We start from the raw sequence: 144,179 nt of genomic DNA on the forward strand, positions 1-144,179 counted from the left end.
TTTTCTCAACAAAGAAAATCCCCGCTCCGGCTGGGGATGTAGAGGGACGGATAAATCCCTTTCTCAGGCTGTCATCAATATAGATTTTTAAGGCGGCAAGTTCAGGTTCAGTCAAGGGAAAGATTCGCCCAAAAGGTATCTCGGCCCCAGGGAGGAGCTCGATGGGGCAGTCGTATGGTCTATGTGGAGGTAGAATCTCAGCTCCCTTCTTACTGAACACATCGGCAAAGTCTTGGTAGGGTGCTGGAATGGAAGAACGGGTCTCATCATCTGAGTCCATGCACAGCAAGGGGGATGGATAACAGAAGGGTCTGGAGAAGCAATGTTGCTGGCAGTAGAGAGAGGGAAACTCGACTTTTCCGACATCCCAATGGATACAGGGATTATGTGCCTGGAGCCATGGCATACCCAGAATGATAGGGAACAGTGGTGAAGCTATGGCATCCAGGCGTAACAGTTCTCTGTGGTCACCAGAAATAGTAGCTAATAACGGAACAGTCTCCTGGGTAACCGGACCGGATTTAATATGTGACCCGTCTGCCAGGTGGATAGATAGTCCATGAGTTTTGGGTTGCAGAGGAATCTTATGTTGAAGAGCAAAAGTCAAGTCAATGAAGCAACTGCAAGCCCCTGAATCTACAATAGCAGGTACTTGGATCACTCTTCCTGAAAGTTGTAGTGAGATCTGTACGGCCAGGTGAGAAGACTTGGTAGGCCGGAAGGACTGGCTGGCAGGGAGAAAGGTCAGACATTTCCGAATCTTGGCAGGACAGGAACTCACATAATGGCCATCCCTTCCACAATACAGACACAAGTGGTTCTGACGACGGTACAGACGTTCCTCTGGAGAGAGGGAGGGATGGAACCTGCTGGGTTGAGATGGACTAGATGGACCAGACTCTTGTGGTAGCAGCCCTAGAGGCTGGAATCGTTCAGTTGATCTCTCTGCACTGCGTTCTCTCAGACGTCTGTCAATTTGAATTGTCAGGTCGATGAGTGCTTCTAAGGATTCAGGTACTCCAACACGAGCTAGTTCATCTTTTAGGGGTTCGGATAGTCCTAGTCGAAATTGGTAACAGAGAGCAGCACTGTTCCATTCGACGTCTGCGCTCCAGCATCTAAAGTCCGTTACATAGTCCTCAGCGGCTCGATGGCCTTGCTGGAGCGCATGCAGAGCAGACTCGGCCGTGGCAGTTCGCAGAGGGTCCTCGTAGATTTGAGCCATGGATGCAAAGAAAGTGGTCAGGCTTGACAGACAGGGATTGCCCTGTTCCATTAAACGGTGAGCCCAGGACTGAGGTTCACCCTGCAGGAGGGAGATAACAAACCCTACTTTGGTGATCTCCTGAGAGAAGGTCTGGGGCTGTAATGAAAAATACAGGATACAGGCATTCTGAAAAGTCCTGAACTTGGCACGGTTGCCAGAAAACTTCTCTGGAATCGGAACCCGGGGTTCCGGTGACTGCATTACTAGAGTAGGTGTTGGAGAGAGTTCATGAATCCGTTCTTCCAGCTGGCTGTAACTTGCTTGCAGGCTCTTGATTGTTTGAGTAAATGCAGTTAGGTGATGACACAGCTGCTCTACGGAGGAGGTTGCTCGTTCAGGCTCAGTCATGGCTGCCTTGTACTATCACGTACCTGGTAGAAGAGCCTGAATGGACGAGCAAGGCCTCTCTTACCACTCTGACTTAGGGCCCCTGATAGAGCAAACAGGAGGCACCAAAGTACAGAGTCGCACGAGTGCCAGAAAGTCTTTGGTGGTAGCAGGGTAGTGGGTCCGGTCGTGCTGAAGAGACACAGGAAAGCTTCCGCAGGAGACTAGCAGATGGCAGCAGGTGCAGACGACAACGACAAGCAGCAGGGACAGGCAGGCAGGGTCATACACGGTAGATCAAATCGGGTACTAGGTGCAGGCAGGATCGTAGTCAGGAACAAGCCGGGTCAAACCAGATCAGCAGTGCGGTAGCCAGGGAGAAAGCAGAAGATTAGTCACAGGACAAGCCGGGGTCGGTACAGGCAGAGTTCAAGGAAAGGTAACAGGACGGGCCAGGAGTCAGGATACAGGTTCACAGGTTACTGGACACTCAGAAGCTGAAGACAAGGCAGCACCAGGCCAAGCACCAGCTGGACTTAAATAGGACGTTTGGCGCCAACGTGAACGAGCGCTAGTGCGCGCGATAGATACGTACGGAAGTGTACGGGTGCCGATCGTATCTCAGGAATGCGTGACGGCCACTGTTTGCGCTCTTGTTCGCGCATGCGCACGTCTAAATGTCAAAGCCCGGTTTCTGTGTGCAACAGGAATATGTCTTCCTCTGAGCCTTAGACATCTTCGAGGCTGTCTGCTGATGGGTGTATCCTGACACCTCCTCTCCATTGCCCCTTTCTGTGGGGGTCCCCCAAGGCTCTGTTCTTGGACCCCTTCTCTTCTCTATCTACACCTCCTCCCTTGGTCACTTGATAACCGCCCATGGCTTCCAATACCACTTATATGCTGATGACACCCAAATCTATCAGGTCTACTCCTCACCTCACTCCTTCAGTCTCCTGTCGCATTACTAACTTACTAACTGACATATCAGCATGGATGTCGCACCACTTCCTTAAACTAAATCTCTCTAAAACTGAGCTATTAATATCCCCCCCCCCCGCCCGTGCCCCCCTCCATGACTTTTCCATCAAAATCAGCAATGCAACCATCAGTCCCTCCCCTCACGCCAGGGTACTAGGTGTAATCCTAGACTCTGACTTGTCATTTCAGCCTCAAATCCAATCGTTGTCAAAAGTTTGTAGAATTCACCTCCGTAACATCTCTAAAATTCGCCCCTTTTTAACAAATGAAACCACCAAGCTCCTCATTCACTCCCTTGTTATCTCTCCCCTTGACTATTGCAACTCCCTTCTCATTGGCCTGCCTTTCCATAGGCTATCCCCTCTTCAGTCTATCATGAATGCTGCTGCCAGACTTATACACCTTACCAACCGCTCAGTGTCTGCCAACCCTCTCCTCCAATCCCTACACTGGCTCCCAATCACCCAGCGAATTAAATTCAAAATACTAACAACTACATACAAAGCCATTCACAACTCTGCCCTGAGCTACATCCTCAATCTTGTCTCCAAGTATCCTCTCCGTTCTTCTCAAGACCTCCTGCTCTCACGCTCTTTCGTCTCCTCCTCCCACGCTCATCTCCAGGATTTCTCCAGAGCCTCTTCCATCCTCTGGAACTCGCTACCTCAACCTGTCCGGCTAACCCCTACTCTTGCTACCTTCAGGTGATCCCTGAATACTCATCTCTTTAGGAAAGCCTATCATGTCTCCAACTAATCTCCTACCACTTCTATCAGCTCATTCCCCACAGTTACAACCTTTTGTACCATCTGCCCCGCCCTATTAGATTGTAAGCTCTTCTGAGCAGGGCCCTCTTAATCCTCTTGTATTTTATTGTATTATAACTGTATTGTCTCACTTTTATATTGTAAAGCGCTGCGTAAACTGTATATAAATCCTGTATATTAATAATAATAATAATAATGGTTATATTCATTCTATTCTATTTGTTTCTATTATATTCTAGTCTAGTCTAGTCTTTTATTTTATATTCTATTTCGTTATGGTTTACTCTATTACATTCTAGTCTTTTATTTTGCTATATTCTTTTCTATCCCGTTTTTTTCTATTCTATTCCTTTATTTTCTATTCTATTTTATTCTCTTTGGAAATTGGAAATCGATTCAAATTAAAATTCCGTTCAAATTTTTTTTTTGTTATTTCGGATTTGTTTATATTTGCTACTATTGTAATAAATACAAAAGTGTGCTTAAAATATGCCTTTAAACGTTCTAATGTGCATAGACACATAGGATAACATTGAGCTGCTTCTACAGCCAAAACACAAAACTCCTGTAGAAGCAGCGTTTTCTTAAGCCACTGTGCATGAACCCTAAGGCTACTTTCACACTGAGGCGTGCGGGCACCGGTGGTACAGCGGCGCTAAATATAGCGCTGCTTTACCATCATTTTAGCGGCGCTAGCGGGGCAGTTTCAACCCCCCCCGCTAGTGACCGAAAAAGGGTTAAAATCGCCCGCAAAGCGGTAAATACACTGCTCCTAATGCGCTCCAAAGATGCGGCCTGCAGGACTTTTATGACCGCCCTGCAAGCGCACCGCTCCAGTGTGAAAGCCCTCGGGGCTTTCACACTGGAGTGCATTGAGCAGCTCTTTCGGGGCGCTTTGCAGGCGCTATCTTTAGCACTTTAGCGCCTGCAAAGCGCCTCAGTGTGAAAGGAGCCTTAATATGGTCTTAGGCTAGGGTTGCACCTCATCCCTTTAAACCCAAACACATATGAATTACACAGGTTCTGAGGCTAATTTAATGCAGATAAGTCACCAAGTGAGTTTCATTAGCACCTTAATCAGCCACAGAACCTGTGTAATAATATGTGTTCGGGTTTAAAGTGTCAACCCTATCCTAGGCCTGGTTCACACCTATGCAGGTTGGAGTTGCTGCTTTTTCCCAGGTGCATTTTGCATTTTTTTTTTTCACACATGTTTTTGATGCAATTCCATAGAACCAAAAACACAGCCTGCTGTGGTAAATAATAGTCCTTGACCCTTTCCAAAAAATGCACCAGTGGAAAAAGCACAGATGTGAACGTGACCCATAGGAAACCATGTTAACCACTTCTGGACAGGCTCACGCCTGCCGTGTCATTCGGGAGCCGATGGGTGTGCCCAGCGGCCGCGATGTCTGCCAGGTTTCCACGATTGCTTGTCACAGAGCAGGGATGTGGATCTGTGTGTAAACACACAGATCCTTGTCCTGTCAGGGGAGAGGAGACCGATTGTGTGTTCCTTGTATATAGGAACACCGATCGGTCCCCTTCCCCTTCCCCAGTCACTCCCCTCCCCCCACAGTTAGAATCACTCCCTAGGTAACACATTTAACCCTTTGATTGCCCCCTAGTGTTAATCCTTTCCATGCCAGTGACATTTATACAGTTATCAGTGCATTTTTATAGCACTGATCGCTGTATAAATGTCAATGGTCCCAAAATAGTATCAAAAGTGCCCGATCTGTCCACCGCAATATCACAGTCCTGACAAAAATCGCAGATCGCCGCCATTACTAGTAATAAAATTTTTTTTTAAATGCCCTAAATCTATCCCCTATTTTGTAGACGCTATAACTTTTGCGCAAACCAATTAATATACGTTTTTTTTTTTACCAAAAATATGTAGAAAAAGATATTTTGGCCTAAACTGAGGAAGAAATTTGTTTTAGTTTTTATTTTTTTAAATTGGGATATTTATTATAGCAAAAAGTAAAAAATATTGTGTTTTTTTCAAAATTGTTGCTCTTTTTTTGTTTATAGCGCAAAAAATAAAAACCGCAGAGGTGATCAAATACCACCAAAAGAAAGCTCTATTTGTGGGGGAAAATGATCACAATTTCATATGGGTACAGTGTTGCATGACCGCACAATTGTCATTCAAAATTACAGCGCTGAAAGCTGAAAATTAAAGTGGTTAAACAAAAGTCTAAGGGAAATAAATAAATTATTAACCATACATACACATACAAATATGTGCATACACACATATATACAAACGCGTTTTGTTTTTTGTTTTTTTATGCCATACCTGAAACAAACAGCAGGAGGCATTGAAGTAAAGCTCGCCTGTCCCAGGAAGCACAGGGAATAACGATAGAGAGCCAGGCAAAGGAGGCTCTGCCTGACCAAACCTCTAGGGCCGTTTGAGCCGCTCCAATTATCCCTGAAGATCTATAGACCTACACTGTGACTCTAACCCTCAGTATTAACAAGAGGGCAGCTTTTCCCAAAAGAAAAATGGTTGTCGGTACTCCCGCCAGCCAGTGTGCATGTGCAGACCGGTGCAGCCCGATGATGTCATCAAGAGCGCCTCCAGCACAGAGAAAGCAGTCCAGTACAGGATAAAACAAGCAAAAGGGCAAACATTATTAAAAAATGGAGCCAAAGAAGGCACAGAAAAGCAAAAGATCAAGGTAAAAAAGGGGAAATATATAGGGAGTAAGGATGAGCTCCGGCGTGTTCGCACACTCCACGTGCAGGAAGTCAGCACGGCGCTGCGCTAATCACAGGCATTTTCCCGATGTGCGGCTGCACGTGGAGTGTGCAAACATGCCGGAGCTCATCCTTAATAGGGAGACAGAAAAGAAAAAAAAAAAAAGGGATAGGCAGCCCTGTGAGATACAAGGGACCAAAGGAGTTAAATGAATGAACTAGCTGGCCCCCCCAAGCTTCAGCCCGCAGACACTTACTGGCAGATTTTGTTCCTAAAGAGAAAACACTGCAGAATCCCATCAAGACCCACAGAAGGGCTGTTTAGCACAATTTAGCGGCCCTGGCGCTGGAACTTCACACTGGGAGAGGCTCAGCCCAGCCGGATGCTGCACGGAGGTAGAGGTGGGAACATAGTACTGCTTACTCTTCACTGGTGCATGGAGGTATGAGGGGAAAAAAAGAAGAATGGGGTGGGGCCTAACTAGGTCTTTCATTTATGTTATTCACTGGTCCTGAGGGAGTGGAAGAGAGGCAGAGCCTATCACTAGTATGCTGCCATGGTGGCATCAGGAAAACCTGTTTTTAACTTGTAAACACCAAATCTCAGAAAGAGGCTCGGTCCTTAAGTTATTAAATGGACCATAGTGCATTTCTGCAAAACTGAAAACGCACTGAAAAATGCATAGGTGTGAACCAGGCCCAATTAAAGATCTATATAGGAGAATAAAGACTCCTGTCTTCCTGCTAGTGATCCTTCTAGTGATTTATCCAATAATTATACTGTATAGCTTTCCTTACCGCCTGCTCATTTTCCAATCATCTGAAATAAGCACCCCCAAATCTTTTTCCTCTATAGTCCTAGCCAATACTGGACATATTTGTAGCTATAATGTTATATACAATACTTACAATCAATACACAAACTTTGTAAGATAACATTACTTTATGCATACCTCCCTGAGGGACACCTACTAGCAAATGTATGTAGGCGTAGGACACGCCTCCTGCCATAACTTCTTAAAGGAGAATTAACCCCAAAAAAAGGTTAATTAAATCCACAAGTGCTTTTTTTTTACCACTCCCCCTCCTTTATATTGGCTTTTAAAATGTACAAATGCAGCAATTTAGAAATCAGATGAATGGTTTAGCATTGGGAAACACTTTTTGAAAGATAAAGCATTTTATATACAACTATATAGATCAGACTAAAATGAGGGACAAATGAGGAGGAATGAGGGACATTGCTCCAAATCAGGGACAGCCCTCGAAATCAGGGATAGTTGAGAGGTATGCTTTATGTTTTACTTGCTTACCTAAAACAACAACACATGTTCTTGTATTCTCAGGACACATTCCTTTATAAAACAGGTTTACATTACAGTAGTGAAGTGGATAGAATTGTATTGCATGTTTGATCATCCCTTAAAGCAGGAAGGTTATAGACTAGTTCAAAAGACATGACCTTACTCTATTAACTTAAAGCACTAAATAATATTTAAGTGTAAATGCCATAAACCCCCCCACATCAAGTAAAATTAAATTTAGGGTCTTTGTCACTGTTTGGGAAGTAACCCAGTCTTAAACAATTTACGTAATGAAATGTTCATGTTTTTGGAGTTGATAGTGTGCTGTGTTCCTGTGCGGAAAAACATTGGCAAAATACAAAACACATTTATCTCACGGTGCACTTGGGGATCAGATTGCACAAGTCAACTCCAGCCGTGGATGGCACACATCATTAATATCAGCGATGAGCTTTTCTCATCATTGTCCAAAACAAAGGCAAAAAAACTCATAAAAAAGCAGTATAAAAACATTGTAAATAAAATGAAATCTTCGCTTCCACTAGTAAAGTTAATTAAACAGATAGAAAACGAATGCCCCTAATGTTAAGGGAGCAGTTTCACAATCAAGCTAATTACTCTTTGGAGTTTCAACTCATTAAACCTAGAATGTTTTAAATGAAAGAGCCCTTGTAGATAAAGAAACTCACACTTGAGAGGTCTGCTTAAATGTATTGCTTTCATTTTTAAAGGGGCATCAACATTCATTCCTTTAAATAGTTAGCTATCGTTTTAATTTATATAACACTGATTTTTTTTTTTTTACTATTCATACGTCAGGTCCAGCCAAAACCTATTTCCTAGTTTTGGGTAAAGTGAGGAAGGGTACATGGGTGTTCAACTTGTGGCCCTCCAGCAGTTGTGGAACTACAAGTGCCATGAGGCATTGCAAGGCTGCCAGTTACAAGCAGGAATCTCAAAGGCAGAGGCATGATGGGACTTCTACAGCTGGAGGGCCTAGGGTTGAGTACCCATGCAGGGTAGAGTGGCCACATTTCCAAACTGCCATTCAGGGACCCCCCCCCCAAAAAAAGAAAAGGTTATTTTTAATTCCTTTTTTTGCCAATTTTTGGGGCAGGGGCATATCATGAAATCAGTGGGCTCGTGTGCAAGATCAAAAGTGGGCCCTAGGCATCGAGAAGAACAATGTGGCGTGCAAAGCGTGTTGTGGTGAAAAGTGGGCATGGCTTAAATATCGGACGTGGTTTACAGGGGGTGTTGTTAATGTGGTAATGTTAAATAGGGAATACATTGTGTATGGTGGTGGGTAGTGTGTACAGGAGAGAAGTGCAGAGTATGCACAGGAGAGGAGTGCGGAGTGTATGGAGGTGGGTAGTATGTACAGGAGAGGAGTGAGGAGTATGTACAGGAGAGGAGTGCAGAGTATGTACAGGAGAGGAGTGCAGAGTATGTACAGGAGAGGAGTGCAGAGTATGCACAGGAGAGGAGTACGGAGTGTATGGAGGTGGGTAGTATGCACAGGAGAAGAGTGCGGAGTGTATAGAGGTGGGTAGTATGTACAGGAGAGGAGTGTGAAGTGTATGGTGGTGGGTAGTGTGTACAGGAGAGGACTGCGGAGTATAAACAGGAGAGGAGTGTGAAGTGTATGGTGGTGGGTAGTATGTACAGTAGAGGAGTGTGGAGTGTATGGAGGTGAGTAGTATGTACAGGAGAGGAGTGCGGATTTTATGGAGGTGGGTAGTATGTACAGGAGAAGAGTGCGGAGTGTATAGAGGTGGGTAGTATGTACAGGAGAGGAGTGTGAAGTGTATGGTGGTGGGTAGCATGTACAGGAGAGGAGTGCGGAGTATGTACAGGAGAGGAGTGTGAAGTGTATGGAGGTGGGTAGGGAGGGGAGCGGAGAACATCTGAAGAGAACTACCTAGCCTGCCTTGCTGTGAGTGACTGAGCTCAGCTGAGCAGCTGTCCACCTGCACTGCACCAGCATTGCACCTGCCGCTGCCTGACACTGTGTTCTGGAGGCTCGGAATTGACCCTCGGCCTCACCCTGTAGGTAAGTTATGCCATCAAACGCAGCCACTGTGCCCAACCAAACGCAGCCATTGTGCTCTTCAAACGCAGCCACTGTGCCATCAAACGCAGTCACTGTGCCAATCAAAAGGCAGCCACTGTGCCCATCAAACGCAGCCACTGTGCCCATCAAACGTAGCCCCAGATAGGTCTAGGGACACCCCTAAACCCCCCTAATAAAGGTTTAACCCCTTGATTACCCCCTGTCACCAGTAATCACCGTATTAGTGTCACGGGTGATGCTGGTTAGTTTTTTTTGTTATAGCGTCAGGGCACCCGCCATATATTACCTAATAAAAGGTTTAACCCCCAGTTAGGTTTTAGTGTAAATTTGGATCTGCATCGTCCCGGACAGTGCCAGTAGCGCTAACTCCCACGCACGCACCATACACCTCCCTTAGTAGTATAGTGTCTGAACGGATCGATATCTTTGATCTGATCAGAACTATATTAGCGTCCCCAATAGTTTAGGGTTCACAAAAATGCAGCATTAGCAGGATCAGCTCAGATACCTGCTAGCACTTGCGTTTAGCCCCTCTGCCCAGCCTAGCCCTCCCAAGTGCAGTATCAATCGATCACTGTCACTTACAAAACACCAAACACATAACTGCAGCATTTGCAGAGTCAGTTCTGTTCCCTGTGAACGCTAACAGTTTTTTTGGTAGCATTTGAAGCAGTCGCTGACAGTCAGGTGCTCTTATTTCCTGTGATTCTCACTAGTGTACCAGTAAATTTAGAGGCCAAAATATCCAATCGAAGGTACACTAGTGAAGAGGCCTACACGTTTCTGAGCCTGACAGATGAGAGTGAAGAGGAAGTCACCCATCTGTTCGATTCAGGATCAGAATACGAACCGGGACTTGTGTGGAGCAGAGAGCCAGTACCAATGCCGCTCATCCTTCTGGTGAACTGGCAAGCACCAGTGGCCTAGTACATCCTGGTCATACATCCAGCACTGCAGTAACACTTGGTGACGTGGTGAGTCCCATAAGTGCAGTTTAAGCTGCTGAGGTGGCTAGCACAAGTAGTGTCCCGCTGCCACCAAGAATACAAACACAGGCCCGTCGAGCCCATAAGGCCCTTCCTGCTGCATTTGCCAATCCAAATTGGGAGCCCACCACTTCTGCAGCACCCTCACTTCACCCATTCACTGGCCAACCTGGAATTCAGCCTCATGGGCATAGTTAAAAAAAGTGAGTTGCGGTCATATTGATCCACTGACCCAATTCACCATATGCCCGTGTTCTCTGCCTCCATGATCAGGAAACGATACGAGCAGATCTTGTGGTTCATGCATTTCAATGACAATGAACTCTGTTGTCCTCAGGGTGACCCTGAATACGATCGGCTCCACAAAATTCGGCGCCTCGTAAACCACTTCAACCAACAGTTTGCAGCCTTATTTACTCCTGAACAAGTTGTCTGCTTTGATGAGTCCCTGATTAAGTTTTCTGGACGCTTGTCTTTCAAACTGTATCTTCCCAGCAAGCGTGCCAGATATGGGGTCAAGATGTATAAGCTCTGTGACAGAGCAACAGGCTATACATATAGTTTTATGGTTTACGAGGGAAGAGATAATCACGTGGAGCCTGAGAACTGTCCAGACTACATAGGAAGCGTTGGTAAGATTGTGTGTGGCTTGTTGTCACCCTTATTCAGAAAGGGGTACCACTTGTACGTGGAGAATTATTACACAAGCGTGCCACTTTTTAGTCACCTTTTTGATTGTGGAATTGGCGCATGTGGCACCGTGCGATCTAATCGCCGGGGCTTCCCCCAATGGCTTGTAGAATCCTGACTTAGACGGGGGGGGGGGGTGCTTGAAATGTAATAATTTGTTAGCAGTGAAGTGGAGGGATACACGGAATGTTTTCGTTCTGTCCTCCCTTCACGCAGATACGACTGTCCAAATTTCTATGGCGACTGGTGTTTTGGAGAAACCCCTCTCTGTCCACTAATACAACCTTAACATGGGAGGGGTGGGCCTCAACGACCAGTTGTTGGCGCCGTACCTAATTGCCCGTAAGGCCAGATGCTGGTACAAAAAAGTGTATGTATATTTATTACAATTGGACCATGCTGAATGCTTATGTGCTATACAAAGCTTCAGGATGAACTGGTTCCTTCCTTAAATTCAAGGAAGAGATCATAACAGCACTTCTGTTTCCAGACAGTGCCATGGCCCACCTTCCCATGCAGTGAGCCAGCTGCATGAGAGGCATTTTCCGTATGTCTTCCCTGATACCACTACCCAAAGAAATCCCCAAAGAAGATGTTGTGTCTGCACGCGGATTTAGGCATGACACCCGCTTTTATTGACCCTCCTGTCCTGACCAACCTGGTCTCTGCATCAGTGTTTCAAATGCTACCACACACTAGTGGAGTATTAGCATAGGGTACAGCACTACACAGTCCTAGGGCACACTTACACAGGGTCTCAAAAGATGAGATGGCCATCACATTTTGAGAGACCCTAATCTGGAACGTTTACAGTTTACAATTTATATAAAAGTGCCATAAAAACACACAAAAACACAAAAAAAAATTAAAAACCTAAAATAGTTGTGGTTTATTTTTCTTCTCTCTCTATTGTTCTCTCTCTCATGTTCGCTCTCTATTGTCCGCTCTATTGTTCGCTCTCTATTGTTCTATATCCATTGTTCTCTCTCTATTGTTACTGTATTTTAGAACGGTAATGTTTTATTTTTACTATGTTTTATTGTATTTACTTTGCAGGTATGGTATGTCTTACTGTTATACTGTAATGTTACTTTGTTTTATTGTTAACCATCATTTGCTTAGCAGGTACAGCATTCAACTGCAGCACGGGTTTATTTAGTCTGACAGCAACAGCGTTTGCTCCCACGATACGTAAAGCCCTGACTCCAGCGCTGTAGGAGGTGATTTCACCACCACAGTTATACAAAAGGGAATATATGCCGAAGATTGCCCCCATGCTTTAGCTTTAGCATATATTTTTTAGGCACAGATTGCGTTAAAAATGAAGTTTTTTTTTTTAGTTAATGTTTTATCGTTACTATTGTTTAGTTTTCAGGTACGCCATTCAGCTGCAGCACAGATTTATTTATCTTGACAGCAACAGCATTTGCTCTCACGATACGTAAATCAGCGAGCGGCTCCAGCACTGTAGGAGGTGATTTCACCACCACAGTTAAAAAAAAAAAAAAAATCAATCTCTTTTTTTTGTTCAGCCCACAGGCTCTGCATGAAAAAAAGAACATTACAATATATGCCCAACAAGGACCAGCAACGTACTGGTATGTTGCTGGACTGTGAGTGCTTATACCAGAATGATGCCTGCAGGTTTAGGTATCATCTTGGTATAATTCTTTTGAGCCGTCTTTTTCATGTAAAAGCAATCCTAGTGGCTAATTAGCCTCTAGACTGCTTTTATAAGCAGTGAGAGGGAACGCCCCCCCCCCACCGTTTTCCATGGTTTTCTTGGGCTCTCCTGACCCAACAGGGAACCCAAGAATGCAGCCGGTGGTTCCACTAGCTGACCATAGAGCTGATTGGAGACAATCATCTCTATGGCCTAAGAAACTGGAATCTGCACGCATTTCATGAATTCGTCAGGTATAAACAGCACCATTGGGAACTTGGGAAAGTATTTTATCACACCGAACTTGGTGTGGTCAGATTCTTTGCGAGCAGAGATATCTAGGGTCTAATAGACCCCAATTTTTTCAAAAAAAGAATCACTACCTATTGCTATCATAGGGGATATTTACATTCTCTGAGATAACAATAAAAAAATATTTAAAAAATGAAAGGAACAGTTTAAAAATAAAGCAAAATAAATAATTAAAAAAAAAAAAAGCACCCCTGTTCCCCCGTGCTCATGCGCAAAGGCGAACGCAAGCGTTGGTCTGGTGTCATATGTAAACAGCAATTGCAGCATGCATGTGAGGTATCACAGCAAAGATCAGATCAAGGGCAGTAATTTTAGCAGTAGACCTCCTCTGTAAATCTAGAGTGGTAACCTGTAAGGGATTTTAAAGGCTTTTAAAAATGTATGTAGTTTGTCACCGCAGCACGTTTGTGTGCAATTTTAAAGCATGCCGTGTTTGGTATCCATGTACTCGGCATAAAATCATCTTTTTTATTTCATCAAACATTTGGACAATATAGTGTATTCAAATTTTAAAAAGTGTTTTTTTTTCCAAAAACATTGCGTTTGAAATTTTTTTTTTTTTTTTTTTACACAAAGTTGTCACTAAATTATATATTGTTCAAACATGGCATGGTTATGTGGCATTACACCCAAAAATACATTCTGCTGCTTCTCCTGAGTATGGGGATACCACATGTGACTTTTTGGGAGCCTGGCCACGTACAGGACCCCAAAAACCAAGCACCGCTTTCAGGCTTTCTAAAGGCATAAAATTGTGATTTTATTCCTCACTACCTATCACAGTTACGGAGGCCCTGAAATGTCCAGATAGCACAACCCCCCCCCTCCCAAAATGACCCCCTTGGGTCATATGGGGGGGGGGGTTGTGCTATATGGACATTTCATGGCCTCCGAAACTATGATAGTTAGTGAGGAAGTGAAATAATAAATAATACATTTTACGCCCGAAAAGAAAGAAAGCCTGAAGGCAGTGATTGTTTTCGGGGTCCTGTACACGGCTAGGCTCCCAAAAAGTCTCCCACATGTGGAATCCCCATGCTCAGAAGCAGCAGAATGTATTTTGGGGTGTAATTCCACATATTCCCATGGCATATCTGAGCAATATATCATTTAGTGACAACTTTGTGCAAAAAAAAAAAAAAAAAAAGTTTATCATTTTCCCGCAACTTGTGTCACAATATAAAATATTCCATGGACTCAACATGCCTCTCAGCAAATAGCTTGGGGTGTCTACTTTCCAAAATGGGGTCATGGGGGGGGGGGTTGTGCTACCTGGGCATTTTATGGCCTTCGAAACTGAGATAGGTAGTGAGGTAGGCACAAAGTGCCACGCATGCTCAGAATAAATTAAGAGACAAAAGCTATTGGCTACTGCCCGGTTTATAGTCCTGACGTACGTGTTTTACGTCACCGCGTTCAGAACGATCAGATTTTCCGACAACTTTGTGTGACTGTGTGTATGCAAGACAAGTTTGAGCCAACATCGTCAGTAAAAATCCATGGATTTTGTTGTCGGAATGTCCGATCAATGTCCAACCGTATGTACAAGGCATTAGAAATCCTGAAGGCAGTGATTGGTTTTCGGGGTCCTGTACGCGGCTAGGCTCCCCAAAAGTCTCACACATGTCATATCCCCATACTCAGGAGAAGCAGCAGAATGTATTTTGGGGAGTAATTCCACATATAGTCATGACATGTGTGAGCAATATATCATTTAGTGACAACTTTCTGTAATCTTTTTTTTGTCATTTTTCATTCACTTGTGACAAAAATAATAAAAAATTCAATGGGCTCTACATGCCTCTCAGCAATTTCCTTGGGGTGTCTACTTTCCAAAATGGGGTCATTTGGGCGAGGGGGGGGGTTGTACTGCCCTGCCATTTTAGCACCTCAAGAAATTAGATAGGCAGTCACGAACTAAAAGCTGCGCACATTCCAGAAAATGTGCCATAGTTTGTAGACGCTAAAACTTTTGCGCAAACCAATAAATATACGCTTATTGAAATTATTTTTTAACCAAAGACATGTGGCTGAATACATTTTGGCCTAAATGTATGACTAAAAATTAGTTTAGTCATTTATTTCATTAGTTTATTAGTTTATTGGATTTTTTTTTTATAACAAAAGTAGAAAATATAATTTTTTTTTGTTTTAATTTTCGGTCTTTTTCCGTTTATAATCACAAAAAATAAAAATCGCAGAGGCATTCAAATACCATTAAAAGAAAGCTCTATTTGTGGGGTTAAAAGGTACAGCATTGCATGACTGCACAATTACCAGTTAAAGCAGCGCAGTGCCAAATTGTAAAACGTGCTCTGGTCATTGAGCAGCCAAATCTTCCTAGGAGCACATTTAACCTCTTGATCGTCCCTGGTGTTAGCCGCTTCCTTGTCAGTGTCATTTATACAGTGACAGTGCATTTTTTTAGCACTGATCACTGTACTTGTGTCACTGGTCCCCAAAAGTGTCAAAAGTGTCACTTAGTGTCAGATTTGTCTGCCGTAATGTTGCAGTCCTGCTAAAAATCACTGATCACTGCCATTACTAGTAAAAACATAAAAAAAAAAAAAAAAGTCCATAAATCTATCCTATAGTTTGTAGACGCTATAACTTTTGCGCAAACCAATAAATATACACCTATTGGGATTTTTTTTACCAAAAATATCTCGCAGAATACATATTGGCCTAAATTGATGAAGAAATTAGATTTTTTAATTTTTTTATTTGGAATGTTTTTTAGTAGACAGTAAAAAATATTGTTTTTTTTCAAAATTGTCGGCCTTTTTTTGTTTATAGCGCAAAAAATAAAAAAACACAGAGGTGATCAAATACCACCAAAAGAAATCTCTATTTGTGGTAAAAAAAAATTACATTGATTTTATTTGTGTATAGTGTCGTGCAACAGCGCAATTGTCAGTCAAAGCATCGCAGTGCCGTATCGCAAAAAATGGCCTGGTCAGGAAGGGCTTAAAACCTGAAATGGTTAAGGTGGTAATTAAACTCACTTGGTGCCTTATCAGCATTAAATTAGCCTCAGAACCCGTGTAATTCATATGTGTTCAGGTGTAAAGGTATGAGGAGGCAACCCTAGCTGAGACAGCAGCGGTATGTATTGGATACCGCTACCGTCAATCACAGCTAGTGAGCCAATGAGGAGAGAGTGATGGTGGGGCCGAGCCACGCTCCATGTGAATGGACACACTGAGCAGCAGCTCGAAAGTGAGCCTGACCGGGTGCCCCCATAGCAGGCTGCCTGCTCTGGGGACACTAGACAGGAGGGAGGGGCCAGGAGCACCAGAGAGGGACCTGAGAAGAGATGGATCTGGGCTACTCTGTGCAAAACCACTGCACAGAGCAGGTAAGTATAACATGTTTGCTATGTTTTTTTTTTTTAAATACAGCTGATATACACAAAGGGGAAGGCATGCTCATGACATAATTGACCTGATATAGGCACATGGCCATATTATGTATGTGCCATTGACCTAATATGGCCATGTAGCCAGCCAGAACGCTCGTACAGCCCAAGCATTATTTAACCTACATTGATTAATAATTTATGGTCACATAAGAGACTGTTGAAGACAGCTGAACATGTTTCAGGTAAGGCACAAGATGGCTATTGTACATATACATTATACTTGATTTGATTGTAGCCGTATCACGGACAGTACTCAATTTTCTCTGTACATATACATTAACGGTTTTACCTAGACCTCTAAACATCCTAGTATTCCAATGATTAAAACAAGATCATGGCTGCTGCCTCTGATGTCTCCATAAAGAGAACCCTTGCGATAGCACTGAAGTTTAATGAAAACCAAAAAAACAAAGTGTAAAAAAAGTTAACAAAGAAATAAAAATAACAAAAATATATAAGCCCCCTGTTATCCCCATACACACCCGAATGCAAGTGTGCGCGTAGGGCCTGCATGTGTACGCAAACATAAATTGTGCCACAAATGTCAGAGCGAAAGCTAGGACCATAATTTATGTTTAACTCTAAACTAATAACCTGTAAATGTTTTCACCTATGAACAATTTTGTGTACTGTAGTTTTTTTTTTCGCATTTTCATGGGTGTACACAATTTTAAGACTTGACATTTTTCATATCCATTTACTTCAGACAACTCCAACTTTCATATTTTACCAAAAAATTGGGTGTTATCATGTGTTTGTTTGCATTGAATTATTTTTAATTAATTTTTTTCCTGGAAAATATGTGTTAAACGGTTGCACAACTATCTTGCAACATAAGAATTTTTTTTTCTACAGGGCTTTGGCTTTTAGAAAAACATATATGTTTGGGGGTTTAACGTAATTTCTAGCAACAAATGCAAATTTAAAGATGTGTAGAGAAAACTTTTAAAAAATTGCCCCAGTAGAAAAGCAGTTAGAGTAGATATAAACACAAGAAGATGGTTTTGGAGCACATCGTAATTACTATTGCCTGGAACCATAAGTCTATAGAAGGACTGTGTAGATAAACAGTGGGCAGATGGTGAAAGTCATAAGATCCATCCAGTGATGAGATCCTAGAGTAACACTGGACAGTCCAATACTCAGGGCAAGTCTCTTCCAGGAATCAGAAGCGCACTGCAGTAACATGTAAAAAAGAACAGAGACAGAGGCGCCTTCTAAGTATAGACTGTATAGTATTTAATAAATGCAAAGTATAGACTCAACTATGCAGGATGTTGCTGATGTGCCTGTCTTTATTTGCTCAGATTTGAGTGATTTTATACTTTGCTTTTATTAAATACTATACAGTCTGCACTTAGAAGGCACCTCTGTCTCTTTTTTTAGAGTAGATATAAACCCTAACTAAAGAACATTTGGTTTTCTAAAGCATTGTGTATTAATATTGTATATGTATTTTAAAATAAAATACTTGCTTTCACCTTTTTTTTTTATCCTTTTTTGCATCTCCCTGCTGCTACCTGTCTTTGTGTACTTCAGTGATGGCAGCATGCCATTTCTCACTGTGGTTCTCTTGATGATGATAGCACTGGACTATGCCTCTGTACTGCGTATTTAAATGTCCACCTAAATTCTCTGTTAGGGTAACAATACAGGTACACAATTGGGAGACATAAAAGGATTGAATGAGTTTCAAAAAATTCTATCAAAAAAAGTGGACTTTGTAGACATGTCATGAGGTAATAGGTTAGTAAAATATAATCTTTATTACAAAATAGTTAAAAAACATATAACAAACAACAACACCCTACGGTTTGACAAGGTTAACAGATACCCAATAGAATAGACATAGAGGTATGGAACCTTGTAGGTAACAGTGTCCGTAACAACTGCACAAAGGATAGTGCGTATATGTATCAAGAGGTTAGGTCCATGGTTTTCTCAGGGCTTTTTTTTCTTGTCAACGCATTTCGCAATTTGATAGCTTCCTCAGGACATACTGGGTAGGTGCTGATGGGCCTTGCAACCGGATATAGAGTCACATCACATAAAACAGATTAGGAATGAGGATCAATCCTTCTTCAAATATAAAGGCGTATGAATTTCATATGTGTTAAGTGGATAGAGAAGGGGAAGAAATCTCACCTCCACTGTAGCCAAGGTCACTATTTGAAATGAAGATCAGTCATAACATAGAGTTGGAGAAGTGGAAGACCAAACAGAAATATCCAATGAGATATAATTATCGGTATCCAAATTAATGTAATCACCCCTAAAAAGGACAAAAAGTGTCTCTCCCACACACCCGTAATTGTCAGCAAAGCGCATAAAGCCTTATATCCGTATGCCGGGTGTTCCTCATTTGGGGGCTTATTAGTAGAGCCAAGACCCAAAAAGGCCTTAGTAGGGTAGGAGGCATCTCTTCCCGAAGGATTGATAGTGCAGGTGTCCCAGCCAGATCACTAATTGGGAGACAGGGACAGAGAGTTGTCACTATATCACAGGAAATGACTGAACAAGAACCCTAATAGCAGGATCACTAGGTATTATTTTAATGAAAGCTGCAGATTAAAAAGATTGAATATGACTGTTGAAATTGCATTTGCATGTATGAGATTTTTTGTTATTGGGTTTACATTTACTTTCAAAACTATACCTAGTTATTAAGGTATTTAAAGCACCCAAAAATGGAACTTCCACTTTAAGTGAAGGTGACCCCCTGACATGCTACATTTGACATGTCATTTTTTTGGGGGGGAGCGTAAACCCTCTTTTTAGAGGCATCCAGCGCCCACTTCCTCCCGGGGCTCCACGGCTCCAGGAGGAAGTTCACCTCTCCCCAGGCCCTCCCTGCAATCTTCTGGGACATGTCACAGGTCCCAATAGATTGCCTGGCCATTCACAGTACGCAGTGTGGCTCGCGCGTGAAGCCACAGCCAGGTGCCCACAGTAAGAATGCCAATGCCATGGAGAGGAGGGGAGAGGAGCGGGGCTTCATTTTCCCGCATCGCTGGACCATGGGACAGGTGAGTGTCCAATTTATTAAAAGTCAGCAGCTACACTTTTTGTAGCTGCTGACTTTTAATTATTTTTTTCGGCGGAACTCCGCTTTAAAAAGGAAACTATGTCCTCCTTACATTAATACTTCTGTCTTTTTTACTATGAACCAGAAAACCACCCTGAAATAGAAATCTGTCTTTTTATTTAAAGCATGCACTAATGTGTAGGTAGGTTGAGGTATATTAACTTAAAAAGCAGAGCCTGAAAAAGTTCAGAGCAGTCTCCATCTGGGAATTATATTGCTGCTCTGCCAGCTTTTTCCAAAGGCTGCTATAATGAATTTTGTTGTGGTTTTACTTGGTTGCCTTTTGCCTCCCATTGGAATCTTACAGCTCCCGTGAGAGATCCTCAGTAAGGTCTGCTTGCTCTAGCTGTATACACTAATTTACATTTACCCTATATTGTACACTTCTTTCTTACTTATCAGATGCATAGCTGGGTGAAAGATTTATACTGCCATTGAAAACAAATCAAAAATGACTTTTGGCACCAACAATAAGGTGACTACTTTTATTTATTGTTCTTGTTGTTATATATTAAACATCTTAGTTTATTCATCAAGCGCGCTCTCTACTTTATTTGCTACCAATAAAGAGAGGTATGCATTTTTTTTTACTGTAAACCAATGGAAGGTGAATTACACGAATGTGTGACACTCTCTAGCTTTTTGAAAGAGATATTATTGAAAGCAGCACTAGTGTTGTCTGTTCAGATCCCAACCATGGCACTACCTGCATGGAGTTTGCCTGGTTTCTCTGTGCCTGCATGGGTACTCCGGTTTCCTCCCACACCCCAAAGACATGCTGGTAGGTTAATTGGCTCCTGTCTAAATTGGCGCTAGTATGTGTATGAGTGTGAATTAGGAACCTTAGATTGTAATTGTAAGCTCCTTGATGGCAAGGATTGATATGAATGTACAATGTTCAGTATATGTAAAGTGCTGTGTAGATTGATGGCGTTATAAAAGTACCTGTAATAAATAATAAATAAAATTATGTAAAAAAAAATATGGTAACTGTGCTGCTTCGTCAGTAAAAATTTTGAATCATGTGTTACAATGATAATATATATATATATATATATATATATATATATATATATATATACACACACACATACATATATATATATATGTGTATATATATATATATATATATATATATATATATATATATATATATATATATATATATTTATATATATATATATATATATATTTATATATATATATATATATATATATATATATATATATATATATATATATATATAAGAACTTTTTATTTTTTTATTTCTTTGTGTTGCATTTTAGCCCTGATGAAGGAGGTAGAGTTACAGCCCACAAAACGTGTTGGCTTTATAAACATTTTGTCATTGAAATAAACATATATTTGGACTTGAATATCACATTGTGGTGCTTCAGTTCTAGATATACTCATCCCTTTCAAAATCCAAGGTGATTGTGGCAACCAGTCTTTGTGCAGAAGCTGCTAACCCAGTATTCTCCATATCTACACAACCACAATACTACTGAATGATAACAATAATATATAACACAAACGTATAAAGTGACCTCAGCGATAATTTTCACCTTTCCCAAGCAACAACTCTTCTCTGTTCTATGTGAGAATCTATTTTTTTTACTTTTAGGGAGTTAAAAAACATTTGACCCACACAAGCAGTGGCCGCGGGCCGCCCCCCTCCCCAAGTAAATTGAGCACCAGCCGGTGCACCACTGTACACACGTCTTGAGTTAGACTGGAAAGTTAAGCTACAAATATTGCATATTATAACTGCTGTATAGACGGCATTAGTTCAATCTCTCCTCATTATATTTTCACTACAGACAGTATGGGAAAAGGAGGAGTTGCAGCAGCTTTTCACCCTTAAAATCTACCTATGGGCAGATGTTTTTTCCCTCACACCTTCTTGCACCCTGTATGTTTAAGGCTGGCCATACACAAAGCAAATTTCTTTCCTGCGACCATGGATACATTCAGCCTGCCCATACCTGGTTCGAATCTAGGCCTGGATCCAAAGGAACTGGTCGAGATTCAAAAGCGTGAATGGCCTGTCTAAGCATCTTCTTTTTTTAACCTTCCACCAATAGTTCCAAAATCTTTTTCTTAGCCTTGTGATGTTATCATGGGAGCTGAAGGATCACAGCAAAGGAGGTAGAATGAGGAGTCTTGACCGAGGAGTCTTGGCACCACTTTCCACAGACGCCATGCAGGCACAATTATTTATTTCCCCAGGTAATGTGCTGCCAATATAATCCCTGGGGGCCCTATTGTGGCAGGAAATCTGGCACTAGCTGACAGGTATGCTAACTGACACTGGAAGATACACTAACTGACACTGACATCAATAGTGATACTAATACAGTGACTAGTGCTAATACTGTACACTGTCACTATAATAATGATACTGGCTGGGAAGGGGGTTAACATCTAGGGGCAATCAAAGGGTTGACCGTGCGCCTCACAAAGTGTAATGTGTGTAATTTGTGCTGCTTGTACTTTAATGTCTGTTTTTTCTCCCTGCTTTGCAGGGAGAAAAACAGCCAGATCGCTGTTCACAGCACAGAGTTCTGTGCATTTGTAAACCCACAACTCTGTGTGTGATTGGCCACAGCCGATCAGCTGACTGCCAGGCAGCCACATTCATTGTCTGAAATCAGCTGCCAAACTCATGCTGTGCCAAATCAAACCCGGAATAAAGGCTGCAATGTACAGGTACACCACCCAGGCCTGAAGCTGCCACCCACTTGCAGTACAACTACTATGGGCAGGTAGCAAGCAGTTAAAGACTTAAGCCAGGTAAACACATATTGAAAATTTGTTTGGTTCAGCAGGACTTTGGTACATGCGTACCGCTGTCTGTTCAACAGAAGCTGTCCCATGGACGGCTTCTGTTGAATGGTCCTGCCGGAAAACCAGCATTCAATCAGCGCTGGTAGCAATTGGCTGCAGAGCTGATTTGTGTATTCTGACAGGGGGTTCCCACCATCAGCATACAATAGAACAGCAGGAGAGATACCTGCATCAACATGCAATGATGCAGGGGTCTGTCAGGTTTTTTTTTCATTGAACTCACTGGTTAAATAAAAAAAAAAAATGTACATCCAAGGTAACTGGATAAGCTGCCTATGCATGTCAGTGTAGACAGCATCTTCACGTTGGACAGATTTCGCTAATGAAGGGTGCATTAATGCAGTGACTATTGGGGCTTGTAGTCCCGAATACTATGATGTCATGTATCTTTATAGAGCGCACTTCTGGCCAGAAGTTCTTGTAAACAGAAATGGGGAAGATGAAGGATGCGACTGTACAGGTAACATTTGTCCATTTTTTTGAAAATGAATAGTTGACTGACCAGCTACATTAACCTCTAACAACTTGTTTTTAGTAAATTATGAAGCTTTAGTACTACGGTACTTTAAATACAACTTCTGTATGATCAATTCCGAACTTTGCCTATAGTTCTACTTTCAGTTGGATGACAGTACCTTCCATCTTGGAAGGTTCTTGAGGTGCAATAAAAAAATTTAAAAAAAGTAGTGAAATTCTTTTAGCAGCTTAAATTAAATCAAAATGTTGGTTTGTGTTGGTTTGGTGATAATTTCATAATTGTATGCATTCAGTTGCAAGCATGAAACTTCTGCTGTTCTGATTGAGAAAACTAGGTGGAACTTATGCCACGGGGTTCTCCTTTAATTGAGCCAATCTACTCATGGACACGATACATTTTCAATTTGAAATAGCTGAGTAGTCCTGAAACAATATATATTTTAATATAACTTTACATTGGCATTGTAGACAGTACATCTGGCTAGCACCTGTCCTAAACTCTAAATGATATAGAAGGAGTACACGTGAGATCTGTTTACACACATGTATGTGATTTTTCTTACTAAAAACAACTTTATTTGAGTCTGGCCTTTATAGCCCCAGTGCAGAGCAGTATAAAATTAGTTATGGTTGGTCAGTTTTAGTAATAAAATAAAAATGTCTCTACGCTAAGAGAAAAAAGAATTGGATTCAGTCTGTATGGAAGCATAGTTAAATCTCTTTCCTAAATTGGGAGCAGCTGTAAATATAATGTAAATTGGATACTAATGGAACAAAGTTACCATGTAATGGATTCTGTAATTGATATAATGAGATCCCAGACGTGACAGCTCACTGCTATCCAGCCTTTGATATGATGTTCTTCAAAGACAATGTTGATATGTATATTTTTATATGCATTGCTCAGTTTGAACTCTATGATGGCAGCAGACTGGACGCTGCAGTAGGAGGAAGAATCGTACCCTAAAGTGGAATCAAAGCCTAACACTAACTATTCTTAAAAATGTTCCTTCCACCTCTTCCTACCTATCCTGCCCACCCTGTGCAAAAAAGATCTGTATACTTACCTTTTTTTTTTTTTAGTTTGCTGTGGTCTGGTCACATGGTCTTGCAGCTCCAGCAACCCTGTGTCAGTGAGCTGCAGCTGTAAGGAGGGAGCGCCGACAATGGCTGGGCAATGGGAGCCTATGGGTGACGTTACTGCTCCTGGAATTCCCAGCTGTTGTCAAGCGTTCCCTGACATATGGGAGATGAAGGATCACGTGACTAGACCAGACTGAAAAAAGGTAAGTATACAGATAATTTTAGAAAGAGGGGACATTTTTAAGAATAGTTTAGTGTTAGGCTTTAATTCCACTTTAACGTTAAGGCAGCTCCTAAAGCAGAAGTAAACTTCTTATTTGGACTATAATAAGGCTTACCTGTAGGTACAGTGAATATCTCCTAAACTTGTGGTGTTTAGGAGATATTGAAACAGCATGCAGTTGTTTGGAATGGCATACCCATACCCAAAGCTGTGTGCCGTGCCCGTGACTCCCGCGCATGATATCATTAGGGCTCGGCCAGTCAGGTTCACCGGCCTATCAATTCGCAGGAGCATGCAAACCCAAAAGTAAGACTGAGTGAAGATAGTAGCCCTGTCAGCGGTGACAGCACGCTGCTGGAGGGCTTCGTTCTAAGGTAAGTATTCCATAATGTGCTAGTATGCGATGCATATTAGCACATTATGCCTTTACCTTGCAGGTTTTTTTTTTTTTTTTTAACATGCCAAGCAAATTTACTACCATTTTAACACTCATTAAAGAAAAACTGTCACACAAAAGTATCACATACTGTAAGGGACTTTTTGTCCTCTATGTTATAAAAAAATAAAGTTTGTTAAAAAAAAGAAAGTGTAGTAAAATAAAGTTGCACCCTAGCACATAACTCCCCCCCCCCCCAGAAAAAAATGTTGGGCACCCTCCTATTACCATAGACATGCACATATGAACGTAAATAAACGCCTTGGGGGCACCTACGGATAGAAACGTTGACTGCGCTCCACACGTTACATATGTTATATATTGCCATGCATGCCGGAATAATAATCATAATTCTAGGCCCATTACTCATGGCTAACTCTAAACTGATGACCTGTATTGACTTTTAAAATGTTGCTTATGGGAATTTCGGGATACCGAAGTTGGTTGGCATTTCACAGGCGCACACAATTTTAAGGCTTGACATGTTTACTTACTGCAACCTTATCTATTATATTTTACAAAAAAAAGGGTAATATGTTGTATTTGTGTACCTTAAAATTAACGGTACCGTATTTCTTACTTAAATTTGGATTTAATAAATCATTGCGTTAAAAAGGAGGTCCAGGCTCCTTCAGAAAAAAATAAAAGTCAGCAGCTACAAATACTGTAGCTGCTAACTTTTAATATTAGGCCACTTACCTGTCCAGGAATCCAGCGGTGCCTTTCCATCGGTTCTCGGGTGCTTCTGCCACCATTGCTTATAAGGAAACCTTCAGTGAAGCCTTGCGGCTTCACAGCCAGTTCCCTGCTGTGCATGCACAAAGTGTGCTATGCTTTGTGACTAGCCCAGAGGCAGGGGAAGGAGAGAGGGGAGTCAAATTTGATCTTGCGGCGGTGTCAAAACCAGGTACCCACCCCCTCCCCGAAAGGTGCCAAATGTGGCACCAGAGAGGGGAGGAGGCAGATAAGCGGAGCTTCCTCTTTTGGGTGGAGCTCCGCTTTAATATCTTGTGACATTAAAAATTGCCACTACAACCATTTTATTCTCCAAGGTGTCTTCTTTCAAAAAACGTGTAATGGTGGTGGTGGTGGTGGTGGTGGTGGGGTATTTAAGAAATCTTCAGGCCTAAAAAAAATCTCTAAAATGGCTCTGGCAGCAAATGGGTTAAAGTTTGCGAGTCAGCTGACTAATAGGCTTGCATAAGAAAAAGCAGTAAATAACAACTATTGTGAAGCACTGCAAAGGAGAAGGTAAAGACTGACCATGCTATGAACCAATATGGCTGCCACCATGTACATAAATAATTATAATTTATTTATCACAACAAGTTTTTTAAACCGTTACCATGATGTAATACAATTATTTACATCTAATGGATCCCTCTAAAATATTTATGTAAAAAAAGGTTAAAAGACCATACATTCCCTTTAACCATAATCTATTCAATCTAACCACAGCTCTGATAAAAAAAAAAAAAACTATACATGTTAGATACTCTCACTAGATTTGTCTGACCCTGAAATAACCCCAATCTAGTTATAGATTTTCACATTCATGTCTGGCATATTTATCTCTGATATTTTTATTTTGTTGAGATGATAGGCATGCCATCTTCCTTTATACAGAAAATGTTTTTGAGCTAAATTATAAGCTTCCATTTACCTAGAACAAAATGCTCACCAGCAAAATGATGGCAGCCACAATTTTGGAAAAAACATTCCTGGTCTGAAGTGAGACTTTTAGACAAGCACTGCACAAATTCATTGCGTTTGCTATCTATATGCCAATCATTTAGTCTGACAGGACAGTTGGATATTGACAAATCATACAGCGGGTGGGATCATAGGTCCTGTTTTTTGGGGAATTTAAATGAAAGCTAAAAGCATCACATTCTGTTTGTAGTAAACATGTCTAAATAGTGCTGTTTCCTGCCTTGGCAAAGTGTTAAATGTTGACTTTTAAACAATAAAATAAACAAATAAAATGATCAAATGCTTGGCCTTTAAAAAAATATATATAACAAAGTAGATTACTCCTAAAGCTAGAACAAAAAATAAAGACTGTTCAATGGGTTATGGTAGCTGAAACAAACAGCTTTAACTATAAAAATACATAAATACAGCGCTCACAAACATAAACCCATCATAAGTGAAAAAAACAAAACATAAAGTCCATAAAAAAAACTGAAAAAATGCTTCACATCTGGTGTGCAAAAAGTGCAGAAAAAATGTTTCAGAAATTTTCAGGCATATCAAGACACCCCCACATGTGTCCCCCAGATCACAACGACACCCAGCTTTTCAGTCTGGGGGTCAATAAAGACTTGTAACGATATCCAAAGGATGGCAGATTCAATGATGGGACTTGATGACAAATACTTCTTCAAGATGATATCTTAGGACCTTTGATGACGCCTTGTGGGAGGGCGAAATGCATTGACACGACGCAACTTCCGGCACGACTGACGTCACTTCCGGTCTTGTGGAAAGAACACCAGTAACGGCGTTTGCTGTATTCTTCTCCATTTGATGTCTGCTTTTAACTTACATCTGTAAGTATGCATTTTTCTTTATTGGCAACAGTCAGCAAATGATTACAGACAGTATCAGTTTAGCATAGAAAACTTACAAAAAAAAACAGAGTCGTTTTTAATAGTTATTATAACTAAAGCTTGTTGAGAGAGGCAATACATAGTATGAGTCAACAAAGACAACTTAAACAATTGGGTCGATAATATTGAGTACTATATTGGAGGGGGTCGAGGCCCCTTGAGACGGATAGATTCCTTAAAGGTGGTACTCCATAAGGAAGAGGTCATGGACTCAGCTAAACAGCATGTATCATTAAGCAATGTTACCGGTAATATTCTTAGGGTAAGGAGGGGGATTGGAAGGAGGAGAGGGTGGTAAGAGTAAGGAGGAAAAGGATAAAAATAGACAATAGAAGAGGTGGCCGGGTGACCCACATGGGCCGTCTACTAATTTAGTCATGTTTGTTGAGGGGGCAAGGAGACTTAAGGTTCTAGTAGGTGTTTGTCAAAATCAGAAGGTAAGAAATGATCTACCCATGGGCGCCAGATTTTGAGGTGCTGCTGGATTTTATCGAGGATAGTGGAATCAATTTTGCTAAGTATCATAGCCTGAGTAATCCTGTTCTTCACTTCAGCTATATGTAAAGTTGGGGTTTTCCAGGCTCTGGCTATTGTTTGCTTAGCCGCAGTAATGAGTTGAAGGAGAAGACGTAGCTGTGCTCTAGTGTAATCTTGTGGGAAGTTATTCAATAGAGCCAAAGAAGGGTCAGGATCAATAGGTGTTCGAAGCAGAGTGGAAGCCATTTGGAATATTGTTGCCCAGAAGCGCTGTACCATTGGGCAAGTCCACCATATATGTAAATGGGTGCCTCATTCACCACAGCCACGGAAACAGTCAGATGGGTATGCAGGTAAGAATTTAGCTATCCTAACCGGGACCAACTATCACTGCATCATAACTTTATAGTTTGCTTCTAACGCAACAACATTCTGGGGCGAAATTTTGGTGTTAGACCATATATTTGACCAGTCTTCTAGGTCTAGATCTGTATTTAACTCTTTGGACCACTGTAGAGTGTAAGATGGAAGCGTAGCTGTGGAGGATGTAAGGTGGGAGTAGAGACGGGATATAATGCCTGGGGCATGGGGGTCTGAGTCGCACAAACCTTCGATCACGGAAAGGTTGTCCAGTTCCGAGTTTGATCCTACAACTGTTTGGACAAAATGTGAGATCTGTAGAAAACGAAAGCACTCCTGATTTGGGAGTTGAGCTTGTGCTTATAGGGCTGGGAATTACTTTATAGTTCTTCCCGTGACCAAGTCGCATACGCGATCCAGACCAGCTCGGGCCCAGGCTTGTAATGAAGCTGGTTCGGTGTAGACCGGATAGAAGAGTGGGTGGCCAAAGAATGAGAGCAATGGAGAGTGCGGTGATATTAATTTGAATAGTTTTCGTAATGTGTCCCAGATTTTAAGTATGCATTTTTTATGTGCAATAAAACCTGTTCTTAGCTTACTTCACTATTAGTCCATCTCTTTCCTTTTGGGTACCTGTTTTTATGGCTGAAATATCATCTTGAAGAAATATTTGTCATCAAGACCCATCATTGAATCTGCCATCCTTTGGATATCATTACAAGTCTGTATTGACCCCCAGACTGAAAAGCTGGGTGTCGTTGTGATCTGGTGAGTGGGGACACATGTGGGGGTGTCTTGGTACGCCTGAAAATTTCTGAAACATTTTTTCTGCACTTTTTGCACTCCGGATGTGAATTTTTTTATGGACTTTATGTTTTGTTTTTTTCACTTATGATGGGTTTATGTTTGTGAGCGCTAGTACTTTGTGTATAGCAGCTTCATTCACTTTTTATTACCCTATTTGTTCACCATCAGCGCGAGTTTATATATATAGATTATATATTTTTTTAAACAGCTCTAACTAACTGCTGAAAAATTGTCAATGCTGAACATACCGGCCTTTTTCTACTTGGCAGCAAGACTAAAATACTGAGAATGGGTTGAGAATTTGGTCACTCGCTAACTAAAGATCACTGGACCATCAAAATAGCAAAACTGTTGCCTGCATTTATTTACTTGCTACTTGTGAGTATCATAGGCGTCTGCATGGGGCGTGCCAGTGTGTCTGGGCACACCCTAATCCCCCTGAACACATTAGCATACTTCCCAACTGAAAGCTGCCCCACGTCGGCTTTGTCCCAGCCTGTGTCACAATTTTCCAGCAGTGGGAACAGCTGCGGAGTCCCTACCCTGGCCACTAGATGTGTGTACTGTAGGTTCCTGAAACGACCCCCCCTCCCATCTCCCCTGCAGCGGTTGATTGTTCATTGGCAGTATGAAGAAGTGTGCTGCCTGCTCCGCTTCATAATCCGCTTCCATCCCTTCCCCAGCTCCACCCCCCTCCATACAACGCTCAGTGCACTGTAAAGTTCAATGGCTGCTGCAGAAGAATTGGTATTGTTGGAGGCAGGGGAGGACTGGGCTGACATCTGTCAGAAACCATGAAATCAGGCCGAGACAGAAGTACAGTTAAATCATACTTGTTTAATAATAAAAGTAAAAAGAACAAACGTAGTCAAAACATAGCCAAAGTTCAGTAACCGGAACAGATAGTCAGCCAAGCCAGAAGTCAGGGATCAATGTAGTGGAACAGCAAGCAATATCTGGAGCCAGAAGTGATGTTAGCAAAGCAAGTCTTGAACAGGATTGCAGGTGATAGTTTCTGTGATGTTGACCAAGGAGAAGGCAGAAATCCACTGGGCTGAACGGCTTAAGTAGGCAGGCCTGATGAGCAGGATATCATCAACAGAGTAACTGTGGAGAGATGGGAGTGGCAATTAGCCGACAGCTGAGCGGCCAGCTCTGAGACGGAAGGGCTGAGCCCAGCCCTGACAACGTCACAGGGCAAGATCATGACCATATGGTGGGGATCCATCCACATGCCTGGACCGCCACCCAACTCAGGCTCTCAGCAAGCATCTGTGAGCCTGAGCTAGCCACTCCCGCCCCCTCCACAGCCCAGTGCTCCAGTGAGCGAGGGGGGAGGGGGAGAGCAGAGAGTTGGTGACTGACAGCCACCAGCTCTCTGCTCAGGGTGCTATGAGAACCGAGCCATCGGGGGTGTTTGATCGCTCGGTTCTCAGTGTTAGAGGCGGCAGGGGACAGATGCAGCTCCGGATGCTGATGCTGAATCCACCTAGGTAAGTATGAATCTACAAAATAAACCCCAACCCATACTTCTCTTTTAACCAGTGCTTGTCCATTGCTTGATCTTGTTCCCCAGTCATTTTACTTCTATCACCTGCCACTTGGCATTGTTTGTTTCACAGGACCTTGGCAATAGTAATATCACAACTTTGAGGAGAGGGATCAAGATCTTTATGGGTAATCTCTGAGAATTGATTAGTAATTAAACGTGCTGAAATCTCCCCAAAACCGAAGAAATAGGTTTTTAGATGTATTTGTGTTTCAGCTCTTTACATCCTGAATTTTTCATCTTGGAAGCCTGTAGCTACCAAAAGTATTTCCAGTAACCAGAATTTGAAATGATTATATAGCACATAGATCATCCTACTATAATTATTATGAAGATGTAATTAGTGCTGCTTGTTCAGGTAGGTTATTTGTGTAGAGGGGTTTAAAATGGTCAAACATGTCATTGCTTATGACTGAATGATTGCATAATTTTTTAGCAGTTGTGTCGGAATACCTCATCCTGACAAATATGCTGTGTTGTCTAGATTTTACCTAATGACATCACTTTGTAATAGGAGACAAATTCATACTGTCACAGAATTGATCTTTCAGTGATGTACCTCTGTGAAAACTATTCATAGTACATCAGTGGACTTCTGGGGACCTACTTCTGTTTTACATTTTAAAAACCACAAATTTATTTGCTGCCAAATACCAAAAAAAGAGATCTGAAAAAGGAAATCTTTTTCTTGTACATGAAGGCTTTTTCTTGCTGGTATGCTTATATATAAGTAAAATGTATTGCAATCATTAAACAAAGGAGACAGAGACATCACTGTCCTTGACCAGGGTCTATGTGGCCTTTCTATGAATGCAGGTGTTAATTATAGCTGTAAGTTTATATTGCCATTGTATCTGTTGTACATATTGTTTTACAATGTAGTTTAAAGTCTTTGCAATTAAGCTTAGGTAAAGACGTCAATGTTTTACGCAGAACAAACGCAGGAACACCTTTGATTCATAGATACACATATATCTGAGCCCAAAATAAATGTATTACTTTATAATTACCTTTTTATATAGTGCCCTTGGGTCTTTCCTTTTATAGACACATAATAACACAGAAAATAGGGCAGCCTTAAGTAATGTGCAATGTGCCCGTGAGAATCTTTATCATCGTTGTTTGGTAAGTATTAATGAGATGTCTCTTCCTATAGCGGAAGCAGGTACATGCATAAGGAAGATTGGTTTGTGTAATGTCTCCAGGCCACAAAAATATACATTTTTTAAATGGTACAGTGTTTTGCTAGGAAGAATAGTAGTGCAATGCATTTAAAGTATAACTAAAGGCAAAACTTTTTTCAGTTTTGAATAGAGTGTAGAAGGATTAGAGTGCTTGTCAGTTTTTATTGCTGTTTGTGTCCCCATTTGGGAGCTTCACCCTCTCTATTTGTCCTGTTTGCCATTATCATTGAAAGTTCAAGAAAATCCCAAATTTTGGGTTGTCCCGAGAAAAGTAATAGGGGACATTTTCTAATGAGTACACTAGTTCTGGTGACCTGGGGGTCCCCAAGGAATTCCCTTAATTTGCAGGGATTTCCTCCCACTTCCTGTTTGGCTATTGGACAGGAAGTGAAGGGAAATCCCCACTATGGGTCATAGACGGTGAAAAGAAATCTGACAGGGGCTATAACACTCTCTTGCTCTATCCAAAATGAAAAAAAAAAAGTTTTGCCTACAGTTCTGCTTTAAGAGTACGTAAACCCTTAACAATGAGCTTGCTTGCTTTATTGGTCCTGTTTATTTTTTTAAATACTGTATACAGTATAATTGGAAATGTTTTGTTATATCTGTTCCATAAGTGTGAAAAATATTTGTTGATCCTTCCGTAAATCTTCTCAATTGGTAACTTCCTGTGTTCTCTGCCTGCACTGCATTCTTTTTTTCAAGATATTCTGGAGGACTAGAGAACACCTCCTATGTTAAGGAAAAGAGGAGGGGGGTTATTATAGTCTAGCCTACAGCCAGCCCAATTTTGCTATTTAAACCGCCTTGCTCATTCCCTCCGTGCCCTTGCATGGTCAACATCTCCACTGTGTTCTTGTGTATGACTTAACCTGGCTGACTTCTCTTCTGATTTGTGCTCTTGATTTTTGGCTCCTGACAACGCTGACTTCTGGTTCCCTGATCCTGGCTCGTCTGATAACCCGCTCTTCCATCCAAACACTGGCTTCTGTCTTTGATTACGTTCCTGAACTGTTGTTATTTTGATATTACATTAAAGGGGTGATTTTAACTGCATTTTCTGTCTCTGCCTGGTTCATGGTTCCTAACTCTTAATACAGTCAATTGGAAAGATTCCAGTATAGTCATACTAAAATTGGACAGTGTTGTGGAATATGCAGAACATTTGCAGCAGTGTTTACCACAAGGAAAAAGTATCTTTTTCTGATTAGTTGCTATGCAAAGTAGACTTTTCCCTTCAGACACAAACCTTTTATTTATTGATAAATTAGAGTCATTACCAGAAAAGTACAACTTCACCTATAATAAATCATAATGTATATAAGAAATCATGAGGCTAGAGCTATAATTGAAATGACACAAAGAGGCACAATTTCAACTGTGTTATAATGCAACAATGTGAATTTGGTAATTTGGCATTTAAAGCGTAACTAAAGTCAACAACAAAAAAAGACACAATGGGGAGATGTGCTAAAACTCGTGCACATAGAATCTGGGGAAGCTGTGCATGGTAACCAATCAGCTTCCAGGTATTTTTGTTAAAGCTTAAAGGGGTTGTAAAGGTAAATTTTTTTTTTAAAAAAATAACAAACATGTTATACTTACCTTCACTGTGCAGCTCGTTCTGCACAGAGTGGCCCCGAACCTGCTCTTCTGGGGTCCCTCGGTGGCTGTCTCAGCTCCTCCCCACAATAACTAACCACCTTAATGCGAGCTCTCTCGCATGGTGGTTAGTTATTGCGGGCGTGCTCCCGTGATACAGCCGGCGGCTATAGCCGCTCACTGTATCACTCGGCCCCGCCCCCGGCACGCCGCGTCATTGGCTGTGATTGACAGCAGCGCGAGCCAATGGCTGCGCTGCTTTCAATCCATCCACTATAGCCAATCAGCGACCAGGCTGATCGGCTGAATGGAGGTCGGGAGCGAGCGGCTGAGTTTCGAGGTGTCAGGTAAGTAAAACGGGGGGGCTGGGGGCGGCAGTATTTTCAAAAGTTTTTTCACCTTAATGCATAGAATGCATTAAGGTGAAAAAATATATACCTTTACAACCCCTTTAATTGAATAAGCTGATGGTAGAAACTGATTGGTTACTATGAACAGCTGCACCACATTCTGTGTGCACCAGTTTTAGTAAATCTCCCCCTGTATGCTTTAAGTATTAACTCTCAGTTGTTTCGTCCTGTTTCTTTCATTCTTCTTTTATGTTTCTTACATTCCATGCACATTTAGTCCCCATAAATACCTTAGAATCATTCCACAGAAGCAGGTCTGAGAATGTAATCAAGCAACTGATGGGCAGACTGCATAGCTAAAGTCTACATCAAACACTGTCCAGCTCCCTCCCTGGAACATACACATTTAAAGGGTGCACAAGGATGTGTTTTTTTCACCTTTGCTATAAGAAGGAAGTTTACGTATCACTCCCCCTGCTGGCTGTTACGAAGAGCCAAACACAGCAGCTGCAGCTGCAGGGTTGGACTGAGGATACGCACACATTTTCAAAGTAAACAAAAAATATTTTAGCAACACAAATAAAACTAAATATACTCGCTCCGCACCAAACAAAATTCCTCAAAAATGTATCCCAAAAATAGGCTGCTACATCTAACATATAAATCCCCAGTGAACATGCGTATAAAGGAGTGTAAATAAAAATGTACAACAATGATGCAGCGCTTGTCACTGGTGTCCATTATTCTACCTTCATCATCATATAACTTCTTAGACCACCAAGCACACACGAACACCTCCACCAATGATAGGGATCACTCTCTCATTTGCCCCTCTGCATTTCCAAATAGCAGGATGATTTCCAGCAATGCAAGATCCCAGGTGGCAGGTTACTTTTATACTGACTCCTCTACTTAGCAAATCCTCACTGTGAAAACTACAATCAGAAAAAAATCGCACATAGCATAAAATAATTAAAAAATCGCACATAGCACAACATTTTAATTTAAAAAGATAAAATTGCTCTTACATAACATTAGTGCTCATTAGCACTATGTAAAACATCATTGGGTAAACAGGCATTCTCATACTCTTTTTTTTGCAGGTCGCCAAAATCTCTCTTTAATGCCCTGCTCCACTCTGAGGATCGGTCAGCTGCCATGCATTAATCACTTTACCCAAAAATGTAGTTTTATGCAGAGCTAAAATAGACTGTGAATAAATAACATCTATAAGGCTGCAGCGATTAATCCAAGTGATATAAACAAGGTAAGCATGTGTAATAACAAATCATACATTATTATATGCAGTGCATAAATCAAAAACGTGAAAATACATAAACATAAATATGTGCAGAAAAGAAGTCCTTATAATAGGAACAAATAAAAGTCCAAAATTCCGTCAAAACAGGTAATCCACCACCAAGTAGTCATGCAGATCTTATAATGACACTCCACACCCAGTGAGCAGAAACGCTTACCAGATGGTAGAGACCACCTATCGCTAGGATAGTCATATAGGCAGGCAGAAACAACCTCTGCAGGGTATATGGGACCAGGAATCCTCGGGACACTCCAATGATAAACCAGATCCTATACGTTAGTCACACTCACAGCTGGATTGCAGCAGAATCGATAAAACCAGATATGGATCATACAAAGTAAACTCCAATAATGTAATACAGCTTAAATTATTTATTTGTTGAAAGAAAAAAGCCAATTGGCTACTTACGATAAGTAAAATGTAATCTCACATAGATAAAACAGATCTGCCGGCAAATTTGAAAAGCAATCTCCTGCACTTACAGGTCACATGGGGCGAGATGATGTCAGGACGCAGCTCCGCCCGACATGTTTTGTCACACGTGATGTCTTCCTAGGGTATGTGGTCTCTACCATCTGGTAAGCATTCCTGCTCACTGGATGTGGAGTGTCATTATAAGTTCTGCATGACTACTTGGTGGTGGATTACCTGATTTGACGGAATTTTGGACTTTTATTTGTTCCTAATATAAGGACTTTTTTTCCCGCACATATTTATATTTATGTATTTTCACGTTTTTGATTTATGCACTGCAAATAATAATGTATGATTAGAGCGATTATTTTTTGTTATTAACCACTTTAACCGCCCACCGCATACATACTGTGGCAGGGAATCCGCCGGCGATCCACTCCCTGTGATGAGTCACAGAAGGAGCTGATCTGCGGTTACCACAGACTTGATGTCTGCTGGCAATCGCCAGCCATTAGGCAGAGAGCCAGAATGGCGGTCTGCCAATGTAAACAAGGCAAATCACTGTTCTGTCATTAGGGAAGGTATTGATCCTGTGTTCCATGCCTTCCCCTAGTAAAAGCACCTCCAACACAGTGAGAAAACACTGGTTAGGCACACAGTTAACCCAGTTAACCATATGATCACACCTGATGGTAAGACCTTCCCGGCCAGTGTCATTAGTACAGTGACAGTGCATATTTTTAGCACTGATCACTGTATTAGTGTCACCGGTCCCCAAAAAGTATGAAAAGTGTTAGTTAGTGTCTGAATGTCCGCTGAAATATCGCAGTCCCACTATAAGTCGCTGATCGCTGCCATTACTAGCAAAAAAAAAAAATATATCCTATAGTTTGTAGACACTATAACTTTTGCGCAAACCAATCAATATACGCTTATTGGTATTTTTTTTTACTAAAAATATGTAGCAATAGCCTAAATTGATGAATTAGATTTTTTCAATTTTATTTTTTTATTGGATATGTTTTATAACATTACATAACAGAAAATAAAAAATATTGTTTTTCTTTTTTTGAAATTGTCTGTGTTTTTTTGTTTATAGCGCAAAAAATAAAAACCGCATCAGTGATCAAATACCACTAAAAGAAAGCTCTATCTATCTGTTTTGAGCAATAAAAAGTTAAAAACAAAATAGCAACAGTGTAAAAGTGAAATAAATGAATAATTAAAAAACATTTTTAAAGTACCCACGTCCTCCCATGCTCATGCGCAAAGGCAAAGGCACGTGTCGGTCCCGCGTACATTCAAACAGCGATCACTCTACACATGAGAGGTATCGAGAATGTTATATGGGAATAAATTCTATATATGGCACTTAGACAAATCATGCCTCAGGGTCTGATGAGGAAGCCGCAGCTGTTCACTGTGAATGGCTGCAGCTTCCCCATCAGACCCTGAGACAAGAACAGTATAGCACGGCTGGGGTGGGACAAATTTAGATGGGGGGGGGGAGCCTGATTTTAGTCTTGCCTAGGGCAGCACAAAACCAAAATACACCACTGGGCAAATCAGAAGAATGTTGTATGTCCATAGGTCAAGGTAGAGGAGAAGAAGTGAGGTCCACTGTCTTGAAACTGGGCCCCTAAAGTAGACATCCACCTATCCATGTACATTTTATAGTGCTTCTCAGACAGCTGCACAAATCACGTGTATTTTTAGAATCCTATATGCATTTTTTAAATATTATAATGTACAAAATGCCTGCCTATTTTACAGGCTGGTTTAAAATCGTATGAGTCATATTATTCAAATGAGTTCAAAGAATGAACAATTCTGAAGTATTCTTAAACTCTTCATAATTACTTTGGTACATTAAATAAAACCGCATCACTATAATTTAGAAAGTTGATATTCTATCTAATTGGTTTGCAATTATAGACAATTTAATTATGTAGTAAACACCATACTGTGCCAGGGCAATTTCATGGCTTCTTCTCACATACATACCATCACTTTACAATCAAATTTAAAAGTTTATCGTTATAGTGCTAATTAATTAAAAGCTCTACAGAGCCATAGTGATTGTTTGTACTACATAATTACTGGTGCGTGTAGTGTTCATGTACTCTAAGAGTGTAAGAAAAATACATATGTAAATGAGGCTAGAATTACAGTTTCAGTAGTTTTTTTTTTGCTGTCTTTTTGTAGCAGGTGTTAAGATACCAAGAATTTTACACTCACCCACTAAAATGCAAGTAGGGCAAAACCAGGGTACAGCAACATCTCAATAGGAGGAATAAAGCTGAAGTTTAAGTATGGTTTTTATTTTTTTCATAGTTACCTTGGTCCAACTTGGACCAGCGTAAGTATACTGTGTCTGTACCATACCTGCCCGATTCCTGTGGAAGTTGGAAATCACTGGAGTAGACACTGCTACTACAGCTTTCATCACTCGCTTCTGGGACCCGTGCCAAGCGGCTGCCCTGCTGCTTAGTAAACATGGGGGTCATTCACTAGGCACCAGTGCCATTCAGGAAACACTTTGCAGTCTCTCAATGAATGCAAACCATTCTTTGATTGGATGGGATAGAGATATGGTTTGGTGACATCAAGATCTCCACCTCATCCAATCAGAGAATGCTTTGTATTCATTAAAAGTGTGCAAAGTGTTCTCTGATTGGTTCCCGTGTCATTCTAAGCAGTAAGGCAGACACTTGGCAGGGGACCTGGAAGCTATTGGCAATCACTCTGGTAGCGGTTGCTGCTACAGTGATTTCCAGCATCCACAGGGTATGGCACATACATACTCAAATTGATCCAAACTGGACCAATGTAACTATGCAAAAAAGTCATAGCTAAGCTTCAGCTTTAGACTGGGTTCACACCTATGCGAATTGGATGCGGGTTTCACTGCATCCAATTAGAATGACAGGAGATTGTGACCGCCTTTCTATGGAGCCGGTTCACATATCTCTGTTGCAGCTGCAGAGCGGCTTGCACAGGAACGCTGTGCATCTTTGGCTCCATTTCAGGGCCGAATTCAGGCAAAAATTTGTCCCTGATTTGTCCCTGAAATAGAGAACAGGGATGCACCGGACCCCTCCTGCGAGCCGCATCCGTCAGAGGTGTAAATGCTGGGCATACAGCAAATAATTATATACCTGTCCTGTCACCCAGCACAGCCTTCTAGGGGATTTGTTTTTTTTTGTTTTTTTTTTTTGCTGCAGATATTAAAGTGGTTGTAAAGCCTCAAGTTTTTTCACCATAATGCATTCTTTGCGTTAAGGTGAAAAACCTTCTGTGCTGCAGCTCCCCCCCAGACCCCCCCTTTTTTTTTTACCTAACTAGCCCCACATATAGCAGTGCAGCCAGGGCTTTGTTCCTCAGTAAAGCTGTCCGTGTCTGGAGCCTGCCTCCCAGAAGTGAGTGGATCCATTGAACTGTAATGCCCCGTACACACGGTCGGATTTTCCGATGGAAAATGTCCGATCGGAGTGTGTTGTCGGAAATTCCGACCGTGTGTGGGCTCCATCGGACATTTTCCATCGGATTTTCCGACACACAAAGTTGGAGAGCAGGAGATAAAATTTTCCGACAACAAAATCCGTTGTCGGAAATTCCGATCGTGTGTACACAAATCCGACGGACAAAGTGCCACGCATGCTCAGAATAAATAAAGAGATGAAAGCTATTGGCCACTGCCCCGTTTATAGTCCCGACGTACGTGTTTTACGTCACCGCATTTGGAACGATCGGATTTTCCGACAACTTTGTGCGACCGTGTGTAGACAAAACAAGTTTGAGCCAACATCCGTCGGAAAAAATCCTAGGATTTTGTTGTCGGAATGTCCGAACAAAGTCCGACCGTGTGTACGCCCTATAACACTGCATTTTCAAGATAAGTATGTTTTCAAATTTTTTGGAATTTATCTGTGAATGGCCTCATAAGTTGTGTGTTACATCTCCTCTCGGATGGGCTGCAGCTGCACCATGTTGCAGTATGCATTCTAGTGGCAATTGTGGAAGAGAAAGCTAAGTGTCTACATTCAAGAGAATAATGCATTATGCAGAACAGGTGAAGTGGATATAGCTCACATGGGGGCCATCTTTGGTTTGGGAAAAAGCTCCCCCAGTAGCCATCCTGGAGTGGGGCAAGGCTACCTGGAAGCCATCCTGGAAGTGGGCAAGGTGAAAAGTTTGCCAGGAATGGGAGGCAGGCAGAAGAGTTGAGGAACATGGGGTTAAAGCTTACAACAGCTTACAGATAGGCCGTTTGCATTATTGGACTGCATGCCAGCATGCCCATAGCCACAAACCCTGCATCAAGGGCCATTTCCTGCTGCCTAGTGAATAGATATGTCTTACTCATGTCTCAGGGTGGCAATATTATTATACCTGACAACATGTCATTGTTCCAGCTGCCCTGCATAGGCTCACTGCATAACAAAGATCCACATGGTTCCTAGTAAGTAAGGGTCATCAGACCAGGTAGGTATTTGCTGCTAAAACAGTGCATTCAGGTGCTAACTGACCTCTCCCTTGGCTAAGGAGCCCAGCCCGTCCTGCTGACAAGAATATGCGTGAGAGGAGCACCAGAAATCCAGTCCAAGGTAGAGAAAATTCTCTTCTATACTGCTAATGCCAACACTAAGACATGAAGGGTGTGTCTGGGCCACCTTAAAAAGGCAGACAGAAGCTCTACGGTGCATTATGCTTAGCTGCAACAATTGCTGTGAATCCTGGGTGAAGCTGCATTTATAACGTAATAATGTGTCAAGCTTGCTTTATTTAAAGAGGATGACAGAAGATCTTCCATCCCACTATTCATAGCAGCAAAGGATTGCTGTGAGCTTGGATGAAGTTGCCTTTACAAGATAGCGTGTCAAGATTGCCTTAAAGAGGTAGACAGAAGCTCTCATGCCCACTGATCATAGCTGCAAAGGATATCTGTGGGCCTGGGTGAAGTTACCATATCTACTGCATTCCAATACTATTGCTACCAACTGCATAAAGCCTCCCTCAGCAGAGAGCAGGCCAACTGCTGGCAAGGAAGAACAGAGAGGATAAGCTGGTACTTTATGTTCAGCCTAAGGCTTTGGCTCTGTTGGCCATTTTCTTTAAGGTAGGTAAATTTAGAGTGGAGAACAACCAGAGGGACAAGGTAAGAAACCAGTGCAGACTCAAGGCAAGAAACCAGAGCAGACTCCAGGTTAGAAATTTGCTAAAGCATTTCCTTAGTCGGACGAAGTAACCTGCATGGCCTTCCAGGGACAGGTTCTCTTTGAGACAATCCAGGTTAACAGCATTAGAGATGTGGCTGAAGTTGAACACTTGTCATTACTAGCGGAAGAAGGCTAGAGTACAGAATGCAAGTTTTTTTTCTCCTTCTAATTGTTAATGAGCATCTTTTCTCCACTTGTGGTCTCTGCATATCCTCTGAAGGTTTTCTGGGTCAAGGTGTTTCTGCCCCAATTGTGGTGGCAAACAGTTTACTATCTAAAAGCCCATGGTGGCAATATCTGGTATGCATCTTAAAGCTTTAGGCTCCATTTCCACTAGTGCGACTTGACGTGCGACTTTGGACACGTAAAGTTGCATGACAAGTCACAGCCCATTGATTTCAATGGCACCCGTTCCAATTTATGTGATTTAGGGTTGCAGCTACTTTGTTCCTGTGCTACTTTGATGCAACTTTCATCCAGAGACTATAAAGTTGTATCAGGGCTGCACTCGGGGTCGCAATAGTGGAAACGTTGCCTTAAGAGGCTGGGTTCAGATGCAAGTTTTCCATAGAAAAATACATACTTTGCATTGCCTCCCTTCGCCTGGGACACTTTCTGGCTTGGCAGGCATCAAAGATAATTAATGTTCCTATCCCTTAATCAATTTCTGTGCCTTGCTTTTGGACCTATGCACTACCATTCTGGGATCCAGCTTTTTGTCTATTGGTTAGCACATGATGTATTCGGATGCTGGACCTAGTCTCAATGCCTTCTTGAAATATTTTCATAGAGAGATCCTTAGATGGAGAATTATTGGTGAAGGGGCTATCAAGCAACCTGACGTGGTCCTCCAGATATTCCAGTAATTTGGATAGGTTGGGTGATCGTCGCTGGTACTGGATGGCCCTACTCACAGCTCAGGACAGAATGATTTTTTTCATTGATAACTTTACACACTCTAGTCTCAGATTCAAAATTTCTGTACCAGGAGCGATCTAGATCTCCACTTTTGTATTAGAAGCCTGGAACTGAGGGTAGCCTCATGGGAGGCAATTCCTTTGGCCTGGTTTCCCCCAGGTTTTTACAGGCCTCTGTTCTTCAAGGGACAAGTTGACTCAGTCTTTGGTCAGGTGATTTCCCTATTGCTGAGACTCAGTGGTCTGGCTCTAGAGCAAGGAAGTCTTCTCTTCCTGTTTTAAGGAATCGCAATGGAAAGACACCTCAGACAGTTTACCATTCTGGGGAAGAGATCTAGACGTCATTGATTGGTTGGTTTATTGTTTATTGTTTTTGGCGTCTTGTTTTCCAAGGTAACATCCAGAAGTTCTGGGCTGTTTTATATAATCTGGGTTCAGGCAGACAATGCAGTAGCAAAAGGCTAGATTGGTATCCTTGGCAAAAAGTCAGGCTGCCACCTAAACTTCTATCCTTCCTTTCCCTGTGTTCTACCAGGGGCTTGGGGTGATTGTGGCCAGATAAATGCACTTGTTACAGGAGCATTTGGGTGCTGTCTGTTGTCCTATTTCTGTCTGCGCTTTAATTTGTGAGGGCGTGTCCCCTCGAAAAGGGGGTGCACTCCGGGGGACTGTTTTGGGGATTTAAATGTTGGTTCAGATAGGGAGGGTATCGCAGATGGTGCTCAATTTGTTTTCTACCAGGCAGACTTTCACCCTTATCTGAAGCCACCTTCTCGTATAAGAATTATTGGGGAAGCTCTTTGAGCTGCAGGAAGTTCACAGCTTTGCTGTTGTCATGGCATCAAGAGCCTGTGGGCATTTGCTTGCCTATTCCATAGTGAGATGTCAGCCAACATGGCAGGTAGGGGAGCCAATCTGGTTCTATTAGGGTGCATTCTTTCAGCACTACTGATGGGCTTAGTAGTCCTCACTACACCTGTCTTTGGCAGGCAGCCGGTAGCTTACTCACTTTCTTATCATCTAATTTGCTGAAGCTTCCCACTCTGATTAGCTAGTTATTGATCTATCATATGTATGCTGCCATGGAGGCACCAGGAAAACAGAAAAATTGTATCCTACTTACTGTAATTTTCATTCCCTGGTGCCAATCTATGGCAGCATACCGAACCCATCCAGTTCCTTCCTAGTGATGTACAGGTAATGGGCTGTTCTGTGGGTGTTAACTTTTTATAGCTATGCATTGGTCCTGTGGGCAGAAGTAGACAGGGCTACTATTATACGTATGCTGCCATGGATAGGCACCAGGAAAAGAAAATTACAGTAAGTAGGATACAATTTTCTGTTTTTCCTTGCACTTCAGCACAACTGATCAGTCTTTTATGCTACTTCTTCCTCTTCCAGTCTTAGTTCTACTGTACAGAAATTACAAGAGGCTGTTACAAAGTAAAATGTGCATACTTACATAGCTTGCATTTAAAACAGAATGCATTAATGAATACAGAGCTTCATTAATTTGTGTATTTTGTATCTGCCTCGAGTTTAGCTTTAAAGCCCAACTCCAGTAAATCCTGCACCATCCATATAGGAATGAGGCAATAATAGGTATGCTGTGTATGGGGTGCTGATGTACTAGTAAAACCATGTTTTAAAAGACTGCTGTGTTACAAGCGGCATTGACATTAGTGTTGCCTAAAAAGATATTGGTAACAACATTTTCAATTAATCAAGTGAGCTTAAATGGAGAATCAGCTAATAGCTGATATGTAACTGCTTCTGGATGCACTGTTTGGCAGAAAAGCTAACAATCTACATGAGCATTCAGCTAAATATAACACAAAAGTCTTGATATTTGACACAGAGGTTTCTGTCTGTGCTATGGACAACACTAACTATTGCAAATTTTGTAATCTAAACCAAATAGACTAGCATTTCAAAGACTGGAATTAAAACTTGTATGAGAAAATGCTTTGAAGTTCACTGTGACTGCTCTTGGAGCTCACAAGTATTATAAAGGAATACAAAGTAAATATAATTTGATATTGTAAAAGTTTGCTAGTAATTATTGCCTTGATTAAAGTTTTCCTGTAATCAAATGACAAAGACATACTACAAATGTCTTCTGTCATTTTTCCATCTTAGAGACAACAGCTGCTAATCTTTATCTTTTGTACATATTTCAGGCAAAATATGATGCCTCGTCTTGAACATACACACACATGTTAATAATAATAGCTGTTCAATACACAAATTGCAATCTGCTTTTTCTTATGTAGCCCTTTGATGTTCCATCTCCCATGGCCTGTTTGGACCAATAGTATCAAGCCCTCCTTAAAAGAGGAACCAAAGTTTTTTAAGGCAATAATCACTGTGGGTTTTTTGACATGGCGTATCAATCCAGAACAGAGCCAATCAACTTTTTTTGTGGTTTTCCACTTGATATTTTAATTGCTGGGAGGTACGGCTGTCAGTTACATTTTCTTTTTGATTGCGGCCTGTTTTATGTCATCAAACAACACTTGAAGAGCTTTTGTGGTCAAAATCATCTTTTTGTATGTTATAAAATAAATGTTTCCCTCTAGAAGAATGTTGGACATGCAGAGAACAGATGTTACTGCTTTGCATGTAATTTTAGGTGTTTTTTTTTTTTTTTTTTTTTGCATTAAAAGTTAGCAACATAATAAACAAGTAAAACAAACTTTTTGTTGTATTCCCCAATTATTATTATTTAGCATTGTTTCTATGTTTCATTCATATCATATCTACTAGAAGTCATGTTTAACTAGACCTGCTTTGTAACATTTAAGACATTTTGTTACTCAACCAACTTTTAATGAGTGTCAGAGTCATACCTCAGTTACTCATGTGGCTTTAAATACTTGGATATGTTCCTGGGACTCTTTAGAACTGGGGATGCTCATTGGATGAGCAGAAAAATACAGTGCATCCGGAAAGTATTCATAGTGCTTCACTTTTTCCACATTTTGTTATGTTACAGCTTTATTACAAAATGGATTACATTCATTTGTTTCTTCAAAATTCTACAAACAATACCCCATAATGACATTATGAAAGAAGTTTGTTTAAAATCTTTTTAAATTTATTAAAAAAAAAACTAAGAAAAAATCACATGTATTCACAGCCTTTGCGCAATACTTTGGCACCAATTACAGCCTCGAGTCTTTTTGAGTATGAAGCTACAGCTTGCCACACCTATTTTTGGGCAGTTTCTCCTATTCTTCTTCACAGGACCTCTCAAGCTCCATCAGGTAGGATGGGGAGCGTCAGTGCACAGCCATTTTCAGATCTCTCCAGAGATGTTAAATCAGGTTCAAGTCTGGGCTCTGGCTGTTCCACTCAAGGACATTCATAGAGTTGTCCCGTAGCCACTTCTTTGTTATTTTGGCTGTGTGCTTAGGTTTGTTGTCCTGTTGGAAGATGAACCTTCACCCCAGTCTGAGGTCCAGAGTGCTCTGGAGAAGGTTTTCATCAAGGATGTCTCTGTACATTGCTGCATTTACCTTTCCCTTGATCATGACTATTCTCCCAGTTCTTACCACTGAAAAACACCCACACAGTATGATGCTGCCACTACAATGCTTCACTGTAGGGTTGGTATTGGCCAGGTAATGGGAGGTGCCTGGTTTCCTCCAGACATGACACTTGACATTCAGGCCAAAGAGTTCCATATTTGTTTCATCAGACCAGAGAATTTTGTTTCTCATGGTCTGAGAGTCCTTCAAGTGCCTTTTGGCAAACTTCAGGTGGGCTGTCAGGTGCCTTTTACCGAGGAGGGACTTCCGTCTGGTCACTCTACCAGGCCTGATTGGTGGAGTGCTGCAGAGATAGTTGTTCTTCTGGAAGGTTCTCCTCTCTCCACAGAGAAATGCTGGAGCTCTTTCAGAGTGACTATTGGGTTCTTGGTCACCTCCCTAACTAAGATCCTTCTCCCCAAATCACTCAGTTTGGCTGGGTGGCCTGCTCTAGAAAGAGTCCCGGTGGTTCCAAACTTCTTCTATTTACAGTTGATGGAGGCCACTGCGCTCATTGGGACGTTCAATGCTACAGACTTTTTTCTGTACCCTTCCCCAGATCTGTACCTCGATACACCCTGGCCTCTGAGGGCTACAGACAATTCCTTGGACTTCATGGCATGATTTGTTTGGCTCGCAGAAATGCGCGTGCACACAGAATTATTAGCAGAATAGCGCACAGGAATGTGCACGGCATTCAGTGCCTGTTGGCTCCAGATGGCCTGCTCTTGAGTTCTGGCTGGTCTTTCAGCTATTCTCTGCATCCTGTTACTACTCTGCTTGTTCCCTTGTTGCTGACCCAACTTGCTTCTGACCAGAACTTGGATCCTGATTCTGCCTTGTTTCCAGTTCCTGACTCCGGCTCTGTTCCTGAGCATGTCTTTGCCTTATAATTCTGTACCTCGCTGCCCACCTTCTGCTGACCTTGGCTATCCCTGTGATCATGCTTCTGTTCCTGGATCTGTTCCCACATCTGGTTCGAGTTCCTACCTGGCTGTCATCTGTATCAACTCTGCTCACCACAGTGAGTTCCTGTCTCAAGTCTACTTGGAGCTCTGACAAGCCTTGAATCTGGAACATGCAGCCCATGCGGAGTGCCCCTTTAACTTCAGCTGGATCTCTGTGAACAGTTACTGTACCTGACCTGATGTTCTGCCAGCCTGCTAGGACTGCATCACCTGCTGCAAGCACTTGATGTACACATTGCTACTTTTTAATAAACATCTATGAACCATATTTTAAAAGTCACATTTCTCTGGACACCGGGTGCTCTTTTATTTTGTTTAAATCCAAGAAAGGTGTAAAACTGGCACCTGGAATAAGGCACAAACTGCTTAAAGCGGAGCTCCACCCATAAAGTCAAGTTCCGCTTTAAGCCCTCTCCCCTGCCACATTTGGCACGTAATTTTTATGGGGGGGAAACCTAGTTTGGACAGGTACCCGCTCATACTTCTGGAAGTGGAAGTTCTCCTCTTCTCTCCATGCAGTCTTCTGGGACACGTCACAGGTCCCAGAAAAGTGACCGGCCATTCAGCAGGTGTAGCGCGACTCGCGCATGCGCAGTGCTCACCCAGCTGTGAAGTGACAAGCTGTCACAGCTGGAGGCCCACAGTTGAAATGCTGGCACCAGGGAGAGAGACAAGCAACGGTTCGGGTGACCACATCGTTGGACCGAGGGACAGGTGAGTGGCTGTTTATTAAAAGTCAGGAGCCACTCCTTTTGTAGCTGATGACTTTTAATGAACACAAAAATAACTGGAACTCCACTTTAAGCACCTGCCTTTACCTTTCACTGTCTTTTTGAATTTCTTTCTTCACGTTTGCATATTAGAGCACCCAACCTTTCACGGCTACTAAAAGGCCCAAGAACATATTAAAAGGTAGAGACCTTAGAGCAGCCTTGGCAAAATGCCTAAGAATTTCCCCCAAACTTTATACAAGCCGGTCTGTGGATGAAGCCTGCCTTTTAGTTACACAAAGCCACAGGTTTTCATTGTACACCATTAAAACCTTCTAGCCACCGATGTCCTAACCACCAATGGCACCATTAGTTGATAAGGAGGACATCAGGTCCCTGTACAGCTGGAGTCACATTAGCTGAGTGAGTGAAACTGAGGGGGAAGAGAAACATTGGAATACTAGTCAGTACTAGTGTGTAAATGTGTATTTGCTTTGAAAGAATAAATCACCTCTAATGTTAAGTGTTCTACGTGTGTAAATTTTGCTACGTTATGTAAAACTATTAGTTTTGTTTTTACAATTTAAAATGTGGTGCATCGAGATTGTGCAGAATTTTAAAGGGTGCCTTGACTGATAAAAGGTAGAGAAACACTGCCTTAGAGAACTTCAGGTTCATTCCTGGTGCCATCTAACTTTTTTTTTTTAATTAGAAAGGCTTGTTTTACATCTGAACTCCAAGCACACAGCTAAATACACATATTAAATACATATAAGGAAGTTTTTTTATCTGACATATAGCCAAAGGATTTGTTTTTCTCTCCATCCAGTTCTGGGATTAAAACAGCTCTGTCACACAGCACAGCCATGTCTGACCTGATTTTTCTTCATGAACACTTACAGGTCTTGTCCCACCCCTGTGTTTGCACAGTAACATGATAAGTAGCAGACTAAGGAGTTCACCCTTCTGTCACTCTGCTCTCTCCTCCTATCAGCATGTATTTGTTAGCACATAAACACTGCTGCACAATTGGTGAGTTCCTTATGCTGCTTCTCCCTCCCTTAGTTGAACTCTGATTTACAAGGTTTGCAGTATGTACAATGTGGTTTTATTAGGACTTGAGTGATGCTGTACATGTGATCAGTTATGACTATAGCCATTTGATCTCTTGACAGTTCAGTTGAGAGGACAAGCAACTGTGAAAGTTATTATTCATGGCATGCCTTGAATGTAACTGTATTTGAAAAAAGCTAAAGTGATTGTAAAGGCTGATCATTTTTTACCTTCATACATTCTATTCATGAATGTAAAAAACCTTCAGTATGCTGCTCCCCCAACAGCCCCCCCCGCCCAATACTCACCTGAGCCTCCTCTCGATCCAGCGATGTGCACGAGAGACTCGGCTGTCCCGGGACTCCCTCTCCTCATTGGCAGAGACTGCAGCGGACGCCATTGGCGCCCACCGCTGTCAATTACAGAAAGTGAGCTGATAAGGAGAGAGTGGGGGGAGGAGCCAAGCCGTGGCTCTATGTGTCTTATGGAGGCATAATAGAGCCAGGAGCAAGCATGCACCATTGTACCCATAACAAGCAGCTTGCTATTGGGGGCACTGGTCAAGGAGGAGGAGCCAGCAGCGCCAGAGGGGGACCTGAGAAGAGGAGGATCCGAGCTGCTCTGTGCAAAACCACTGCACAAAGTAGGTAAGTATAGTTTGTTATTTAAAAAAAAAAAAGAAAACAAACCTTTAAATGTCACTTTGAATTGATGGGTTTAGCTACACTATAAAAGTTGTAGGAAGACCACTTTGCTGCAGTCCGGATAACACCCTGTTACAGCTGATGGGAATTTTTTATCAACTGGAAATATTCTTACACCAATTGATGGCTTTGACAGCTGGGAATTCGCCTCGACTTCTGATTCATATTATTTGACTTTTCTGTTTCCTTTTCTGGTTGTCATTCAGGGAAATAACTTGTTGTCTGTATGAGAAATTGCTTTTTTGTAATAGATTGTGCCATGTTCATTCTCATCATCTTTCTCATCTTGTGAAAAGATATATTGGCTTGAAAGGTTGACACATGCTACATGCAATTGGGAGGAATAAACATGAAAAAGTATTTGTCTATATATGTAAAACAGTCATCCACAAATGTATCCCTTATAACCCTTCTGTTTTTAGCTAAGACAACATATTTTGGTAAAATAATTTTTTTGGAACTAAATTATCTGTGACTAAAAGTACCCATGGATAACTTACCACTACAGACACCATTATTTCTCCATACACACAAACACTTACATAACTAGGAATTCAGCACACTGCCAATTTGCTTATTTTCACCCAAAACATGTAGAATAATGAAGAGAAAGTTGACAGTTTCTGACCAACAGACATTTTGTAAATCACTCAGGTTCCAAAGACACTTGGTGCGATGATTTATACTCCATATATGGCTTATGATCAGAAGTGTGACTACTGGGTGACCCTAAGACAGGCCATAGATGATGTGATTTTCTTTTCTGCAACCAGGAGTTTCAGGAAAAAAATTGCTTGATTTCCCCATCCACACAGTTAAAGCGGAGTTCCAATTAAAAAATAAATACATAAATAAAAGTCAGCAGCTACAAATACTGCAGCTGCTGACTTGTAATGATTGGACACTTACCTGTCCCAGGGTCCAGCGATGCAGGCGTACGAAGCCCCGCTCGTCTTCCCCTCCTCTCTGCAGCGCCAGCATTGTCACTGTGGGCACCTGGCTGTGGCTTCACAGCCGGGCACGCACTGCGCATGTGCGAGCTGCACTGCACGCTGTGACTGGCCGGGCAATCTTCTGGGACCTGTGACGTGTCCCAGATGATTGCCGAGAGGGAGGGTGGAGAGGTGATCTCCCTTCCAGCGCCGCGGAGCACCAGGAGGAAGTGGGAGCTGAAACCCTCTAAAAAGAGGGTTTATGCTCCCCCCCCAAAAAAAATGTAATGCCAGACGTGGCATGTCAGGGGGTCACCTTCCCTTAAAGCGGAAGTTCCATTTTTGGGTGGAACTCTGCTTTAAGTCTAGTACCCACAGGCCAAATGTCAGACGGCATTGGCTGGTTCAATAGAAACCAGCCGATATTTGGCCCGTGTGTGCAGCAGCCAGTCCCGAAAGAAGCCAGTCAGCTTCTGTCAAAGGGGCATGACCGAAAAAGGTCTGCCGATCGGCTCCCGATCAGTGCTCTAAGCCAATGGCTAATAGAGCTAAATGGAGTGTGCTGGGGGGGGGGGGGGCAGTCCCCCCTGCCAGAACACAATAGAACAGCAGTGGAGATCGTTGCATAAACCTTGCATAGTTAATATAGAGGCTACTTCTGAGCTGTCAGGTTTTTTTTAATTCAGCCCTGATGGGTTAAACAGAAAATAAAACTAGTAGTGTGTACCAGGCTTCAGTGGTGATGGGAGAATCCCTCAAGCGGTGCTATTGTGTTCTCCCAGTGGTCCCTGCCGGGAGAACACATTATTTATTACTAGAGGATATATCTGTATGTGATGCTGCATACACACGGTCAGAATTTCCGTCAAAAAAAGTGTGATGGGAGCTTTTGGTCAGATATTTCAACCATGTATATGCTCCATCCAACTTTTTCTGTCTGAATTTCCACCAGCAAAAGATTGAGAGCTGGATCTCTATTTTTCCGACAGAAAAAGTTCTTGAAATTCTGTTCGTCTGTATGCAATTCCGATGCGCAAAGAAACACGCATGCTCGGAAACAATTCGATGCATGCTCAGAAGCATTGAACTTCATTTTCTCGGCTGGTCGTAGTGTTGTCCGTCACCGCATTCTTGACGATTGAAAGTTCAGAGAACTTTTGTGTGACCGTGTGAATGCAAGCCAAGCTTGAGTGGAATTCCGTCGGAAAAACCATCCAAGATTTTTCGGACAGAAATTCCACTTGTGTTTATGGGGCATTAGAGTTCCAACATTAATGGATCTGCTTGAGTACAATCAGCCTGCCCATACAAGGATTAAATATCTCCCGGTCCCTGCTGAACTGGCCAAAATTCAAACCATCTATGGCTGGCTAATGGCTTACGGAAGGAGCAAGATAAAAATGCCAACATTTGTTCTTGGGGAAGATATTATTTTCATGGCTCAAGAGCTGAAAGACTGTGCAAACTATTGGAGCTATATAAATCCTGTATAATAATAATAATAATAATATTAATAATAAAGACAACATGTGTTATCAGCATGATTTTAGGCAGATGACACTGCAACAACTGCCAAATCGTAGGAAAGCTTTCACCTCTAAAGCTGGCCATACGCTTATATTCCTTCTGATCAAAGTAAATCCAACAGACTACTCCATCCATAGAAATGGCATGGATGGATGAGTCTCTCTGCTAGGTAATTGTATTCTCATAGCCGCTAGCTCCAGTTTCTGCAAGCACTGTTTGGTCTACAACTTTCTGCCCAGCTCTGTCCAAAATTCTAACAGGGTATGACCAAATTAAGCATAGGGCTACACAGGAAAGTAAATCTACAGTATCTGCTACTAAGGGATTTACAGTGACACCAAACGATATCCTTATTCTCCAAAATAAGTTCATACACATCCACTACTTAATGGCCTTGTAATCTATTTTTCATGAAATTGTTTCTTACTGTGTTTTTCTGCCTCCTCGTAACATCCTCCGTGAGCTTCTGAACTGCTCCTTTTACCCCTTACCATATCATAAAAGACTATCAATAAATGGTGTATTACATGCTGTTCATACTCGCTCAGTCACTATGAGATTCCTTTTCTGTATTCTGCAAAAAACCTGGTTGATCCTGCTGCTCTCTATCTCCACATTTTGTTCATGTCCCCAAATCAGGGATTTTGCAGCTGTGGTGGCAATTCTGCACATGCTTAGTTTTCAGTCAATTTCTATGCTGAGCGTTTCCCCCCTATCGCATCTGAGCAGCCCATGTGACTATAGAGTCACACATGTGGGTGTATACACAGTGGTAAATTACAGCCAACGCCCTCCCTCCTCCTCCATGCCCACTAACCAGCTAAACACAATGGTGGTGGAATTGTGGCGGAATACATATACAGTATCTCACAAAAGTGAGTACACCCCTCACATTTTTGTAAATATTTTATTCTATCTTTTCATTTGACAACACTGAAGAAATGACACTTTGCTACAAAGCAAAGTAGTGCGTGTACAGCTTGTATAACAGTGTAAATTTTCTGTCCTCTCAAAATAACTCAACACACAGCCATGGCAACAAAAGTGATTACGCCCCTAAGTGAAAATGTCCAAATTGGGAAAAAGTGTCAATATTTTATGTGGCCACCATTATTTTCCAGCACTGCCTTAACCCTCTTGGGCATGGAGTTCACCAGAGCTTCACAGGTTGCCATTGGTGTCCTCTTCCACTCCTCCATGACAACATCACGGAGCTGGTGGATGTTAGAGACCTTGCGCTCCTCCACCTTCCATTTGAGGATGCCCCACAGATGCTCAATAGGGTTTAGGTCTGGAGACACGCTTGGCCAGTCCATCACCTTTACCCTCAGCTTCTTTAGCAAGGCAGTGGTCGTCTTGGAGGTGTGTTTGGGGTTGTTATCATGTAGGAATACTGCCCTGGGGCCCAGTCTCTGAAGGGAGGAGATCATGCTCTGCTTCAGTATGTCACAATACATGTTTGCTGTGACATGTTCATGATTCCCTCAATGAACTATTGCTCCCCAGTGCCAGCAGCACTCATGCAGCCCCAGACCATGACACTCCCACCACCATGCTTGACTGTAGACAAGACACACTTGTCTTTGTACTCCTCACCTGGTTTCCAGCACACACGCTTGACACCATCTGAACCAAATACGTTTATCTTGGTCTCATCAGACCACAGGACATGGTTCCAGTAATCCATGTCCTTAGTCTGCTTGTCTTCGGCAAACTGTTTGTGGGCTTTCTTGTGCATCATCTTTAGAAGAGGCTTCCTTCTGGGAAGACAGTCATGCAGACCCATTTGATGCAGTGTGCGGCATATGGTCTGAGCACTGACAGGCTGATCCCCCAACCCTTCAACCTCTGCAGCAATGCTGGCAGCACTCATACATCTATTTCCCAAAAACAACCGCTGGATATGAAGCTGAGCATGTGCACTCAACATCTTTGGTCGACCATGGCAAGGCCTGTTCTGAGTGGAACCTGTCCTGTTAAACTGCTGTATGGTCTTGTCTACCGTGCTGTTTCAGGGTCTTGGCAATCTTCTTATAGCCTAGGCCATCTTTATGTAGAGCAAAAATTATTTTTTTCAGATCCTCAGAGAGTTCTTTGCCATGAGGTGCCATGGTGAACTTCCAGTGTCCAGTATGAGAGAGTGAGAGTGATAACACCAAATTTAACACACCTGCTCCCCACTCATACCGTAGACCTTGTAACACTAACGAGTCACATGACACCGGGGAGGGAAAATGGCTAATTGGGCCCAATTTGGACATTTTAACTTAGGGGTGTACTCACTTTTGTTGCCAGAGGTTTAGACATTAATGGCTGTGTGTTGAGTTATTTTGAGGGTACAGCAAATTTACACTGTTATACAAGCTGTACACTCACTACTTTACATTGTAGCAAAGTGTCATTTCTTCAGTGTTGTCACATGAAAAGAGATAATAAAATATCTACAAAAATGTGAGGGGTGTACTCTCTTTTATGAGAAACTGTATATATAATATATGTAGAATAATGGTGGCTTCACCTCCCTCTTATTCTAAGACACGGGCTGGATGAATGTGACACAGCCTGTGACTGGCTGAAATCTGCCCACACCATGTTATTACCACAACATAATAGATATTTGATTACACATATATATTTGCATGACAATTTAAAACAGTTTATTGATATTAATTATTTATTTTTACTCTGTATTCCAAAGGCTGCTTTCTTTTTATTTGTTTATTTTGAACACGTGACCAGCAGTTGAGGACTAGAAGCTCCTCCTGCTTATGTTTCCCTGCAGACAGGCTGGGAAAGAGCTGGATATCCATTAGGAAAAAGGTATTTATATATTTTTTTTAATTAAAATAATTACACTGTCATTATCCACATACAGAAATAGAAGGGGCAACGTAATTTAAACAGTGTGAGTTTAGTAACACTTTAAGCAGGCCATACATGACTCATTTTCTCTTGTTCAACGAGTGGGTTGAAGGAAAGAAAATAAATTGCCCCATCCACACATTCAAAGTGGATGAGGAAATCCCTCCCACTGAGCTATTGTATTCAGAACACACTAATCAGCACGGCCGGCTATAGCCGGTGGCACTGATCAAGAGGAACATTTCCAACAGGCTGGTTTTACAGAAGACAAAAAAAACTGCCCTGCCCATAGTTGGATCGAAATTCGGCTGATCCATGCTGAACTGACTGAATTTCGATCCATCTATTGCTGGCTTTAGTCCGTCTCAGGAACAAGCAAGAGAGGGTGGCTACATCCCTACATACAAAAGGACCATGGGAAAGAACATAGCCCCCCTCTATTAGGAAGACAGATCACAGCAGCAAAAAAAAAAAAAGGAATTTGGAGATTTGGAGGAGGCTGAGAGCAATAAAATGGACCTTTTTGAGTTAAAAATGCATACTCGTATAGCTTTTTTTAATTTTAACCAGAGTTTAGCTCTTTAAGTGCTTGCTCTCAGTAAACTCCTTGCCAGCACACTGAAATCAATGTCATGCTGAAGACATAACTGTCAACATGCAGTTTAATTACCATTGTAGCCCTAGGCTTAGCAAGAGTCATCCTCAGGTTAAAGTAGATGTAAACCCTTGACAACACATTTGCTAAAATGTGTAACTTAAACATTGACTTTTTTAATGAAGTACTTGTTTTCACCCTTTTCTCATCCTTTGTGCTGCTGATCTTTTGTAGCTTTGTGTCTAACCTGCAGCACTCCAGAAATGGCTACATCACATTTTTCATGGCTGGTTACATGAAGGTGACAATTTCAGACTATGCCTCCATAATATGCGTTGCAATGAGCATTTGCAGTCTCCATTGGACAGAGTGACAAAACAGAGTACAATTGGGAGACAGGGGTATAGCATTGTCACATTTTAACAGGAATAACCTTGACAAAGGCCTTCATGGCAGGATCATCAGGAATTAACCACTTCAGCCCCGGAAGAATGTACTCCCTTTCTGAGCAGAGCACTTTTTGCGATACAGCACTGCGTCGCTTTAACTGACAATTGCGCGGTCGTGCGACATTGCACCAAAACAAAATTGATGTCCTTTTTTTCCCACAAATAGAGCTTTCTTTTGGTGGTATTTGATCACCTCTGTTTTATTTTTTGCACTATAAACAAAAAAAGAGCGAAAATTTGGAAAAAAAAGTTATATTTTTTACTTTTTGCTTTAGTAAATATCCCCCAAAAATATATAAAAAAAACAAACTTCTTTCTCAGTTTAGGCCAATATGTATTCTTCTACATATTTTTGGTAAAAAAAAATCGCAATAAGCGTATATTGATTGGTTTACGCAAAAGTTATAGCGTGTACAAATTAGGGGATAGATTTATGGCATTTTTATTATTCATTTTTTTTTTTATTAGTAATGGCGGTGACTGTGACATTATGGCGGATACATCGGGCACTTTTGACACTATTTTGGGACTATTGACAATTATACAGCGATCACTGAAATGCAAATACACTGATTACTGTATAAATGACACTGGCAGGGAAGGGGTTAAACACTAGGGGGCGATCAAGGGGTTAAGTGTGTCCTAGGGAGTGATTCTAACTGTGGGGGGGATGGGCTACCACTGACATGACAGCGATCACTGCTCCTGATGACAGGGAGCAGTGATCTCTGTCATGTCACAAGACAGAATGGGGAAATGCCTTGTTTACATAGGCATCTCCCCTTTCTGCCGCTCCGTGACATGATTGAGGGACACCGGCGGACATCGAGTCCACGGGACCCGCTGGCGCGGTCACGGAGCACACAGCAGGTGTGCACGTGCCCCGCCGGTGGCGCGTGCTGCCCACAATGCCGCGTCTTAAAGGGGAAGTACAGGTACGCCCATTCGCGCAGCCGTGCCATTGTGATGACGTATATCATTGTGCGCTGGTCGGCAAGCGGTTAATACATGCTGCAGAATAAAAAATATTGAAAATATCTTTTAAAACATGATTAAAGCTTATGATAGTTTTCAAGCGATTGAGTTTACATATACATTATTTAAATAAGATGGAAAACATAAGTCTTTCCAAAAGTAATCCTGCTGAATTATACTAATAAAACCTTACTATTCAGATTCTTGCAATGTGCCCATTTGAGACTGAATCTCTTTCATTTTATTACAATCACTTTTTTTCTTTACATTGTTAAATGTAAAAGTTTCTCATTTGAACACAGAAAATTTAGTCTGCTCTTTTAAGTTAAAAACATAAAAGTCATGGCTTTTCAATGTATTGTTTGTCTGCCAGGAAATGTTGTGCTCTGCAGATAAGGGTCTCCTAACATATTATTGTTTTCTGATTCCGTACAGAAGCAGAACAATACATATAAATGAAATCTTTAATCAAGAAAGTTTATTCAGAGTTCAGAACTTTGACACTTTTAATTAAAGAAATAAGGAGACAACATTAGTAGTTACGCAGTTTTTGAAAATATATTTACCTATTTCACTACTGGAACAGTTTTTAACACACCCTTAAAAAAAAAAAAAAACTACGATGGGGACAGTATCCATTGAATTTGACAATGACCATATAAACTGACTACAATTTGAGGAAAAACAATAATCCCTGCTGTGAAAAATACATATTGTTGTCTGGGTCCCCAAGTTTCTCCGTAGAGCCTATGTGCTACAAACGTGCTACAAAGACTGTAGAAGGCACTAAAAAGGGCCCCCAACTCCATGGAACCGGTGTCTCTTGCAGTTCCATGTTTCTGTTAGCATTAGTAAATAGATAGGAAAGTATATCATATTTACTTGTTTCAAGCTCTTTTTTTTTTTTTGTTAACATTCACAAACATATAAAAACATCAATACTGTCTGATATTAAATTTTTTTTATACTGCTAGGGAGTGGGGAGCAAAGTAATGGTGATACTGCAGAAAATATGATTTAATTGCTCAAAGTAAAGCTTGGTTGTCTGTTGTAATCCCAGATCTCTCTATCCTCAGGTAGCTCCTAGAAGCCCATCTGAAGCTTGTTGCCATATCCTTCAATCATACGTACAGTATATCATAACAATGCTGTTGCCCTAATACATTTTCTTTATTATAACAGAACCTAATAAAGATACACATCTTTTCTTTAATAGGTCACTTACCACTGAATGCAAAGGGTAGGGATTATCACCCAATACACCCCTTTATCGTTAAAAATAAGATCACTTTTATGACCAGAGGGGCAACTTGCTGCTTCTGGATCTAAGAAGTAAACTCTTTAAGGATATGGGAACCCTCACCTTGTAAAACAACCGATCCAGTTTAAAATAGAGATGAAAAGCAAAACATTTGTGTATACACATGAAAACGTTATAAATACCTTTTTTTCTCTTTTCACATACCCTCTGTTTTCAGCTGCTCAGAGAACAAGAAACTGGGGGAAGAGAAACAGCAGCACACTTGCCTTTCTAGTGAATGGCTGTGCAGGCTGACATATAATCATACACATAGGTTGGACTTGATGGACTTGTGTTTTTTTCAACCTCACCTACTATGTAACTAAGGTGGGCCTGTCAGCACAAATCGTTGGAGAAGAGCAAGATGAGTTCCCGCTACAGCTAAAAAGACCTGACCACACTGTGCTCTCATGCCTAGTGTGGTCAGTTTTTTAATACAGTTTTTAATACACTGTGTGCACAATTATTAGGCAAGTTGTATTTTTGAGGAATAATATCATTATTGAACAACTACAGTGCTCTCGGTCAATCAAAAATGTTAATAAACCTCAAACCTGAATATTTAAGAAAGTAAAAGTGAGTTTTTGTCTTTCTTAGGAGAATATCTATGTGTGCACAATTATTGGGCAACTATTAGTGTGCCGAATTATTATTAACTAAATTAAAAATGAAAATGTTCCCATCTCACTTTTTTCATCTGTTAAAGGGAGAATAGTAAATCAACAACTCAAAATTTACAAATAAATTTTTCAGACATTTTTTTTTAAAAGTAACCAATGTAGCCCCCCTTCTTTTTAATAACAGTCACAAGCCTGCCATTCATGGAATCTGTCAGTTTCTTAATCTTTTGATGATCAACTTTTTGTGCAGCAGCAACCACAGTCTTCCAGTGTCAGAGTTGGGCTCTCAGCCCTCCCTTCTTAGTGCTCAGGTTGCTCAGCTGTCGGTTAATTGCCAGCACTCATCGTTCCACAGCAGCTCACCTGGTGATAATTTCCTGCTCATCAGTCCAGCCTACAGCCAGCCCCTTCTGGCTATTTAAACTGCCCGGTTTATTTATTCCGTGCCTTCGCCTTGGTCAGACATATCTGGAGATGCTGTGTTCCTGTTGAAGACTTGCCTGGCTGATGTCCCTTCTGGTTCCTGATCCTGTCTGCTGCCTCTGACTACGCTGATCTCGGGCTTCCTGATTTACTGGCTTGTTCTGACTACCCACTTTGGCTACCGTACCCTGGCTATGTTTTGACTATGTTTACTATTTGTACCATTTTTATCATTGTATTAAAAGGTGTGATTTTAACTGAATTTTCTGTCTCTGTCTGATTTATGGTTCCTGACACCCAGACACTGTTCAGAGAGGTGTATTGTTTTCATTCACTGTAAATCTCCTGTTTAAGAAGGGCCCACAAGTTCTCAATAGGGTTTAGGTCAGGTGAGGAAGGGGGTCATGTCATTATTCTTTCATCTTTAAGGCCTTTACTGGCTAGCGACTCCGTGGAGTACTTCAATGCATGCAATGGAACATTGTCCTGCATAAATATCATGGCCTTCTTGAAAGATGCAGACTTTTTCTTGTACCACTACTTGAAGAAAGTGTCTTCTAAAAATTGGTAGTAAGTTTGGGAGTTGATTTTGAGTCCATCTTCAACCCAAAAAGGTCCAACTAGCTCATCAATAACACCAGCCCATACCAGTACTCCACCTCCACCTTGCTGGTGTCTGAGTGGGAGTGGAGCTCTGTGCCTGTTACTGATCCAACCACAGGCCCATCAATCTGATCTGTCAAGAGTCCTTCTCATCTCATCAGTCCATAAAACCTTTAAAAAATCTATCCAGATATTTCTTGGCCCAATCTTGACAGTGCAACTTATGTGACTTGTTCAGTGGTGGTCGGGTTTCAGCCCTCCTTACCTTGGCCATATCTCTAAGCACTGAACACCTTGTACTTTTGGGCAGTTCTGCAGCTTGTACTTTCTGCAGTTCTGGAATATGACAGCACTGGAGGATAATGGCTTCCTGGTATATTCACGTTTGATTTTTCTCAAATCTTTGTCAGATAAGTTGGCTTTTTTTTATCAACACATTTCTTGTGACCCTGTTGACTATTTGCAACAAAATGTTTGATGGTTCTGTGATCATGCCCCAAAATTTTAGCAATTTCAAGAGCGTGGCATCCCTCTGAAAGACTTTTTACAATTTTCGACCTTTCAGGGTCAGTTAAATCTCTTTTGGCCCATTTTGGCTGAGGAAAAGAAGCTGCGTAATAATTATGCACATCGTGATATAAGGTGTTGATCTCTTTAGGCCACACCCTCCCTCATTGCACAAATACACATCACCTGATATGATTAAATCCAATAACCATTCAAGTTTATACAGCTTGGAGTTGGACAATATGCATAAAAATGATGATTTGGTCAAAATACTCACTTGCCTAATAATTGTGCACACAGCGAAGGAAAGCAAAGGGACTTGCAGGAACACAAGGGATTTCACACAAAGGAAGCAATACAAAGAGAACAGGATACTTTTTCATACAATTACATGGTACAACAGCCACACATCAGGAATATGAAATGTTGGGTTTATATATTCTTTAAGGGTCACCATAAAATGTAAAATCTGAGACTATAAACTTTTAACAATCAATTTTATACTCACCAAGACTAGGAAATCCAGAGACCTGTCTAATCTTTTCAATCACTTTGTATCCAATCAGGTAGGCACCTGCACTGCATAGGTATTGGTAGCTATAAAGGAGATTGTACAATCAGATTATATCTTATTTGGTGAGCTTAAAGTGAATGTATGGCCTCAAGGTTTCTCACCTTAATGCATTCTTTGCATTAAGGTGAAAATCCTTCTGTGCTGCAGCTTCCCCCAGACCCACTTTTTTTCTTACCTGAGCCTGATCCGATCCAGCGAAGTGCACAAGCTCCAGCTGCTGTCTCCCTCCTCATTGAACAGATTGATAGCAGCGGGAGCCATTAGCTCCCGCTACTGTCAATCAAATCCAGTGACACATGTGGGGTCGAGCCCCGCTGTCTGTGTCAATGGACGCAGCAGCGGGACTCGGGAGCGGGCCCACATGGGTGCCCCCAGGTTAAGTGGCTTTCCATAGGGGCACCCGATGAAGAGGATGGGCCTGGATCGCCAGCAGGGCACCCCAGAAGAAGAGGACCAGGGCTGATCTGTGCAAAAGGATTGCACTGAGCAGGTAAGTATAAGTATGTTTGTTGTTTTTATTTTTTTTTCAATATGTTTATTTCAATTTTCAGAATGAAAGAACATAGTTAACAATCATGGTAACAAAACCATAAAAAGGACAAACATAATAACTAACAAGGCATTTAGTAGAAATAATTTGAACAATGAGACGTGTGGAGATGAGGAGGGAGAGTGATCCTCCATAATAAGCATATCCTAAGGGGTAAAGCTAACTTAATGGGATGGTATAAACAGAAGGGAAGTGTTGTTTTTATTTGAAAAAGAAAATGAGGGTTTACAACCACTTTAAAGCCTGCTGAACTGTCTCAATTTTGAAGTATGAGCGCCCTGGTTGTATAGAAATCTATCAACTTCTGTACAATCAGCCTGTCAGGTTTTTCCTGATTGATCATTGTATTTTGACAGCAAGGAACTCTCCCCACAGTCAGAATACAATAGCACAGGGGAAGGACTCCCCCAATCCACTTCAAATGTGTGAATGGGGAAATCAGATATTTTTTTTTCCATTCAACCTGCTAGTTGAGTAAAAAAAAAACAAACAAAAAAAAAATGATTAATTTATAGGCTGCCTATGGAGGCCTTTCAATCACTTTATCAGTTTGAAGAAAAAAAAAGGTTCACTGGCAAAACAAATAGCTTGGAGGGAAACAGTGCGATTACCTGGGAGTTTTACCTCAAGCATCAATTTGCTTGTCCCAACATTAGAAGTATCATTAGAAAAGCCCAATATAAATCCCCCATTTTATTATCTCAAGGAAGAAAAAATGAAATCTGTAGGTTTCTATGGCCAATGGCTTGACCTTTATCTCTAATTTTAATAACTAAGCCCCATAAACTGCAGGTCGGTACATGAGAAAGGTGGGTCATCATTTCCTCAGGTGACTGCTGTTTGTCACCATTCTGCTGCTCAAATGCCAGTTGAAAATTGTGCACCATTCACATCAAGTCCTTTTACGGCACCCGCAGTAGATTATTTTTAAGAACACATCCAATCAGGCTGGCACAGGGCGACCTAATAGCGCATTACTTCCATCCAAAGACCTTTCATTGCTGTCTTTTTCTCATTTCATCTAATAATAACTGTATGGATCAGCAATAGCAGACGCCAAAGCAAATGCCACACAGATAAATTCTATAAAGGGCAGGACCTTCCATTATGAGAATGAAGACAGTTTTAATTCAAAGATCAATATATTGTTTCCAATCTTCAAAGTCCTGTGTCAGTGGCCGAATCGATGCTTTTTATACGAAAATGCTTACAGTTAACCAAATAAAATCTTTTAATGTACATAAGTCATTAAAAGCTTTTTTAAAAGGCACTTGTGCAGAATCAGAGAAGAGCTACAGATTGGTTTCATTGTACTTCCACTCTGACACGACTTCGGCTACATGTACTGCTTGTTGCTATTACTACAGCAGTGTAAAGCAATAGGCATGATGTTCCAAGACATGACATCGTCCGCCGCACCTTCTATAGCATGCAACTTACTGAAGAGAGCTGTCAATGTTCTTTCAAGTTACTGTCAGCCTAGTGACTGACATACAGAAGACGTTGTCAGAGAGGGAAAATTGTGTGCCATTTCATGTGCTCTGTATGTTAAACTAGTGCTGAAGAAAAAGAGAATTGTCTATATTTCCTTCAGTAACCAATCACATACCAGTCAGTCCAAACTAATTTTTCTAATGCAAAGTAGGTGGTAAGAGATACCATCTGCTTCATAAAAAATAGTTACAAAGCATATTATGAGCCCTCAAATGTTGAGTGCCCGCAATATGCAGTGTGCCTAAAGTGGCCTATGGCTGTCCCCTCTCCCCTTCTCCCCAACACCGGAGCTTTTTGGGATTCTTGGGACACAGACTATTTACAGATTTTCTAAAGCTCCTGAAGAAGCGACTACTATGTCTCAAAACATGTAGAGTGAAACATTTGAGGACTAGTGGTACCTCAATATTCTGAGGATTGGTATTTATTGATATGATACTTTATCCTCTAGAGCAGGGATCTCCAAACTACGGCCCTCCAGCTGCTCCAGCTACACGTCCCATGAGGCATTGTAAAACTCTGACATTCACAGACATGACTGGGCATGATGGGATTTGTAGTTCTGAACAACTGGAGGGCAATAGTTTGGAGACCCCTGCACTAGGGGATCCACATTGTGTCCAAAAATATTTTTAGAATATTTATATTTTTTGTATACAAACAAATTTTTATGTAGATCAATAAATTGTTACATTTTACTTATGTGCCTGTAAAGTCTAATATTTCTCTTCCTTAAATCTCAATACAGTGGCCTACAGGTTTCCAAAGTGGAAACAATGCTGAAGTGCTGCATCTTCTGGTGCCTACAATATCTGTGATACATTCCAGGGACACGCCACTTCATTCCAGGGACGCTCCACTTCATTCCAGGGACGCTCCACTTCATTCCAGGGACACTCCACTTCATTCCAGGAACACATAACTTCATTCCAGGGACACACCACTTCATTCCAGGGACACAGGGACACGCCATTTAATTCCAGGGACACACCACTTCATTCCAGGGACACACCACTTCATTCCAGGGACACACCACTTCATTCCAGGGACACAGGGACACCCCATTTCATTCCCGGGACACTCAACTTCATTCCAGGGACACTCCACTTCATTCCAGGGACACACCACTTCATTCCAGGGACACACCACTTAATTCCAGGGATACTCAACTTCATTCCAGGGACACACCACTTCATTCCAGGGACACACCACTTCATTCCAGGGACACACCACTTCATTCCAGGGATACTCAACTTCATTCCAGTGACACACCACTTCATTCCAGGGACACTCCACTTCATTCCAGGGACACATAACTTCATTCCAGGGACACACCACTTCATTCCAGGGACACAGGGACACGCCATTTAATTCCAGGGACACACCACTTCATTCCAGGGACACACCACTTCATTCCAGGGACACACCACTTCATTCCAGGGACACAGGGACACCCCATTTCATTCCCGGGACACTCAACTTCATTCCAGGGACACTCCACTTCATTCCAGGGACACACCACTTCATTCCAGGGACACACCACTTCATTCCAGGGACACACCACTTAATTCCAGGGATACTCAACTTCATTCCAGGGACACACCACTTCATTCCAGGGACACACCACTTCATTCCAGGGGCACACCACTTCATTCCAGGGACACACCACTTCATTCCAGGGATACTCAACTTCATTCCAGTGACACACCACTTCATTCCAGGGACGCTCCACTTCATTCCAGGGATGCATCACTTCATTCCAGGGACACTCCACTTCATTCCAGGGACACTCCACTTCATTCCAGGGACAAAGGGACACATCACTTCATTCCAGGGACAAAGAGACACATCAATTCATTCCAGGGATACATCACTTGAGGTGTGAATGGGCATGTCACGCTAAAATGTGCTTTTTGACATGTTTTTCGTGCGACAAACGTGCCCAAAAAATCACGGTATCAGGGGAGCAGTGACAGCCCAGGCTGGAGACTCCGTTTGCAGGTAAAGACCTGCCCCCCCAAAATGTTTTATCACCAGCCACCACTGTCTAATACAATTATAATATAGTTCACAAATAGTATTAATTAAAGTCCAATCAGTATATGCAGTCACTACTGTGATAATGTGATCCAAATAATGGAAGTGATCTGTGTTCCACCACCATACAAACTGGCCGCTCACCTCAAAGCCATGACCCCTACATTATCAGAAGGTCAAATTAAGTGGTTTTCCCCTCAGGGATATTAGCTGGGCTCTGACAGACCCTTGGCAGATCCTCACTCCTCTTTTCCCATAGGAAGGGTACAGAGGTCCTCAGGAACTTCCAATGTATATGGGAAGAAAAGGGAAACACACAAGATCTAATGCTCTCAGTTTAAAAAGTTTAAGAAATAAGAGAAGAATATTGCACTTACAAAATAGAGCACTGCCATCAATGCTAGCTCAAATGCACAAATCAAAGACATATGCCGACCCATGGCTCAATCGTAAGATGGCCCCGAGATGACATGACACCGAAGGCTCCTATACGCTTTACGTCCAAAGGCAAGGACTTCTTCAGTAGGAGTCCTTTTTTACCTTCTGTAGAAGGTTTAGCTTTAAATAATTCAGTGGCAGGAGATGGGCTTAGCTTCATGAGGGGTTGGTGTGTATTTCTCATGAAGTTGGACCTAGGAGAGATGTGCAGTGTGGACCTAGGATCCAAAGGAGCTCCACAGGGATAATTTAGAAGACTACTAGTAATGAGCCAAAAGGTTTGAATTCAGGATACGTTCTCAAACCTAGTGAAATTCCAAATGCTGAATCCGAACCCCATTAAAATCAACAGGAGGCTAATCTTGGAAATCAGTATTGACCATTTTTAAAGCTAATAGACACAAGATTGTCAAGCAAATAGCATTGGGGGCTGGGTACTACCCAGAGGATCATGTACCAAAGTAAAAATAAATAAATGTGATTTTGTTTGTCAGGAAACAGGAATTTTAATAAAGCTCAAAGAGAAACATTTGTTTTGCCAAATTACTCTAAATTACATGCCTATGGGATGCCCTGAACCTACTTGAGGTGATACATCTGTATGATGTATACAACCTACTACAGCAAAACTGACATAAAGAAAGAAAAAAAGCAGTTTAAATTGACAGTGAATGGCATCTCCCAGTTACTTAAAGGATAAGTTCACCTTTAGTAAAAAAAAGAACATAAATGCACATGATTATGCAAGTAAAAAAAAGTACATTTATTATTTTTTTACACTGAATCCTGAAAAGCATTGCACCAATGATCAGGGAATTGCGGGTGTAAGGTCAGGCTCCTGCAGACACTGCCGACAGCTCTCTGCCCATACCAGACTCTCATCTAGACACAATCTAGATTTTAGCGGGGGACTTTACAACAGAAAATGGTGTGGTATCCCCCCAAATTACACACCATATTTTAAATGTGAACCCTATTTAACCGCTTGCCGACCAGCCGCCATCATTATACTGCGGCAGGTCGGCGCGTTCCCATGAACCGTTGTAGCTGTACGTCGGCCCTTTAAGCGGCGATAGCAGGCGCGCGCTATCCTGGTCCTGATGTGCGTGGCTGGCGGTCGCGATGACCGCAGGCCACGCGTCATCGCAGGCACGAGAGCCAGAACAGGGACGTGTGTGTGTAAAAACACAAATCCCTGTTCTGTGAGGAGAGACAGATTGTGTGTTCCTACTAGCTAGGAACAATGATCTGTCATCTCCTCTAGTCAGTCCCATCCCCCTACAGTTAGAACACACGCGAGGTAACACAGTTAACCCCTTGATCGCCCACTAGTGTTAATCCCTTCCCTGCCATTGACATTTACACAGTAAGCAGTGCATTTTTATAGCACTGATCGCTGTATAAATGTCAATGGTCCCAAAAATGTGTCAAAAGTGTCCGATGTGTCCCCAAAATGTCGCAGTCCCAATAAAAATCACTGATCACTGCCATTACTAGTAAAAAAAAAAAAACAATAATAATGCCATAAATCTTTCCCCTATTTTGTAGATGTTATAACCTTTGCACAAACCAATCAATATATGCTTATTGCTATTTTTATTACCAGAAATATGTAGAAGAATACATATCCACCTAAACTGAGGAAAAAATTAGCTTCTTAAAAAAAATAGGGATATTTATTATAGCAAAAAGTATAAAATATTGGGGGAGATTTACTAAAACTGGTTCACTCAGAATCTGGTTCAGCTGTACATGGTAGCCAATCAGCTTCTAACTTCAGCTTGTTCAGTTAAGCTTTGACAATAAAACCTAGAAGCTGATTGGTTTCTATGCAGAGCTGCACCAGATTTCGCCCTCTCCAGTTTTAGTAAGTTAACCCCATTGTGTTTTTTTCAAAATTGTCGCTCTATTTGTGGGAAAAAAAGGTCGTCAGTTTCGTTTGGGTACAGCATCGCATGACTGCGCAATTATCAGTTAAAATGATGCAGTGCAGTATCGCAAAAAATGACCTGGTCATTGAGCAGCCAAATCTTCTGGGGCTGAAGTGGTTAAAACAAAAGTTTCCCCCAAAAATCCACACTAAATCCTGATCCAAGCATGCAACCTGGCAGACAAAAGGAGGGGGACAAGTGTGTTCCCCCTTCCTTCTGAACCATGCCAGACCACATGTCCTTAATACAGGGAGGGTACTTTACTGGAGGGGACTCCCACTGGAAAAGCACCTTGTCCGAATGTTGATGAGGATAAGGGCTTCTTTCCCAGAAGCCTGGCCCAGTGGTTATTGGGTCTGCGAGAAAGGGGGCTTATCAGAATCTGGAACCCCCCTTTAGAAATAAGAGGGCCCCTAGATACTGCCTCCCATGAGAATGTGTAAGGGGTACATAGTACTCCTACTCATTCATGTAAAAAAAAAAGACAGTATTTGACTAGTCATTTATTAAAAAAATAAGTCTTATGATGTAAATCCATTATCAGTCATGTCATTTAGCAATGCAGATCCTCATCAATCACAATGAACGACAACTGGCAAAAAGAGAAAACCTGCTGACCCACCAACACGTCCATTCCCGTTGCTCATTCACCATGAATGAGAGCTCTCGGCTCCAGCTAGATATGGACATGACCATATTTGTTGTGCCAAGTGAGTGATGGAAATGGATGTGTTGCCAAGTTTTATTATTTCAGCATGTCAGCGGACATCATTCATTGAGATTGACAAGTATCTGCATTGCTGGACAGCAAGATTGATGATTTTTCAATAAAGGACTTGTTAACTTCTGTGCCATTGTGTTCATTAACTTTTCTCTTTTTTAGTGAACAGGTAGGGGTACTATGTACCCATTACTTATTCACATACGGATGAAGCCAATATCCATGGGCCCCCTTTTTTTTAAAGGGGCTTCCAGATTCTGATAAACCGACAGACCCCACAACCATCAGGCAAGGGTCGTGGGGAGGAGACCCTTGAACTCATCAAATTGGGACAAGGTGCTTTGCCGGGGGGGTATTCCTGGTATGTGACTCAATATAGCTCAAGGGATAAGGCACATGCTCTCCCTCCATCCTTCTCCTAACCTGCCAGAATGCATGCTTAGATCAGAGTCTTTTGTGGATTTTGAGGGACCCTACAATACTTTCCCCATTTTTTGCATGAAGGTTCCCCCTAAAATCCATTGTTTACATTCAGCTGTCATCTGGGAATCCAGCTGACAGGCCGGGTGGGATGAGTCATGGTGGTTAGTATGCCAGCAACTAGCCGCTACCTCACAACCAGATGCCCTGGGTGTAAAGCTTTCACAATTAGCAGCATTAGTAATATCACTGCTAAATGTATCACTCTCTGATGATGCCATAGGTTTGGTTCGATCAAACACCCATTTAGTTCAGCTGTTTGCTGAACCTCACAAACACGCTAAATATGGTCCAAACTGTGAGCTCATTCCTAAAGACTAACAGAAGTGCATGACACACCACAAGGCTCAGCTCTTCTAATTCCCCGTACACACGGTCGGATTTTCCAATGGAAAATGTCCGATCGGAGCGTGTTGTCGGAAATTCCGACCGTGTGTGGGCTCCATCGGAAATTTTCCATCGGATTTTCCGACACACAAAGTTTGAGAGCAGGCTATAAAATTTTCCGACAACAAAATCCGATCTCGTCAATTCCGACCGTGTGTGGCCTGTTCCAACGCACAAAGTGCCACGCATGCTCAGAAGAAATTCCGACACGGAACAGCTCGGTCTGGTAAAATTAGCGTTCGCAATGGATACAGCACTTTCGTCACGCTGCAATGTTAAAAATGGTTTAATACAGGGCACTCTCTTCTTCTTTATAATGTGACAAGAATTAAGTATTTTTGCTGCTCATATTCACACACACTTCTCACAAACTTATTTCTTTACTATTTATCGGGATTCACTCAATATATTTTGATTTGTCACATCTGACAACATTATTTTGATGTTGTTTTTTTTGTTTTTAAGGCCGATTATTTTTTTTTGGTTTGTATTTTTTTCAAGGCTTATTTTTTTTTTTTTTTGGCATTTTTATTTGTACTCCAGAAAATTTTTATGTGTGTTTTTTGTGTCAAGTTACCACAACACCATTGATATGTTGTTCTATTTAATCTGTAGGAGATTGTTTGGTGTTGTTGTCCCTTGTTAATTTCACATTTTATGTTAGAAATGTACCTGAATCGTCACCAACAAACTGTCCTTTTTGGATGAAAACACACATAGGAGAGTATAATTTCCCAAAATAAAACTTTTATGAAAGGCTCACAACTAAACAAAGAGGGAGGCAACGCTGGAGAAACTGCAGAAATTGGCGAAGCCTTGGACCCCCCGGGCAGACATCAATTATTTTCAAGCAAAATTGGTGGTCTGAGGAGTCCTTATCTAAGGGAGTGCAGTCTGGTCCAGAAGTCCCAGAGATCCGGAAAGCAGCAGATGACATCTGTGTCCCCAGGCTGTGGTCATACGAGAGACTGCAGCTTTTGTCAGACCAGACTGAACCCAGGGCCATCACTCTCTGGACTTCCTTCCACGCTTCCTTCTACGCGGTGGCTCTGGTGGTGGAGTTGTGACAGCAGGAGGAGGAGGATGGTCCAACTCAATCACGTCGGTCTTGGGTGTTAGTTCCTCACTCACCCCCTTAGTTAGGACTTTATAAATAAGTTGCTCACACAGGAGGCGTTGACCCTCCTGCATGCCCTGCAGTTTGGTGGCAGCAATGCAGGAAAAGGCCTCTTCAGGAGTGGGTAAGGCTCGGAGGGACGCCGAAGCCTCCTGAATTAGCCTGAGCACTGAATCCTGCATGGGAGTCATCTTCCTTGCTCTTTTATATGGAAGGCGGAGGGGAGGAACCTGCGATTCAGTCAGGCTGCGACTGGTCCCAGGCTTCTCTTGGCTGACACTTAGCCCCGCCTCCTACTGGCTGCCACTAATCCCAGCCTCCTCCTGACTGCCACATTCCACAACCTCCTCCTGGCTGAGGTCTTCCTGTGTATGAAAAAGGGACATTGTTTTAGTTTTTTATTCATTAATCACACACAATTTTCACCTCATGACTGTTGCAAATTGAATGTTAACAAATATAACAGACTATCATTCTGAGCCCAGCATTTTTCATTCTTGTCCCAATTTTGGGTGCCCACTACTGTCTATTGATATGTAAAACACTTTTTTGAATCAGCAATTAGTGATCAATAATAACATCTAGTAAACATCATTTAGTTATTGACCAGAAATCTGTAGAAGAATGCTATACCTGGCTCCAGCTGGGCTACTCCACTTCTTCCTGGCTGGAAGGCCCAGGTTGGACATCGGAAGCCTCAGCTGGGGTGAAAGGAAGAGTGGAAGGAAGAGTGGAGAGGGATTCCCTGACTTCAGTGTGGTCTGACAGAAATCGCAGTCTCTCATAGTACCACAGCCTGGGGACATAAACGTCATCTGCTGCAGCTCCGGACCTCTGGGAATCCATGACCTTCTTGCGCTCCCTAAGATAAGTGCTCCTCAGGCCACCAATTTTGGTTTTTAAATAGAGGATGGTAGCTGGGGGGACCACTGGCTTCACCAACTCCAGCAGTTTCTCCAGCGCTGCCTGCCTCTTTTGTTTATTATTGTAATGGGGGTGTCTCACCTGCCACAGACAGGGCAGCTCCCTGTATTTGTCTATGAACAGGGGAAGGAAGTTTTGGTCATTGAAGCCATCCATTTTCTCTGCAAGACATAACACAAGACAAACCCTAAGGTCAGGCCAAACTCCCCTAATCTGGTTACAATATAGGCTTCCATTTCGAAGCAGTATAGGCCCAAGTTTAGATCTTACCTTCGTTATCACGATCGGCGCTTTTGATGCTCCTTCCTCCGCTCACAGATCGTACGTAATACGCACGCGTGTTACGCTTTATACACACTGTGCATGCGTGTAACTCCGCCCGCCCCTGATGTTCTTTCTAGTGTATTCCCCGCCCCTTTTCGTTCTGCGCAGTGGGGGAAGAGCACATGGCGGATACACAGCAGGTGCGTGCTAATTATAGCAACGAGGAGGAGGGGGAGGAAAGCCCAGAGCCTGAAACGTCACGATCCAGAAGGAGACGATTTAAGGCATCAAATATGTCCTTTGCGGAGACGTTGGAAATGGTGGACATCCTGAAGAAGGCCGACTATTACGGGAAGTATGGACCTTACCCCAACCCCAATGTCCGAAAGGCCAAGATCATGGCGAAAGTGGTCAAGAGTCTGCACCGGAAAGTCGGAGTACGACGATCGAAAGATCAGCTCAGGAAACGGTGGTCGGACCTGAAATTACGAGAACATGAGCAGTACAGAAAGATCTGGAGAGTGCAGCAAAAAAGTAAGTAGTTGTCCTGTGTTCCTATTCTTTATGTTTCTTACGTTCGTGCTGCTCCATGTGCTTTTCTTACAAGTGTACATTTTTAAATGGCAACTTTCATGTTCATGGGTACATTATTCGTTCGTATCAAACATTTTTCTTTCGGCCTATAAAACACCATTGTTTAGGCCATATGCATTTGGCCACAATTTTTACGCCCTACTTGTTTGAAACTATTTTGGTTGTGTAGATGGCTTTGTTACTAGAATGAAATGCAAACTAGATTCTGTGTAAGGAGAGGACACTCAGCAGCTGGTTTCACATCTGGACACTGGAGCACTAGTGTGGGACACAAGAACACCATTTTTATTAGGGGGCCACACAGGTGCTCCAGTGTATACTATAGGGGGGCTACATCTGTGAAGCTTGTACCAAACAGGTAAAGTATTGAATCTTGACAAAGGACACTGAAAATGCTACATTTTGGAACTCTGCCAAAATAGACAATTGTACCCCGCTTCCAAGCAATGTTTCCTATTTATAGTTCTGCCATCAAATCTCTGTGTGCTAAGTATAGCATTTTTGTTTGACATAGGGGAGAAAAGACTCGGAGGACACCCCTCATCCGAGGAGACCACAGACCCCCCACCTCTGGAAGAAGGGGAAATCCCACCAACCCAAGAAGAGCAGAAGGAAGAAGATGTGGTGGAAATTGTCACCACAACAGGTGAGTGTCTGCGACCACAGGGTCAGGTAAGAGATGGATGCCGGCATATTTTTGATACCTTTTTTTTTGGGTTTCTCTCTTTTTAGGTGATCGTGATGTTGTGGATCCAGATCCTTTCACATCAGAAAGTGTCCAGATCCTGATCGGGGAGATCATGGGGTGTAATTTACAATTGGAAAACCTCAAGAAAAGCATCAATGATGTTATTCTAAAAAATAAAAACATCATTGATGTTTTGGGGCGAGTTTAAAACACCTCCCAATCCCTTTGTTTTTTGTGTGCTACAATGTTCAAAATGTTTTGCGATTTTTAGAAAAGCCTAATTTGGGGGATGCACACAGTGTGCCAACATGTGCTATCTGACCTCACGGGAGATCAATGGACGCGTTTTGGGGGTGCAACCCCTTCCTCAATAATAAAGTAGCTGAGAGGAAGGGGTTTCTCCCTCAAAACACGTCCCTTGATCCCCCGTGATGGCAGCTAGCACATGTTGACATTGGGAAATTTGTGTGCATCTTCCAAATTTGGCTTTACCTGGGGTGACTTCACCCTATCTGAACGCAATATCAAACACAGTTCCTAAATACTCATGTCTGATATTGCCTTCAAGTTCTACCAAATGTGAACTTTGTAAGTTCAAGATTTGTGTCTTTCTTGTTGGTTTTACACATGCCTGTTTTATCTTAAATGGACATTTCTATTTTTTATAATGCTACCCCAAAAATTGTTATACAACAAACATGTTGGTTTGTTGGAAAAACCTTTTCTAAATGCACATGTAATTGTGCAGGTATTAAAAAGATTGTTAAGCAAGAATGTGTGGATTATTGTGTCAACGCTAAAACACTTTGGTGGTGATGTAATTGGTGTTTTCTGTGAAAATGGTGGTTATTTCCTAAGGGCAAATCCTCTTTGCACTACAAGTGCAGTTTCAGTGCAGTTTCAAGTGCACTTGTAGTGCAAAGTGTCTTTGCCTTTAGTAAATAACACCCAACAGTGCTTTGTATAAGGTTACACAATCACGCCATTTTCTGGAGTCAACACATTTCTGTCAGGGTCAGCTAAAACAAACACAAGCAGTAAATGTCCACAAAGATTTTCTTTTTTTGTTTTTTTATTTGATAAAGGCTTCACAAATTTGCTGGCATATTGATGGCCCCCCTACCCGCAAAGAACTCCAGGTATCGTAACCGGACATCACGGGCACTCAGGGAGGGCAAGTAAGGACGGCCACTTTCAAGCGCCGTCAGTGTTGTTTCATGTATCATTCTGGCCTCAGGCCCAACTGAGCCAGCATAGTTGGCTGAATGTTTGCGTAAAAAGTTATGGAGAATACAGCACGCCAGGATTATATGATTAAGTTTATACTCCGCCATATGGATGGGTGTCAGAAATAGGTGGAACCGGCTGGCCAGGATTCCAAATGTGTTCTCCACCACTCTTCTGGCTCTGGCCAGCCAGTAATTAAAAACCCTCTGTTCCGGGGTGAGGGTCCTCATAGGGAATGGCCGCATAAGATGGTCCCCCAGCGCAAACGCTTCATCAGCAACGAAGACGAATGGGAGTCCTTCCACATTGTCCTCTGGAAGTGGCAAGTCCAAGCTGCCATTCTGGAGACGCCTGTAAAACTCCGTCTGGGCGATGACTCCACCATCGGACATCCGGCCATTCTTCCCCATGTCCACATACAAGAAGTCGTAATTAGCCGACACCACCGCCAACATCACAATACTATTGAACCGCTTATAGTTGAAATAGTACGACCCCGAGTTGGGTGGTGGGACGATGTGGACGTGTTTCCCATCAATTGCCCCTCCGCAGTTAGGAAAGTCCCACCGCTGGGCAAAGTGGGAGGCCACAGTCTGCCATTCCTGTGGTGTGGAAGGAAACTGTTGAGGAAAAAAAAAATTACTATTTTTGCACATAAACATGGCAAGCAGATTAGACACAAACATTCTTGGCCAACCTCCAGATAGCATTTATTAAGGGGAATTTAACAACACAAAAGTATAAGGTACACCTATCATATTCCCCCTCCCCCCCTCTCATGGGCCATTTCTAACATTATGGGGGGGGAAATCTTGGACAGGTAACCCTCTCCACTTCATTGAGAGATGAATGCCTAAATACAGGGTATTACTTGGAACAGCCCCTCCTTAGTTACACTATTGGCAGCCCACTGGACAGGTAAGAAGTGTCATAATACAAAGTTATAAATACACACTGTACACATTTGAGGACATTTGGACATTCTGCTATTACCTGTCAAGATAATAATAGGATACAAAAACTTTACACAGTACCATTTGAAAGTATACAGGCAGGCCCTTGCACTACATGCTTTGGGTAATTCATCCATAAATCTGAGCACAAAAGAGATGGTTATAGTGTGTATGGGTTTTGCAAAGTCAGCAGATAGATGATTGAGGATAGATAGAGAATTGGGATCAGCTGACTTAGCAGTTGGGGGGAGGGGGGGTTAATAAAAATGATTTGGGGACACCACAAAAAAAAAGCCTCTGGCACTCTGCCTGAATTTAAAGCACAAATCACATTTCTAAACATTTTAGGGGGTGTTTGGGGTAAAGCACTACTATGGAGCTGATAAAATACATTGTTAAGTGACTACATGAGGTGAATATAGGGGCAGGAGAACATGCTGGGGAGGTTATTGAAGGCCAATCTGTATGAAGGACTAAAAAATTAATTACAGAAAAATCCAGCATGCATGAGGACAAAGGGGACATTCACAGCATATTCCAATCATGGTAATTAGGGAACGAGGAAAGAAATACAAGATATTAACAAACATTCAATACAATAAAATGTGATATTAAAGGATAAATCTTACCTTCATATACTCCTTCTGCAGGACCTGGATGATGGCAGAACAGGTCTCTGGGATAATGATCCCCAGAGCCTGGGGGGAGATGCCTGTCGAGAACTTCAAGTCCTGCAGACTTCTCCCTGTCGCCAAGTACCGCAGGGTAGCGACAAGCCTCTGCTCTGGAGTGATGGCTTACCTCATGTAGGTATCCTGCCTGCTAATATAAGGGGTCAGCGAAGCCAACAAATGGTGAAACACGGGGTCCGTCATCCAGAGAAAGTTCCTGAAATCGTCAGGATTATTCTCACGGATCTCACGGAGCAAAGGCATATGAGAGAACTGGTCACGCTAAAGCAACTAATTCTTGGTCCATGAACTCCTCCCCACCCTGTTCATGGATTGGACTTGTGTCAAGGTCAGGACCCCAACACCAAGCCCCGGCACAGCACGAACACTACGAGGAGTACGTATACGCAACATGGCTAGAAAACGGTCGGCTGCTCAGAACGAAGTAACAGAACGCACTGAAGAACAGCAAGGCCTGTGAAGAGCGACCTGAAAAACAGTAACGAACGAACAAGAACACAATGACTACTTAAAGTCACGCGGAACTTGCTTGCACGCACTGAAGAGCAGATGCAAACACACAAGCACAAACTGAACCGCAGAAAACGATCTGAAAGCCACGAGTCTGAAAAAGCGTGAATCGTCTCTCACCAAACTTTTACTAACACGAGATTAGCAAAAGGAGCCCAAAGGGTGCCGCGCTTGGTTCTGAACTGGCCTTTTCTAGTCTCGTCGTACGTGGTTGACGTCACCGCGTTATTGGCAATCGGAAATTCCGACAACTTTGTGCGACCGTGTGTACGCAAAACAAGTTTGAGCCAACATCCGTCGGAAAAAAATCCTAGGATTTTGTTGTCGGAATGTCCGAACAAAGTCCGACCGTGTGTACGGGGCATAACACCATTGTTACTTTGTGGTTGATTTACTAAAGTTGGAGAGTGCAAAATCTGGTGCAGCTCTGCATAGAAACCAATCAACTTTCAGTTTTGTTTTGTCAAAGTTTAATTGAACAAGCTGGAGTTAGAAGCAAATTGGCTGCCATACACACCTGAAACAGATTTTGCACTCTCCAGTCTTAGTAAATCAACTCCTTTATATCACTGTGTTTTGTTTTTGAGCAGGTTGGTTTTAAATGTTCACTAAACATTATAGAAACATTACCATTGGACTTGACAAACAGACTATATGCTCTAAAATGTAGAAGTAGATCAAAGTAAATGAAAGCTAAAGTATTTCACCTGCCTATAGAACCTTACAGTTGTAGATAGTGTGTAAATGAAAATGAAATTTAAAAAAAAAATGAAAAAATGAAAAAAAAATTAACAAACTACTCATTTTGGTGTCACACTAGCAGTAGAATATGAGTTTCCATCTTTCTGGTCTTCAAAAAGCTTAGAAAAGCAACAATGTATTTGAATGCTGATGATATTGCCTTTAATTCACCTTTGTTATTCTTCTCATTTCTAAAGTACTTTGCCTGCTCTTCTCATATAAAGCAGAATAGCGTTTCATCTAAGCACATATGAATTCTACAGCAACCATAGTGATACTAATGGGATATTTATGGACATCTAGGGAATAAATGTAAAAATAGCATTATTAACTACCGTTCTTTAATTTCTATGGGAGTAATAAAGCATTGTATTGAAACACTTCATTAGCTGCTAAGGTAAGGAACAGATTAACACTACCAGGCTATTAGCCCTGAATTCAATTTACTCCTTTTTCTTTTTCATGTCTATGGGCAGAAACCAATCCAATAAGAAATAAAAACAGCACACTTTTAATATTTGGCTACATAAACCGATATCCATTATGTTATAGAAATGATAATATTGTACTTTCTACTTTCTAATTTACTTATAATTATCACAAAATGGCAAGAGGGAAAAAATTGTGCTATTTTATCCTGTTTAACATAATGGCAAATTGAATTTCTAAATGCATTGCAAAGTCAAGGGCAACAAAACTCAACCTTTCTTATTCGGCCCTCAAGGCCCACTGCTGTAGTATTTCTTTTCTGGTTTCTGACAAAGGAGGAGGAACAGTTTTTATCTGATTGACCATCTCTCCCTGAACTGCTCTGTCTATGTTATTGTCCATCAAAATGGTAATTTTTTTTCTGGCGATAATCATGAAGAAATAGCCACCAATATGTACACTGAGAGGCAACTGCTAATCACATATACTGAGTGGTCCATTCCATAAATTAACTGCAGTAAGTCTGATATTCCTTAATGGACAATGGGAGCTAAATTAGGTTAACAAAAGATGAACTAGCCTAATGGATTTTAGTGAATTTAGTTGTATTTAAAGAATTGAAATACACTCTACTCCAGGATATACATAATGAAGATAAATGGCCAATAATATATTTGTAATATATATTCCCAGATTGACCATCACTCTCTAAACCTTAGTGCCCCTTTGGCAGATGCAATGTTACTATTGCCAACCAAAAGATATGTGTTATCAGGGCCGTCTTTAAGGCAGGGCAAAAGGAGCAGCTGGCCTGGGCCCTGTCATTGTTGTGGGGCCCAAAGCAACTGCCTCATACTTGCCAACTATCCCAGTTTAAATTTCCTTGTCCTTTGAGGTTTTAGTCCTGTGCTGTGTCCCTATATCTCAGAGTGAAGTGCTGGTACTAATGCTGCCCAGCTCTGCCCTATTGTTGTGTACAGATGACTCACCTGCAGACCCTGTGTTTACATGTAAATAATGAGCATTCATATGTAAATAGCGGCGGCATTCATAAGTATATCATGCCCTCCTGCAGTGAGGAGATGATGTACTGTAACCTCTAGCAACCAATCAGTGAGCAGTATTACTGCACAGTAATCTCTAGCAACCAATTAACAAGCAGAAATCACTTGTTGTAACCTCTAGCAACTAATCAGTGAGCTGTAATGTGTGCTGTAACCTCTAGCAACCAGTCAGTAAGCAGCAATTATATGCTGTAACTGCTGGCAACCAATCGCATTTGCTGCCTGATCTGATACAATGAACTGATTTTACTGTTATGCCCCGTACACACGGTCGGACTTTGTTCGGACATTCCGACAACAAAATCCATGGATTTTTTCCGACGGATGTTGGCTCAAACTTGTCTTGCATACACACGGTCACACAAAGTTGTCGGAAAATCCGATCGTTTTAAACGCGGTGACGTAAAACATGTACGTCGGGACTATAAACGGGGCAGTGGCCAATAGCTTTCATCTCTTTATTTATTCTGAGCATGCGTGGCACTTTGTCCGTCGGATTTGTGTACACACGATCGGAATTTCCGACAACGGATTTTGTTGTCGGAAAATTTTATCTCCTGCTCTCCAACTTTGTGTGTCGGAAAATCCGATGGAAAATGTCCGATGGAGCCCACACACTGTCGGAATTTCCGACAACACGCTCCGATCGGACATTTTCCATCGGAAAATCCGACCGTGTGTACAGGGCATAAGTCTAGCTGCTATTTATTGTATGTCTCAGAGCAGGTCGAGAGTGAAATTGCATGGGGGGGGGGGCAAGAATTTTATTGCCCAGGGTCCAATCAATATTAAAGATGGCCCTGTGTGTTATAATGTAAAGAGTGACACAAGTCAATTTTCAAACTGATATTTTTATTATTGTAAAAATTATTGCTACATCTTTGCCTCTGAATTGCTAACTTTTGTCCCTGAAGTGGTCAGAGCAATACCATGCATTTTATGGTGAGTGATTCCTTCCCTGCTAATAGGGCCTTTTCAAATTTCAAAGTTCTGCCACTAAAATAAAAATGTTAAAAAGTGTCTTCTGCTAAATAAATTTTGTAATACTTACATTTCCCACCTCCTGCACAACTGATCTCTCCTGTATTAAGGAGATACAGATGTCTGAAGAATCTTCAGAATCCAACACTTTCAAGAGTGTCAGTTTAACTGGTTGCCCCAACATATCCACTCGTGGGAAATGGGTATTTTAAAGAATTCCCAAGTCAAAACCAGTCACAAATCATAAAATTTGGGGGTACAGGTCTTAAAAGAGATAAAAAGTTGTGAAACTTCATTTGGGTTTTACCCTTTCAGCCCTTCCCCCACACACTGTATAAGCTAATGATGAATAGGATGAATTATTCACATTATTCGTCCATGCTGTAACAAAGGTCCCCCTAAGCTTTTTATCTTTTATCTTCCTTGATCAACTGGTTGCAGGCTATTTTACATCATCAAGTACAATGCATGGTCAGTAGTCCTGCATTGTTGATGAGGATCAGCAAGGGTCCTGGGAGCCTTGGAGATAAGAGAAAGCAAGGAATAAGTGTAAGTAATTCAAAATGAGCATTTAACCTATGCAATGCGAAAGGGGGTTGGCTCTACAAAAGGTATATTTAACATCTGGCTGGGTCCCTTAAATTGCTGGTATTACAGAAGCACACAAGCAATTTCTGGTATGATGTCAAATATAAGAGGGTGCCACACCAAATATGTACCCTTATAATTAAGCTGCTGTCCCTTTAAGATTTATGTGTCAGATAGTAAAGATGGGTGCTGCTATGGTGCTCAGTATTTATAGAAACCTTATATATTATAACCAAGTAAAAAAAAACATTATTATGCATATCAAATGACCTCAACCAACAAATTATTGGTTTAAAATGTTTTTCCAAATCATGGGCACTAATACACAGACAAAAGCGTACTTAAAGTAGTGTCCATTAGTTGGTAAAACGCTCACTAATTAAGTGCATATATACTGTATATATATATATATATATATATATATATATATATATATATATATATACAAAAAGAAATCCTTTAAATGTGCATAGGAGATCCCCAACACACCATGTTTTCAGATAAGTGACAGAAAATGCAAACAAAAGAAGTGCTCCACCATGTGTGGCAAGACAAACCACTCACTGAATGCATATTGTCAAAAAAACCTGTTTCAGCCTAATGCCCCATACACACGGTCGGATTGTGTGATAGGACCTTGTTGTCGGAAATTCCGACCGTGTGTAGGCTCCATCACACATTTTCCATCGGATTTTCCGACACACAAAGTTTGAGAGCAGGATATAAAATTTTCCGACAACAAAATCCGTTGTCGGAATTTCCGATTGTGTGTACACAAATCTGACGCACAAAGAGCCACACATGCTCAGAATAAATAAAGGGATGAAAGCAATTGGCTACTGCCCCGTTTATAGTCCCAACGTACGTGTTTTACGTCACCGCGTACAGAACGATCAGATTTTCCGACAACTTTGTGTGACCGTGTGTATGCAAGACAAGTTTGAGCCAACATTTTGTTTGTCGGAATGTCTGATCAATGTCCGACTGTGTGTACGGGGCATTAGAATTTTCCCAACACAGGGTTCTGACAGAATTCAACTTCTGCTGTGCACTCCTTTACTGCTCACCTCTCCCATTTGGTAGGAATCAAAGTTCCAAAAACAAGTTAAATGTTCATAGCGCAATATGTTTAATTAATATCAACATGGCCAGTACACACAGTTAATATGTACTTACATTTTACTGTGCCATGAAGGCACCAACACAAACAGCCTGGGGTATATTGTAAACCGCGCTCCACCGTTCTCCGCAGAGTATCAGCTTGCGTTCCACTGATCTGACCAGTAAAATGTAAGTAACCCGTGTTGGGAAAAATTCTTAAGCTATGTACACATGATAGGATTTTCCAACAACAAAACCGTGGATTTTTTCTCGAAGGATGTTGGCTCAAACTTGTCTTGCATACACACGGTCAAATGAATGTTGTCGGAAATTCCGAACGTCAAGAACGCGGTGACATACAACATGTACGACGAGCTGAGAAAAATGAAGTTCGATAGCCAGTGTGGCTCTTCTGCTTGATTCCAGCATGCGTGGACTTTGGTGCGTCGGAATTGTGTACACACGCTCAGAATTTCCGAAACAAGTCTTGTTGTCGGAAAATTTGAGAACCTGCTCAAACATTTGTTGGCGGAAATTCCGACAACAAATGTTCTATGGAGCATACACACGGTCGGACTTTCCGACAACAAGCTCACATCCAACATTTGTTGTCGGAAAATCCTATCGTGTGTATGGCCCATAAGGCTTTTTGACCGTATAAATTTGGTGAGTGGTTTGTCTTACCACATGTGCTGGAGCACTTAATTTGTTTGGATTGAGAATTTTCTGTCATTTATCAGAAGGCACAGTGTGTTGAGAATATCCTATACACATTTAAAGTACACTTTTTTGCATATACACTATATTTCTAAAAGTATTGGGATGCCTGCCTTTACACACACATGAACTTTAATGGCATCCTAGTCTTAGTCCATAGGGTTCAATATTGAGATGGCCCACCTTTAGCAGCTATAAGAGCTTCAACTTTTCTTGGAAGGCTGTCCACAAGGTTTAGGAGTGTGTCTATGGGAATGTTTGACCATTCTTCCAGAAGTGCATTTGTGAGGTCAGGAACTGATATGAACAAGAAGGCCTGGCTTGCAGTTTCTGCTCTAATTCATCCCAAAGGTTTTCTATCGGGTTGAGGTCTGGACTCTGTGCAGGCCAGTCAAGTTCCTCCACCCCAAACTTGCTCATCCATGTCTTTATGGACCTTGCTTTGTGCACTGGTACGTAGTCATGTTGGAAAATGAAGGGGCCATCCTCAAACTGTTCCCACAAGGTTGGAAGCATGAAATTGTCCAAAATGTCTTGATATGCTGATGCCTTAAGAGTTCCCTTTACTGGAACTTAGGGGCCAAGTCCAACCCTTGAAAAAAAACATACACTGTAATCCCACTATCACCAAATGATTTGGACCAGTGCACAAAGCAAGGTCCATAAAGACATGGATGAGCGAGTTTGGGGTGGAGGAACTTGACTGGCCTGCAAAGAGTCCTGACTTCAACCCGATAGAACACCTTTGAGATAAATTAGAGCAGAGATGGCGAGCCAGGCCTTCTCGTCCAAATGGGCCAGATGGGCCAACTCAATATTGAACCCTACGGACTAAGACTGGAATGCCATTAAATTTCATGTGCGTGTAAAGGCAGGTGTCCCAAAACTTTTGGTGATATAGTGTATATGTGCTTAAATAGTAAGCATTTTACCAACTGATGGACAATTTAAGCATGTTTTTGTCTGTGTATTAGTGGGCATGATTTAGAAAAAATATTAAATGGATAATTTATTCTTTGAGGTCATTTGATATGCATAATATTGTTTTTTCACTTGTTTATAATATATAAAGTTTCTATAAATACTGAGCACCATAGCATAACCCATCTTTACTATTTAACACAATTATCTGATATGGACATTGAGAAACAACTGAATTAATTGCAAAAAAAAAAAAAAATACAGATTTATGTCATGATTTAAACGGTAGTAAACTGTATACACCATAATGGAGCTAAATTAGGTTTACATAATATTAACTAGCCTAATGGATCTTGGTGAATTTGTAAGCATTTATGGTATGTAAATAGTCATTGAACTCTGGGCTACATAAATGAAGGTAAATGACCAATAAAATATTCCTTTGTCTAACTAAGTGCATCCTTTAGACCTGGAAAACTGCTTCATCCACAATATGTCCATGAAGTCCTGGCTTATTTGTAAGTTTAAATATTTACATGTACTTTGCCAAATGAAATGACATTGCAGGATTATAGTAAACCATAAGCTATACTGACATTTTATTCTACTGCAAAAGAAATCATCAGTAAATCATAGGCGAATCCAAAAACAAAAACGGGCGCTGGAATTTTTTGGTCTGACTGAACACATCTATACACAAATAGCAAAACCTTTAGGCCAGGTTCACATCTATCTGTGTCTGCATTTGTCTGTTTTTTCAGCTATTTGGTTATGTGCATTGTAGCACATTTTCATGCATTTCTTTATTTTTTTAAATCAACTTTCTATTTCAATTTTTGATTCCACAGTTTATATCTTATCAAAAGAGGAAAAGAAACATAATGTACACAAAAAGTAAAGTGGGACTTACAGTCAAATGTACAATTACTGATAACTATATCGCAAATCAGATCAATCACAAAATGAATGGATTTCAAAAATAAACAAGCATCCTATGGCCCAAAGTACATTAAAGGTATAGACAACTCAAAACCCACGACCCAGCACCTCCCAGCCACAGTTCGGGGGGGGTTCAGGGCAGTTGCCACTAACATCCCGCTAAGCTAAGAGAGGGGTCAGTGCTATCAAGCATGTTCACTATGTATAGGTGTTTGCTAAATCTAAGGAAGGCAGCCCAGGGGTTTCAAGCCACTTGTCCCATATTCTTTTGAATGTAACAGGGATACCCTGGTGAGCATAAATATGTTTTTCCATCTGGAAAGTGCTGTTCATTTGTTGCTTACACTCTACAAATGTAATGGGAATGCAAAAAGATTCAGTGCATAAGGATTAGCTTCTAGGCATTGAATGGGTCTCCTAAAATTGTCTTCCTGATCCTGATGTGACACTCATATGAAAGATGAACACCCCCATGATACAGGTAAGAGAGTCCCTAGGGATGTCAATTTGGAACACCGTATTAAGCATGTTGGGGACTGGGTCCCAGCACTGTTCTAAAGTTTGGCATTTCTAAAGCATGTGAAGTATTTCACCATGATCCCTCTTGCATCCAGTGCATATCAGGTCAATCGGCTTCCCAAACTCAAACAGTTGTTTTAGCAAATAGTGAGAACCTATATTTTTATACAACTGTGAAAACAACCTTTGTGATGTATTCATTGAGAACGTATAGACATTAAGTAGCATATCTTCCTATTCTTTGAAGAAAGGGGGAACACTTGAGAAGAGGAAGTGTCTGCACACCCGGAATTGATCAGAAAAAAAGGAATTCTCCCCCAGAAAGAAGGGGTTTTCTCGGCAGCAAGTATTGTATAGGGGTAAATTAAAAATAATTTAATTTTATTCAAACATATAACAATAGAGTAAAAACATGAGCTGTGATACAGAAGAAATATTGTTTAAAAGCACAAAAGCACATGTAAAACTACACACAATTATATAGTTAATCAAGCGCTTGGATAGTGCTGACGCGTTTCGACCCCATCTGGTCTTCTTCAGAGGATATGTATGCGCTGTAGAAAAAGTTTACATGCATAAAAATTGTATAGATTGTATCAATCAACTGTATCAAAATTATGCACAATAGATATAAAGATGCAAAAAACAATTTTAAGCATAGTTACCAATTACTTGTGTATAATCATTTCTCCTGGATCTGAAACTGTCAAAAAGACCTCCACCATCCGGCCCCGGCCCGGGTCCCCCTGCCCGCCAGTACCCCAATGGAAAAGGGGCTGGGCACAACTGCGCAACTTGCAGTGGATTACACTTGTGGAATGCCCTATAGTAGGTAAGGGGCGCGTAGGCCAGCAGCACCTGCGACCTGAACATCAAGCAATGGCACCAATTAGTGCTTATAAAGAATATGATTTAGTGTGTATACTTGAATTGGTTAAATTATAGTAATCATAATTTTTATTTTAGCCAAGTTAAGGCTATTGTCACAGCAATTAGAATTTATATAAACTTGATAGTCGCAAACTATATGATCAAAGAATAATAACATGTATCCAGGTATACCCAGGAAAGAGAAACAAAAAAGGACAAAAAAAAGAAGAGTTGGAGAGAGTGTGACACATGTTGACCTGTGAGGATGGGTGGGACTGTGGGGGGAGAGGGGAGGGAGGGATGGGGAAAAAAAAAACAAGGGGGGGGGAGGATTGTGGGGGAAAAAAACATAAGGAAAGAAGGAAGGGGAAAAGAGAAAACAGGGAAAAGGAGAGGAAGAAAGAATTTCCGAAGGAAAAGAATTAGAAGGAGAAAGGGCAAGGCATGACGAGAAATGTATAGAGTGTGCACAGTGAATACTACTGTGAATACAAGTGAACTTGTGAAAACAACAAAAAGTGAACAGTGAACAAAGGTGAATGGAACCAACGCAGATAATAAGGATGATAAGACTTGAGTGATGAAAAGTAGGGTGAAAGTAAAATAGAAGGCCTAGTGAAAAATAGGGATGAAGGAAGCGAAAGGTGATAAAGTGACAAGGTATAAATGCAGTGTGAGGAAAACACAAGTTGCCAAAAGAGGGTGAATAAGCCCAAGGTAGTTTAAGCTGGGATTCGGAGCATATGGGCTGTACACCAATAGGGGGAAAGCAGTCCTTTGGGGTTACATAAAGTGTATATGTTGTGAGCAGAAAGGTGCCAATTCTAGAATAAAATGTGTTAAATATATTGGTTACTATTGGGTGTAACAAAAATATTTAAGGTATAGGAAAAAGTAATAGCGTTACCTATCGCAGAGGTGCCCCTGTATAGATGAACTTTCTACTGGAGCAGTGGTGATCAAATGGGAGATCCCACAAAAAACTGCTCCTATTAAATACCAAAAATTAGACACTAATTGTTGCCATCAGAGGCCGCAGGTGCACGTCGGCCACCCCCACCCTACTTACCTATACAAGGATAGTGCTGGCGTGTCAGCACTCAATGTGTAGTGCACCCGCGTTCCGGAAGACACGCTGTCGCCGCCGTCATTTCCGCCGCAAAAGAGTGGTGGCGTGACGTCACGCACACGTGCGCGCGCAGCCGGAACCCCGTACAGAACCTTATTTAAATTGTTTTGTAACTCTCATTTTTACCCCATCCAGGTTCTGTTCCGGGTTCCCGGCATCGCCATTTCCTGTTCAGGAGTACTGGCCTCGTATTGCTTTTCTTCCTGGCAGGGGGAGACAGGCGTAGTGCCCTGTGCCTATTCACGCGTCCATTAGAGGGCGGGACCTTCTTGGACATGTCCTCCCCCTGCCAGCGGCATCCTGGCATTTCGGATCCTTCCGGGCGCCGTGTTCATGCCCGTCATGGCTCCACGCTTTTGCGGTGGAAATGACGGCGGCACCGGGACAGCATGTCTTCCGGAATGCCGGGTGCACTACACATGGAGTGCTGACACGCCAGCACTGTCCCTGTATGGGTAAGTAGGGTGGGGGTGGCCTAGTGTCTAATTTTCGGCATTTAATAGGAGCAGTTTTTTGTGGGATCCCCCATTTGATCACCACTGCTCCAGCAGAAAGTTCATCTATACAGGGGCACCTCTGCGATAGGTAACGCTATTACTTTTTCCTATACCTTATATATTTTTGTTACACCCAATAGTAACCAATATATTTAACACATTTTATTCTAGAATCGGCACCTTTCTGCTCACAACATATACACTTTATGTAACCCCAAAGGACTGCTTTCCCCCTATTGGTGTACAGCCCATATGCTCCGCATCTCCCAGGTAAAACTATCATTTAACCAATTCAAGTATACACACTAAATCATATTTCTTTATAAACGAAGGTTTGCTCAGGCCTGCAGCACACCGCTCAGCGCCAGATGGATAAATTAATGTCCAAAGGTAAGAGAGTAAAACTAGAGAATGGAGGAGGTATAACCACTTAGTTTCTACACCAAATGTTCCAAAAAGCAGCAGCCGTTTTAAAAACAAATAAAATTGCAAAGTAATAGTATATATAAACAATACAGGTAAACATACACTACAAACAGCGCTATTGTTGAGCAAGAAAATATAAAAAACATGCGGCCAACTACGCACAAAAGTAATTAAACAGAGAGGTATAGAGTCTGTGAAGTGATCAGGAAAATGTCCATAGGTGATAATAAAGCTGAATCACAGTGTGCGCCTTCCACCGGTCAGTAGGACTTCACCCTGTGTTAACACTCTCCCCCTAGGGGGTCAAACTCACCAAACATGTAAGTTAAAAAGGCCTCCAAGAAAAAAAGGATCTCCTTAACACATCTCACTCAGTACCACTCCAGGGGGTTCAGGGGGGGGTCGCAACTCCAAACAGATAGATGACAAAGAAAAAAAGTATGCACATAGCGTAATTCTGTTTATTAAGATGAACCCCACAATCTTCACAAAACACCCCTCAACCAATATACGTACAAAATAAAAAGCAGTCAATCAAGCAAAAAGGAGTAATGCGTGCCACCATTCAGAAGATCAGCCGGCTCGGTATCCAGGGGAACAGATCACTTCCTGGTTTGTGGATCAGGCTGAGCTGGAACGCATACCTCACTTCCGGCGTTGTGTAAGCCACGCCCTGACGCGTTTCGTCATATCCTGACTTCGACAGAGGGCGTGGCTACACGGCGTAGTGAGAGGTTTATATCGCCCACCCCGCTCCAAGCCACCAATCACAGAGCGTCCAGCCCGACGTCAGGCGCACGACGTCAGACAGGAAACTAAGTAGCGGCTCAGCACAAGAAGAAGAGGGGGGCGTACTCGACCTCACTGCACATATCAAATGACAGTGCCAATGTGTCAGGATCTATGAGCGATCACTCGTCCCACAATCCCACACCAAGCACACGCCTTTAGGGTTATCAGCCGGCATACATGATATTCAACAAACGGATGCAGCTGCAATTAATTAAAATAAACAAAGTTACATACACTGTAAAAACAAGATAAAATCTTAATCGTGCAATAAACGCTTGCAACCTATAATTACATAGATATTATCAAGCATAAATCATTGGGCAATATGCATTGTAGAACACACCCTCATGACAGGGTATGTAAGTCAGATATACAGCACACCCTCATGAAGGGGTATGTAAGCCAAATATATAAACTAGTAATAAACTAACAAACATTTAAAAATATACATAAGTACTATCTTAGCAAAATACCACACATATAAATAAGTGTTGAGCACCATATTGGGGATCATAATAAATAATTGACATTATACATAAATAAATGACATAAGTTAAAAAACTCTATTCAAGAGATACTACTTGCTCATATAATAGACACTGTCATCATGATTACCACAAAAAATAATAATTAAAAAAAAAAAAAATTATTTTTTAGAAAATTAATTTAAAAGTCACTGATAAAACAATTGATGTCTAGGTCAACATTTAACCCCTTTGGCGATAAGGAGTCCACCAAAAATATCCACTGAGTCTCTCTTTGTGAGAGATCACGGACCAGGTTGGAACCCCTCCATTTCGGCTTGAGGTGGTCGATACCCCAAAACTTAAGACCTGACGGGTCCTGATTGTGCATAAGCTTAAAGTGGAGAGACACGTTGTGGTCTTTAAAGCCCAGTTTGATGTTGGCTATATGCTCTGCAATTCTTATTCTCAGAAGCCTTTTTGTGCGCCCAATATAAATCAGACCGCACGGACATTGCAGAGCATAGACCACATGTGAGGTGTTGCATGTAATGAATTCGCCAATAGCGAACTCCCTACCATTAGAAGTCGACACAAAATTTTCAACAGCCCTAAGGGGCCTGTTGACCTCTCTACATGCCCTACATCTTCTGCAACTAAAAAAACCTTTTCTATCCCAGAAAGTGGGCAACCTAGACGGAGGGTCAAGTACTTTCTGCACTATTTTGTCAGCAAAGCTAAGCGACCTTCTATAAATAAATTTAGGTCTATGTGGCAAGACAGAATGGAGAACCTTATCCATCAGTAAAACATGCCAGTGGGCCGCAATGATGCCCTCTACCTCCCTATACTGGGAATGGAATTCTGAAATAAAGCTCCATTCATGACTCTCTCTAGCCACTGGACGTGGGGCTTCATCCAGTAGAGAAGATCTTGGTTGTAGAGCTAATTCATCAATAATGGAGTCCAACACCATCTCCTGATACCCCTTCTCCATGAATTTTTTCTTTATAACTTGAGCTTGCATCAAAAAATCGGTATCTTCCGAACAGTTCCTTTTTACTCTTGTGAGTTGTCCCTTAGGGATGTTCTTAAGCCACATTGGGTGATGACCACTAGTGGTGGGTAAGTAGCTGTTGGAATCCGTGGGCTTAAAATAAACTTTAGTTGGTGATTTCCTACTACGCTCCTAACAAACAACCTACACCATTCCTCTCACATATATTACAAGTGATTAATACACACAAAATAGGAACAGTGATAATGTGTGGGGATTCGAACCAGGTCCTCCTCCCATTTCTAGATAAATCACCTTTTACACCATCCAAAATAACCTCTAGATTACCTTTTTCTCAACTTCTTTCCAAATACAATCTGGTAGATTCATGGAGAGAAAGTAACCCAATGAAAAAGAAATTCACTTATTTCTCGCACCCTCATCAAACCTTCACCAGAATAGATCATATTTTTCTAACAATAGGAATGATACCAGAAATTATTGCATCAGATATAATTCCGATTCCGTGGTCTGACCATAATGCAGTATACACTACTATAGCCTCAGCCATACCAAAAGCGCATGACCCAACGTGGTACTTACCGGACATAATGCTCAAACACCCACTACATCAGATGGCCATTGAACAAGCTTTAAAGGAATACATATCAATTAATAATACAACAGACATCTCCCCAATAACACTGTGGGAAGCTCATAAGTCTGTCTTGCGTGGTACAATACAAAGACAAATGGCACTATTTAAACGGGAACGCAAAAATCTAGCAAAAAAACTAGAACTCAATTTTAATGCAGCCTACATATCATTTCAAGATAATCCATCTCAGAGTACAAAATCTCATCTGGAAAAATCTAGATTGGAATACGATCTATTTCTCACTGAGTCAGTTGATAAATCCCTCAAACGCTCCAAACACAATTTCTACATGAATACAAACAAACCAGGTACATATTTGGCTCGGGCATTAAATTCAACTAACAAATCTTTCAAACCAATACGTTTGAAATTATCAAAAAATGTTTACACTTGTAATCCAGTTAAAATAGTCCATAAATTTCACTCACATCTCGCAACTTTATACAAGACAAACAATGAATTTAATCCTACAGAGGCTGAATCCTTCTTCTCAAAAATAACCTTACCTGAGTTATCTCAGAATCAAAAAAGCAGTTTGGATGAGCCTATAACTATAGATGAAGTTGCTAACGCCATAAAAGACCTAAAACTTAACAAAAGACCAGGCCCAGACGGCTACTCGGCTTTATACTATAAAACATTCTCAGAAATACTCTCTCCCATTCTCACTGAAACTTTTAACAAACTTCTAGATGGACATTCTTTTCGGCAAGAAACACTAATGGCAATTGTTTGTATGATCCCAAAACCCCTTTCTGATGATACTTCCTGTGTGAATTATCGGCCTATCTCTCTGTTAAACCTCGATATTAAATTATTAGCAAAAATAATAGCAAAACGCCTCAATAGCATTATAGGAAAATTAATACATAGAGATCAAGTAGGCTTCATGCCAAATAGACAGGCAGGCGATAATATACGCAGGGCAGTGTTATTGGCACATATTGCTAAAAAACGGAAAATCCCTTTATGTTTTCTATCTCTCGATATTAAGAGGGCATTTGACACAGTATCCTGGCAATATATGCAATATTCATTACAAAAATGGGGTTTTGGACTCCACTTTTTAACATGGATCAAAGCATTATATAATAAACCCAAAGCCTATATAAAATATGCTGGATACAAATCTGAAGCCTTTAATATCGAAAGAGGTACCCGACAGGGTTGCCCATTATCTCCCTTATTATTTGCCCTTATACTCGAACCCATGGCCCAATACATCAGAACAAACCAAACTATAACTGGCATTGAAGTAGGAGGTATTACACACAAATTATGTATATTTGCAGACGATATATTACTTTTTCTATCATCACCACAGGTCTCTGGTCCTAACTTAATACCAGCTCTTGATGAATTTGCAGCCCTATCCGGCCTTATGATTAATCCTAAGAAATGCCTAGTGCTTAATATTTCACTCACAAACATGGAATTGATCCCGGCTAGGGTTGCACTCCCATTCACATGGGCAGAAAAATCAATCCCATATCTTGGAATTCATTTAACAGCATCTCATTCTGACTTATTCTCAACCAATTATCCTCCTGTATTAAGACAGATCACAAATCTAATAAAACAATGGTCTCAACTTCCTTTATCCTGGATAGGGAAGATTAATACAATCAAAATGACTATTCTACCCAAATTGCTTTATCTATTCAGAGTCCTCCCTATTCCAATTCCTTCCTATTTTTTGAGAATAGTACAAAAAAGAGCAACTTCGTTTATATGGGGCTCTTCTAAACCACGTATACCTATACACACACTATATCTTCCCAAAAATAAAGGAGGCCTGGGATACCCTAATTTTACTAACTACTACAGAGCAGCACATTTGGCCAGTCGGTCCAAATACCATGCAAAACAGGAAATCTCATTATGGGTTTTTATAGAGGCTTCAGAAAATGACCCTCTATTAATATCAAATTTATTATGGCTTGATCCTAAAGACCGCTTTAAAATTCATAATCCCATAACCAAACACTTCTTATCTCTCTGGGATAACCTAAAAACCAAATATCAGTTACAATCTCCACACAATCCTCTCCTTTCTTTTATCAGAAATCCGGCCTTTTATCCGGCATGGATCTACCCAAATTCTTTTAAAGCTTGGACAACATCAGGCATTCAGACACTAAATGACTTCATAGCATCTAAATCATTCCTTTCATTCCCATCGCTTAGAGAAAAATATGATCTACCAAACTCTGAGATATTTAGATATCTCCAAATCAAAAATTTCTATACACCATTCCTAAAGGGGGATACACCATTATCCCAATTATCCATTTTTGAATCAATCTGTACAAAAGATCCATTTGCTAAAGGTACAATTTCATCACTTTATAATCAATTATATGGAGTAGCAAATCTTAATAGACCCTCTTACGTTCAGAGGTGGGAAGAGGACCTGGGACGAACTTTAGAAGACACAGACTGGTCTAACATATGGCTCACATCTAAGTCATCTTCACCCAACATCTTAGCACTGGAGACAAATTATAAAGTCCTAACTCGCTGGTACCTTGTACCCGCTAGAGTGGCAAAATATTCACCTAATACCTCAGCTCTTTGTTTTCGAGGATGCCCAGAAATAGGCACATATTTACACATATGGTGGACGTGCCCAGTAATCCAAACCTTCTGGAAGGAAGTCTTCGTGATTGCATCTAAAATATTTAAAAAAATAATACAACCAGATCCATATTTAACTTTACTTAATCTAAAACCGGAATGGTTAACACTCTCTCAATTCAAACTTATGATCCAACTAATAATGGCTGCAAAACAAACAGTGGCCAAGGCATGGAAATCTCCTACATTGGTACTAGCAGAAACAATTCACAGAATGAATAATACAATGTCCCATGCTAAGATGGTAGCCATCGATCAAAATCAAATTCCAAAATTTGAAAAACTTTGGCATCCTTGGATAAAACAACAGTTCCTGTCAAACTTCAATGACTCTGTCCTGTTGCCATGGTAACAGATTAAATGACTTACAGAGACACCCATTCTAAGGCTTCAAAGAGAACTAAAAAGAATAATAAACTGACGAGCGGGACAACCTTGTGGACCATACCTCTACCTATCAACCCTTTTTCTTCTTTCTCTTTCCTTTTCTCCACCTTACGATTAAAGCTCATTATCAGAATTTATTTGACCTATATACACTCTACTTGTAAACAATATGTATAGTAGGTATAAATCATTTAAATACCTACAAAAGTAACTAAGGAAATGATATATATCTTTAATTTAGGTTTACGTGAACCCAATGTTTAATATTTGAAATTTCATGATATTTACCTATATAAACCCTACTGTAAAACAATGAGCTTACTTTATAGATCCTTGTAAACTTACTTTATGTATCTTTATAACATTGCATACTCAATAAACTTCTTTTGACAAGGAAAATAAACTTTAGTTGCTAAACGATTCCCTTTCCTGAAAATGGTGACATCAAGAAAGTGTATGTCACTCTGACTAGCCTCACTGGTCAATACAATATTGTTCGTATTAGAATTGAGTTCTCTCAGAAAATCCTGGAGACTCTCGCTAGTACCGTCCCAGATAAAAAATAAATCGTCAATATACCTCCTGTATAGCAGTAGTTGGTGACGGGCGACCGAGAAAATAGTTTTGTCCTCCCACTCACTCATGAACAAGTTTGCTATACTAGGGGCAAATTTTGCTCCCATAGCTACGCCTCTACGTTGGGAGTAGAACTGGTCATTAAACCAAAAAAAGTTGTGACCTAAACAAAAGTCTAAAGCATTTCTAATAAAAACTTTATGACCGTGTGGCAAGTCATCACGCTGGGACAAAGCCCAATTCAGGGCTAAAAGAGCATCATTATGCTGGATCACTGAATACAGTGATGCAACATCTGCAGTTATTAAATAAACTTCTTGTTTCCCTGTTAAGTCTATCTGCTGAAGAATTTGCAGAAGACTTTTAGTGTCCCTAAGATATGCCTTAGTGCATATAACGCTATCTTGCAGGAAATGATCCAGGTATTGGCCCATACGAGATGTAATTGAGCCAATGCCATTCACGATTGGCCTGCCTGGGGGGTTGTTCAGATCTTTATGAATCTTCGGTAGAGTGTAGATCGTGGGAATCCTACTACTACTTGGCACAAGATACTTTTTCTCACGACTAGATAATACTCCTAAAGCATAACCACTATCAACCAGGTTTCTTAAATCCCTCTCATATTGTACGGAAGGGTCTTTTGCCAATTTCTCGTAAGTATTGTTGTCGTTTAGCATTTCTGTAAGCTGATTGTGATAAAACTGCTTATCTAAAATAACAACCCCTCCTCCCTTATCGGCAGGTCTAATAACAATTTCCTTCCTTTTTTCCAACATAGTAATCCCATCTAATATATACTGAGGGTTTACATTCTTTTTCGGTACTATACGCTCTAGGTCACGCGTCACTAGTCCTTTAAACACATCAATATTCTGGTTCGCACTATTCAAGGGATTAAATAGGGACTTATTCCTTAGTCCACTATCAATTGGCACCGAGGCCATAGCTGTAGCACTCACAGGTTGGGAATGTTTATTCAAAAAATATTTTTTAATATTTATCTTTCTGATGTACTTGTGTACATCAATAAATACATTAAATTTATTGATCGGCCTTTTAAGGCCGCATTTTAAACCCAAATGCAAGATATTCGTTTCCTTGTGTGATAAAACTGCACTGCTCAAATTAAAGATACCGCCTAATCCTGCTCTCTCCTTCTTTTTCTGGACCCTTCGTCCTGCCCTGCAGCCCCTTGTTCTCCTCTCCATGAATTGGGATGTCGGACATAGTCCCTCTCCCATTGGGGGTACTCCCTCCACTGTGGTTCCACATATGTCTGTCTTGGTTGTGGATGGGAGGGGGGCCTCCCCCTGCGTTGAGGGTATCCCCGACCACGTTTCTGCCAACCCCTCCCCCTCCCTAAAAAAGGACGAGGGGAATGGTAATTAGTTCTTTCACCATTATCCCTCAAAGGTTCATATCTGTTATACACAGGGACTTGATACTAACTGTTAGGGGGTGCAGGGTGATGGGGATTACTAGGTACATTTCTCCTATCATCTGATCCCCCATATCCCATACCCCCCCTAACTGGGGTAGAATAAGTATGGTGGGGACGATTAGATATGTCATCCCTTCCTCCATCCACCCCAGATGGTAAGGTGCTTGGTACATTGTTTGAGGGGTGTACTGTTTGTACAGACCCTCTCCTAAAATTAGCCTTCTCATTATTCTTATCTTGTTGCCAAAGATACACAGAGCCCGACCTGAAGTCAGCCAAATCTCTCTGGAACTTCTTGGCTTTCTTTTTCTGTGTATCCTTATCAACCTTTTCAAGTTTCTTTTTAATACGGATATTGAAATCCACCACTTGTTGCAAGTCTTTAATTGGATCTAATTGTAAACGAAAATCATTGATTTTACTCTCTAGGATAGACATCTTCTTACGCTTACGTGCAAGAACCAAATCTTGCAACTTATATCCCATACCCGTAAAAAAGTCATACCACTCTTTCATGGACTCTGGATCGTCCAGACCATCTTGGGGAACTACATCCCACCTAAGGCTCCTAACTATAATTTTTTCCTTGACATACTGTTCAAACGCACAGATGTCCCACCATGTGCGGACCTGTTTTTCCAATGCATTTCCCAAAGAAGTAAGTAAACCGTTAATGTTAGTCTGTGCAGTAGTCTGCTCATTGACTGCAAACACATTTCCGATATCTATAGTTCTACTACTCAAGAACATCAACGCATCCATGGCCGCCAAGAAAGGGCAATAAAGATATAAAGGAAGGTTTGCTCAGGCCTGCAGCACACCGCTCAGCGCCAGATGGATAAATTAATGTCCAAAGGTAAGAGAGTAAAACTAGAGAATGGAGGAGGTATAACCACTTAGTTTCTACACCAAATGTTCCAAAAAGCAGCAGCCGTTTTAAAAACAAATAAAATTGCAAAGTAATAGTATATATAAACAATACAGGTAAACATACACTACAAACAGCGCTATTGTTGAGCAAGAAAATATAAAAAACATGCGGCCAACTACGCACAAAAGTAATTAAACAGAGAGGTATAGAGTCTGTGAAGTGATCAGGAAAATGTCCATAGGTGATAATAAAGCTGAATCACAGTGTGCGCCTTCCACCGGTCAGTAGGACTTCACCCTGTGTTAACACTCTCCCCCTAGGGGGTCAAACTCACCAAACATGTAAGTTAAAAAGGCCTCCAAGAAAAAAAGGATCTCCTTAACACATCTCACTCAGTACCACTCCAGGGGGTTCAGGGGGGGGTCGCAACTCCAAACAGATAGATGACAAAGAAAAAAAGTATGCACATAGCGTAATTCTGTTTATTAAGATGAACCCCACAATCTTCACAAAACACCCCTCAACCAATATACGTACAAAATAAAAAGCAGTCAATCAAGCAAAAAGGAGTAATGCGTGTCACCATTCAGAAGATCAGCCGGCTCGGTATCCAGGGGAACAGATCACTTCCTGGTTTGTGGATCAGGCTGAGCTGGAACGCATACCTCACTTCCGGCGTCGTGTAAGCCACGCCCTGACGCGTTTCGTCATATCCTGACTTCGACAGAGGGCGTGGCTACATGGCGTAGTGAGAGGTTTATATCGCCCACCCCGCTCCAAGCCACCAATCACAGAGCGTCCAGCCCGACATCAGGCGCACAACGTCAGACAGGAAAGTTGCAAGATTTGGTTCTTGCACGAGTGCTACAGCTATGGCCTCGGTGCCAATTGATAGTGGACTAAGGAATAAGTCCCTATTTAATCCCTTGAATAGTGCGAACCAGAATATTGATGTGTTTAAAGGACTAGTGACGCGTGACCTAGAGCGTATAGTACCGAAAAAGAATGTAAACCCTCAGTATATATTAGATGGGATTACTATGTTGGAAAAAAGGAAGGAAATTGTTATTAGACCTGCCGATAAGGGAGGAGGGGTTGTTATTTTAGATAAGCAGTTTTATCACAATCAGCTTACAGAAATGCTAAACGACAACAATACTTACGTGAAATTGGCAAAAGACCCTTCCGTACAATATGAGAGGGATTTAAGAAACCTGGTTGATAGTGGTTATGCTTTAGGAGTATTATCTAGTCGTGAGAAAAAGTATCTTGTGCCAAGTAGTAGTAGGATTCCCACGATCTACACTCTACCGAAGATTCATAAAGATCTGAACAACCCCCCAGGCAGGCCAATCGTGAATGGCATTGGCTCAATTACATCTCGTATGGGCCAATACCTGGATCATTTCCTGCAAGATAGCGTTATATGCACTAAGGCATATCTTAGGGACACTAAAAGTCTTCTGCAAATTCTTCAGCAGATAGACTTAACAGGGAAACAAGAAGTTTATTTAGTAACTGCAGATGTTGCATCACTGTATTCAGTGATCCAGCATGATGATGCTCTTTTAGCCCTGAATTGGGCTTTGTCCCAGCGTGATGACTTGCCACACGGTCATAAAGTTTTTATTAGAAATGCTTTAGACTTTTGTTTAGGTCACAACTTTTTTTGGTTTAATGACCAGTTCTACTCCCAACGTAGAGGCGTAGCTATGGGAGCAAAATTTGCCCCTAGTATAGCAAACTTGTTCATGAGTGAGTGGGAGGACAAAACTATTTTCTCGGTCGCCCGTCACCAACTACTGCTATACAGGAGGTATATTGACGATTTATTTTTTATCTGGGACGGTACTAGCGAGAGTCTCCAGGATTTTCTGAGAGAACTCAATTCTAATACGAACAATATTGTATTGACCAGTGAGGCTAGTCAGAGTGACATACACTTTCTTGATGTCACCATTTTCAGGAAAGGGAATCGTTTAGCAACTAAAGTTTATTTTAAGCCCACGGATTCCAACAGCTACTTACCCACCACTAGTGGTCATCACCCAATGTGGCTTAAGAACATCCCTAAGGGACAACTCACAAGAGTAAAAAGGAACTGTTCGGAAGATACCGATTTTTTGATGCAAGCTCAAGTTATAAAGAAAAAATTCATGGAGAAGGGGTATCAGGAGATGGTGTTGGACTCCATTATTGATGAATTAGCTCTACAACCAAGATCTTCTTTACTGGATGAAGCCCCACGTCCAGTGGCTAGAGAGAGTCATGAATGGAGCTTTATTTCAGAATTCCATTCCCAGTATAGGGAGGTAGAGGGCATCATTGCGGCCCACTGGCATGTTTTACTGATGGATAAGGTTCTCCATTCTGTCTTGCCACATAGACCTAAATTTATTTATAGAAGGTCGCTTAGCTTTGCTGACAAAATAGTGCAGAAAGTACTTGACCCTCCGTCTAGGTTGCCCACTTTCTGGGATAGAAAAGGTTTTTTTAGTTGCAGAAGATGTAGGGCATGTAGAGAGGTCAACAGGCCCCTTAGGGCTGTTGAAAATTTTGTGTCGACTTCTAATGGTAGGGAATTCGCTATTGGCGAATTCATTACATGCAACACCTCACATGTGGTCTATGCTCTGCAATGTCCGTGCGGTCTGATTTATATTGGGCGCACAAAAAGGCTTCTGAGAATAAGAATTGCAGAGCATATAGCCAACATCAAACTGGGCTTTAAAGACCACAACGTGTCTCTCCACTTTAAGCTTATGCACAATCAGGACCCGTCAGGTCTTAAGTTTTGGGGTATCGACCACCTCAAGCCGAAATGGAGGGGTTCCAACCTGGTCCGTGATCTCTCACAAAGAGAGACTCAGTGGATATTTTTGGTGGACTCCTTATCGCCAAAGGGGTTAAATGTTGACCTAGACATCAATTGTTTTATCAGTGACTTTTAAATTAATTTTCTAAAAAATAAATTTTTTTTTTTTTTTTTTAATTATTATTTTTTGTGGTAATCATGATGACAGTGTCTATTATATGAGCAAGTAGTATCTCTTGAATAGAGTTTTTTAACTTATGTCATTTATTTATGTATAATGTCAATTATTTATTATGATCCCCAATATGGTGCTCAACACTTATTTATATGTGTGGTATTTTGCTAAGATAGTACTTATGTATATTTTTAAATGTTTGTTAGTTTATTACTAGTTTATATATTTGGCTTACATACCCCTTCATGAGGGTGTGCTGTATATCTGACTTACATACCCTGTCATGAGGGTGTGTTCTACAATGCATATTGCCCAATGATTTATGCTTGATAATATCTATGTAATTATAGGTTGCAAGCGTTTATTGCACGATTAAGATTTTATCTTGTTTTTACAGTGTATGTAACTTTGTTTATTTTAATTAATTGCAGCGGTATCCGTTTGTTGAATATCATGTATGCCGGCTGATAACCCTAAAGGCGTGTGCTTGGTGTGGGATTGTGGGACGAGTGATCGCTCATAGATCCTGACACATTGGCACTGTCATTTGATATGTACAGTGAGGTCGAGTACGCCCCCCTCTTCTTCTTGTGCTGAGCCGCTACTTAGTTTCCTGTCTGACGTCGTGCGCCTGACGTCGGGCTGGACGCTCTGTGATTGGTGGCTTGGAGCGGGGTGGGCGATATAAACCTCTCACTACGCCGTGTAGCCACGCCCTCTGTCGAAGTCAGGATATGACGAAACGCGTCAGGGCGTGGCTTACACGACGCCGGAAGTGAGGTATGCGTTCCAGCTCAGCCTGATCCACAAACCAGGAAGTGATCTGTTCCCCTGGATACCGAGCCGGCTGATCTTCTGAATGGTGACACGCATTACTCCTTTTTGCTTGATTGACTGCTTTTTATTTTGTACGTATATTGGTTGAGGGGTGTTTTGTGAAGATTGTGGGGTTCATCTTAATAAACAGAATTACGCTATGTGCATACTTTTTTTCTTTGTCATCTATCTGTTTGGAGTTGCGACCCCCCCCTGAACCCCCTGGAGTGGTACTGAGTGAGATGTGTTAAGGAGATCCTTTTTTTCTTGGAGGCCTTTTTAACTTACATGTTTGGTGAGTTTGACCCCCTAGGGGGAGAGTGTTAACAAAGGGTGAAGTCCTACTGACCGGTGGAAGGCGCACACTGTGATTCAGCTTTATTATCACCTATGGACATTTTCCTGATCACTTCACAGACTCTATACCTCTCTGTTTAATTACTTTTGTGCGTAGTTGGCCGCATGTTTTTTATATTTTCTTGCTCAACAATAGCGCTGTTTGTAGTGTATGTTTACCTGTATTGTTTATATATACTACTTTGCATATTTCTTTATAAGCACTAATTGGTGCCATTGCTTGATGTTCAGGTCGCAGGTCTTGCTGGCCAACGCGCCCCCTTACCTACTTACCTACTATAGGGCATTCCACAAGTGTAATCCACCGCAAGTTGCGCAGTTGTGCTCGTACCCTTTTCCCTTGGTGTACTGGCGGGCCGGGGGACCCGGGCCGGGGCCGGATGGTGGAGGTCTTTTTGACAGTTTCAGATCCAGGAGAGATGATTATACACGTGTAATTAGTAATTAGTAACTATGCTTAAAATAGTTTTTTGCATCTTTATATCTATTGTGCATAATTTTGATACAGTTGATTGATACAATTGATACAATTTTTATGCATGTAAACTTTTTCTACAGCGCATACATATCCTCTGAAGAAGACCAGATGGGGTCGAAACGTGTCAGCACTATCCAAGCGCTTGATTAACTATATAATTGTGTGTAGTTTTACACGTGCTTTTGCACTTTTAAACAATATTTCTTCTGTACCACAGCTCATGTTTTTACTCTATTGTTATATGTTTGAATAAAATTAAAATATTTTTTTTCTAAATTGAGTTTCACCCCTATACAATACTTGCTGCCTAGAAAACCCCTTCTTTCTGGGGGAGAATTCCCTTTTTTCTTATCTTCCTATTCTTTTTCCTCCAAAGAGCCCACTTTATGCTCCCAGTTCAACCTTGCCTTGCAAGAGTAAGAGCCCATTCACACAGGGGCAACACGACTTCCAGCGCGACTTTGGGAGGCAACTTGAACACGACTTGAGTATGAATCACAGCACGACTTGGGGCAACTTACAACACAACCTGAAGTCGCCTCCAGGACAGGGAACTTTACAAGTGGCCAATCAGAACTTATCAGCTGTGTGTGAGAAGGAGGGGGCTGGCTGTTTAGTGGAGGAAATTACTTTCTGTTTCCTTTCTGCTTCCTGTAAAGTTGCCTCAGTATGAACAGTCATCAGACTTGGAGGCAACTTCCACTGAAATCAATGGGTACAAGTTGCCTTCAAGTCGGATTGAAGTAGTACAGGAACCTTTTCTGAAGTTGGAGCGACTGCAGTAGTGTGCATTAAGACGGATCCATTCACTTACATTGATTTTTTCATGTAGCGCGACTTGAGGCGACTAGGGGCGACTTGGGGCGACTTGAAGTCGGATCCAAAGTTGCCCCTGTGTGAATGGGCTCTAAGAGCATAGACTTTCCTTCAATAACAGCTGATGGCAGTTTGAAATAAACCCCTTAGTGTTGCAGGAGCGAGCTACCAAGTTAAAAATAAGCGTGGGACTCAGAGTAACTAGTTGATCCTGAGCTCCATGTTTTCATTACTCTATGGAGAATCACAGCCTATAAAAATGCAAATCAGGCTTGTCTAATTTTTTACCATTGCAGAGCAACGTAGCCAATAGGGATGAGCCGAACACAACCCCCCCCCTATTCGGTTCGCACCAGAACATGCGAACAGGCAAAAAATTTGTGCGAAAGTCTATGGGGCACAAACATGAAAAGTTAAAAGTGCTAATTTTAAAGGCTTATATGCAAGATGTTGCCATAAAAAGTGTTTGGGGACCCGGGTCCTGCTCGAGGGGATATGTATCAATGCAAAAAAAAAGTTTTAAAAACTAACGTTTTTTCAGGAGCAGTGATTTTAATAATGCTTAAAGTGCAAAAATAAAAATAAAATATTCCTTTAAATATCGTGCCTGGGGGTCCCCTTAGCTTGCCTGCATCTTTCCCATGTTTATAACAGCAAAATGGCATTTTTAAAGGAAAAAATTTCATCAAAAATTGCTTGCGGCTGTAATGTATTGCCGGATCCCGGCAATATACATAAAAAACCATTGAAAAAAATCACGTGGGTTCCCCCCAGTCCATACCCGGCCCTTCGGGTCCGGTATGGATTTTAGGGGGAACCCTGTGCCAAAATGTTTTTTAAAAAGTTGTGGGGATCCCCCCAAATCCATACCAGACCCTTATCCGAGCATGCAACCTGGCAGGAAAAGGGGGGTCGAGCGTGTGCCCTCCTCCTGAACCGTACCAGGCCATATACCCTCAACATGGGGAGGGTGCATTGGGGTCCCCCCTAAAAAGCACCTTGTCCCCATGTTGATGGGGACAAGGGCCTCATTCCCACAACCCTGGCCATTGGTTGTGGGGGTCTGAAGGTGGGGCCCCCGGATTCCGCCCCCTCCTATGTTAATGGGTATTAGGTACATTGTACCCCTAACATTTCACCAAAAATGTGTCAAAAAAGTAAAAATGACAGGGGACAGTTTTTGACAATTCCTTTATTTAAAAAAAAAAAAGTGTCCCGTGATGTAAATCCATCGTCTATCACGGCGTCCAACGCTCCAGAGAAAAAAAAAAAGAAACAAAAAACTCCGCCTCCGTGGGAGGCGTCCCGCAAATGCCCCATATGTTTGGTTCATTTTAGAACAAACGAACACCCGATGATCGAGTAGAACTTACATTCGACTTGAACCACGGGCTCATCCCTAGTAGCCAACAGAGGTGAATGGCCTTATTGGATTCAAGGGTTTTAATGATTACAAAATGCACATTAAACTGTGAACTGAAGCTTAATTCAAACAATCAGGGTCTCAGCCCCAATGTTTGAAATCAAAGTTGTTGTAAAACCCAAAATTTGTCATGTCAGACACTTCTACTTTGTGTTAACCACCCCGTAGCCAGAGCTGGAACTGGAAAAACACACGAAACGTCACTGAAAGCTATACCTTTCACCCTTCTGCCAGTCTCCTATGCTCTTGTCAGGTCACCTAAGGCCAGGTTGGGGTCAGGAGTGCACTGCTAAGGTAGTGGACGCTATGGCTGACTGATGCGGATGGAGCTCTGGGTGGTTCGGGAAAGCAGGTCATCTGGAGCACCAACACAGATCACACTGGGAGCTAGAGCATGAGCTTCCTCAGGGCGCGGAGTCTAAAGCCCCATACACACTTTTAGATTTTCTGCAGATTTTTGTTTTCAGATTTACCAAAACCATATAATATCAGGTCAAACCTTAAGAGTTTCAATTTGAATGCAATCAGGCAGGCCCTTACACTACATGGTTTTGGTAAATCCTAAGACAAAAATCTGCAGAAAATCTAATAGTGTGTATGGGGTCTTACAGCCAGCAGATGTTGACCAGGGTCCCTAATGGTGGGGATGGACTTCACTGCAACTGACTTGAGGTCGTGGCCCCCAGGCTGTCCCAGCTCACGCTCACCGTAGGCTACTGGAGGATAGAGAGGAAGCAGCAGACCGGGACAACAAGGGATATTCAGGAGATAAGCCAAAAGGTCAGTACAACGAGCAGACAGGGATAGTCAAGGAATACGCCAAAGGTCAGGGTATGAAGCAGACAAGGATAGTCAAGAACAAGCCAAGGACGGTAAACAGAATCAGACGTAGAGCACATGGCAAGAAGCACACAGGAAGCCAAACACACAATATTGCTCGGGCAAGGCGGGCTTGGAGAGCACGGTGTTAAATAGTGAATCCTGTAGAGGCTAGGGTAGAGCCACGCTGAGGGAAGATTACTTAACCTTGCAGGTGTGAGAGTGCAGGCCCTAAGGCTGATAAACAGACCAGAGGTAAGCAGACAGACAGGGCATGAAAGTATTACTGCAGATTCATGACAACTCTCCTGAAGAGCTACAGCCTGCACTATAATCTTCAGAATCCAATGCTTCCATCCAGCTATGTTTTTACATTTTTGATAGAGTGGTGAGGGGTTTGACCCTTAGCCAGGTTTTTTTTACTGTGTCTGTTCTGGAAAGATACAAGGTCATTGTCCTGATGATCATTTTCACTAGGGCTAAAATAGGGGAAAAGTCAAAATTTGGAGTTATACACTGTATCTAGAACAGTAATAGATGCGAAACCTTCTGGTAGGGAGTGTTTTTCCAGTGACAACTAGGAGGGGATTTTTCTCAATTTGCAGAGACTTATGTCGTCAGGACAAGAAGACAAATTCCACAATAGGTCCCAGAATGCAAACAAAACAAAAACAGATAGGGGTTCTAACCATTCACTACTCTATCCAAAATGTAAAAACAGTTAGATAACCTTTTACAAGAGATTGACTTGTGCTGTTTGTGGTATGCACTTTAGAAACCTGCATAAGAAATATACAAGGATTTAAAGTCCACTGCCTCACACACCCCTGAAGTCCTACCCCCTTACTAAAAACTTTTTTTTGCTTTCTTTATAATAAGCTTATAGTAGTCTTCAGTCAGGGAGAAGAGTCCTTCTCCCCTTTGAATCTTGTCCCAGTGGTGGGTGGTACTCAGTGATGTAGACATGATGACCTCAGATTCATTCTTTGCACTATTAAACTATGAAAGCAGGGAAACAGTGATGCCCCTTCAGGGAATGGGTCCATGGTGCCCTGTACTCATGCCATGTTCTCAGTCTTCTGAGTTGAACAACACTGGTTTCATTCAAGCAGAAAGATTGAGGAATTTAGGCTGGAATCTCATTCTGAAAATGCAAGTTGACTGGCTTACATGGTGGTTCAGCAACTTTAAAAACTTCATGAGACATGACCCCTAAAACACATAAGAATATCAGGACTTCTGATTTCACTTTTACTTTACTAATTTTTCCATGCTTGCTCCGTTATCTCAGGATAGGTTTCCTTTAATGCAGTCTTAAGTGATAGCTAACAGTTCTTAGTTGCCGATTGTCTGGCACAAAATGGATTTTCCTGCTGTTTGCAGTTATTGCACTTAGAAAATCTCACTAGGTATTAGCTAAGTCTACCGCAGCAGTTAATGAAAAATTGGAGCACTACTAGCTTATACCTGGAATATTCCCCAAAGTCTTAGTGGGTCTCAAACTTTTTTCAGAATTTAAAAGCAATCCAGTAACCATTTATTACTGTATTCTTCACAGACCCTAGTCGATTGCCTCCGCTCTGCCTTGTGTAATCAAAACTTAGGTAAATCCTTAGAATAGAGCATGGGGAAATGATACAACAAAAATTGGAATTGTTAAATCATTTGTTTATCCTCACCAAAATCTTTCATTTTTATGACTTAGGAGTAACAGTTATGGAGGATAGAAATACTCTACTATTGCCTCAGAAGCAAATACAACTAGTAATTGCAGGTGAGAGATAGTTTGTGTGTGCTCTAGAAAAAAAGACAACCTTCTCATTAGCAACATCTCTGAGTTTTTTTTAAATCAAAGTATTAGTTACTATTTTTTTAAAAATGTAATTAAAATGTATCTTCAAATACAGTTGAATTTTAAATGAGTGAGTGAGAGTGAGTGAGAGTGAAAAAAGGTTAAAAGCCCCCCAAGTATAGGAAAATCCTCTCTTATTTGTTACCAGAACCAATGTCTTCATTGTTAATGTTCCTCAGTATTCCTGTTCTGGTGACAATTGTTAAATTTTACATTTCCCATCACTTTCTGTTCTGGTGTCCATTGTCACAATGAAAAAATAGGGTGAGTTTCCCCAGAGGGACCACAGACAGCAGTAAGAATTTGATAGAGGATGTATCCTTTCACCACTGTATCTAAAACTGTGAAAAGCCCAAACTAAATTAATATGAAAGCTTCTGTGGAATTACAACCCCCATCTCCTCACACTTATCTGCTACAAACTCCCATCCATGTCACCAATGCTGAGTCCTTCATGATCCCTGCTGTTCCCCTGAACTTCCTGGTTGCATTTGGGAATTATTTGTGGGTTTAAATGGCTCCTGCAGCTGTCTCCCAAGATCTGGTAGGAAAAAGCAGGGGTGTGGCATGCCAGAAGCTGCATGCTTCAATATGCACATATAGCCCTGGTCAGAAATGTACATACATAGGTGCCTCCTTTGCAGCTGGCTTTGCAAAGGCGATACCCGTGATGTGGGAGATGTGGCTCAGGAACCAACCAGGAAGGAAGAATTTTTCAAGGTAGTAGACAATACATTATATGTACAGTATGTTTAGAACTCTGAATTTAAAGGAGAAGTATGGCCAAAGCTAGTATGGCTATACTTCTGTAGGTCACAGGAGTGCACTTAGTTCTGCACTCCTGTGGCCTGTTTTAAGTTGACAGCAGGCTAATGCCCACTGGCGGCTGACCTTACACAGATAGTCCAGGTTCTGCAAAGATCCCGCCTTTAAAGTCAGGATCCACCCAGAAGCCTGGAGTGGTACCTGGCTAAGACTTTCAGTGATCCGCTTGGAGCCTGACCCAGCTCCTCCCGCCCCCTCCACAGGCTGGTGCTCCAGCACTGGGGGGGCAGAGCAGAAAGTGGTGACTAACAGTCTGCTCAGTGCGGAGGGGAGAACTGAGTGATCAGCGGTGTTTGATCTCTCAGTTCTCACTGCAGAGCTAGCAGGGAACAGATGCTGCATCCACCTAGGTGAGTATAAATATTTGTTTTTTTTTAAGTCCATACTTTTCTTTTAAAAAGGAGGTTTTGTATCACTATAAAGTGGTTGAAGGCTAAAGAGGCTAAAGGCATTCTATGCATAGAGGGTAAAAACAAACCTTCTGTGTGCTGCTCCCTGCACAGCCCCCCTATTACTTACCTGAGACCCCTCTTGGTACAGCGATGTGCTCCGCTGTGTCTTATGAACGCATAGAGCAGGGCTCAGGAGTGAGCATGCACCAGTGCCCCCACAGAAAGCGGCTTGCTACTGGGGGCACTGGTCAAGGAAAAGGAGCCAGGTGCACCAGCAGGGGACCTGAAAAGAGGAATGTTGGAAGGCAACATGATTTAATATCATATTTCTGGAGTTTTTCTGTTAATATTACTACGTTTATTGGGAACAGTATTTTGGTATTATCCAGGGTTGGAATTGGATCTGTCATAGATCTGTTACATATCTGTTTCCTATTCTCAAAGATCAGCCATGCTGATACTTGCAGTTCCATGGCCTTAAAGGGTAAAGGTCTGATGTTATTTCTGGTTGATACCAGGTCTGGAATGTAACAAGTTGCACATCAAAATTTTGTAGCATATCTGAAAGAAGAGATCAGGCCTCCATCAAGGCTGAACAAAGCTTGGCTCTGAACCGTCTGATGTTATAACGCTATGCAAGCAAGCTTGAAAGGGACCATAGCTGACAAGATGATTGATGAATGTCCTGCAACAGAAGATCAAAGGACCAAAAGGCATTGAAGATATATAGAAATGATACATGGACAATGCTGCCCCTAGAAGTAAATACAGCAGGACGGACAGTAATATACTATATTAAGGAGGACTGCCCCATAAGTACTGTGATTTGTCAAAAGTCTAGATAGGATGGCAATGGGGTTGGGTCTGGATGGTGTATGATTGAAGTATAAAAGGGCTGAACGAGTCAGAGAGCTCCCTCTCTACCCTTTTCGCTCTTGGCTCATGTCTGAGCCTCATGGCTCTCTCTACCATTTTGAGCTCAGCAGGAGTTAAAACAGTGGAAAATTCTGACGAGTCCATTGCTAGTGAATACTCAGACAATGAAAGTGTAAAATCTGTTCATGTCAATCATGGTGATGTTATGCAGCAATGTGAGTCTCCAGCGCCATATGCTCAGAGAAGGGCCTATGCAGGGAGACCAGCGCTCAAGTGCTTTGTTTGTAAAAAAGTAGTCACATCACTAGGTATTGTTTGGTGGCTAAGAATGATATGCAAAGGAAATACCCTAAAACTACATCAAGGCGTTATGAAGTTTATTCTGCGAGATGGCATAGCAATCCAAGGCATAGAGGCCATAGTAATCAAACCTGTTTCCCTTTTAAGACCCAAATGCTGAGGCTACAAGCCAAAAATAGTCAATTAAGACAGCAAATGCATCACTGTATAGAACAGTCGCATAAACTCGCATGTTCATTCAAATACAGCACTGGGGGAAACAATGTCAGCAGCCCTTAGTGAGCTGCACGGATGGTAAGAATTTCCTGGTTAATATTTCTTTGCTATGAATAAGGTTTAGATGTGAGTTTCAGGGATTTGCCCTTCATGTTTGGAATAATATAGAGGACCTTGATATCTTTTTAGTATTTTCAAGGATAAGCCTCTGGATTGTTATTTTTTTAATTTATTTTTTCTGTTATGATTATGATGTTTGTTTTTTTTCTCCTCTTATTTTAATTTTTTTGTTTTTTTGTTTTTTGTTTTTTGTGTTTTTTTAATTGTTTTTTATTTTTTTAAATGTTTTTTTTTTTATTTTTTTTGTTATTTGTTTATTCATTTATTTTATTTTTGTTTTGTTCAGGTGGAAAAATTGTTAGGTTTAATCCACCTGAAAGGGGGGTAATGTCCTCAATTAGCAGCTGAATACATTTTTGTTTAAGAGTTGGTAGGAAGCCATTCTAGCCGCTGGAGTTCGTTTTTTTTAATTCTCATTCAGGTGGAAAAAGTTCCAAAAGGTTTAGGCTTTGTCCACCTGATAGGGGAGTTAGTGCATAGGTCTTAAGGTACAGATAAATGCTTTGTTTTTTTTTAGCGTATAAATTGAGAATTTTTGAGAAGCAACATTCACGTTCATTTTTTTAAATGTTTGCTCATACCAATGGGGATCCATTTTAGAGTGGGTTCAGCCTAAAGGAATCATGGTTGTTTTGATAACTTGTTTAGAGTTGCAGAAGCCAGGAATACTAAGTTCCTGGGTTCCAAGGAGGGAGCTATAAGTAAACATAGCAAGCGGGCAGATATTGTGGATAAGAATTTGATTCTGCTCTTGTTTTTCACTTCCAGAATCCTGGTGGAGCGAGACTGGAGAGGTTTCTGCAACAGAGATGAAAGATGTTCATCTGGTTGGCAGTTTGTCTGTGCCACACTCCCTGCAAATTTGTTCTGATAAACATTCAGGAGAGAAGGAACAAACGAAAAGATTCAAATTAATACGTGTAATATAAGGTTTCTTTTTCTTAAGGACAATTTAGCGCTAATGCTGAATCTGAAAGACTTTGCCCAGCAACAAGACTTGTGAAACATTTTGCCGGAGTCTCTCCTGTCATTTATGAATGCAAATGTGCTATTAATACAGGTGCAATGGGTTGGAGGTTGGGGAAGGAATATAACCTATTCAATCCGTCAGAACAAGAAATGTAAAATATGTTTTTTTTTTGTTGGAAGAAGGAAATCATGTTGTTAATGTGGGACATGTATTGACATAACTGAAGTAATATGGTGCAGGTACCCAGGAGACTGGCACTTATGCATAATAAGGTGTCTGTTGGCCAGACTAGAGGGTGCCAGGTGACACATCAATGAGCTGAAAATTTCCTTGTAAGGATAGTGTCTCAATCTTAGCAGTCCTACAGAGAGGTTCTCGGGTACTGGACATGTGGGACACCAGAGCTGGATATGGGGGAGATACGCTTGGTTGATGTCTCACCTGCGAGGTTGGAACCTTGCACAGGTAATGCCAGTGACTACACAAGGGAGCAATGACTACACTCCATTAGATAAAGGGAACAAACACTGTCTACCAGGGCACAGTATGCCTTCACCACATGGCACTTCAACATCTCACAGTGGTTGATAAAAGCCTATTTCCCTATATGTGCTGAGTATACACTGAATCAAGTACGGTCATTGTACCAGTGGCTTACTCCCAGAGATGTGCGGACACAGAAGGCATTCAGGGCGCTTATTTCTGAGGAGTAAACGAAAGAGGAGGGATGTATTCAGCACTATATTGGGGGGGGGAATGGGAACTGGGATGGGTGTTGTTAATGGAGTTGACATCAGTCTCAGCGATAGCTTCAGACAGTAAGCAGGACTTTGTTAATCAGGGAGATTGGTGGCATCCTTAATAACATTCAACAAAGTCACATAAATACCCAGGTTAAAGCGACTGCGATTTTGTCAACCATGTTGAGAGGTTGGTAGAGAGTGTGATGGTACAGGACAGAAATTTGTCATGGGCTCTGGTGTGCACGCAGTGATAGGCGGCGCTATCGGCCAACTTCAAGCTGGAGGCAGGTTGATATTTCCTTCTGACGGAGGCATGACCATGATGTCCTTTGTGTGCCAGGTCAATACACGGGGGTGAACGATAAATGTTGGGAAGATTTCACTCTGTGTTCTGGATGGAGAGATCATTCCTGGGAGGAAGCACCTGGGTATTATTTGGGACATAGATAAGTTTGTCATGGAACTAAGGTGTTCCTTGAACCTAACAATAGGTAAAGGTGCATGGTATACCCTGGGCAGGGTCTCTGAAATCCAGGCACAGGGATGGAAGTTTGTGGTTTGTCATTGTTTCAGGTTTGTATGTGTTAGACTCAAAATTTATATGGGAAGCTCTCCCATTTATCTATGCAAGTTGAGAGACGAATTGACGATAAGGTCTCTTCGTACAAGTTAGAGGCTTTGCTGCCAATTCAGAGCCCTGAAATATCGCTGACGTGTCAAAATTGTGGTAGGAAAGGCCATTGTGAGCAAGCCTGCCTAATCCTGACCCGTATTTACAGTGAAGGGTTATAGGAGGTTGGGAGCAGGATGCGTAATTTGATAGGTCACATATATATATATGGAGGGGATGCGTAAATTGATGAGCCTGACCCAGCTCCTCCCACCCTCTCCACAGCCTGGTGCTCCAGCACTGGGGGAGCAGAGCAGAGAGTGGCGACTAACAGTCTGCTCAGTGTGGAGTGATCAGCGGTGTTTGATCTCTCAGTTCTCACTGCAGAGCCAGCAGGGAACGGATGCTGCATCCACCTAGGTGAGTATAAATATTTGTTTTTTTTTTTTTAAGTCCATACTTTTTAAGTCCATACTTTTCTTTTAAAAAGGGGGTTTTGTATCACTATAAAGTGGTTGAAGGCTAAAGAGGCTAAAGGCATTCTATGCATAGAGGGTAAAAACCTTCTGTGTGCTGCTCCCTGTACAGCCCCCCTATTATGTACCTGAGACCCCTCTCGGTACAGCGAAGTGCACCGCTGTGTCTTATGAACACATAGAGCAGGGCTCAGGAGTGAGCATGCACCAGTGCCCCCATAGAAAGCGGCTTGCTACTGGGGGCACTGGTCAAAGAAAAGGAGCCAGGTGCACCAGCAGGGGACCTGAAAAGAGGAATGTTGGAAGGCAACATGATTTAATATCATATTTCTGGAGTTTCTCTGTCAATATTACTGCGTTTATTGGTAACAGTGTTTTGGTATTATCCAGAGTTGGAATTGGATCTGTCATAGATCTGTTACATATCTGTTTCCTATTCCCAAAGATCAGCCATGCTGATACTTGCAGTTCCATGGCCTTAAAGGGTAAAGGTCTGATGTTATTTCTGGTTGATACCAGGTCTGGAATGTAACAAGTTGCACATCAAAGTTTTGTAGCATATCTGAAAGAAGAGATCAAGGCTGAACAAAGCTTGGCTCTGGACCGTCTGATGTTATAATGCTATGCAAGCAAGCTCAAAAGGGACCATAGCTGACAAGATGATTGATGAATGTCCTGCTACAGAAGATCAAAGGACCAAAAGGCATTGAAGATATATAGACATGATACATGGACAATGCTGCCCCTAGAGATCAATACTGCAGGAGGGACAGTAATATAATGTATTGTGGAGGACTGCCCCATAAGTACTGTGATTCGTCAAAAGTCTAGATAGGATGGCAATAGGGTTGGGTCTGGATGGTGTATGATTGAAGTATAAAAGGGCTAAAAGAGTCAGAGAACTCCCTCTCTACCCTTTTCGCTCTTGGCTCGTGCCTGAGCCTTGTGGCTCTCTCTACCATTTTGAGCCGAGCCAAGGAGACCGTGCGATAGGTATCTTTGATGTTCTTGTATTATATGTTCTGTTGTTATATGCTTTGTAATATCTTCCTTTAGTGTTTCATGTTAGCATTTTCCTATTTTCTTGGGAAATAAATAAGACATTGTTTTATTAAGCAGTGTGCTTGTTTTCATAGGTAACCTTTTATTATTGTGATATCAACAGTAACGTGTGATCCAAGTTTTAATAGAATAGCTTACACTACTACACTACACTTTTCACTTTGCAAGGGAATTTCCCCCCCCCAGACCTTAATGAACAAATGAAGCTATGCTGTCTTTGTCATCCAATAATTTGCCTGCAAAAATGCATTTTCTTGCATTTTATGCACATGCTTGGCTATTCTTCACAAACGGATACTTCACCACATATACTAAGCTCTGGGGATATTCCTTATCAAAGTACAACTTCCCTTGCAAATTTAACAACCTTTTTGCCTTTAGTAAACCATTCCCATTCTGTCAGGTTTTAAAGGGTAACTCCAATTTCATGGGAAAAAAATAGAAAAATAAATAAATAATATAGCACATACAGTACAATTGCCACACAAGTCATATTGTGATTGAACGTTATTAAAAATTACCTTTCCTTTTCAATCTGCAGCCGCTGTAATTTTCTGTAAAATACAATGCAATATGGCTACCTGGAGGTGTTCTTTGCACATAATGTACAGAATGCGCCCCAGAAACATAATTTCCTGCTTGTGTGATTGGCTCACTGATTTTTCCAGAAGTCTACACTAAGATACAAGTAAGATTTTTGGCATCCTTGCAACAAAAATTTCATTTTTGGTGAGATACTCCCAATAGGAAATCACATCTAAAGAGATGCAGACCCTGCAATTTTCCTCATTAGAGCCCTGCGGGTGCAGCAGCTGGTTAACAATTATGAAACCACTTCCATTAGACTCACTGAGCACATGGGCACAGAGAAACACAGGGATTTCTTCAGAATAACAAAAGGTAGAAATCTGCAACAAAGTTTGTTAAAATTGTTGCAATGTACATAGATCACCCAGAGGGGAATGTTTTTTCTCAGCAAAAGTGGAGTTACTCTTTAAGCCTGACCAGAGCTCTGTTAATTTGCGTTTGATGAGTGATTATTCGAAGTGCTTGTCATCAGCCCAATCAAACTGGATGAATGTTTCCTATGACTTTGAATAGTTGGGGAAGAGGAGAAGAGATAGAGCAAGGGTTGACCGCTGCACTGTCCCATCTCGGTTTCTCTCTCCTTCCTGCCTGATCCTCAGGACTGAGGTCTGGGGGAGGAGCCAACCAAATGAACTAAACCACTGGTGATTGGTTGCTAGGACACAGGGTGGTCCTAAGCAACCAATCATCAGCTTGCTAATATGAAAATTGACTCTGCCACCTCTGTCCAGAACTGTGCTGCTTCCCGATCTCCGCTGTGGAAAAAGGTAAGGCACTGCTATGGGAGGGAAGGGGGCCAGAGGTTACTGCTATAGGTGAAAGGGGGGCAGAGTACACCACTGTGTGTGTGGGGGGGTGATGTGAAGGGGGCAGAGGACACTGTTATGGGCAGGGTCCCCCCCATAGCAGTGTCCTCTACCACCCTTCACATCACCCCCACCCCCCCTGATCCCTGCATTTTGAGGGTAAAATGCACTCCTGATCCCTGCATTCTGAGCGTAAAATGCACTCCTGATCCCTGCATTCTGAGCACAAAGCACTCCTGATCCCTACATTCTGAGCGTGAAACGCACTCCTGAACCCTATATTTTTAGTGTAAAACACACTCCTGATCCCTGCATTCTGAACGTAAAAAGCGCTCTTGATCCCTGCATGATGAGCGTAAAACACCCTCCTGATCCCTGCATTCTGAGCATAAAATGCACTCCTGATCCCTGCATTCTGAACGTAAAATGCACTCCTGAACCCTGCATTCTGAGCTTAAAACGTACTTCTGATCCCTGCGTTCTGAGCGCAAAGCACTCCTGATCCCTGCATTCTGATCGTAAAACGCACTCCTTAACCCTGCATGCTGAGCATATTGCACTCCTTAACCCTGCATTTTGAGCACAACACACTCCTTAACCCTGCATTCTGAGTGCAACGCACTCATGATCACTGCATTCTAAACATAATGCACTGGTGAACCCTGCGTTCTCTGTATAACCCACTACTAAACACGGCACTCTTGTAATACTTATTTTATTTTGGTTCTGAGTAAAAATATTTTATCAAAAACAAAAAAAAGGGCTGGCTTACTGTCTTTTTTTTTTTGGGGGTGGGGGTGGGGGGGTGGGGGTGATCTTTGACTTCATCAGTGTTGTTCAAGTAGATCTCCATCTCTCGAAGGTTGCCTACCCTTGAGATAGAGAGGGTAGAGAGAGAGAGAGTAGAGTAGGAGACAGAGATGGTCGATAGAGAACAGAATCAGAATAGAAGAGGAAGAAGAGGGAAAGAGGACTGGGAGAATTATTTTTGGTTCTTATTTTCTTGGGTTTTTATGGTAGAATTGAGTTGCAGCAACTCATGCAGGAAAGACCTCATTTAACATGGTGTATAGACTGTGTCCATCTAGGGGTGACATTTATTTCCTCTTGGACTTGTCTGGCAGGTATGCAGAGCTGAGTCAGCACTGTTAATTCAGAAACTCATGCTGTGAACAACATGCAGCAAATCTGTAAGTGTACCAGAAGCTGATATAAAAGATACAGCAATTAAAAACAAAGCAAACACCACAACACAATGCAATTAACTAGCTGGGATGCTTTGATATAGTTTCTGCTAAAAAATATATATATTCTGCAGTTTTTAGATATCCCCAAAATAATTTAACTGTTTTAGGAATTGATATGTTTATTTTTTTAGAATTTTTTTTAAGAAAATAGAAATAGAAAAAACATGTAAATATGTTTAATATAGACAAGTTCAGGTCAGGTGACCCTTGCAGGTAGGAATGAGCAACAGAATTTCATTTTCATTACAGGCATACCCCACTTTTAAGTACACAATGGGGTTTATTTACTAAAGCTGGAAAGTGCAAAATCAGGCTCCCTTCTGCATAGAAACCAATGAGCTTCCAGGTTTTATTACCAAAGCTTAATTGAACAAGCTGGGGTTAGAAGCTCATTGGTTTCTATGCAGAAGTGATCCTGATTTTGCACTTTCCAGCTTTAGTAAATAAACCCCATTGTGTACTTAAAAGTGGGGTATGCCTGTAATTTCAATGGACTTCTTCAAAATTTTGCCTAAGAAAAAAATTCAATTTTGCTCAACTCTCTAGGACTTAAACTGAAGAGTTGCTTTAAAGCCGAAGGCCGGGCAGATAAAAAACACCAATAATTGCAATTAAGTTCTGATTACAACTTATTTTAAATGAAGCTTATTCAAATTAATGAATTTGCCCTATACTGTACAATACCCTGCACAGCAAAACTCAGACTGGGCAAAGGAGGAACAGTGTTAGAAGCCAATTAGGCAGGGCTGGCCCAAGACATTGTGCTGCCTGGGTGCATAATGAAATGCTGCCCCCCACCCCAAAAAAAAATATGACATACATTATGTACAAATTCAAGGGGTGGCCTAGGGCAGTATATGGACAGGCTAAGGTATTATATGAACAGGCTAGGCTAGTATATGGACAGGCTAAGGCAGTATAGTGGCAGGCTAGGGTAGTATATAGACAGGCTAGGGTAGTATATGGACAGGCTAGGGCAGTATAGGGGCAGGCTGGGGTAGTATATAGACAGGCTAGGGCAGAATAGGGCAGTTGTCATCATGACACACAAAACTGCTGGAAAAAAAAATCTTGGGCAGCAATTTGCTGGGTAAATAGAAGAGGGGAGGCGGCCCTGGTTCAATTTGCTGCCCCTCTCAATGGACCAATGGACCCACTGGGACTCATGGTAGGGCCGGCCCTGCAATTAAGTGTTCTAACTGTACAGGCATGGCCAAAAGTTTTGAGAATGACACAAATATTAATTTTCACAAAGTATGCTGCTTCAGTGTTTTAAGATCTTTTTGTCAGATGTTACTATGGTATACTGAAGTATAATTACAAGCATTCTATAAGTGTCAAAGGCTTTTATTGACAGTTACATTAAGTTTATGCAAAGAGTCAGTATTTGCAGTGTTGAGCCTTCTTTTTCAAGCCATCTGCAATTCACCCTGGCATGCTGTCAATCAACTTCTGGGCCACATCCTGACTGATGGCAGCCCATTCTTGCATAATGAATGCTTGGAGTTTGTCAGAATTTGGGTTTTTTTTTGTTCACCCTCCTCTTGAGGATTAACCACAAGTTCTCAATGGGATTAAGGTCTGGACAGTTCCTGGCCATGGACCCAAAATTTCGATGTTTTGTTCCCCAATCCACTTAGTTATCACTTTTGCCTTATTGGAAGGTGCTCCATCATGCTGGAAAAGGCTTTGTTCGTCACCAAACTGTTCTTGGATGGTAGGGAAACATTGCTCGGAGGATGTCCATTCTATATTCATGGCTGTGTTCTTAGGTAAAATTATAAATGAGCCCACTGCCTTGGCTGAGAAGCAACCCCACACATGAATGGTCTAAGGATGCTCTACTGTTATCATGACACAGGACTGATGGTAGCGCTCGCCTTTTCTTCTCCGGACAAGTCTTTTTTCGATGCACCAAACATTCGGAAAAGGGATTCATCAGAGAAAATGACTTTAACCCAGTCCTCAGCAGTCCAATCCCTTTACCTTTTGCAGACTATCAGTCTGTCCCTGATGTTTTTCCTGGAGAGAAGTGGCTTCTTTGCTGCCCTTCTTGACACCCAGCCATTCTCCAAAAGTCTTTGCTCAGTGTGCGTGTAGATGCACTCATACCTGCCTGCTGCCATTCCTGAACAAGCTCTGCACTGGTGGTGCCCCGATCCCGCAGCTGAATCAACTGTAGGAGATGGTCCTGGCACTTGCTGGACTTTCTTGGGTGCCCTGAAGCTTTTGTAATGGAAATTTGTAAGTTCTGTATATAATTGTATTGTATTTTGTATGTATTGCACTCTGCCCTCACTGTGCACACGGCACTAATAATGTTTTCAGTAAATGTTTACATTCTTTCGAGTCCTGATTAGAATAAGCCTGCCTATGTAACGCCCCTTGTTACCATAAACCTACAATTGTAATATTAATGTGATACCTACGTAATCATGTGCATAAAAACCTTCAATTGCGTCATAATAAAGCAGAACAGTAATTTGGAAAGATGCTGAGCGTATCTTTTGTGTCTGTTCCCTACTGCAGTAGTTATTATTAATTTGGAACCACTAATCAATATGAGGATAGGAGTTGCCTATCATCAATTTAACCGAGTCAGCATGGCGAGCTTTGCTGTGCAGTGGAAATGTTTTTTATATGATTGAGTTCATTTTCATGGCAAAGAGGAACTTTGCAATTAGTTGCAATTCTTCTGATCACTCTATAACATTCTCGAGTATATGCAAATTGCCATCATAAAAACGGAGGCAGCAGACTTCGTGAAAATATTTGTGTCATTCTCAAAACTTTTGGCCACGGCTGTAGCATGGTGTTACAGGGGAAAGGGGGTCAGGTGCAGCTTTTTTTTACCACAGTCTGCCTCCCCGAGGTGCACCGCTGGGTGACACCAGGCCAGACTGTGTCCCAGTGATCGCTCGGTACCCAGAGAAACAGAGTAGTCATATAACTGCTGCTGTGCTTTGGCCACTGGAGGCAACCCTGCAGAGGAATTATGTGTTCTCTGCAGTGGATTCCAGGCGGTCATCATGGAGAAGCCTATAGCTAATAAAAAATTCCAGAGAGATTGGCAAAATCACAAGGGGGGTATTTCATGGGAAGGGAGAAAGGGCAGCAACAAGCATGTATGTCATAAAGAAAGGTCTGTGTGGGTGCCTCGTCTAGAGAGCAGGGCTACTTACCAATGCAATGAAAGTCTTGTTGCACAGGCGATTATGTTTCAGTTGCTTCCCCCTTTTTGGGGGGAACTCTATAGGGAACAGGAAAGTTAATGTAAGCTCTGTGAGTACCCATGCTGGCAAGGACTTTGGCCCTTGGGGCGGGAAAGTTGTCTGGGAACAGGCAGGATAGGTATTTTACTCTACTGTGTACCCGTGTCACTGTGAGCATCCAAGCACTAGAAGTTATGAAACAAATGAGTTTTGCCTTTGCCACAGAAAACTATGGAAACCATTGAGTTTTGCCTTTGCCAACCAATACTGTTGGAAGATTGGAATATTGTTTGCTGATAAGTGATGTTTAAGCAAAACTGCTGAAATACAACCCAAACATGACTGGAAATTCTGTGCTGTGATGAAGAGTGAAAATGCTAATAAAGAGAAGAGGTAGTTGGCCAGTGCTAGGAAGGGCACTGTGATTGAGTAAAGCTCTTGGGTCCACTAATAACTGAAGCTGACCAGTTGTAGCTGCAGCATCCCTTGCTACTGGGAATAAAGAGGTCTCTCGATACAAAGTGCTTCCCTGATAGTATTATACTATAAAAGATTGAGCCATGTACCATGAGTTTAGGGTCTCCATCCCAATATCATAGGGAGAGGTGTTCTGTAATTTACAGTGCTGAACTAGAAAGGGCTGATAACATTAACATAACACTGCTCTGCAGAGTGCACAGGATGCAGGACAGCATTGAAAGTCTGGCAAGATCAACCGGTTTATTATTTATTTATTTGCACTTATCAAACACCTATAAAATGCTTTTAGTGATATAATTAGGAAAAATAACTAGCAAATAAGAGAAGTTCAGAATTGTTTAATCTTTCAACTAGCCATAGACTCATGAGGAGAGTGGGACACGTAGGCATTGCCTTGCCATGCATATGTCCATCAAAAGATTGTCATATAAAAATGGATGCATGACTAATTTTAATAACATGCAGCTGAACTGACAAGCCAGCTCTTTCTTGCTTTACTGGGTTATGTTATGATCCTTAAGTGATCAAGCAAAGATTGTATAAGATTTTTGTTTCTTGCTGCTTGTTTCCTATGAAAGCAGATTGCCCTTGTTTTTCCTTTAGCACTAACTAGAAATGGCGGCTGCTCCCTCCTAATCCATGCGCCCAGCCCTTAGTCTGCATGCAGGGTGCCGTACGCATATGTTTTTTTTTTTCCCGCAGCACATGATTAGAGCCTGAGTCTCTAATTGGCTTCAAAAAAGGGTGGGCTCGGGGAGCAGAACACGGGGGGGGAGAGCATTAACTGATGGACGGACCGAATTGGGGGTGGATTGTTTGCACCCCCCCCAAGAAATGGAGCACCAGCCGCCACTGCTAACTAGATGTGGTCTTTGACACTAGGCTTGTTGCACAGTCTGGCCGGGCTGTGTAAATCCCAGGACTGGATGGACATATTGTGCATACAAATTCTTTGCCAGAAAAATACCTATACAGTATAAAAAAATTAGACCCTAAACATGAAGTGGAATCCATATTTAACTATATACCAGTTACTCAGAGGTATCGTCTAATACCATAGATAGGAAAGGTGGGGCCAACATAGCAACAAGGTTTTTATATTGTCACATAACACATACATACATTTAAAAGACAATATATTTTAAAGAGTCTTTTAGTTTATTTTAGTATACTATACAGGGAATATCCTTTTGCCTCTTGGGAGATCAGGAACACATTTTTTCCCCGTTGGAGCAAATTGGATTATGCTTTGCTGGTGTTTTTGCCTTCCTCTGAATCAACTGTGGGTGTAGAATTGTGTATATAGAATTGTATTTTTTTTTCCTTTTATTGATTGAACTAGATTGACCTGATATATAAAACTATAAACATATCACATAGATAAGCTAGTGTACAATATAAATTCCATAAATATATTCAATATCTATTTTTTCCAATGTTATTTTTTGTGGTATTCACCAACTTCTTCAAGACTGGGTAGTTGTCGATACTTTACATGTCAATTAAAGGATTTTATACACTAAGGAAGCCACAAGAAAAAGATAGAATGAAACACCTAATTACATAAATACACTATATTACCAAAAGTATTGGGACACCTGGCTTTACACGCACATGAACTTTAATGGCATCCCAGTCTTAGTCCGTAGGGTTCAATATTGAGTTGGACCACCCCTTGCAGCTTCTGGAAGAATGGTCAAACATTCCCATAGACACACTCCTAAATCTTGTGGACAGCCTTCCCAGAAGAGTTGAAGCTGTTATAGCTGCAAAGGGTGGGCCAACTCAATATTGAATCCTACGAACTAAGACTGGGATGCCACTAAAGTTCATGTGCGTGTAAAGGCAGGTGTCCCAATACTTTTGGTAATATAGTGTATATTAGTAAAGGCTATCATCTGTGGATTGTATTTAGTTTTTCTTGGCAATGCATACGTTTGCTAATAAACAGACCATACAACATAATCCTTCAATTAGGTACAGATTCCTCTCATCCTAAACTCCCCAGACAACTTTTTATGGCAGTTAACCAGACTGATTTAACAATCATGTCATGGACACACTAAGCCCTGCAAGTTTCCTAGTAAAATAAGTCAGCCTTTTGGGACACGAACAGTTTGTTCTGGACAAGGACGAATCATGTTAGAGGATCCAAGTCAAATAAATCCAATGGCAGATCAGTTTGTACTAAAGAGATTTTGAGGAGCAATTTAAATTTCCCTACAAAATAAAATGTTTTGTCACGATGTTCACACTGTTCATACATCAATATATAATTAAACAAAAAAATTGAGGCTTCCTCTACTGTCCTCCTTTTGAAAATATCAATTGTCTGACTGTTAAACTCCCTGGTGGTATGATTATGTCAAAGCAGTATATTGTTTTGCATAGAAATTTGGCATTTTATATTGTAGGCCTGTCCGTGATACTTTTTTTATTTGCACTAACATACAATTTTTCAGGACAAGCTTTCGGGTTATGTCCCCTTCTTCAAGGTCCAAGCAGTACTGATTCACAAATTTTTAAGCAGAATGTTAAAAAAAAAAAAAAAAACACATCTCTGAGGGAAAGGAGAGAGAAAAAAAAAAGAGAAAAACAAACACATACAAATCAATGGTAATAAAGATAGCAGCAGAGTTAGTGAGATAAGACAGAGGGAGAGCTATAGAATGGAGGGGGGGGGATGCTATTCACAGAGGGGGTCGTAAAACTTTAATATAATGGGTAAGGAAACCAATATCTAAATTCAGGCTACTAATACTAATACAGCTACAATCACGAGGTAAGAGGTTTAACCTTAAACTACGTAGAGGGTTCTTTACTGTAAGAGCGGCAAGGATGTGGAATTCCCTTCCACAGGCGGTGGTCTCAGCGGGGAGCATTGATAGCTTCAAGAAACTATTAGATAATCACCTGAATGACTGCAACATATAGGGATATGTAATGTAATACTGACACATAATCACACACATAGGTTGGACTTGATGGATGTGTATCTTTTTTCAACCTCACCTACTATGTAACTATGTAACGTCAAGTATATTGTAGGCCTGTAATTCTTAGGAATAACTCACTTAAATCTGTCCAAACAAGAGTCTAGTAGACATCCCGGTATGATAAAGTTGGACACAAATTCATAAATTATAATATGATAAATAACTATAAATAATTATCAAAAATAATAATATAATACTAATAAAATGTATTTAATAATGTAATCAATTTTAAAAAAATGTGCTCAGTTGCAGAATTGTCGCTGTTGTCACTTTTAGTGTCTGATGACGAATTTCCCTTTGAATCACTATCGCTCAATTCTGCAAGTGATTCTAATTTACTATCTCTACTTTCTAGCTGGTCAAAAACTGCTTTTGACATAAATTGACGCTGTTTGGATGCCATGGATGTTCTCAAGTTTCCAGGCAGAAAGAATGGCATATATAATATAAAAGTGCATGCGGGGCACTGGACAAAGCACTGGGGACAAAAGACAGGTGAAATGATTTGATACAGTAATGTAATCTTACAGATTACAGTGTACTGTATGTTTAATGTGTTTTTAATTCCTTGAATTTGCCGCTGGTCTCCGCCCCCAATAGTCGGAACGCTCGCAGGGAACGGAGACCGACACACAGTACATCGGGTGGAGGACACAGCCCACGGACATAGCGGGAGGACATCGCAGGATCCTGGGGACAAGGTAAGTAACTTTGTCTGGATCCTGCAATCAACGACAAGCATGCATATTGAGGTGAGAAGTCCTTATCTGCCTATTTGTTCTGGGTTAGTAATTCCAAATACAGTGGCTGTAAACCGATGCAAAAAAAAAAAAAGCATCCCCCTGTAACACAATTGCAAAATGTGCTAGTATGCACATGAAATACTTACTTTAGAATGAAGCCCTGCAGTGGCGTGCTGTCACCGCTGACAGGGCCTCCATCTTCCCCCGGTCTTCCTTCCGGGTTCACAGGCTGGAGCTGCGATGACGTTACTCCCGCGCATGCCCGCAGGAACTCTTGGTTCCAGTGCTCTGAAGGTTGTCACATCCTGCATCCAGTGTGACTATCTCCTGAACAGTGCCTGTTTAGGAGATATTCATTTTACCTACAGGTAAGGTAAGCGTTATTATAGGCTTACCTGCAGGTAAAAATCATGAAGCGGACTTTACTATTGCTTTAAAACAAGGGGGTCAGCATGAATGCAAGACAATTCCCATTTTCACAAGCAAAGGTCCATGGTGGCAGCCTTCATGTTTCCCTTTTTATACATTGCTAAACCCAAGAATAACATTTTAATATATTGCAGCTTACCAGTGGGTAGATGTGGTGGCCACATTCCCTTCCCTTTTTCCCCTTGTTTTCACCTGGTGATCCTCATAGTTGTCATCCTATCCTAGGGTGACAATGCTCACTCGCCGTATTATATTTATGAAAGGGCAATGTTGTCATCCTAGTGCAGGACTACAGAATGCCTTCCCCTCTCCTACTATCCATAACATAAGGGAGCTGTTCTGTAGACCAAAAAAGTGAACTAGGCTTATAACTTATGGGGCTGATAGGCAAAGAGCCATAGGCGTGTGCAGGGGGTGTGCCAGGTGTGGACTTTAACTAGGGTTTATTCGGGGGGTAAGGCTTATATTGCAGCCATCACCAACAATCATGCTAGGTCTTATTTTCGGGGAAACAGGGTATGTACGGTACCCATTCAGCCTACTGCCTGGGTTACCCCCCACCCCGCAGTGCTGCTGGCTTCCCTACTCTCCTTAGGGGCTGCTGTGGGGGATGTTTCAGGATGGAGACCAGGGAAGGAGATAGTAAATATATCATTTACCAGCCTCTTCCTTTTTTAAAGGAACACAGTAAACACACTCACTCACTGTGCCCATTCATAACAGATTCATTGTAAACTGGTTACTATGCTTCAGTTTGTGACTGAACCGGAAGCCCCCACACAAAGCACTTCTGATTCATTCACTGCCCCGTGCAGCTGAGGTTGCAGAGTAAGGCATGTGTGTTTGAGCTTTGGGGTGCACACCCTAATGCAATAGGCTGCGCACACCTATGCAATGAGCACAGGAAGTTACAAGCTTACTGGGTTTTCTGCAGGATCAACAGAACTTTTGTGTACTTATCGAACAGACATAACAAACTGTTTTCAATGGTACTATTACCGTAAGTGACCAAAAGAGAACAAATAAGAGAACTCTCATTATAAAGTTTGGATTTGAATTTCTTTCTCCGGATCAACTACTTACATAATAAATATGTGATCAATAGATATACAATACATACAGTTGTGCTCATAAGTTTACATACCCTGGCAGAATTTATGATTTCTTGGCCATTTTTCAAAGAAAATGAATGCTAACACAAAAACGTTTCTTTCACTCATGGTTAGTGTTTGGTTAAAGCCACTTATTATCAATCAACTATGTTTACTCTTTTTAAATCATACTGACAACAGAAACTAGCCAAATGACCCTGTTTAAAAGTTTACATACCCCATTTCTTAATACCATACATTGTCCCCTTAACATTAATGACAGCTTGAAATCTTTTGTGATATTTGTGGATGAGGCTCTTTATCTTCTCAGACGGTAAAGCTGTCCATTCCTCTTGGCAAAAAGCCTCCAGTTCCTGTAAATTTTTGGGCTGTCTTGCATGAACTGCATGTTTTAGATCTCCCCAGAGTGGCTTAATGATATTGAGGTCAGGAGACTGAGATGGTCACTCCAGAACCTTCACTGTAGCCAATGACAGGTTGACTTGGCCTTGTGTTTTGGATCATTGTCATGTTGGAATGTCCAAGTACGTTCCATGCGCACTTTCCTGGCTGATGATTGCAAATGTAACGTCAGTATTTTTTGATAACATACTGCATTCATCTTGCCATCAATTTTGACCAAATTTCCTATGCCTTTGTAGCTCACACATCCCCAAAACATCAGTGATCCACCTCCGTGTTTCACAGTAGGAATGGTGTACCTTTCATCATAGGCCTTGTTGACTCCTCTCCAAAATGTAGCGTTTATGGGTGTGGTCAAAAAGCTAAATTTTGGTCTCATCACTCCAAATCACTTTGTGCCAGAAGGTTTGAGGCTTGTCTCTGTGCTGTTTGGCGTATTGTAAGTGGGATACTTTGTGGCATTTGCGTAGTAATGGCTTTCTTCTGTCAATTCGACCATGCAGCCCATCTTTCTTCAAGTGCCTCCTTATTGTACATCTTGAAACAGCCACACCACATGTTTTCAGAGAGTCCTGTATTTCATCTGAAGTTATTTGTGGGTTTTTCTTTGCATCCTGAACAATTCTCCTGGCAGTTGTGGCTGAAATTTTAGTTGGTCCACCTGACCGTGGTTTGGTTGCAACAGAACCCCTCATCTTCCACTTCTTGATTAGAGTTTGAACACTGCTGATTGGCATTCTCAATTCCTTGGATATCTTTTTATATCCCTTTCCTGTTTTATACATTTCAACTACCTTTTCCCGCACATTCTTTGACAATTCTTTTGCTTTCCCCATGACTCAGAATCCAGAAACGTCAGTGCAGCACTGGATGAAAGATGCAAGGGTCTGTCAGGAGTCCAGAAACTCATTGACCTTTTATACACACACACTAATTACAAGCAAACAGATCACAGGTGAGGATGGTTACCTTTAATAGCCATTCAAACCCCTTTGTGTCAACTTGTGTGCATTTTATCAGGTCAAAATCACCAGGGAATGTAAACTTTTGATCAGGGTAATTTGGGTAGTTTCTGTTGTCATTATGAGTTAAAAAGAGTAAACACAGTTGATTGATAATAAATGGCTTCAGCCAAACACTAACCACGTGAAATAAATGTTTTTGTGTTATCATTCATATTCTCTGAAAAATGGCTAAGAAATTATAAATTCTTCCAGGGTATGTAGACTTATGAGCACAACTGTATATCAAATCTTGAACAAATATGTATATATATATATATATATATATATATATATATATATATATATATCAAGGCTGAAAACTTAGAAAACTATGGGATGCATTTTAGAACAGATGTGTCTGTAGAACTCATCACTTGCACTGCTATAAATTCCATACATTTCAGGCTTAATTGTAAGATTTGCACAATGGAGCTCCACACCAAAGTAACCATTTCCAGCATCTGTATAGCTACGTAGGCATCTGCTTGCCCATGGTAACTTGTGTAATACCATTAAAGTTAAGCTTTCCCAAGCCAGATGTAAAATATTAATACTTAGGTCATGTGAAATAAGATCATAGGTGACTTCTAATAGCCTCAGACACTAGGGTATACAATATTCCACTTAGAAGTTTCTGTCATCGGGGATCATATAATGGTTTGTTTGAACTTCTCTGAATGTCTTTTTTCCCTATAGCAGATGTTGATGTATTCTGGTACTTCATAAATATTTGATGATACATATGCATATACTGCACAGTGGTAATAGGCTACCATCTTCTAGTAGATCTCAACTCATTAGAAGTGGCTGGTATAAAGTTTAGCCTCTGTTTTTTTGTAAAAGTGCTTTTCGATTTAAAACTCCTACAAACATGGATTACTACCCTTCTATCTGTGGCAGGAGTACTGCCATGGCTGATCATGGGTCTGTGGATGATGGATATCTAATACAAGATTCTTCTCATTCTCCATTGGAACAAATCCTAATAAGTGAGTCCAGCGTGGCATCACTGATACCAATGGTGCTGATAGCATAGTATGCCCTTAGTCTATGTACATAGGCACATGTGCAAAGAATAGTATCAGGCAATATTACTATTGACCAATAAAACTGACCAAACTAAATCTGACTATACACTGCTCAAATTATGGCAAATTCCTGCTGGCTAGGTCGACATTTGAGCAGTGTATGGCCCTGCAAGCACCATTCCAAAGTACTATAGCCTTCTGTATTATAGCAAGTTACTTTTTTTTATATTTTTGTGTTCAACTGACTTTTGTTGAAAGAACCTTGTGGAAAAGTTGAAAGAACCTTGTGGAAAATTGTCAGCCGAATAGTGCCTGTATCCAATCAGATGCCAGTAAAATGCTTCCTTTCCTAGAGTGACAACGTTTGCTCACTGTACTGTATCAGTGGAGGTGTAGGCCCTAGGCTGCTCCCATGATTTGGAGTACAGTCACTTCCTCCTCTCCTCACCTCCATTATGTAGAGGGAAATCAATTTGTAGTTTAATGAAGAGAGCTGATAACACTGTTTGAGATATGCTTTTAATGCACTTTCTTCTGATCGGACCAACATGTGTTTTTCTGTAATGGCAAAAGATACACTTCATGCATGAAATGAAAACTAATGCAGCTATAACATAAACAATTGCAGTATATATTACATTTTTCTTCTTGGGTGTAGATATTGTTTAAGTACCTGAGGGACCACATTTCTGCATATCCATGTCTGTGGCATACCCCAAAACTTTCCAAAATTAGAAAGAGGGACACCTTTTAGTAAAAAATATGCATAAAAATACCCCCCCCATGCCCCCCATCATGCACCTATGCATACCATGACTGGGTGCACCCACAAGAGGTCTATCCATTTGACAGAAGGAAAGAGGCACAGATGGGTTTGGAGGGACAGTTTGGAACTATGCTGTGGTCCAGTTTGGGGGGACTGCCAGGGGCAACACACAGTTACCCATACAAACTTGAGCTTAATAGCTGGATAGTGTGCTAGGAATTTTTTTGTATTTCATCAAAACAGTGAAAGTACGCTTTGTGTGAAGTGCTTACCCCCAGGGCTCCTCCTCTGGTCTCACCTAGCTGGCTAAGTACCTTGCTACATGTGCTTTGAGTCACGTTAATGAGTGTAAATGGGCCTTTAAAGTAGAACTAAAGGCAGAACTTTCTTCATTTTGGATAGAGTAAGGGAGATTTATAACTCTTGTATTTTTCCCCCTGGTTGTCACCAGAACTAGTATCCCCAATGGAAGTTTTTCCCTCATTTCTCGTTCTGGTGACAACCAAAACTTGGGATTGTTTTTCAATATTGAGGGTGAATTTTCCTAATGGGGCACAGACATCTTTAAAAACCTGACAGGTGTTTTCATTGCTTTCTACTCAATCCAAAACTAATGGAGAACATTTTGAATTTTGCCATGCTTTAAAGGACCACTTAACCTTTAGTTAAGTGGCCCTTTAATAAATTCTCTCACCCTCCTTACTTTCCTCTCTGATCCAGCTATCTTCCCTCATGGCCGTGGCCGTGGCCCTGCCCAAATACTCTTCATACTGGCATACATACCATTCATTCCTGTGAGTAGCCATGCTCATAGTGACTTCCAATAGACCCTTGGCGTAAGGCTTACCCATATAAGAGGATAGCCACATGCACCTATTGGACCCTATCCCAATGACATTCTACTTATAAACATTTTAGCACTATAGCCTTCTGTATTATAGCAAGTTACTTTTTTTTTTATGTTTTTAGTGTCACGCAAGATTTTGCTAATATATAATAAAATAGTGAAAGCAATAAGAGTCCCAAACATTAAAGGCCTCTATTATATGCAGCATCAGCACAATATTGGGATCTAAAAACTCAAGAATATGGTATAATACATTCCCGTGGTTTTAGAGACAGTAAATGCAGTTTCAAAAGAACTGAAACTTTTATCTCTGCATTTATGAACCTTCCTGAGACTTTTTTATTAAATGTTTTGTTCCCTACATACATATATTTTAGCCTTGATTTTCCATTAATCCTCAAGAGACGATGAGCAAGCTACGTTTGGTGAAATGTAGATAGCATCCTGACCTATTTCTAGATACATCTCATACGCACTCATTTTTAAACTTGAGTGAATTGCAGTTTCCTTTTTTTTTTTTTTTTTAAAGGGACTTTCTACTGAATAAATTATTTTTAAAACATTATACTAATATAAAAGACACAAAATAGCGTATCTCTGTAATTATTAATACATTAATACATTTATTTTTTTAATACAAGCAGAGTAAGAACCTGAACCTGATCTGGTGGGAAGGGACCATCTCAAATTTTACATGAAGAAGTTAAGATTGGCATACAAATATGTATAAAATGTTGCAATGTCCTAGTCACTAGTGCAAGCTTGGGATTCGGGTGCCAAAGAAGTGGTGCAATAACAGACTTTTGATGGTGGACTGGACCTGAAGGATGCTTTAACCCATTAACGCCACCTACTGATAGCTCTTTATGTGGGCTTTAGTGCCCGGGAGTTGGTGCAGCTATCGTGTGGCAGCTGTGATTGGCTCTCACAACGATCACTTGTACTTGAAACATGCGGTCGATGCATCGTCAGCACACAACCTCAGGTCATCAAGGACACATATATGTAGCATGTGCGCTTGTCTTGCTGCAGCATAGATGCGTTCCATGATCGGCAATTGGTTAAAGAGTTTGTTGTAGTAAGTTGAATAACATTTAAATTGTTAAATCAATTTTAAACAAAATATAGCTTTTTTGCCTTTTTTCTTAATTTGTTGCATCTTAATGATGCAGATCTCCTGCAGCCACATCTTGTCTGCATTCCAGTGAGGATGGCATAGAATTTCTGATGGTGACAACAGTAGACCATACGTGTGTAATAAGCATTGCAATGAACACCTATCATTTCCACCAGAGGCTCTGTGATAGGGTGACAACATAGGAGCACAATAAGGAGACAGGAATAGAGTGTTGTCACCCTGTAATAAGAGGCGGATGAAAAGGCACCTTCATGACAGGATTACCAGGTATTATTTTAATGAACGCTGCAGATTTTAAAATATTAAAGACTTTGGATGTTAAAGCATATATGAGAGTTTAGTGATTGGGTTTACAGATACTTTTCAGCCATCAACAAGATTGAAGCTTCTCAAATGCTTTTTGAATGCTTGCTGAAGCTGATGTTTTGATGTTTTTTTTCCTTTTAACATTTCCATATTACACATCTTCACATTTTCATATCCTCATATTACCAGCCGGGGCTGATAGTCCTAATTTTACCAACCAAAGTAAAATATTAGCCAGTTGGCATCCTAATTATGTTTTAGGAGATGTGAAGAACTGACTGCAGACATATGTTACGAGGTCAGAGAGAGTTACTTTGTAAAAATAGAGAGAGGGCACCTCCATCTGAGTATAAACAATGTTAAAAGGCATGGGATAATATAAAAGTAATCCACTCAGACATAGTGAAGAAAAGAGCGGCATATCACCAATAGAAAAGATGTCATCAGGAGAGTGGCAGAGTTCGGCTGGGAAGCTGCTGGGTAGATGAAGAAGAGACCGCTGTAGCACAGGGAGCTGGAGCGCAAACAATCTGGCTTCTATGGTCTGACAAAGGGGCAGAGCCCTGAAATGCGTAATCATGCCCCCTTTCTTTTTTTTAAATCTTTTTTTTATTGATTTTCATGGTGTAATACAAATGGTCTCAGTTACAAAGTTACAGTAACACACAAAGCAAAGAACTGAAAACCAACACTCCTAAACTACTTCCCCAATGAGGAGAGTGGGGTCTGCTCAGGTGTATCAAGGCTCAAACAGCGGTGATGAGGATATAAAATGAAGCAACAGTTCTATGACAGGGTCTACCCTTACAGAGTTACATAACCGCCAATCAGAGCCAATTGTTGCTTAGTGGACTGAGGATACTCAGAAGCCGCTACAGAAACTGGATTTTTTGCGCTCCAGCTCCCTGTGCTACAGCGGTCTCTTCTTCATCTACCCAGCAGCTTCCCAGCCGAACTCTGCGTGCACCAGCCGTTTGCCTGCCAATCTGGAGCTGGAGCGCAAAAAATCCAGTTTCTGTAGCAGCTTCCAGGTCCACTCAGCAACAATTGGCTCTGATTGGCGGTTACGTCACTCTGTAAAGGGGGCATGGTTAGGCATTACAGGGCTCTGCCCCTTTGTTAAACCATAGAAGCCAGATTATTTGTGCTCCAGCTCCCTGTGCTACAGTGGTCTCTTCTTCATCTACCCAGCCGCTTCCCTGACAAACTCTGCATGCACCAGCCATTTGCCTGCCAATCTCTGCCACTCTCCTGATGACATCTTTTCATTGATGATATGCCGATCTTTTCTTCACTATCTCTGAGTGGATTACTTTTATATTATCTGATTCCTTTTAACACAGTTTACACTCAGATCGAGGCACCCTATTTGCATTCGTTTCACTCAAGACCTCTCTAGGGTAGCTGCCACCTTCACTTAAGCCTCGTACACACGATTGTATTTTCCGACAGGAAATGTGTGATGACAGGCTGTTGGCGGAAAATACGACTGTGTGTATGCTCCATCGGACAAATGTCGGATTTTCCGCGGACAAATGTTGGATCGCAGGTTTTAAAATATTCCGCGGACAAATGTCTGTTGTCGGATTTTCCGATCGTGTGTACACAAGTCCATCGGACAAAAGTCCAAAGTAGAAACACACATGCTCAGAAACAAGGACGAGCCAGAAGCGGTCGGTCTTGTAAACTAGCTTTCGTAATGGAGAATTAACATTCGTGACGTGGCAAATTATGAAATCTCGAAATGCAGCGCACAATTCTCTTCTTCTTTAATGGGATAAAAATGAAGCTGCTTTGCTGGTGATACTGATGGAGTTATTGCAAACACATTTTCAAAGGCTTTTTTTTCTAGTGATATCAAGAATAATATTATTAAGTTTTTTTTTTTTTTTATCTGGGCAAGTTACCACAACAGCATTATCCCGTAGTTTTTAAGATCAAAGGTACAACTATGTTGGTGTCCCTTGTCAATTTTACATTGTATTTTTTTAAATGTAACTGCCTACTCCCAAACTGTCATTTGAAGTAAAACACATAGCCAAGTATTATTCTTCACAATTTTTTTTATTGTGCATTAAAAAAATGAAATAAATAAAATTACGACATGCTATCTGCCAATCCAAAAATATAGAAAATATACCAAATCAAATTATTATTTAACCAAAAAAATAATGTCAAAGCAATAACCAAGACCAATAATAAATAACACGTTATCTCCTCCGATTCCTCAACATGGCTGGTTGACGAACGGCCGTTCAGAAACTGAAAAGTGTGAAATGAAAAGTGCGAAATCAAAAGCGCGAATCAACCCTCACCAAACTTCTACTAACACGAAATTATGAGAAGGAGCCCAAAGGGTGGCGCTAAAGAGATGAAAAACAATGTAGTACATCACTACGTTTGTATTTGTTGGCCGACAATTCCTTGCGTTTGTATGCAAGTCAAGTTTGGGCCAACGCCAGTCGGACAAAAGTCCACGGTTTTGTTGGCCAAAAATCCGATCGTGTGTACAAGGCTTAAGAGTGGTTGTTTTATACATTTTATTTTCCACTTGGCACCTATCCTATATGTTTTTTGGGGGGTCACAGCAGCCCATTTTTTTACATAGTAAATATAACCTGAAAGCAGCCCCCTTGTGATAGCAATAAAGGTAACTTTTTTTTTGTAAATATTAAAATGTGTGTGACAAATTGTAAAAATTACCCGGATTCGAAGTGATTAAAATGAATGTGCCTCTGATTCCATTTATCTAAATCAACTGAACGGCGTTGTCCTTAAATAAAAGGGTTTTTAGGTTCTCCTCTAGAAAGCTGTATGATTCTTGAATTAATTTCAATGTTTATATTATGTGACACTGGCATTCAGCAAACTAGACTGCGCTTTGGTCCAGATTTCCAGCACGCGGCTCTCCTCGGATGACTGTGTTCAATTTTTGCAGTGTAATTGGAGATAGTGTTTCTCTTGTTGCCTTTATTGAGATTCTGAGATTAACAAACTGCTGCGCCAGCATAAATCTCTCTCTAGCTTTTTTTTTTTTTCCATTTAAAGCACGGCTTTCTCTATTTACCTCCAGGCCAATGACACTTTCTGTTGCTGCACTTCCTTTGGGAGATAAAAGTTTTGGTATCTTGGTGAAATACTGCAAGCTCGGCCTGATTCTACACACTGTCAGAGCAGTTTCTAATCTTGAGACATGGCAGGCATCAGGGACCTGTGGACTGTAAGACGATTGGAAAGAGGCCTGTGGGAGAAGGAACATGGAGTTCGTATTTTCACTGGAGGGACATAAGGATTGCATTGCTCTGATTTTTTTTTTTTTTTTTGAAGAAATAGAAAATTATATTGGACAATTACACTGACTGCAGCAAAAACAGAGCCTTTAGGTTGACATAGGTTGCTCTGGCATGCTGGTTGTTATCTCACCAGACATTTAAACAGCAATATAATTTGTTTTCATTGTCAACAATACATTCCTAGATAAGGACTGATAAGGAACAGGAAACAGGAGTCAAGGGAGATAAGAATGGACAGAAACCAGATTTGGAAATGATATATTACAGTTGGCCACACACATTGATGATGGTGGGTTGGTTATTAAAATTAACTGGACGGAGGAAGAAATATTTATATATAAAAAGTATCTAAACCCAAGAACAAAATCAATATATTGCAGCTTACCATTCTTTAGATATGGTGGCTGCATTAATATTCTTTTTTTATTGTTTCCCTTTATTTTCACCTGGGGTCTTGCCAATAACACACTTTCTGTTCTGGGGGGACAACATTCACTCACTGTACTGCATCTATAGAGGTACAGTGTTAAAAGGAGAAAAGTGTGACCTGAATTGTCCACAGTAGAAGGCCTCCATCCCTGGCTATATGAAATAGAAACAAGAAAAAAAAAAGAATGGGATTTTAAATGAGGCTTATTGCTACAAAAATTAGTGTATGGAGTAAATATATGATAAAACCTTTATTGTATCAAAAGCAATTCCGTTGGTCTAGAAATGCATGGTAATGTTTTCAAAACATACATACCATATACAAAGGATGATAGTTTGGTAAAAATATACCATGAACACATACACTGTATACAATGATGATACATAATTATACATATTCATAACTGAGTACATTCTGTATAAAAGCCGAACTGTCTTGGCATCACATGAATAGAAAAACTCTACGCGTTTCATGAATCACGTTCACTCATCAGGAGTATGGATGCAAAAATTCATTCACTGTAAGTACAGAAAAATCATATATATAAATATAATAAACCCTTCATATAAATGAGGGAGGGAAAACTTTCTGAACTATACAATAAAGTTCCCTTATGGATTATTAGGATATACTAATACTTACAGATCAGCCCAAGAACTTAACTTTCTCATGTGAGGATGAAGGGAGTGGGAGAGGGGGTCCCCATCACATGCCCGGCCCAGAGCTGAGGCAGGAAACCCAAAACCAAGTCAGGGGGTCAGCTCGTAGGCAGGTCAGGTCAGAACAATGCAACCCCAGAGAAGATAGATGATCTAATAACAATCCACCATCCTGGAAGATAATGATTGTATGGTGAGTGGTGTGTGACATTAATTGCTAAATAGTGAAAAAGTGGAAAAAAGGTGAAAAAAATATGCCAAAAATGTGAGAGGTACAGCGTTGTCACCCTACAACTACAGAAATCCTCCCCTCTCCACTTCTCTATAACATCAGGGGTGTTCTGTAGTCCTCAAAGATAGCTGGGAACAATCTGAATTACAAACAGCAGAAACAAAGAGCACAGTATCAGCTCACAATTTCTGGCAGGATCAACAGGTGTTGTTAGCACTTGTTGGAGAAATATAACAACTGTATATAACAGACTAAAAAGGACAACTAAAATTAGTTAATTGTTGAGGTTTACCTACTCTTTCAGCTGCTAATAGATCTATAGGACAGTCATGAGCTTAGGCTCCGCCTGCCCACCCAATCTGTCCATCATCAGACTGTCACATAAATGTGCATGCACGGCTAATTTAAAGTGGAGCTCCACCCAAAAGGGGAAGCTCCACTTTTTTGCCTCCTCCCCCCACTCCGCTGCCAAATTTGACACCTTTCAAATGAGGGGGGAGCGGGTACCTGGTTTTGACAGGTACCCGCTCCCACTTCCGGCTGACTTGGCAAGCTCATCCAGGAGTTCGGCCCCTCTCCTCCTTCCCCTGCTGCCAGGTCATTCACAAAACGCAACGCGCTTCGCTCATGCACAGTAGGGAACCAGTTTGAAAAATCGTCTCGGGTAAAAACACCGCTGGATTCATGTACAGGTAAGTGTCCTAATATTAAAAGCCAGCAGCTACAATATTCAGAGCTGCTGACTTTAATTTTTTTCTGAAAGAGCTCGGAGCTCCAGTTTTAATAACACTCAGATGAGCTGACCAGCCAACCCTTTTCTTCCTTTACCACATTATGTTGTGATCTTTAACAGGTGTCTTTTCTAGGACTGAAAAAGACCTGGGGCACCTTGGGCACATTAAAGTGATTGTAAAGTCTGGATTTTTTTTTTAAATAACAAACATGTTATGTGGATTTGTAATTTGTGGATTTGCACAGGGCAGCCTGGATCCTCCTTTTCTCTAGACCCTCTTCACTGCTCCTGCCCCCTCCCTCCTGTTGAGCAGCTTGCTATGGGAGTACCCGAGCCGAGCTGCAGCTCCATGTGTCCATTCAGAGATGGAGCTGCGGTTTACCCCCCCTCTCTCACTTGATTGGCTAACTGACTTTGAATGACAGCAGAGAGAGCCAATGGTGCTCCTGCTGTGTCTCAGCCAATCAGGAGGGAGAGTCCTAGACGGCCAAGGGACTCGTGGTCATCACTGGATAGTGAGGGGGCTCAGGTAAGTATTAGGCCTCATGCACACTGGACGTTATAAAAAAAACAGTAACGTTAGCTGTAGAAAGCTATAAAGTTAGTTTTTCAGCGTTTTTGTAGTAGCGTTTTTTTACATTTTTTACCTTAGCGTTTTTTAGCTTTCTTTAGCAAAACTATACTCTCATAAAAGCTTATGGATTAAAAACGCCGATAAACACAGGATAGCTGCGTTTTTCAGCGTTTTTTTACGTTTTTAAGCTGTTTTCAGCTTTTTTCAGAGTTAGAGCGTTTTTACAGCTGAAAAACTCCTCTCAAAACCCACTAGTTCTGGGGTTTTTTTCCAGCTAGAAAATGCCCCAGCCAAAAACTGCTGATAACTGCCTGTGTGTGCATGGACACATAGGATAACATGCTGGGGAGTTTATTGGCTACAGAAAAAAACATATGAAGCCAAAAACAGCAGCTGTAAAAACGTCCAGTGTGCATGAGGCCTGAGGGGGGCTGCTGCACACAGAAGGTTTTTTTATCTTAATGCATAGAATGCATTAAGATAGAAAACCTTCTGCCTTTACAACTCCTTTAACCACTTCATCCTCGGAGGATTTTACCCCCCTAATGACCAGAGCATTTTTTTGCTATTTGGCACTGCGTCATTTTAACTGACAATTGCGCGGTTGTGCGACGTTGTATCAGAACAAAATTGACGTCCTTTTTTTCCCAGAAATAGAGCTTTCTTTTGGTAGTATTTGATCACCTCTGTGGTTTTTATTTTTTGCGCTATAAACAAAAAAAGACTGACAATTTTGAAAAAAAAGCTATTTTTTTGAATTTTTTCTATAATAAATATCCCCCCAAAAATATAAAAAAACAAATTTCTTTCTCAGTTTAGGCCGATATGTATCCTTCTACATGTTTTTGGTAAAATAAATTAATGCGATTTTTAATGGGACTGTGACATTGCGGCGGACAGATCAGACACTTTTGACACTAATTTGGGACCATTGACATTTATACAGCGATCATAGCTAAAAAATAGCCACTGATTACTGTGTATATGTCACTGGCAGGGAAGGGGTTAAACACTAGGGGGCGATCAAGGGGTTAAATGTGTTCCCTCAGCGTGTTCTAACTGTGGGGGGGATGTGCTACCTAGGACATGACAGAGATCACTGCTCCCTATGACAGGGAACAGAAGATCCCTGTCATGTCACTAGGCAGAACAGGGAAATGCCTTGTTTACATTAGCATTTCCCTGTTCTACCTCTCCTCATCGCAGTCGCAGGCTGCCGGCAGACATCGAGTCCACAGGACCCGCGGGCATGCTCACGCAGCACGCGGCGGGCGCGTGCGCCCGCTACCCTGGGATTATGAAGGGACATATGTGCACCCGTGCCATTCTGCCGACGTACATCGGCATGTGGCGGTCGGGAAACGGTTAAGTAAAATAATAATGTGCAATACGTAGCGTGTCACAATGAACAGTGGGTGTGGCCAACTTGTGTTCCTAGTGGGAGGGACTCTAATGGACATGATTAAAAAGCACAAGTCTTTTTGTAGCCACAGCTACGCTTTTTGATTGCTGTGCTACAAGCAAGAGTCTGACAGACATGAATACAGAGAGAGCTAACACTTTGTCTGAGCCTACCTTAAAACTTCATTAAAATAGCCAGGGACTGCATAGCAAGTAGCAGAAATTGAGAAATTAAAACTTGCAGGGGTCAGGGCAGGGTATGTAATAAGGGCTCTTACTATGTTTCTTTTTTTTTTGTACAACTTTATTTATTTATTTTTTGTACAGGTGCAATTATTTTTTTTTTAATTTTTATTATTTATTATTAATTTTTTTTAAAATTTTTTTATTAATAAGTACAGAAGTGATTAGTACTGTGATCGCTGTCTGTATTCTTTCAGGAAGGGAAGGGGGCTGGTAAGCAAATGTTTAATAGCCCCCCGCTCTCCATGTATCCAGATCTCCTGCACTAGCAACAGCTGCAGCCAGCGGTAGTGGGAGAGCTGGCCACTGCCTGAAGTGTATTAGAAACTGTACACACTGTTTTAGATACTGTGTACACCGCCTGAAGTGTATTAAAAACTGTACACACTGTATTAGATACTGTGTACACCACCAGAAAAGTAGTAGAAACTGTACACGCTGTATTAGATACTGTGTACACCGCCTGCACTGTATTAGAAACTGTACAATGGCTGCACTGTATTGTATACTGTGTACACCACCAGACATGTAGTAGAAACTGTACACACTGTATTAGATACTGTGTACACCGCCTGCACTGTATTAGAAACTGTACTGCGGCTGCACTGTATTGCATACTGTGTACAACACCAGAAGTGTAGTAGAAACTGTACACACTGTGTTAGAAACTGTGTACACCGCCTGAAGTGTATTGAAACTGTACACACTGTATTAGATACTAGTGATAGGGTTGAAATAATGACTTAGAGTTCCACTTTAATTGTTTCTGTTTTTTCTTACCTGTGTACGTATCAATTGTTCTATTTAAATTGTTTGTGCTCCTTTCTTACCTGTGTACGTATCAATTGTTCTATTTAAATTGTTTGTGCTCCTTTCTTACCTGTGTACGTATCAATTGTTCTATCAATCTGTATCTAGATGGAATTTGGAACTGCTGAATAATCATTACATGTTCGCTGATGAGAAACTCTTTGTACCTTAACCTCATTTGGTAATGCCGATAAGATTACTGCTTTTGGAACTGCCTATAAAAGAAGTAAAGGGAGCAGTCCTTTTTTGGGGATGCTCAGAACTTTGATACAGACATACCTGACTCTGTGTCTTAATTCCTATATGAAGCAATAATTTGGCAAAGCAATATAAACTATAAGCAACTTGTTTAAAAGTTGCCCCTAACATTTTGGCGCCCTAACAGGGATTCACCGATAAAACTACAAGAGGTGGATGAACGTGGCTGACGGAACAAAAAGGAATAGGCATTCCGGGAATCACAGATCAAAAAACCTGCGCAGGTAAGAAAAAGCTTTATTTTTCTTATATTCTGTGCTCCCCTGATTTGTGCCTATCCGTTCTGTCAGTTACGGTTCTCCTGGTTTTAAAACACCAGCCTCTGTAGTGGTGAGTCTAGAATTACTGCATATTTTAGTTTATATTGCTGGAATTATTTGTTTGTTTTGTTATCTGTGTTTGTCTTGTCTGTCTTGTTGAGAAAGTGAATGAGCCTTGTCAAGGATGGTATGAGTTAGAAGGGGATTGCCGAACTAAGCAACGGAATGCGCCTTACCTCACACGATTGGGAACCTGAGGGCTTGTGAGCTTGGGGGTCTGACGCTTATGCTTAACCTCACATCTAACTCATAAACCATAGACGGGTTGAGAGTATAAGCCCTGTCTGCTCCATAAAGCAGGGATAAGAGTGTATGAGAGGGATTCCCAGATACGGGGAGGGAATAAGGTCTCAACAAAGTCCCGAGATCTAGTCGGATACCTGGCCACTTAAAGGAATGCTTGTATATGTTGTAGCCGCATTTTTGTATATGTTGTAGCCGCATTCTGGTTTGTTATTGGGCTAGCATATAAAGTAATTATTTATTATTGGGCTAGCATATAAAGTAATTCGGTTTCAGAAATCTCATTCCGGAGAGGTTTCTAGAATTCTAGCACCCTAGGAGGAAGGCAACGAGGAACTAGTGTAACTTAGCTGGTTTGCTATTGGGCTAGCATATAAAGTAATTATTCATTCTTGTATATGTTGTAGCCGCATTATATTGTACACTAAGTGTCCCACACGCTACCTAGGCAGGACTGTTAGAATGGGCCAGAGGAACACAAAACCCCGTCAGGGAATTGTGGCGCACTATACGGTGCCACAGATAATTAAGAACATTTATGGGAAAACCGAAGCACAGGACTTAAAGGATGTCCTTCGTAAATTTAAGGTGAAAGGAGCAGCGGGCTTAGACCCGGATGTATGGAGTGAAATAAAAAGGGATAGACAAGGAGAGGTGTTAGAGAAGCAATGGATGCGTCAGGTTCAATGCTTAATTAAGGTCTCAAATAGAGCGAAAGAAGAGGGGTGGAAGTATAATCCAGATTGTGATGGTTGGGATATGAAAGATAGAAGAAGAAAAAATGTCGAGGCTCCCAGCTCAGCCATCCCACCCCCATACACTGACGTAGAACGCAAACCACACAAGATATATCCGGTACTTGAGGGGAGAGGATGGGTTTGTCAGGATTGTGGAGCACAAAACCCAGAATGGGCAGTAGAATGTGTGCATTGTGGGGCACAAAAACCTCATCCAGAAACTGTAGCTCCCGTACGCACTGATACACGCATTGTTCAGGTAAACAATCCAGAATTTGGACAAGCAGCCCATCCAAATGCCCCGCCTACTGTCACTCGTAGAATGCAAATAAGGACTTGGGCACCATGGTCGGCAGACACCCTTATGGCATTAATACAGAGCGCCCCAGACCCGGTAGCAAAGCCAGCTGCTTTTTGTAGATTTGTGACACAGTTAATGAATACACATGAAGCGACCTGGCAGGATGGGGAGGATCTATGCAGACACAAAATGACTCTGACCCTGTTTAACCAGTTTATGACAGAAATAGGTCCACACAGACCTGCAGGACAAGTTGATGGGGATGGCAATTTAGAGACAGGACATGTCAGACATATAGACTCAAGGGCCCCTTTTATTGCTAGATTAGAAGCTTTTTGTCAGGCAAAACAACAGGAGAGGGGGTCCATATCACCCATGAAGCAAATGCCAGGACAGACTGTATCAGAATTTTACTTATCTATGGAAAGTATGATGGCAGATGAGGGATTGGACTTGGCCCTGCCAATCACAATCCGAGCCTTCAATAGACAATTTATGGAAGGATTAATTCCACAGATAAGTGAAAGACTGAAAGCTTGCACGCCACCCTTAATTTGTTGCGATTTTTGGCAGAAAAAGGTTGCAAGGTTAATAAGAAAAAGTTACAAGTGTGTCAGGAAAAAGTTATCTTTTTGGGACATTGTATATCACAGGGTACGAGACATCTCACTGAGGAGAGGGTTCAAGTGATAAAGGGAATGTTACCCCCACGGAATTTCAAACAATTGCGTATGTTTTTAGGTATCGTGTCATATTGTAGACAGTGGATACCACATGCTAGCGCTTTGATGCAGCCATTATACGATTGTTTGAAAATTGTACCGTATATGCTTACAGAAATAGCTTATGAGTCGTTTATCACTTTGAAAAAGTTGTTGATTTCTGCCCCGGCTATTGGTATACCAGATTACACCAAGATATTTAATCTGTACATTGCTGAGATCACTGGACACGCCACAGGTGTTCTGACACAGGCACATGTAAAACAAAGACCAGTCGCTTACTTTTCAGCAGCATTAGATCCAGTATCTAGAGGTTCACCGTCTTGTGTACGGGCGGTAGCTGCAGTGTCAATTATCATAGATAAGTCATCAGAGATTTTTCTAGACAATCCAGTCGTAGTGCATACCACACATGACATACATGCAATCTTGTCTCAGGTACAGCCCAAACACATTTCAATGGCTAGGCAATTAAGATTACAGTGTACTTTACTCTTACCTCCAAATGTTACTTTTCAGCGCTGTACAACCTTAAATTTGGCCACCTTTTTGCCTCTTCAGTCACCAGATTTGGCAAGGGGGAATGATAGTACTAATAGTACTAGTGAGAAAAGAAATGAGGACACTGACACTCTTTTGTTTAAAGAAGTAGATCAGCACGATTGTTTTCAGCTCATGGAACAGGAGACAATGGGATTCCCACATGTTACAGATACACCGATTTTAAATGCTGAGCACACCTTGTATATAGATGGTAGTAGGTTTGCTGATGACAAGGGTAAATATCACACAGGGTATGCTGTAGTGACTGATACGCAGGTAATTGAAGCACAGGCCTTACCAGCCCACATGTCAGCACAGGAAGCAGAATTAAAAGCTTTAGAACAAGCCCTAGAATACTTAAAAGAACGAGAAGGGAATATTTACACTGACTCTGCCTACGCTTATGGTGTAGCGCACGATTATGGCCACATATGGAGGGCTAGAGGTTATCTGACAGCAGCAGGTACACCTGTAAAACATGGAGAAGGGATTAAGAGAGTCCTGAACAATCTTCAAAAGGTTAAACGAGTAGCCATTATGAAGATAGCGGCACACACGAGCGCAAAAACAATTGAGGCAAAAGGAAATGCATTTGCAGATTTGACTGCAAAACAGGCAGCTCTAGGGGAAGGAAGCCCTGAGACCTTAGCAGCAGTAGAGGTGAGTATCCCAGAACCAACATGGCAGCAGCTGAGTAAATTACAGGAGCAAGCAGGGGAGAGCGAGAAAGATAAGTGGGTCAGGATGGGAGCAGCACCAGACCTTGACAATGTATGGAGGGAAGGAGGCAAAATATGCCTGCCTGCCTCTCTGTACCCAGAAATGGCAGCGGCAGTTCACCTACCCACACACGTCAGTTCCAATTCCATGTATAGGATTGTGAACCAAGGATGGCTCGCCCCTGGATTCAGTAGCACTGCAAGAAACTACTGTGCAGCCTGCCAAATCTGTCTCCTGAATAACCCAGGACAGAGAGTAAAAACCCCACGAAAACACCAGGTCCGGGCCCAATACCCCTTCCAGAGACTGCAAATTGATTACATACAAATGCCTAAGAGCGGCCCTTTTGAATTTGTCCTCGTGTGTATCGATTTATTCTCAGGTTGGCCTGAAAGTTATCCAGTAAAATCGGCTACAGCTAAAGCCACAGCTAAGAAACTGATCACTGAGTTAATACCTAGGTTTGGTCTTCCTGAAACCATAGAATCAGATAGGGGGACACACTTTACAGGAGAAATCATGCAGAATGTGATGACCATGTTAGGGGTTCAACAAAGTTTTCACACCCCTTACCACCCACAGAGTTCAGGATCAGTGGAGAGAGTAAATGGGACAATAAAGTTAAAAATACAAAAAGCCATGCAAGAGTTAAACAAGCCTTGGCCAGAATGCCTGCCTTTGGCTTTGTTCTCTATAAGGTACACTCCAACAGGAAAGACAGGATTATCCCCATATGAGATACTTTTTGGGAATGCACCTAGATTGGGTTTATACTTTCCACAGAGTATGCAATTGCAATGTGATAGTTTGACTGCATATGTGATACAATTACAACAACGTCTAACTAAGATCCACAAAAGTGTGTATTCTTCTCTTCCAGACCCTAATTCAATAACAGGTACACATACTCTGCTACCAGGGGATTATGTATATGTGAAGAAACACACCAGAAAGACATTGGAACCCAGGTTTGAAGGTCCTTACCAAGTACTCTTGACCACAGCCACCTCAGTAAAGCTGGAAGGAAAACCTACCTGGATACACGCATCACATTGCAAGAAACAACCCGAGAAAACAACATGATGAAATATCTACTTACATATTTTTTGTTGAAGATTGTTGTTTTACAAATATATGCATGGACTCCTGGTATTAATGTACTTGAAGTAGAGGAAACAACAACTTTCGAATGGGCTATAGATGATCCTAAAGTAGCAAATTATTATTGACAAAGGTAGACTAGTACATCTTTCCTCACAGATACAACAGGATACTGCACCACATTGGTGGGATATATTTAGTGGAATGTCTTCTACAGCAACCAATACCTTTCACTGGTTGTTAAGTCCAATGGTAATTATTATTCTAATATTAATATCACTTACAATCACGAATATATGTGTATACAGGAAAATAAATAGGAAAATTAGGAGAATAGACAGGGTATACTGATAATTGTGTATTGACATCACCCTACTCCTATAAAACTCCTCTTCTTGAATTTTAAGATGTTGGTAATACCTAGGGGGATGGGTTCTAACCCTCTGACAACTCGCGGTCAGGGAAAGGACTCTGGGGAAAAACTGACTAGAACTTATTCATGAGGACCCAGGGGGAAGGAGAGGATGATGTCAAAGGGGGAAATTGATAGGGTTGAAATAATGACTTAGAGTTCCACTTTAATTGTTTCTGTTTTTTCTTACCTGTGTACGTATCAATTGTTCTATTTAAATTGTTTGTGCTCCTTTCTTACCTGTGTATGTATCAATTGTTCTATTTAAATTGTTTGTGCTCCTTTCTTACCTGTGTACGTATCAATTGTTCTATCAATCTGTATCTAGATGGAATTTGGAACTGCTGAATAATCATTACATGTTCGCTGATGAGAAACTCTTTGTACCTTAACCTCATTTGGTAATGCCGATAAGATTACTGCTTTTGGAACTGCCTATAAAAGAAGTAAAGGGAGCAGTCCTTTTTTGGGGATGCTCAGAACTTTGATACAGACATACCTGACTCTGTGTCTTAATTCCTATATGAAGCAATAATTTGGCAAAGCAATATAAACTATAAGCAACTTGTTTAAAAGTTGCCCCTAACACTAGGGATGGGTGAACTTTGGTTGTTTGGCTGTTCGGCGAGCAACTAACATTATGCGGTGTTAGCGGCAAATTTGAAAGTCTATGGGACATTAACATGATAAACCAAAATGGCTCATTTTAAAGGCTTAAATGCAAGTTATTGTCATAAAAAGTGTTTGGGGACCCGGGTCCTGCCCCAGGGGACATGTATCAATGCAAAAAAGTTTTTAAAAAACAGACGTTTTTTCGAGAGAAGTGATTTTTTTAATGCCTAAACTGAAACAATAAAAATAAAATATTCCTTTAAATATCATGCCTGGGGGGTGTCTATAGTATGCCTGTAAAGTGGCACATTTTTCCAGTGTTTAGAACAGTACCACAGCAAAATGACATTTCTAAAGGTAAAATTGTCATTTAAAACTGATCGCGACTGTAATGAATTGTCTGGTCTCGGCAATATAGATAAAACTCATTGAAAAAAATGGCATGGGTTCCCCCCACAGTCCATTACCAGGCCCTTTGGTATTAAGGGGAACCCCGAACCAAAAATAATATAATACCAATAAAATATATTTACGTTTTTGGTTGTAACAGGACAAAATGTGGAAAATGTCAAGGGGTATGAATACTTTTTCAAGGCACTGTATAGCTGAGTAGCAGCCCTTTTCCTCATCATGAATGTTCTAATGCAGACTAATGAGATTACAAAGTGCACTGAACAGCCAGGTCAAACTCTGATGCCTATTGCCCAATCATATTTAGATATGCTATAAAAACAAGGGGATGCTACAACAATGTCGATATGTCCAAAAATCTATTTCAGTGACTTCAATTGGGCTTTAAGGAAAAATGTTTGGAAAAAGAAACACAGCAAATGATTATTTTATTTTTTTCATATAATTTTTATTGAACACCAAGAAAGGGCGAATGTAATATTAATAACATAGAATTAAGTGAAACTACACTCAATAATCCTCATTCCTCAGATCACAATAAACCGGTGTGTACAAAGCATGTTTATCGTATACAGAGAAAAGCATCCTATGTAAAATTGTGATTAGTTAGCTTAGTAGTATCATATACTATCATTGAGAATAAAGTATAGTTTCAAACCGGGGTAACAGAGTCTCCCAAACATAATTTCCACTTTTCTTAGGTAATGGTAGAGAAAGAGAGAAAGGAAAGAATTGAGTAGAAAGGCCAGAGTAGGGGGGAAAGAGGGGGGAGAGGAAAATAGGAACGACATGGGCTCAGGACAACAGAGACAGATAATTACATGTATTGATTGAGAGACTTATGTTCCAAAGAGGGCCTTCCCCTCTTACGAAAGGGTAAACATGTTCCATAGGCTCCAGGTCTTTGTGTATTTTTTGCGTTTATTTTGCGCTGTGAGAATTAAATCTTCCATCCTGCTTATATCCTCCACTTTCCACAGCCAAGTCGTAGTGGTCGGCAGGTATCGTTGCTTCCAGTAAAGAGGGATGCAGGACTTTGCGGCATTTAGCAGGTGCACGTGCACTCTCCAGAGGTATGTTAGTTGTGCTTTGTTCCAACCGTACCCAGAGTTTGGATACAGAGTGGCGTCGCCAATCTATGACCCTGCTTAGATGGATTGCTTGGGAGTACTTTCGAGCATTGGGCAATGCCAGACCCCCGTATTGTTTTGGCAGAGATAGCTGGGTACGATGGAGGCAGAGTCTTTTGTAAGCCCAGACAAAATGGGTGAAAAGCGCCTGGACTTGCTTAAAATAAAAGGGAGGTATTCTAATAGGTAGGGCTTCAAAGAGGTATAGGAATTTTGGCAAGATACACATTTTTAGAAGGTTGCATCTACCAAACCAGGAATGCAGTCCTTTATGCCGTTTGTCTAAAAGGATACGAGTTTTGACTAGTAAAGGTAGAAAATTGAGGTCATATAGATGGGAAAGGTCGGATGGGATGTGTGTACCTAAGTATTTTAAGGCCGAGCTCATCCATTTGAAGCCGAAACTAGACTGTAGAGTTGGTAGGGTATGGGGGAGTATCGCCACCCCCATAGCCTCTGATTTGGAGAAATTGATTTTCAGGTTCGATAGCGTTCCGTAT

This window comes from Aquarana catesbeiana, linkage group LG05 (assembly GCF_042186555.1).
Source record: "Aquarana catesbeiana isolate 2022-GZ linkage group LG05, ASM4218655v1, whole genome shotgun sequence".
NCBI lineage: Eukaryota > Metazoa > Chordata > Amphibia > Anura > Ranidae > Aquarana > Aquarana catesbeiana.